At 39.2% G+C, this 144179-nt stretch overlaps 5 protein-coding genes across 8 annotated transcripts in view; 2 read left to right on the top strand and 3 right to left on the bottom strand.

Moving 5' to 3' along the window:
• dlgap4b (discs, large (Drosophila) homolog-associated protein 4b) overlaps positions 1-7021 on the bottom strand; it is a 113667-nt gene extending 106646 nt beyond the window's left edge. For 2 of the 4 annotated variants that reach the window (XM_020646881.2, XM_065954582.1), the window contains exon 1: positions 6620-7019. The gene's annotated coding sequence lies outside the window, so the exon portion shown is untranslated. Of the gene's footprint in view, positions 1-6619 lie in introns of all 4 variants that reach the window. The other 2 variants (XM_020646883.3, XM_020646882.2) reach the window with 2 other exon arrangements.
• A 35758-nt stretch (positions 7022-42779) lies between these two features.
• On the top strand, positions 42780-72291 carry quo (quattro). Its single transcript, XM_065954581.1, has 24 exons — positions 42780-43093; positions 54024-54221; positions 55348-56878; positions 57789-57992; positions 58332-58455; positions 59632-59725; positions 61160-61246; positions 61340-61456; positions 63076-63174; positions 63259-63407; positions 64092-64230; positions 64390-64512; positions 64637-64834; positions 64950-65935; positions 66131-66380; positions 66751-66840; positions 67191-67415; positions 67952-68122; positions 69023-69200; positions 70085-70201; positions 70339-70593; positions 70953-71215; positions 71446-71504; positions 71675-72291. The coding sequence occupies exons 1-23, from the start codon at positions 43061-43063 to the stop codon at positions 71482-71484; spliced, it is 5670 nt and encodes a 1889-aa protein (XP_065810653.1). The 5' UTR covers positions 42780-43060; the 3' UTR covers positions 71485-71504; positions 71675-72291.
• Positions 72292-74541: 2250 nt separating this feature from the next.
• tgm2b (transglutaminase 2b) lies at positions 74542-86187 on the top strand. The gene is made up of 13 exons (XM_020646878.3): positions 74542-74687; positions 77292-77471; positions 78531-78749; positions 79402-79520; positions 79996-80124; positions 80239-80416; positions 80589-80721; positions 81064-81167; positions 81261-81500; positions 84197-84475; positions 84566-84726; positions 84990-85126; positions 85680-86187. The coding sequence occupies exons 1-13, from the start codon at positions 74678-74680 to the stop codon at positions 85828-85830; spliced, it is 2040 nt and encodes a 679-aa protein (XP_020502534.2). The 5' UTR covers positions 74542-74677; the 3' UTR covers positions 85831-86187.
• A 1009-nt stretch (positions 86188-87196) lies between these two features.
• Positions 87197-107204, bottom strand: LOC109993814 (V-set and transmembrane domain-containing protein 2-like protein). The gene is made up of 4 exons (XM_020646907.3): positions 106914-107204; positions 91902-92071; positions 89025-89069; positions 87197-88151 (listed from the first exon to the last, which is right to left on the bottom strand). The coding sequence occupies exons 1-4, from the start codon at positions 107026-107028 to the stop codon at positions 87873-87875; spliced, it is 609 nt and encodes a 202-aa protein (XP_020502563.1). The 5' UTR covers positions 107029-107204; the 3' UTR covers positions 87197-87872.
• A 33608-nt stretch (positions 107205-140812) lies between these two features.
• The window catches only part of LOC109993805 (intermediate filament protein ON3-like), a 3759-nt gene continuing 392 nt past the window's right edge, over positions 140813-144179 (bottom strand). Inside the window, exons 1-9 of the mRNA XM_065954580.1 lie at positions 144117-144179; positions 143465-143673; positions 143304-143364; positions 142541-142636; positions 142281-142445; positions 142054-142179; positions 141741-141961; positions 141596-141648; positions 140813-141496 (exon numbers count right to left, since the gene is read on the bottom strand). The exon at positions 144117-144179 is cut by the window's right edge and continues 392 nt beyond it. Of these exons, the coding sequence (XP_065810652.1) occupies positions 141384-141496; positions 141596-141648; positions 141741-141961; positions 142054-142179; positions 142281-142445; positions 142541-142636; positions 143304-143364; positions 143465-143673; positions 144117-144179 (1107 nt within the window). The 3' untranslated portion in view covers positions 140813-141383. The remainder of the gene's footprint in view (positions 141497-141595; positions 141649-141740; positions 141962-142053; positions 142180-142280; positions 142446-142540; positions 142637-143303; positions 143365-143464; positions 143674-144116) is intronic.

The following is a 144179-nucleotide window of genomic DNA, read 5'->3' as shown; positions in this document are numbered from 1 at the left end:
TAGTTTGCAAATACTGTGAAAATCTTCACATCTGATTTTAATCTGAGAACAGATCTGGATCGAGTCACACCAAGGAAGAATGATTGAACAAAGTGATTTTTGGAAATCTGCTATCACCATGTGGTAACCTCCGTCTTGCACATTGAAGCCAATGCGGGAGTGCAAAATCCTACAGTTTGTCAAGTGTCCGCTTGAGGTCGGCTCTAGTCAGGCGGGAGTTTTAAAACTGCTCGGTTTTGATTTTGAAAATGATATGTGTTATACATAGTTAGACGCGTAGCTGACATGATTGACAGGTGGGCGCGATGTTACGGTTTGTCGAAAGGCTTAAAACCCAACTGAGCTCTATGTCTTTAGGTTGACTGAAAGTTAGGCAGAGACAGCATTTCCAACATGGCGGCTGCTGCCGATGAGCCTCCGGAGCCCCCTGCCGTAACAAATGGCTGGCGTCACTCAGGCTTCATCCATTAATAATTAGAGTCTATAGCTATCACACATGCCACCATTCAGAAACTTTAACATTTCTTATTTTTCTTTTTTACTTTTCAGTCTTGGGCCTGTCAGGGACTCATTTCTCTTCCAGCTCATGAGCAGCTGACAGTCGGACCTCTCCTCACTGAGATGCATCTTTTGACTGCCGCCATTTACTCTCCATTATGTTTACCAATGGGCCTGTGCCCGCCAGAGGCCGGGGGCTAGCTGCTGAGGCTATCATTCATAGCAGTGGAGAGGAAAGGATTAAGGCCACTGAGAGAGAACGGCAGAGAGAGGGGTCTGCATCTTAATGCAGGCCCCAGTGTGGAACAGCCTTGTTAAGAGGAGGCTCTGTGGAGAAGGAGGAAGAGGCAGAAGTGGGTTGAGGGGTCATAGGGGGGTGCGTGTGGAATGATATTAGGAAGAAGGAAAAAACAGAAAATGCAGAAAGATATTTGAGAAATTGTTTGAATAAGACGGGGAAATAAGGAAATAAGAGTGCATTTAAAGTACAACAAAAAGCCCTGCCAACATTATGTGTTATTTTGATTCAACCACTTATTTATAAACAGGAATAACTTCTCTTTCAATATCACTACTAGCAATGCTATTTACTTTCCTCGTCACATCTCTGCAAATGTTTAGCAGCTTTTACTGTCAAGGTTGGAATTTCTTGTGAATTTCTCCATGACTGAATAATTTGGATACTCAAATCTAAATAATTGATATCTTTCCAACTCCATCTACTTGGTATCTGATTTCTCAGTCTGGTCGGTTAATATTTTAAACACGACTTGGTTGGAAACTTTCTCAGTTTCAAATCAATAGCACAGTCTGTTCTGCTTCATCATCAAGCATCAAGTGAAACGTCACATCTCTTTTTAAAAAAGAATTTCAGGACGCATTTATGCCCATATTAGGGGGAATTGATAGTGCAGTGGTGGTTGAAAAGACGGCAGAGAAAGATCAGTTTATGACATGCAAAAATAATGAAACACTGGAATAATCATAAAGGATGAAAGGGTGCTCTGTAACAATTCTGCTATCTTGTCACCTGAGGAATCTTTTTTTGTCTTTTTGACTGATAGCCCCAAAAAACATACAACCAAACCTAAGTATCTTCCACCCTATGAAAGCTTAACACTGATTGTTATTTGAATCTGATTTAGAAAAGTCTTTCTTCATAATAAGTCTGAAATGTATCACTAAAAAGAGAATAACACATTTCCCAAGATTTCAAACTCGATCCACTGCTCAGACAGGCTGACATAAAACTGTACTTAGAGCCTCACACCACATTTATAGACACACAAACGTAAACCTAACATGGATCCATCATAACAGCATTTCACACTCCATTGAGTTCTTTCAGTCACAGCTGTTTGCTCTCACACTCTGTTAGGTTCTACTGCTCTTAGATGATGCAGCTGAAAAGAAAAGGTCTGAGATGAGGATCATTTAACTGATGCAGGACATCTTATTGCATTGCACATGGGAGTTGAATCCAGGTTCTTCTGGGTCTGTTGTCGCTTTAAGGTATCTGATCTGATGAATGACACTTGTTTACACAAATTGTGCAACCAACTGATACATTATATCTTCATCATTTTTTTCCATTTGCTGAGTCTTAATGCAGGCGACAGGGTTTTTATGATTGCTGGACCAATCACTGAAGGACATGAAGATATTTCCTTTGTAAACTAAGTCTTAATTCATTAAACACACTGAATCCTGACTATGGTATTATTTACTCCTACCTTTACCTCTGTTGACCTCAGGTGGGCGTTTTGGCATAACTTTAGCAGATCTGTGGAGAATAGCATAATTATCCCTGAAGTTCAGAGTTTAAGTTGAGAACAGAGAATGTGGAAGGCCACACTGTAAAGAATCTCCTTGGTGGGTGCTTATATGAAGCACAGCACTGCATGAATTTCAAACAGGAAGATGATTATAACTTTGAAGGAATCATTATGCAATCTCGGTACCTGTATATATCTTCCACCATGTGCAACCAATAGCCTCATTTAGTGTTGCATTACCTGGCTTCTACATAGGCTGATTAGCATTAGCGTAATGTGCTTGAATGCTGATTTTTCCAAGATGCTTTCCTATTTCTGGAGCTGAATGAAATGATAAGCTGGTGCATGATAAAGCTAGGGTTGGAATTGACATTACATTTTAAGACACAGTCTTGATGTACACAGTCTCATCCAAAATGTAACTTTCTTCACCTACATTTAATTGCTCACACCGTATCTGCTATGCACAAAGCCACAAGGAGAAATCAATGTTCAGAACACAACACTCACAAATAGCACTATTATATCATCTGTTTGCAGGATCCTTCTGTTTGACAGCTGGGTTGTAATCCTCCTTAAATCCTGGACTTTTAAGAGCACAAACAGTTCCTTTTTTGCAGTGTTAATGAGCGTTTCCTAGTATCACACCAGCCATAGAGGCATGTCATGTTGTGTTCAGAATTGCAACAGCCTCAGTGGTAAAGCTACCCATTTGCCAACCTGAGCCTGTGCCAGCCCTAGTATCCCAGCACAGCACGGCTAGCATGGCTATTAGCTGCAAGGCAGGTGAAAAGAGGGTTTGGCACCCATTCCTGTAATCCTGCCGCCTCCTCTGGGGAACGGAGCCTTGAGGTTTAATTAGAGAGGATAGTCTTGGGTTTTTGGACAACTAGTGGAGCCTTTAATTGATGTCAAAAGTGCATTTTTTGATGTCAGAGCCGCCCAAACTGCACTGCTTTGATTTCAAGTTGGATTTCAAAGTGGGAGGTTTGAAGTATCAGGGTTGCAACCTCTCTCCCAATACTTGTTTTATGTAAAGATGGAATCAGCTAATTTGTGCTCAAGACATCAAACATGTGAATGTCTGACAGGTCGGTGCGAGTAAGAGAAAGTAAGCAAAACAAGAAGATAAAAACTGCAGCATAATTCAACATTTTCAAAGATTTCAGACTGTTTTGGAACTCTTAGAGTTGCATTAAATAATCAGCAGATGGGTGTGAATTTTGCCACGATTTGTGGAATGACATATTGCTTTCATTTAGTTTCATTTTGGCAATCGGGCAGAATCAAAAATCATTTTAATTTGTTTTGCATTATCCAGCTTTCTGACTACATTCTTGTAGATTTGCATCCCAACAAGATTCTGACAACTAAGAAAGGTCTGCTTTTTTTTTCCCCCTAAGACAATACAACTGCAAATAACTTTGAAAAATAAAGGGCAAACAAGGAAGGTTACATTTCACTGAGTAAATGATTCAGTTTTTACATAGAAGCTTGTATCTGAAAATTGCAACACAGGGTACATAAACTGGATCTGTTTTATTTTTGTTCTCATATCAAAACAGTCTCCCTTCCAAAACAACCTGTAACCATGTTGTAACTAGACTCGAAGCTGTGATGTATTTCTAACCAGCTCTATCGAGAACAAGTTGAAAAAGGACACAACGAGATATGAAAGATTTGGTTTCTTCTGTTTTGGGAGAATGACGACATCTGGTCTCTCTCCGGTGTGAGGCAGTTTAAATATAGACTTCTGCTACTTTATCTGTTCCTGCCGCTTCACGTTCTGTTATACTTGATCGTAGACTTCCTGTTATGTTTTCATCCTAGAAATTCAGCATCGGTGAAATCAGCATTGTGTCTTGAACCTTTTCTACAATCTGCCAATATAACTCCACTTCTCTGAAGTTATGTTACAGTATCTACCAAAATATTACCTACAAACCAAAAAGGTTACAACACCTTTATACACAAGAAGGACACTATTCTTTCCCATTCCCTTCCATATTGCGTTCATCCCTTTATTGATGCAATATGCTGTAATGTGCCCCCCCTGACTGAGCAGTGCAATATACACCTCCGACTCTGCAGATATTTAATACAGGGCAACGCTATACATTATAAATGGCCCTCTGCAATATACCATTCCTCTGAAATGAAGCCACTGCGCAAATAGAGGAAATAGAAATGACCTGCCCTTGGAGTACCTCCAGGGATTTGGCAGTTTTATTCCCGTGCTTCTTCTTTCTGTCAAGTAAAATTGCATTCATTATATACTTAAATTAACAGAGAGCAATGTTATAAGGTCAAAGAGATCACAACGTACAGCAGACGACGTAAACAACATGAGGAGGATAGAAAAAAAGGGGGGGAGGGAGTAAACAATCAAATTGTGACACAAGCTAATGCATGAGTGGTACGTGCCAAAATCCCAGATTTTATCAACATGGCTGTGGGCTGTTCTGCTTCTTTTTGTATGTGTGCGTGTGTGTGACGGAGACAAGCAGAGAGGGCAGAGTGCCGCTGAGAGTGACGAGATGCGATGAGACACAGTTTGAGTGAGTGCACACTAGCAGGAGGGAGAGAGAGAGAGAGAGAGAGGCAGAGTGTGTGAAAGTGGACGAGAGAGCAAGAGAACAAGAGAGGGAAGATGGACATAAATGGCTATGAGTTAGCATACCCTACCATTTTTTACTTCTTTTTTTTTTGCAGGAGAAGCAAATTGAGGCCACTAACGCAGCAGTTAGGCTGCTTTTCAGGTCAGCTGGAAAAGCTGCACTTAAAGGGTAGCCAGACCTAAATCCATTGTTAATTTAATGGAATAAAAAGAAACTGCGTCCCACTAAAGGATCCACGAGCATGTCTCATATCATCCATGCTGGAGAGACCCATGGGAGCTTATGTGATTAAACCTTTTGGAAAAATACTATTGATTTCTGTTGATTATATCTCAGGCTGAGCACAGCTGGATCTGCATCAGCTGTTTCCTCCAGTGTGCCAAACAGAGACTCTTCTTATTGTTGTTTTTTTTTTATTTGGCAACATTTCTGTGTTTTTTTTTTTCTCCTGGTAACGTCCTGTCCATTCACAACATTTCTGAGCTGAGCTGAGCTGTGGGAAAGTGACTGCTGAGTGGACAGAGCAGCATGTGTGATTCATGTATTTGTAGTGTATCTGACCTTGTAAATATGGGAATGGGAGTCTGGGCTAAATCATCATGGAAGCACGCTGAATGTAAGGATGCGCCTGAGTTCACACGACAGCTCATTTATATCAGTCAATTGATCCTGCAATTTAGAGAGGATTTATTATGATTTTATAATATCATGTCTTCCATCCTATAAAAACTCCTAAAAACAGTGCAACAAATTCAAAACGAAAAGCTTGATCACCCTTCAGAGTGTTCACAAAGGAGTGTTATAACCAATACAATGATGCTTATTTGTGTTCAATATTGGAGAGAGAATGACATATAAAGTTCCCTATGGAGTTTGTGACATTTCAGTTGAGAGCTAGCCTCATATTTATAAAATCTTGCACACATTATTTCTTTGCTGAGAGATTAGCAGACAGTAAGGTTTGAGAACACCTCTGTTAGAAACACAGCCATCCAATAAAAATAAGTCTAGGAAGACCGTCGAGCAAAAATAAAGAATACTTTCAAATTTCAAGACACCACATGCCCTCAGTCTCCTATTAGACTTCCTTCCTTCCTTCCATTAACAAGTAACAAACTAACCCTGCAGTCTGTGACTAACATGTTCTAAACCTAACCTGACAAGCCACTGGGGCCAACACCACCCAGTCCCCCTAAACCTCCACCATGCATCTCTTTACCTGTCAGAAAATGATGTTGCTGATGAAACTGTGGAGGAGGAGCTGCATCACAACATCACAGGGACACATCGCCCACTGTTGTTTTGTTTTAATACCCACACAGACAGCAGAGAGCCCCTTGTCCTGTGAGAGCGCCAGGGAAATGTTCAAGGAACAGCCTTATAGCTGTTGTGTGTGTGTGTGTGTGTGTGTGTGTGTGTGTGTGTGTGTGTGTGTGTGTGTGTGTGTGTGTGTGTGTGTGTGTGTGTGTGTGTGTGTGTGTATTTAAACACCGCATAGACGCAGTGTAAATACTGAGTCCAAAAACAGCGTTTGAATCAGCATGAGTCACCATCCCACCCACTTTGCACGAAATGTTCACTCCTGTCTGACATATTTGACTTAATATCTAAAACACACACACACACACACACACACACACACACACACTCAGTGGGCGATATGTAGGCTGTTAGACACTAACACGAAGCAAGAATTCAACAGTTTTAGTCACTATGGAGTCGTTTTACCTTTTAAGTGAAAGATGACTTGGAGGTTGTATCCGTGTTTTGTCCGTAACTTCTCAAGCAGCGCATCTGATTTCGAAGACGTGTCGTTAAAAAAAAAAAACAGGAGGAAAACACCAGCGACCGTCACTGTGGTAAACAGCAGCGGCGGCGGCGTTTCCCTTTGAAGACTGCTTATCAGTCGGCGTGTTCGTCCGGTGAGTTTGTGTGTCTCCGGCGGGAAAGACAGCACGAGCTCTGGTCCTCAACGGTCTCCATTACCGACATTTGTATTCACATATACATGCGGAGACGACAGACAGAAACACACAGACATAAGAGGGAGGAATTGAGAGAGGAGGAGGACTGCCTCTGTCCTCTGTCAGGCGAGCCGGCTAGATGCTGAGATCCTGCTGAAACCAACCAACAAACTCCAGAGAGAGAGAGAGAGAGAGAGAGAAAGAGAGAGAGAGAGTGAGAGAGAGAAAGAGAGAGAGAGGGCGAGAGAGATAGAGGGAGTAAGTGAGAGAGAGAGAGCGAGATAGAGGGAGAGAGATTGAGTGAGTGTGAGAGAGAGAGAGAGAGAGAGAGATGGCACATCACAAGTGAAAAGCTTGTATTTCACTGTACCTGTTATTCATGTATAGCTTTGGTATTTGTGTTTTCTTGCTTCTGGCGCCAATATCTTACAAAGTTTGAATTTATGTCATAAGATTATTTAAATGTGTAATGTTTCAGGCAGCCACATGGCGTTTATTAATTTCCATTTAGCATAGGACTTTGTTTACATTCAAGTAGAAACTTGAGATGTGGATAGAGTTAGTGTTGAGGAACAATGTCCGAGGAGGCTGTCAGCTGCACCTGCATGCAGATGTCGTCAATTAAAGCTAAAGCATTGTTGAGAGTCGATGGGTTATGCATTACGGATTTTATTTTGCCCTTTTCTCAGGACGGTTTTTCCTGCAGCCAATGTTTGCTAAAACACTGGCAGCCAATGCTACTCGATTACAAAAGGTAACCATTTGTCAAATTTTTTAACCTACATTTTTGTCGGACAAAAAATTTCTTTGAGACATGGGGTGTCATTCTCAGGAGACCTGGTTCTAGACAACAGACAGACAGTACAGGATCATGTATCTTCAAGTTGGGGTCCTGCTTACCTTGTTGGGGTTCCAATATAACTTGCCAACTATACATTGTCCCGCTAATTACATGCCTACTACTTAGGAAATCAATCATTTGAAACAAACATAGATTTTAATATTGTTTTCTAAATGATTAAAAGTGATGTATTTCTTTCGCTAAACTAGTCTGTTGGATGGTTTGAGCTGTGTCCATAGCAACGGTTAACTCTGTAGCCTTCATAAATGAGCAAAACTAGCTTTCCTCACTCACACCAAAGTGAACATTTTCACTGATGGTGAAGTGAGTCAATGTGAACAGATCCCGATGAATCAGAGCAGCACCTGATTGAGTTTTTCTGTCTCATTTTCAGTGACTTCTTTCCGCATATTCATGTTATTTCAGTTAGTCCTCCAGATTAGAGCCCTTTCCTTGTGAGCCAAGTGTTTTTCTCAGTAATGGTTTGTTCTTCTTAACATCTGTGATTTAGAGATAGCAAGACCATTGAACCGGATTGGCCAATCAGAATCAGGTAGTTATCACAGTAATAAATACAAAATAGAACAGCAATAATCATAAAAAAATAGGTGTCCAAAAGTAGTGTTCCAATTTTTTAAATACCATGAACAAGAACAAACCCTAAGAAGATTCTCCCTCCAGCTTTTGTGAAAGTGCATAAAATCCCTGAGGGGAATCAAGCATGACAGCTGCGGCTGCTGTAGGGTGTACCAGATTTGGGGCACAGTATAGGAAACAGCCTTTTCACCAAATCTTCCCTCATGATGATATAGAAACTGAATCTCATGTGTAAATCTAGTGAAGTGCCTCTTTAGTTCATTGTTATGTGACTAGTAGTTTCAAACTCCTGTTGATAGCATACTTTCCAGAGATAAACAGATCCAAATGCTGCCTGGAAGTGAAGCTAAAGGACATGGAAATACTTTCCATCCATTCCAAAAAATGTTAGCAGAAATGCATATTTCATTTAAAGGCAGCAACGTTAATCAACATAACGTACTAAAAGAGTATTGACCTGGATTTTCTTTAATTAATCAGAGTATCTGTTTATATTGGTTTTCAAATTTCAGCTTGAATTCATTTCACTCGGCCATCCTGAAGCTTGTTTCCTGTAAAACAACGAGACATATATGGAGTAAGGTCAACCGAGCGAGAGACAGACAAATAGAAAATATATTCAGTCCAATTTTATTTCTGCAAGATGTGTTGATTGTTGTCTCACATTAAGGGGAACAGGCAACCATACTGCATACAAATCAACACTGTGGATCTGCCCATCTGTTCTTATCACACTGCTCTTTCTGAGCAGGGAATGTAATTCATTTTGTCACCCTCTGCTTTAGCTCTGTATGCAGTCTGTATGTCATGCCTGTGAAGCAGAGACCAGGCTGCACTGAAAGAGAGTAAAGGAAAGAGAGATATGAAATGGATTCAGGACCATGGACAGCTCACTGTGGTGCCTAACTAGGCCATACACTCTGCTCTTGTTCTTGCTGCCATCTCTTTTCACCATGACAGTCGTTCTAAATTCAGCATAGAGCAGACATGCTTATGATATGCTGAGGTTCATGTCCTTGTACTGTTACTAATTGATTCCAACCCCAAAGAACACTCGGGGAACATGCAGCATTGTCTATAGACAGAAAAAGACAAGAATGCGTACGATGTGTGGTGAGACATCAAACACAGTTTAGTCAAGCTAAAGCAGCCCCAGGAGGACCACTGGGTTATTGCTTTATTACAGGGGCGGCTTCCACCTGTCAAATTTGATCGCTCTCATCCCCAGGAGTTCAATGCTGCAGGAGGGATTGCAAGTGTTTCTTCTAAGGTCGACATTTACCTTCATGTACTTTGAAGCAGAGATCATACTGAAGTGAAAACAATCCCATTCAGAATATTGTAGCAAAATAATTTGTGATGATCTTATAACTTTAAAGGCTTTATATGCGATTTCTTTGATCCAGCAGATGTCACTCTTGAGCACCAGCATGAAACCAAAACAACTTGCGGTGCATTGTTGTGTTAGCATGCTAATGCTAGCGATCTTTATTATGCTCGTATCTTGAGTACAGTATGTTATTTTCTCTAGTCCCTCAATTAAACAACTTTTATAAGTGAGGGGAGGAGTTGGCCTGCTGTCCGGGCGATGTAAACAAACTGAAGATAGGACTCTGAAAACTCTGAAAACATCACAGACAGTGGGACTCGGGTGTTACACCCATTGTAGACAGTCATGACTCACAGAGTTATTTTCAGAGGATTTCTATTACATTTAATAGAAGCTATAATAGAAGCTTCTATTAATAGAAGCTTATAAGCTAAATGCATATAAAGCCTTTAATGCAAAGAGGTTGATTGACAGTTTGCTTGAAGTTTAAGTTTAAAAAAAAGTTCATATTGAGCAGTTTTTAAAATATGTCATACTCTATAACCCAAAGTTTGCAGTAAAATAATCACAAGTTGGTTACAAGGCTTTGTGTGCAATTGAATGATGTGGATCTATTTTAAAGTATTGCTCTCTCTCTCACTCTCTCTCTCTATCTCGTCCTATCGCTTTCTCTCAATCGTTAAATGTCTGCAACTACAGTATCCACTCTCTCCAGAGCAGCACAACTTGCTGCTCATTGATCACTCTCCCTCAGATCTCCCTCCAGGTACTTTGAAGAAATATCTTTTAAACTGAACTGGTAATGAAGTGGCTCCTCAGATGCTGTCCACTTGTACTCTCTCCAAGTGAGAGAAAAAGAACTAAACACAGAGTAAGGCTGTGGGACATTTGCTTCTCTGGTATCTCTGCTGTCGTCGAGACCATAGGAATTTGGATAGACCTAGTAAAAAATGCATATATGTATCTAAGCTGAGAGTCTTTTTAAACAACTGATTTTAAATAAACCTTCACAGAAAAATGTCACAGTGAAACTACAACTTCAGATGGACATGTACTTGGAAAAATGGGACTCATCATAACATACGTATCTAGCACAATGAAAGTCTTGTGCACAAGTCTTGATAAGGTGGGGTCACTGTTTGTTACACAACGAGGGTCACTTCTTCTCCTCTCCCTCTTACCGTATATGTTTCTGTACTGCTCATTGGTTTTCTGCAGGTTTTTTTTTTTTTTTACCTTTACAATTTCTGACAAATCTGTCTATTAGGGTTTTCACACTTGCAGAATTCTCCTGAAAAACTTCCAGGAGGAGCTGTATGTGTGAACGCAAACAGCCACATTTTTCTCTCGGACTTCACCCGTAGTTTCTCCTGCCAGACCCCTAGTATTTTTCCCCAGCAAGTCCGAGTGAGCCGATATCAGAATACCACAGGATATTCTCCTGAGAATTCACCTCGAGCCAATAGGAGGGGGGAGTGACGTTTCTATACTGTTACTGCTGCACGTTATAAAGAGTGTATACATGCGACCACTACGATCTCCGTGCACTTTATTAAAAGGGCTTCGTCATGTTTTCTGTTCCCAAGTATGTTGTTCTCCGCTCTTTTGTTGATGATGTCATTCCGTTCGACTTCTCGTAGCATTGATATGAAGGCAAATATTCTCATTATTGCGTTTTATAGTAGACTCTGTTGCTTCTTCCGCGTTGTCACGTCTTACCTCAGTAGACCTTACATATCACATATTACATAATTAAGCACTTAATCATCAACCTATTAGCGGCCTGGACAGCTAGCTTATGTGCTAACCTGTCAGGTTTTGTACCTCATGGAGAGGTCTGAGGGTTCACTTAGTTTCTTAGTAAGGTTTGCTGCTGGTGGTGTGACAATGTTTTCTTTAGCATTAGCTCTGTAGGCAAGAAGTCCCACAGGATACATCGGCAGCCTGTTCTGTTGAAGTGCAGCCATGGCGGTATTCTTACGAAACATGACGCTCTGTTGTCGTCTGTAGTGGACATGTTCAGGAAGAGGCAAAGCTTCTCTCACGTGGCGGAGGTTCTCACTGTATAAATGCAATAAATAAATGCCGCACGTCTACTTGACCACCGACAGTCTTACCCCCAATTCACACCTACTCCGTGCCTGCCGTGGTCCATACGTTGCACCCATGACACATCACAGGAGAACTACAAGATCCCATGGGAATAAAGTAAAAAATAACGTGCAAACAACGTGTTGCTTTGTCTTTCTGAAGATGGTTTGTTGTACATTCGGTGCCTGTTTTGACGTAATGTTGATGAAGTGATGAAAAATACGATCTTGAGTACGTATATTGTGTTTTATTTTGAAATTGACCGGATGCTCTGTGCGTTTCCTTGTCTTGCTTGATGCGTGGCTGCAGCGTACTCCGGCAAAAATAGACTCGCTGCCTATTTGAAATGTAGCAGAGCGTAGTGCCGTTGGTGGCTCGCGCCGGAGACGGACCGCAGCGCGCCCTGTGTGAGCACAATGATTGACTAGAGTGGAAGCTAAGTAAGGCGTAGTGCGCGGCGCTGACGGACCTCGGCTAGCACGGAGTATGTGTGAATTGGCAGTCACTTGACTACCTTGCTCGTGCTGCCTCTGACTAAAGATACATATAATATTTTCTAATTCTCTCAGTCTGGATCATAATCTCTCAGACAATTACACCGGAGCCACATTTGACCTACAAAAAGCTCAGAATGGCTGAATTAGTAGCGAACCGTTTTGAATAAAAAGTAGTGAAAAATGTCAGTATGCGTTGCAACACTACTTAACAGTATGGCTGTGTCATCTGAGTCAGTATTTTAGGAAGAATCAGAAGTGCTGTTATCTGAATTTTTTTTAAAATATATTAATAAAATATTAGCTACCATTTCCCACTTAAGTTTGGAAATGCTCAGATATCTGTACATCAGTCGTGCAACGTTAACTTTTCTTTACTTAACAATAGCAGCGGTCTAATTGACTAAGAAGGACACTAATGCTGGGTGTAAATGGCAGGTTAACTAATGTGTGACTTTGATTGATTTTGTTCTAACTTCATTGCAATTAATATCCAATTCACACCGACTTTCTAAAAAAATTCAGAAACTTAAAAGACAATATTTTGATTTTGGTTTGAAAGAAATTTCAAAAACGTTTCAATACTAACACTCCAATATTGGTAATTAAAAGCCTAAATTAAATAGTTGAAAATATGTTGAGGATTTCCAAATTCTGTGCAGAGGAGTAACTAATAGGCACAACAGGAGACTGCTGAGATTGTAAAAGTATCATCAGAGTATCCAGTGTTGTACTGCTGGCCCCTCGACATGTATTCTGATCATGTCTGCTGCATGAACCTTGCAGATAAGCTCGGCACGTGTGCTTGAATCAAAGCAGCTCCCTGCTGCTCTCTCCCTCTCTAAGCATGTCTTTCAGCAGCATCTGCACAGCGTGAGAGGGGAATATGACTGAGGATTACCTGCTTAATTAGAAGGGGAGGTGAGGTTATTGTGTGAGGTGCGTGTGTGTGTGTGGGGGGTTATGTGAACAGCAAACACGGGGGACATTGAGTGTAATCACAAGTAATCAAACACCTTAATAGACCTATATTTGATTTTCCCACAGTATTTGCTTCAGTAATTGCTGCATGAATTACTCCATATAACCAGATATAATAAAACATTTAAAACTTGGACTAATTAGCTTATTGCTACATCTAAATCAGTGCTAGAGCTAAATATGTTTGTATTGTCAATAATGGATTTGAATTAAAGATGGATAAAGACTGTGACAGAGCAGTAAGTCATGTGATGGTGCAGCTGATAAACAGATGGTCCCTCTCTGTTCCTCTGAAATACACACAAACACACTATCACAGATGTGTATCATCCCTTGCTCCTCATCTTTCTCTGAGTGAAAGAAGATAAAGTTTCTCACTTTCAGAACAAAAATACATCAGGAGGTATAAACTGCATGTTAGATGATGCAATAGTTGCAGCATTTCACAGCGAGGTAAGGACCTTTCAGTCTTTCCGTGAACACTGGTGTGACTGTGGTCCGGACTCATTAAGGAAAAAGTCCTGTGTATGTATAATGTCTGCACCTGCTTGTCACTGTTCCTGACAACACTGATTAAATACATGCTGTTTCAGAGTGGGCCTGGCAGCTCATTAACAATAGGAACAACAGTTGAAGGGCAGAGCTGTGTGCCACTATATAATGACCACAAAAGAAAAAACAAAAAGGAATCCATATTTACACACCACAAACCTCTTCTCAACAAGAAGTTAACCCATGTTGGATATTTTGTTAGAAGACAGAGGAGGAAGTAATAAGAAAAGATGAATCACTGGAAGGGAGGTGAGTTACATTAAAACTGAATGTCTTCATCACTTAATATAACTGAGCGCTTTGTGTTCCGCTTTCTGTTGATGTTTGTTGTACTGACCAATCACAAGTTAACAGGAAATGTTCAATGACTTACTCAGGGTTCCCACTCGTCCTGGAAAACACCTGGAAAATTACAGTCAAATGTCCTGGAAAATCACATGTTGTCCTGGAAAATTATTCCAACACTCTCCTACAGGGTTGGACATTTTCACCGCCACACGTTAATAAAAGTAGCTATTTGTTACACAACACAGATAAAGTCGAATTCTATAGATAATGTAATGGCTCCGCCTCCCCCTCGTGTCAAAAGCCGATATTTATTTACAATTTAGTTGAGATGATGGAGGTAGAATTGTGTTTTCTCGTTGGTTTGAGGTCAGCACATTAACAGTAGTTAGTTAACGTTATTAATGACATGCTAGCTTGCACTGGATCTCTCTCTCTAGTTGGTCTTTCTTGCTAGCTGCTGTCTCACTTCCAGGGCTGTGTTCTGCTATGACTTTGTGCCTGACAAAAGTGATAGTGAAATACAATTATTTCATACGTTTGATAAATGTCAATTGACAATGTTTATAAACTACACATTGGAAAAGATAAACGCGTCATGTGTGAAAAAACGTGTTTATATGCACAATGAATGATGTATGAGTCAAACACGGGCCGAAGACTGGCTAACGTACTTTGCTAGCATTGTCTCTTCATATGCAATACTATGTTGTTAAGGGTAAACAATGGACCATAACATGATATTAAATGTTTAACCTTTGAAGAGGTAGCTCACAGTGGATGTGAACCTTGTTAAAGACACTTAATATTGGTGTGGCACGATCACGGACTGTCATACCAGCTCGATCATCGATGAAAATGTCCTGGAAAACTCCTGGAAAATGATCTCTGGAAAAGAGTGGGAACCCTGCTTACGACTTCCACTGGAATGCATTGACTTTAAAAATAAGTGTGATTATTGAGACGCTCATGGGATTTCTACAGTCGTAAAGGATTGTGATTACCTCGATTTCTTAATGAGCCCTACCTGCCTGCACTCAGATAATGTTATGACACACTGCGATTGAGCAGCTTTCCCTGCCAAACACTGGCCCTGCTGTCAGATCACACATTCTAATGCAGACGCTACTCAATGCTATTTAAAAGTCAAGTGAAAGAGAGGGATGCCAGTTTACAACTCAAACACACACACACACACTGATGCACCTGTCCACCTCTGCTAAATGTTACCATCTGAACAGGCTGTCAGCTGGTGTCAGTAGCAAAGCCTTTTTACTCCATCTCTAATTGCATTTCCTATTTAGAGCTTCCTGCACAGTGGAGAGGACATGGTCAAGTGATCAACACACTCAGGCCAATGTAACTGGAATGAATCCAAAATTGATTTTTTAAACGAGGAGAACGTCAATAGTGATTGTATTAAAATTATGGATGCAACTCTGTTTATTAAATGCAAGCCCATTATCCACATCATCTCTATTCATCGCAGCTTGTCTGTGTTTCTCTTGTGTAGTAAGACAAGCTGTTAGATTGCACCATCTTTAATGGACAGTGACTTTGAATAGAATGCAGCATTCAATGCAAAACACACAACAGGCGTCAAACCATTACGTTAGAGTATTTCTCAATACATATAATGGGAATTCAGCAGCTTTAAGGAGCACATTATATAATTTCAATATCATTTTGTGTGACTGTATGTGTGATTTTTCCACTGTGGTATTACCCTATCAACACCTCTGAAACGTGATACACATGAGATCTAAAAATGTCTCCCTTCTCATTTGATTCATTATCACCTCACTGGCTGCACTCTAAAATAGATGGTTTATAAGTATATTCTAAGTGTGGGGTCCAAATTTGATAGTAGGTTGTAAAAATTTGTTTTTATCGTGTCTTGAGATAGTTTTTTTTATTGAATATTATACCTAATACTACATGGTCACATCACTTTTTATCACATCTTCCATTGAAAAAATAACAATCTCTTTGCCCTCATTTGCAGAGTGTCTTTGTAGCTATTTAACCTTTTGTGCAAACAAGCATAGCTGCTCAAAGTCAGCCAGCTGTATTTGGGGCAATACCAACACAAAAAAAGCACGACACAGTTGATGAAGTTCTAGGCCGTAGAGATGATTCTATGTCTAAGCTTTTTAGGATTTGACAGGAGGTCACAGCAGGACTCTGTAAACTTGATTCTGGTCTTATTCAGGCTTCGTTCCATGACTGTGGTCCCTGGAGAGCACGCAGACAAATGAGAGCTGAAGCCCGGGGACAGGAACACAGGGGAGTTTAAGGGCCAGTGGGAGAAGGCGATGGCTAATGATGCCCAGTGGACGTTACTGTCTCAAACAAAACCTCAGCTCAGCTTCTAGCAATGACTGCATTCTAATGCAGGAATGTAATCTCTGTGCAATCATGTTTAAATACTCGTTGAAATATTATGCCCTCTGTTTTTGCTACCGGATTTTCTCTTAATGTAATGATATGATACAGTATTAAAAATAAATAAAAAAAGGTTTGCAATTTGTATAGTTTTCCCGTGTGCATTATACAAATTAATCTATATGCCCCTATAGAGCAAGCAGTGTAAGCTGTTTTCCCTCTTTGGGCCCATACTGCAAAACAGTTTATGAATAAATACTTTTCTGTATACCATACACTAAAAACCGTCTTTTAATAAAAAAAAAATATATATATATAAACAACTAAAAAACACACAGAAACATATAGTATGTAACATTGACCCTTGTCCTACTCCCATTTATCCAGGCTTCTCTGCCCAGCTGAGGTCACAACCTGCCCTGTTGGATGTAGTCTATTTCCCCCATGCTTTCCCCCTGCTGTCTTCTCATGGAATATTTTTTCCTCTACTTCACTACACCCAACTGGGTGGTGCTTGGAAGGTTTTTCTTTTCAACCAGTTCCTAAGGATGGTCTTTTTTTTTTCTTTCTTTTTTTACAGGGTTTTAAAAAGGAAAATTCCCTGAATTGAATAATGAATTTTGTCACTGGGAATTAGTGCCAGTCTCATAACTAAATTGAACACCCAAACTCCCTCCATTGCCTCAAGCCAGTGGACATCTTTTGTGTACACTAAACCTTTTTTTGTTTTTGCGTACATGTGAGTGAAAGATCCCCGCCACCCAGAATATAGCCATTAATACTTTTTCCACATATTGCACAATTTGTCTCCCCACAGCACTTGATGTATCTTTGAATGACTTCCCCAGCCAGCATGATGCACACAGTTCCTGTAAAAATGTAACTAAAGACTTGTTTTCATTACCAAGACAACATTTTTGTTTTTTTAGCAAAACTACTTTCTCATTTCTCATTGCACATATTTGAGCCAAAGCTTTTATAAAGGAAAGTTAAAAAAACAAAAACAAATTCTAAACACATTTGAACTTCTGGATCACATCATTACATCCCTAAAACAAACTTTAACACGATTACAGAAGATCTTACCAAGAAGTAACAATTGTTGAAGATGTTTAGTCTTTTTACTTTATTTTTTACTTTCACCCGCTGCTCAGAAATATTACCAACCCTTTGCTGCACCAATGAGTGGGCTCCACCTGCACCTTCAGCTGCCTCTCTGACCTTTGTTTCAGTCAGGCTGTAACAAGACAACTCTGACACCAAAACCCTCGTAATTGATCCATACGAGACTCCCAAGAGGTCACACCAATTATTTCCCTTTTGAAGGCAGCGCAAAGGAAGAACAAGTACCCAAGTGGACCATGAGACGAGGAGCCAGACTGCTGCTTTGTTTTGTCATTGTATTTTTTTTTCTTCTCTCGTTCAAATTGAAAATGTCACAAAAAAAAAACATGTCAGAAAAATGTGTCCAGACCAAACTGCCTTATTTATCTATTTCTGATTTTCAAGCCTTGACAGATACACAAATGTGTTGTAGCCTATAAGCACAGGCAAACACATGTTCAGAATCTCAAAGGCTGAGACACACATGCACCCACTCATAAACACACATAGAGGATTGATGTGTTAATGTGCCTGAGAGGAAGAACTTTTTAGAGGTCATACAGCACCTGTACATGTCAGAATCAAACCGATGAGTTGTGTTTAAAGAATGAAAAGGTGTATAGAGTGAGGTTATTTCATGTTTTCATTTCAGTTGTGACCTCAATTTCTTTCTCCTCTCCGTCCTTGAATTCTTTCTCCCACACATCAACCCTGAACACTCAAAATCTTCAGTTCCTACACACACGCAAGCACGCACGCACACACACGCACGCACACACGCACACACGCACGCACACACGCACACACACACACACACACACACACACACACACACACATTTTTTCTTTTGCAGTTAACATCTGCTGAAAAGAAAGCATGTGATAGAAATATAACAAGCTATAAGCCTCCTTTTCACAAAACATTCTGATGTACAGATTTATTATATCTGGCAAGTTATCATGGCAGCAAGCAACTTTATCACTATGTATCAAAGCATTGACAGGTAAACAGGAGAAGTGCCACACTACAATTAGAAGTTGTGAATGTCGGGGCTCGTCCTCAAAGCTGACAGCCCGGGTTCTAATCCTACCTGTTGCTCCTTTACCGCATGTCGTCTTGCAATCTCTTTCTCTCTCTCCCTGATGTCTAACTCTATCAGAAAAAAAAAAAAAAAAATAGTGAATGTATTTGATTGGTCAAAGCAGGTTTTTAACTGACATTTCATAGTAATTACATTTTTTTTTATAATCATTGAGGTGTAGTTCATGATTTAGATTTTTTTTAGGATTAGTAGCACTAAAGCTAGTAAAAATGTTTCATTTGAAAAACACTTTTTCTCTAAAACATGCAAATACTCATGCTTAAGCACATTCACATAAATATTTCCAGAGCCTGATCATGCTCCATTTGAGGATAACTCTTACATGGCGTCTATTTAAAAAACAGAGTCTGGAGCCAGTGGCCACTGAAACACAGCCACAGATGGTTCCTTAATGCTAGCATGGACATTTAGAGATGGGGGGAAAAAAGAATGAAATCAGCCAAATGGGAGCAGAAGCAGCTTTGCATAGAAGGTAGAGACTAAGGGATTAGCAGGACTGCTAAAGTGCAAAGCTAACAAAGCTGGAATGCCTTTTGACCCCTATTAAGAAGAGCAACAAGAAATGTATCTTCTTCACTATTTTAGGATAAACTGTTGCACTTAAATGATTTTTGAAAAAAAAAAAAAAACCACAGACAACCAAATGTAGCTATGACATAACTAAAACTAAATATCATCACTTAAGAGCATAAGTCTCCAGTCTCAGAGTGATGATTTGTCTGGATTCTCTGATAGAAATACTGCAGTGACTAATCTTTACTGAATATCTGGTAAAAGCACTCGATATGTTTTACAGTTTCGGTTTTCATCTAGATCTAGAGAAACCCTCATGTTTGAGTTAACCACACGAGAAGGTACAGAATAACCAATACTACTGTCCTTGGGCACAAAGTGGAGAAAATCCACATGAACATGGATTGCCAATCATGAATCTGCTGGGAAAACCATCACCAGCTGCCACTTCATCCTCTGAACAGTCTGTTGTGTATTATAAATACATAGGCTACTCTGTGTCTGTCTACAGCAGTTCAGCTATCCATTAATCAGGTCTACAAGGCATTCGATTGGTGTATGTGCAAAGTGATTACATTCCTTTGTTAAAATGATAAATGAAACTCCATTGAGGCAGCAATATGACAAATGCCAAATACAAAGAAAAGCTTGAGTAGATACTGAACAGTTCGATATTATACGATAAAATATGGTATGGTACAGTACAGTGCAGTACGTTATGTTACGTTATGACACTTTATTTTACTTGGAGGAAGAATTTACGCTGGACTTTTTTTGACAGAAAAAAACAACAACTACTGGACACATGCTGTGAATGAGCATATATGCCTAATGACCTAATTTTAAAAGCAATAAACTGCACAAAAACCCACAAATGCTACTGTTCATTCATTATCATGCAAGAATGAAATATCTTAATAGTCCTCTCAGTACTGTGTAGCACCACTCTGCCAGAAGAGCTACACATTCTCACAAACCGTGGTTTTATTCAGATCCCTGCTTGGAGGAAAGTAGCGCACTTTGTTAGTCATTCATTTTTATTGGCGATCAGTAAAATAAAACGGCAATACAGATCATCAGCCAAATGCCAAATATCGGCCCCAATAATCAGCCAGGTCAATTAAGGGTCAACCCCACACACTTTGTAACCTTTTCACTATAAAGCACTGTCAAACTAGCTATAAATCATAAGGCCACTGACTGAGAGAAATCACTTAATATCATAACATATATTAGAACTGTGAAATAGACCTGTGTGTAAAGCCACACATCAGTTTTATACATTAAAAAATCATTGAATTCGACTAAAATATTTTAGCTTTTCATGATTGTACAAATGTGTTTACAGAATCTGAGTCTTTATTGATTGCTCGTTTGCTTCTGTCTATGAATCTATGCGTGGACCTACTTTGATTTATACTTAATAGCTTGCTTCACTTCATCTTTCCATCTCTCCTCGGGCATCCTTTCTGCTTTATAGTGAAACTGCTGTATCCCAGAGGGATTTCCAACTGTGCATCAAATGCAAATGAGCCAAACACTGTAAGGCGATATGATACTACAAATCTAATTTACTCCTGCTGTGTCCTATAACAGCTGTTACATTTCAAATTCAAACTTCTAATGCTAATAATGCTAAAATCTGCATAGTGCCTTGCAGTTGTGAGTTTTCTGTTCTAAAAAGAGCCTTTTTTCTCTGTTTGCTAAAAAATAATATAATACACACTTTACTGTTATTATATTTCTTAATGATATGTGATAATGTTTCTAAATATAATATATGTTTTTAGGAATTATTTTACATACGATACTGTTATTTGAAATGATATTATATAATATATATAACTTGCCACTAACTATAGGCCTTTTCAAGAACAGACAGTGAGCCTGCATGCACACTTATGGACATGTAAAAATTGCTCAAGACTATTATTTTGTAAAAAAAAATGTAAGTTGACTAATGTGAAGCCTGATAAAAAAATGAATAAAACATTGTTTAATATTCTAAAAGAGATGTAAAGTATATGACTTTAGAAATACATCAAATGAAGTGTTGTTTGTGTCATAGCTTGTACTTTGACAGATTAGATTTACCTCCAGAACACAGTGGCTAAACTCAGTGACAGAATAACATGGAAATTGTAACATTTTCCTCAGTTCTTGCCGGTTGGGGGGCTGCCTTCGACATTACTGTTTTATTTTGCCTCCCCAAACAAAACAAGCTTTCTCTTACATACAAACATTTTAGAAAAGGCAATTTGACTGACGAAGATCAGCAAAAACAGCCCGCCAACATGAGTAGTTTGATTAATCACAGACATCAGAAACTCTGCTAACCGTCATTAGCAGCTTGTTTGCTAGCATTGGTATGTAACTAATGTCTTAGTATTATCGCTATTTTAGGCTTAAACGCATTTGACTGCATAACCATATGCTCTCTTTTTCAGTTGGTTGTGATATTTCAAGATGTTATACCAGTTGTTTCACCTGCTCTGCTTTCAAATTGCCTTCAACATGCTAACAGGATTAGCATGTTGAGCTAAATGGTAGGCTAATGGTTCACTAGTTAGGATTATAAAGCTCTTTTTCTTTTGTAGGCTCTCTCATTACAGAATTGTATTGGGGTATTTAAATATAGTAAACAATGGCACAGTCAGTCCCACCAGATAAGGAGTTCAATTTAACTGTCTGTATGAAGTGTAGTTTTTGTACTTCATAGATCAATCTTTTAACAAACAATAACTTTCTTTAAGGACCTCCGCTACAAACAACTTTAGCATGTTTAACAAAACAATGAAAGTGTTCCAGAGATCACTGGAAATGTTTTCTTTTTGTGTTTTAACTCTAAAGGCAGGGTTGGTCATCTTTGAAAACTAGCATGATTTTGAAAGTAGCATTCCTTTAGTGCTCCGTCTGCACCCCCTCCCCCCCTCCCCTCTGTGCTCCCTCAAAAGCCACAGCCCTCACTTACATGCACAAGCGCCATTGGTCCAGGAGCAGACAGCTCATGCTTTGAGTGTGGGCTCAAAGCATGGGGTAGAGAGCGAGCGGGGAGACATGGAGGCGTCTGATTGGTTCATCAGATTGTTACCTCTTGGCAGACATTGGTCAAAGTTTTTACATTCTTACAACTGATACAGATGACAGATTTTCTTCGTTCCTTTTTCAGAGCACATGACCAGGACCTAAAGACAATTTACACCAAAATCTTAAAAAGTGGATCTGGAGAAAATGACCAACCCTGCCTTTAAATATATTACACAATAGTCTGTCTTAGTATTGTTAATGTGTCTTTTGGGTCTATTTAATAAGTCTGTTTATTATAGGGAATTGGCTATTTATTTGCCAAGCTAATGTCTATGTTTACTCTTTTTTAGCTCCTGTTTGTGTTATTCGGAAGATATCCCATTACACATTTCCTGTAATCGATGTGCCCTTCACTTTCTGTTAACCATGAGTGACATTCATAGACAACCTGCTCAGATTGATTCCTCTCCCTTAACAAAGTGACTCCCCTTACCTTGTTGTGCATAATCAGGTGCTTACACAGTTAGTATCTTCTAAACATTTGTATGTTTTTCTGTGTGTGCACCCTGTCAGTCTTTGTTAGTTCTTTAAAAGCATTCCCAAAGATATTTGGGACGATTGAGTATTAAAAGGCAATTTCAAAAACCTATTTGCGTAATAGGCACAAACAGTGCCTTCAGGTAGGTGTGAGGGTGTATGAAGATCATTTTCTGACAATTAAGTCCTGATCATCTCTGCAAGCATCTCATTAACGAGTCTCATGACCTGGTGTCCCAATTTAGCCTTCTGCTCCCCAGAGATTCAATTATTCATATCGTTCTGTTTTTCCTCTTATCATTATGTCATCTTCATTTCTTCATTTTCAAATAACGGTAAATATATCTCCAAAACGAAAACAAGATGGCGATTTGAAGCTGTTTAACCTTTTTATAATTTATTCAGACAAAAGACGCTAAACAAACGGGGCAAATATTTTACCAGGTTTATGTTAGAAATCTACCAAATTGAATCTGTGCTGCAATATTCACAATTCTGTATGTACACCTGACGCTAAGTGTACATACACCTGAAAGTCTTTGTTTACTTTGAGGTTTTTTGACACCATTGAAATGAAGCTCTATATTTATGATCCAAATTACAGTTCCTGAATTTGAGTCAAAATCTGAAATAATAACACATTCTCACAGTAAAGAAATTGTGAACCTGAGGTCGACAACTGTGTCCACATTGGATAGTAATTGAAGTTTCCCCCCTCAGGCTCATAACTAGTTGCTGTATGTTTGTGGGGTCCATGTTTTAGTTACTCTGTGAATTTGAATGGTAAGACAATTGCGTTTTATATGTTTTTAGTGAGACATACACATTGTATTGCCCCCCCCCTCCCCCCCATTTCTCTTCCTTTCAAGTTTTTGTTCGATAAAAGATGAAGACAATAAAAAATAGTGCAGACATCTGATGGATGGAAAATCTCAGTGTCAGTTAAACATCATAGCAGCTGGCAGCCTCTGGAGGTGAGACCATGCTCTGCTGCAGAGGTATAATGATCACGCACACACACATACACGACATGAAGTCTATTAGCATATTCACGCGTTGTACTGAAAGTTGTCTCCTCATAAAACTTCTGACATAAGCGTGTGTAGTTGCCAAGGCCAGCTGTTATCACTGCTCCTGCTCCCACATGTGAAACTCTGCAGTCATGTTCCGGCGTTTAGTGGGTGTTGACTGCTCTACATTTCTGTGATACAGTGCAGCTAAGTTCACACTCCTACTATCAGACAGTGACTTCCTCTGTCTGATGACTCACTGGAAATCAGATTAATCCGATTTCTTTCAGACGGGGGCGGACTACCCTTACCTTCAGCCCACACGTACACACATGCACAAACTCTTTTTTTACCCCGTGTTTAAAAACTTTCTGAGCGCTGCAGCCACACGCCCACGCTTCTTTTTCAGCATTTGAAGAATTCACTATTAAAATTGATGTCTGAACACCCCCATACACTCCTCCCTCCCTCTTTCTCTCTCTCCCTGTCTTTCTCTCACTTACTCACGCAACACTCACGCACACACAGTCTTCAATAATCTTACCATCACAGTGTTTCCACCCACCCATCCACACCCTGTGATCCACTAGAGGCTGCTATTGCTGCATATAATCTACACATTTGCACTGTCCCAGTTTTCACTTTGTAGCCTCCACTCTATCGTTTACTCAGCGCCTGCACAGTTTGCCCTCCTCCCTCGTTTTGCAGTTACATGAGATAAGGGGAAGCAGCATTTTCTAGAGCAGTAGGAAGACTGATAGACAGTGCCTGGAAGTAAAAGCAGTTTAAAAAAAATAAAAAAAATACCTCCTGTAATTTTTTGGTAATGGTTTTGAAGTGCTAGGAATAGAGACTGCCAGGGTCATTCAGAGTAGCATCAGAGTGTGTGTGGGTGAACAGAGTTTCCTCTTTTTATGTGTAAGACTTTCAGTGTTTGTGTTTGAATTTGCTCCCATTTTAGAGGCTTATAATTGACTGTTTTAATTTGCAGTGAGGGAACTTAGGTGCTGCCGAGTATGGAGCTTTGCTTAATTTGTACAGTGAAAGTCCATTCATCTTTTTCATTTGCATTTATAACCTAACATAACCTAACAGAAATATTATACGTATAAGTATTTCCTTTACATAACCATATATTGCAGACTCTTAGATCTCTCAAGTGTGTAGCAACCAATCATGAGTCTTACTTCTCATTCTCATTTTAAATACGTTTAGTATTATGGTCTAAATCAAAAGCACTGACATATAACGTACTTTCTGGAGTTTCTCCTTATTCACATTGAGATTCTAAGAATAATAGGCTTCATCTGTTGGATGGATAATCAAGCTCCTACAGCCAAATCTGCAATTTCTGATTTTGGGTCAAATAAATAGATTTAACTTGACTTGACATGTTAATACATCCTCCTTGTCTGAATGCATCAACTATAAGTCATCTTAGACTAAAGTAGCACAGTGGATGTCTGAGCTTGTCATTTGGGTGTTTAAATTTGTTTTTCTGGAAGGGGGAGCTGCTCCGACGTTTTCTTTGTGACCTTAATAATCTCCACGTGTCTTGACACATGTAGTCGAAGATATTTGGGTAACGGCTTCTGATGTTCAGATTCAGATTCTTTACTGTCCAACAAGGGGAAATGTGTTTTGCAGCAGGACTCAGGAGAACACAGGACGACATACGAGGACAACATCACAGTAAAATCAAAATTAAAACATAATTAAAACAACTCAGCATAATATCTAAAACATCTCAGTAAAAACAGGATCTCATACTAAAAAGGACGTTTTTAGTTAGTTACTTGGTAAAATGCAATGTTGAGGTGTAAAAATGTGCACTTAAAGTACAAAAAGGTATATAAAGTGAAAAGCTGAAATGAACAGTAAAATAGGGATTTCAGTGATTTGCTAAGCTAGAGTATTTGTAATGCTATTTATAGACACACAAATACATCTGGTTTTGCTGTTTTTGGTTTGATCTGTTTAATGTGAACTCTTTCAATTGTGGAAGCTGTTTAATTAATTATAAGTAAGTTGTAGGAAGAATCAAGATACTCATGCTTTTTTACTGATACGCTTGTTTTCATTGAAATAATTTGTGTTTGTACGTGTTTGGCATCAAAACATCAGCAGGTTGACTGCACTGATTGATTATTTCGGCTCTCCATTATGCAGCAGATATTATCCTCAGTGGCACGCTGCACAGCAGGACTGTCTCCATTGATTGGGCCTGTGGTGAGGCTTTTAATAACATGGGAGACGGAGGTGAGCTTGAATCCCATGCATACAGAAATACCTCTCAGGAGATGCTTTTAAAAGGTAAAGGTTAAGGGTATGCAGACAGGTAGGAACATATTTAGGACAATTTACACTGAATAGTGTTGTGTTTATTTGCGGATGCGGAAAAACAGGCCACAATTGTAGACATGATGCAAATGATTATTTTTGGATTATTGTATTTTCTTTTCCAATATACAGCCCATTTCTACAATGGAAATGTATTGAACATGTTTTTCCCTGTATTGCAGTACAATGTAATGTCATGTAAAGACATTTTAATAAGAATGGTTTTGCTGCCTAGGACCATGAAGGAGTTCCAGGATTTTTCATTTATACAGAAGATAAAAGTATTTCTGCCTCACACAATATGAGTCTGAGTGTGTGCCCCCGTGTTGACAGGAGGAAATTAGTCATATTTCCAAAAATACACATCTTTGAAGTCAGCGTTAGCCTCAGGACAAGTAGTATTCTTACTGAGGAGCGAGCGTGTTAACGCACACACATATCTCATCAATAAGGTCTGAAGGACAACACAAACAAATGCTGCATTCATAATATTTGACTTTGGTCTCATACCTGCAGCTCCTATTGGGATCAAAAACTCCACTCATTAGGCTCTCTGTTTGTGTAACACACGGCTTTGAATCAGCCAGCTTACTTTCAGTGCTGCATATCAAGTGCTTTCATTAGTAGTTCTGCCGGAAATATCTGAATGCCTGCAGCAAGTTCCTCCATATCTGAGGAAAAAAAGGTAACAAGAGTAAATTTAGATGTGAAAGCTGAAAAGTCAGATTAACTGTGAAAACAACCACCTGCTGCTGCTGCATGTTACACTGTGATAGCTGAAATCATTACACGGAAAGCAGAGCCGTTGTTGTAAAAACAAAAGACTGTATTATAATTATGAAGACACATTTATAATTTATAACGGCAGTTCTCAGTACAATTACAACAGGGAACGTTTTGTGAGAAAGCAACATAAAATTCAATTCGTTTTTATAATACAGCTAAATTAATTTATTTTACAATTATTTGTGTATATTGAAAGATTATGTTATTTTTTTGTCATTGCATCTTATTTTATTGATATATCTGACACTCCTCTTGGTCTGAAGACGTAGGGTGTGCTGTAAGGTTCAGGATTCCAACCCATCATGTAAAGTTGTTTAAAACCAAAGAATATTTATTAAATTCACATCATAGTTCTTGTTTACACAGCAGAACCACTGAAGAGAGGAGTCACTTCCCCTATTATGTACCTAGAGTTATACTTTTCATTGTCGCAGCTCTGTTTTCCTCTCACTGGCTTCACTAAAGTCAAAGAACAGCCTGAGTGGGAAATCAGGTTTTTGTGGCCCGTCTGTGAACCATCGTCAATATTTGAAGACTTAGAAAGTGAAGGGTAGTGCTCAGACTGACAGTGGCTCACATCTGTGCATGAACAACACAGCAGGGAGCCGTTGATAACGTCTTCTCCACAGGACGACATACAGTCATGCTGACATGGTCTCAGATGTACAGTTTATCGCTCATGCTGACTGAGAATGGAGTCGAGTTAGGAAAGTGTGATTTAAAGTTCAGTGCACTGGACTCCTGTATCAAAATCCAACTCCTTATTGAATTCAATTGCCTACTTATTCACAACTTCATCTTTCACCTCCCAAATTATTCTTTTCGCTTGTTTTAAATAACCTTTATTTTACAGTCTTGTCTACAGTTGTCTACTCTTTGGTTAGAAGGCTTTTTAACTGAATTTTAATTATGGTCATTTATCATTTCTCCCCTGATAAAAATGGAATAGCTTTTTATTTTTGATTTCTTGCCTGTTTTCTGCTTTTCTTTGTATTTATTTCATTCTTGTTATTGACTTATTGCAAATGATCCCAATAGTGATCTATTGTGCATAAATAAAGGTTGATGGATTTAACATGTAAATATTTCCGGGGTTAGGGGGTTTATCTAACGTACGTAGGTGAACATTTTTAAACATTTGCCAATCAGCATGTTAAGCAGATCCTAGGTACGATACAGTTATGTTAATGCTACATAATGTGTGCAGCTCCTCTAGTGGTCAATCCGGCTGGTTTATCATTTTACCCCTCAGTGAGCTGGCTGTTTAATATCTTCATATTGCCAATGTGTTTCATGAAGGTAGAGTTCACTCGGCTGTGAGGCGCCTGTGTAGCCGATGCCCTGAGGCCCCCTGTGCATAGCACTAGTCGTACCATCTGTAGGTAAGCCATTGACTAGGATCACTGAGAGTTAGTTTGAGACCTAGGGCCTTTGCTGCTTGTCACTGTCCCCCCCCACCCCCCCCACCCTCTCCTCCCAACATTCCCCTCTCTTCAGCTGTCCTATAAAAACAAATGATCTAAACAAAATAAAAAGAAACAGCATTTCCCATATGGTGACAGTCATCGATGAGCTTCAAACTACGCTTCATAAACCACTGGGTGAATTCATATAGACAACGTTTCCTTCAGTATCTTAGAGAACAACATACTATATAATTATAGAGTACCTTTGTATCACTTGGAAGGCTTTTTCAGCATCACACTAAAGAGTGTCATTAGGACTATGTATACACTTGTCATGTTTGTTTGGATGTGCTTTAATTGATTCAGAGACAGGAGGTCATGCTTGTATTGACAGTTCTGTGCTAACCTGCTACCCTAGAGGATATAAACGAGCAGAGAGGCAGCCTGTGATTATTCTAAATGTTGCAGAACACATACTATAATCTATGCAATGATAGCTCTGCAGCCTGGTAACTCCTGGGGCTGCTTGACCCACATTCAGAGCTCCATTTTGTGTGATGGGTGGAAGGCAGGCACAGCGGGCACAGTGAGAACAGGGTCAGCCTGTGCATGAGATAGTACACAGCTATATTTATTCTAAAGAGGTTACCTCCAGCAACCCAGCAACCTCTAGCAGCAGCCAATCTCTCTTATGAAGGCCAGTGAAATCAGGGCAGAGTTACTTTGTTTTGCATTTTATATATATCGATATACAGTATATATATATATATATATTTAAATATATTTTGGTGGTTTACACTCCGTTATTGAGAGATTTGTTACTTGCTCACAAAGCCTTGAAATACAGATGGACCTATGGACATTAATGGAGAGATGTCAGAGTGAAGGGGCTGCACACAGGGGCCCCCCCTAAGCTGTGGGGGGGGGGTTCGGTGCCTTGCTCAAGGGCACCTCAGCTGTACTCTCAGCAACCTCACCAATTTCTATACTTCTTAAATCGGGAACAAACCGAGTCCCAACACAAGTCCCAGTGTACTGATCTACTGTATATTTTTCTTAAAGCAACAATATCTAGGATTTCGGTTTGGTGCGCTTTGGCACTAACCCAGAGGGTCTCTGACTACAACTGCAGAGTCTTAAAACACAGGAATGTTGCTCCGCCCCCTCTCATAGACAATGTGCGTGCAAAGCTATGGGAGAAGCCAGAGAAGCTTTATCGTCTGGCCAGATGTTTACAAAATGTAATTTATTCATTTATTAGTCATTCATTTTTCCAGTTTGGATTGGTTTGTAAGGCTTATACCTACAAACCAAGCTCTTGTAAAGTCACACAGCTAACTTCCTATTACCAAGGAAAGTGACAGCTTTTTAGTGTAAGTTTTTTGTATGCAAGCCTGAGACAGAACTTGGGTTAGGCGACTTTCTGTACCCAGTAAAGCTGCTAAACATGATACAGCTCAGCGATACGCAGGGATGTACACTCTGCCTTCGGATTGTTTCTTTCCCATTACCCATGAGACAAATCATGATACCTACGTGCTGGGCAGTAGTGTAACCTGTTTGCAAACATGCTTTTTAACATCCTGTTTATGAACTGCCATATCCTGAAGCTCTTTCAAACTTGTAAAAGCCTAACCAATACATCCTCTAGTCCAGCTTCTTGCTCAGTCACTCTGTATTTTTCTCTCCTTAGCTTCATCCGTCAGCGTCCTCTGCCGTCCCTAAAACTCAGCCATTGTATCAAACAGTAAGGAGATGGCTGAAGCCTTCTGTGTGAACTAGTGTCGTAAAGACGTAACCACTTTTAGCGAGATGACTGCGGCTCACTGCCAAACTGAAATAGCACTAAAAGCAGGCGACTGGCCCTCCTGTGGATATGACAGAGACACTATTCTCCCTGTCTGAAGTCATTGTATCATTAGATCAACTATAAAAAATACAATTTTTATGATGTAAGAGTTACATATTGTTGCTTTAATATCATTATTCCAGAGTGGTCTTCATGATGATGTTGGCAGAGGAGAAAACAGGCTTTAAAAATGTGTTTGTTTTCAGAGATAAAATTCATTTTTGAACAACTTAGAAATGTTATTCTTTGACAATTATAAAGAAATATTTTGTATACAAAAGGGTAAAAGAGATAAAAAGTTGCAAATTAACAAAAAGATAATAAAATACATGAATATGGTTCTTGACAAGAACGGCCTTAAAAATGTAAAAAAGGAAGAAAGAAATAAACAGACAGATTATTAGAGGACACTGCATGCAAACAATAAAAACAAAAACAGAAGCAAAACATTTAACAAAATTACATTTTTTCCCCACAATCTGTGTGTAAAACACAAATAGTGGCTTCTGCTGTACACAGTGTGTTCAGTTTACAGCTAGTCACTCTAATAAAAGTAACGTAGAAGTAAAAAAAGACTTTGAATAAATGAATAAAAAAAACAAGGCTTGCTGCAGCATGACCACGGGTTCTCGCCAAACAGGCCCATGTGTTTGCCTCCGCCCCAAATAAACTCCGGCCCTCCTTCTTTTCTTCTCATCCACCCTTCCTCCAAGGCTAACACCTGTCGTAAGGGCTACTGCATGTTGTTCCTGCTCTGCTGAGTATGGCCTAAAGATGAGCAGACTTCATGCAAAACAGAGAAGATTCTTGTTTGTTAGCCCGACTTAAAGTTGTGAAAATCACATCACAAGGTATGTTAACCCTTTTTATTTCTCAGCCTCTTTTTTTTCTCTGCTCTTTGTTTCCTTTGTATTAGTGTGGCACAGATATATAATATCATCAATGATAAGATGAAGTGGGTGAAGTGTTTTTTAGCCTGCGGGCATGCACAGAAACATCAGGAGAGAGTATAAACACTCTCTGCCGCTAGGCTCGTCTGAACTGATGATTCTTGTGCTTTATTTTTTTAGGGGGGGGGGCTTTAATAATTGATACATGTCTCAGCAGAAAGGTGATGTTCAGGTCACAATCCATCTGATCTCTTACAATCAGAATACAGAAACTTTAACCTTACACAGTGACAGCAATGAACTCCAACATTTTGACAAAAAGTGGATTACTACATGTTCTTAAACAAAAGGTCATTTATTGTTTAAGCTGATATATACTGTATATACTCAACGTTTACAGTCTTGAGAGTGCCATTGAAAACATGTTACTTATTCAGGTCATTCACCTGCAACTGCAACAACACTTCATTGTAGCTCTTTAGGCGACTTATCAAAGTTTCACATATCAGGTTTTGTAGCACTGGGTTTTATTATTTTCATGACAGTGAGGATCGGCTGGTGAAAAGCCGTCACAGACACCAAACAAAAGGGCATCCCATTAACATTTTGGAGGCCAATTACCTCATGTTTTCTGGTACCAGTTGATGCATATTCTGTACAAGAGAGGCTTCCCCCTGTGCTTTACTTTGAAGCTCATCTCTCTGCTCAGTCGCCTTGTAAGTTGGTGTCAGATCTTTCCAGTATCCCATGGAGGAAGTACAGCAAGTTAGAGTTTTTCTTTTCAAAATGTCTTCCTCCAGATCTTTGAAAGTCGACACAAAGTTTCACATCCTCTGATAAAGAACATTTGTGTGAATATGTTTTCAGAGTTAAAGGCATAAAAAGATTATACAAGCTGTCATTTTAAATGGCTAGCATTTAGGTTGAACACGGAGCTGTTGATGTTTCAGGTGCTGGTTTTGTTAACGGTGTTCAGACAAAAGACACTTGAAAAAAGTAGGTCGACATTTTTTGTCAAGGTGGCAAAAGCCATTCATTTGATCCCCGGGGTCATATTTCCTACCTGTAGGCCTGTCAGTCTGCACTAAGACAGGAGGTTCACTCAGTTTCCTGTTTAGGGGTCTGTCAGGGAATCACAAGTGTAATCCACAGACACTGAGGTGTGTGAGCTTGTGTGTTGCTGTTTTTCTTCCTACACTATGATATGGGATATGTTGAGTCGTGGAGGTTGAGGTCATGACCTCTTAATGGCGTCCTGCAGCCTGTCTCAGGGTCAGCTGCCACTGAAGCACATGAAGATGCCTGCATCTTTATTTTAGTACCTCTGAGCTATATGCAATTTCATCAAGCTATTCCGTTCTCACAGCACTAGGAGTTGTGTTGCTTTTGCCATCAAGCTGTCATTTATAAATATCTCTGAATTGTTATTATTTTTAAACAAGGATCTGAAATCATATATTTTTACACATCATTTCCATTTTCATGTTAGCTGTAAGAATATTGATATACAATTTAGATTTCCAAAATACAAGAAAAACATTACGGAGCCCAAAATTTTCCTTTTGTTGTTGAGTCAGTGGTTATAATAATCCTGCTGCTTCTATCCTAGGTTTTTTTCATCTTCTTCTTCTTTTTGTCAGTGATGCACCGTCTCATTACACAGATAAAAGCTTTCAATGTTTCCCAGAACGGAAAGCCTTACCATCCTGAGCAAACATGAGCACAGACAGGTGTGTCATCACAAAGCAAGCACACACACACACACACACACACACACACACACACACACACACACACACACACACACACACACACACACACACACACACACACACACACACACACACACACACACACACACACACACACACACACACACACACACACACTGGTATTAAACAAGTATTGTAAGTTCCTTTTGTAACAACTTGTCTTTGATTCCTACATACTTTTTGGCAGTGACCTAAAAAGTGAGAATTAACCCTTTTATCACATAGGCGTGATTGTTACAGACTTCTTGACATTTCGAGGCCTGAACTTTCAATCATTTGTTTAAAGGTTAGATCCATGTAGCCCAATGTGATGTTGACTGAATAATCTTTGAGCTATTTTATGTGTAGCTCGTACCCTGTGAGCGCTGTTAAACACACAACCTGTGTGTGTGTGTGTGTGTGTGTGTGTGCGTGTGTGCGTGTGTGCGTGTGTGCGTGTGTGCGTGTGTGTGTGTGTGTGTGTGTGTGTGTGTGTGTGTGCGTGTGTGACAGAGTGGTACTAATGCCCCTGTCATGTTGACTGCTTAAACAGCTGCACACTTCACAATCAGCAGACAAACATTCTCTCCCTCACCAGCACAAAGGTGGTTGTTTTTGGTGCACAATGTTCAATCATAGCCTCTGTTGGAAAATGTCTTCATGTACATTTAAAGCACTTTCTTATGCATTTCACTTGTCTACCGTGTCTTCAACCACTGAGACACTGTGCCTTCCATTTTTCGCGCAGCGCTATACCAGAAACATTTTGGAGTTGTTCCAGATTCACAGCTGGTACCGTTTTATAAAGCAGGTACATTTTTTTCAAATATAGGTGTGAAAACTTTGTTTGTGTTTATGTGTGTACGCAGTTGCCTACCTAAGAGAGAACTTTGATGTTGTTACACATTCTACAACTGGAGACCACCGGACCAACAGGGGTCGTTTCATGGTTTGTCTCATCCTATAATTATGTCGAAAAACTTTTGACACTTTTGCCAATATGGGACCTGCAGGTGTGTGAGGGGCTTGTGAGAGTTCACCCTGCACTATACTCAGCTCTTCTAGCCACATGTTTTCTAGTGTTGTGATTAAAAAAAAAAGTACCATTCAAAGAGGAAGGTGGAAAGAGGGTCATAATGCTCATGATGATCAGTCCACATACCATCTGGATCAATTTATCCTGCCAGGGGAAATGACTGGCTTCACCTGACAGCGGGGAGGAAACACTTATCATTAGTCCTTGTTGGGTTCAGGCACATTTCGATGGATCATCATGTCCTTTTTAGGAGAGGCTGCCTCTTGCTGAACTACATATTCGAGCCTGTTTTCATTTCAGATGCTTTGAAGTCAAGAGATGATATGTGGATGCAAACACGGAGCAGAGAGCAGTAGAGTCTCTTTCTGTGGGCTTGTTTAGAGGCAGGCTGCTCTGCTTCTCAAATTACACTCGCAACACAAACGTGACAGTTGATGAAATATGACACCTAGTGGACAAACTTATTCACTGCAAGTTCAATGCTGAAAGCCCAGACAGAGTAAAACGCAAAGGCTTGTATTTACTGTATACAAGTAGGTTATATCTTCACTTAAAATATGGTTATTGAAAAATAATTAAATGTAGTGATAAGTTAAAAACTGTTTTTTTCTAGACTTTCAGAACACTGAAAAAATTATTTAAGTTTGGAGCAGAGCTGAAAGTTTGTTTCACTTTTGTTTTTTCTTGGAACACTTCCAACTTGACTTGGTAAAATGCCAAAAGTTTTCCCACAATATGTTAAAATATGAAAGCAGTTCTATTGCTGCAACATGCTAAATGCACCTTTTTGGGGGGGTTAGGGGGCTTTTTGCCTTTTTTCATTAGATTATTAGCAGCTGAAGAGAGAAGATAGGGGGATGACATGCAGCAAAGTGCCGAGTTTGGATTCGAACCCACGGCCGCTGCAGTGGGGACTATTAGCCTCCGTCATGGGGAAAAAGATATATCTGGTAAGGGAAAAAACAACCTTCTTCTTGTTAAAAAAAACATGCTTTTCTTCATTCAGCCAAATGTCAATGTTCTTATTGTTTCTCCCTAAATATAATTTGTTTCAGTCCCTTATTATTGGCCTCAGCTCCCTGATCTCCATCACAGGATCTGTAATCATGTTGGGTTGGTCCTATAGTCTGTCAACCCGCTTCTTGTTTGGTGTGGTTGTATGATTGGCCAAAAACATCTTGTGCACCCACAACCTCAGCCCAAACAAAGCTAGTCAAGCTGGCACAGAAACAACTATGAAAACTGGGGAAAATACATAGTAAACATAGTTTTCCTCAAGCAGACACGCCTTGACGAAATAGGAATCATATCAAAGAAGACGGGAGGAAATACAAAAGGGAAAGAATGTGATTGTCTAACCCATTAAACATTAAGAAGTTGGGACAAGAAATGAAGTAGAAATAAGAGGGTTGGAGTTCAACAAATTAAAAACCTTAAAAAAATACAGCTGCATGGTGAAACTTTGATTCACAAGTTTCTCCTGCTTTGTGTCTCTGAAAATGATGATCAATGTTTGGCCAGTTCAAGTTCAAGTTATGTGATAAATCACACTCACTCGCAGCCACCTCCCAACAGCTGCTCCTGGCCTGCGCACTGTAAAACAAAAAACAAAAAAGTGGTGAAAAGGGATAAGAGGGTGAGAAGAGCAGCCAAAAACAGTGAGTTCAGCTGGGAAAAGAAAAAAAAAACCAGTGTGAGGGAAAAAAAAAGGGGGGGGATGGGGAGAGTGTAGGGAGGAGTTACAAGAAGAAGACAGAGACGTTTAGGGGAGAAAGAAGAAGAGGAGGAAATAACTGGCAAAGAGGAGCACTGAGAGATCAGCGTCAGAGATGGTAAAGCAGTCAGAGATAAATGATCCCAGGAGGAGACTCTGGGCAGACAGATGATGAGAAAGAAGGGAGGGGACAGCTGACATATCAGATTTATTCAGACTTGTGGTGACTCAGTGGTATTTTAATAAGGCTCACATATTATTGTCTCATTGTCCTGGGCATTCCCAGCAAAATTAACACCCCTGTTTACTTACTTGTCAGGCTACATGAATAATATCATAAATCAGTTGTTGATATTGGCCATAACCCCTTTCATTTCATCAGAAACAAAAACTTCTAAATCAATATTTTGCCAGGTTTCTTCTGGTTATTAGAGGATCTTTTTTAGATAACTAAACATAGCAATCTCAGTACACTGCTAACTCTACACTCTTGACCAGTCATGTGTTAGAAACAGGTTAAGCGGAGCCTGAAGACATCTCGTCTAGGCTGCTCTTTTCCCACACACACACACACACACACACACACACACACACACACACACACACACACACACACACACACACACACCTGTTGCCCTCCATTTCACCTGAAACAACATTGTCTGTGTGTGCAGCAGTCTATCTCTGACTCAGCGGCATGTTTAGGTCTCCCTGTTTCCCATGGCCCAGCAGCAGGCCTTGTTTTCATATACAGCTTTCCCAAAACACCATTGTGTCGACAGCTTTGCTTAAAAAAACAAACAGAGGGGAGAGTTATATCCATTAAATGTATTGTTGCAGTCTTCAATAATGCCCTGACTCCTTCAGTCCAGTGACTTCGATAAAAGGTTTCCCCGTGTCCTGGTGAGAAAGACTTCAAAGATTATGAGATTATTACAGTAGGATGACTTGTTGCCTAGCAGCAGAAGTCCAAGTTTTGTCTTTGACCTAGCTTACTTCAGATCGACTTAATGTTGAGCACTGAAACTTCTTCTCTTCATGCTCACTTTCTCTCAGATTGGTCACTTGGACAGAAATTTGGAGCAGACATTTATGCCTAGAAGATTCATCTGGATAACTTTGGTACTTCCTCAACATCATATAGTACCACCAATATGACAAAATACCCTTTAATCTTTAAAGGCAGTATAATAGTATTTCTTAAAGGAACCACTTGAAATAATAATAATAATAATAATTTATCACATAATAATAATTTATTAATCCCGCAAGGGAAATTTGTGTGGGGGGGGGGGGCTAGACACAAGCCTTCTTGTGTCTAGCCTTGCCTAGCTCAAGGGCACCTCGGCAGTGCTCAGGAAGTGGACTGGCCTGTGCACCTCTCCAGCTACCAGGCCAATTTGGATCGACTTGGATCGTGCCGGGACTTGAACCGGCGATCCTCCGATTCCCAACCGTGACCAATGTACCTTCAGGATCCGGCAAGAGCACAGTAAAAACTTCTGCTGTTATATTTTGGTTCAAACATTATTATTTTTTTTAACAGAAGACCACAAGGATGATTAAGACCCATGACTGATGATGTCACTCTGCCTCTTATGAATAAGTTATGTAATGAACAGTACAGGTTAAAGTGTCAAATATAAGATTTTAATTTTTAGCATGGCTCTGGACTTCATCTTCCATTCCAAATCACTTGTTGCAAAAGTGGGGGGAAAAAACATCTTGAGCCAAAGTCTCAACTTCCCACATTCTTGGGCCTCTGTTAGCAGCAATTTTTTCTCTTTGGCTTGTATGCTGTTGAGAATTTAACACCTGCTTCCTACACTGGACAAGCACCCAGCAGTCAGCCAGCGAGGTTAAAGACTCTCAGCACTGTGGCTTTCATGAAAAGACATACAGGGGACCAACCAAAAACATGTGGAACCGCTCTGTGGGTCTTCTGTAGCACATCACGAGACCTTCACATATGATGATGATCAAACCTCTTTTAATCATCCTTTATTCTGCCAGCTAATAGCATGTATTCCTGAGAGTGGTCGGAGAGGGTCTATGCAGAAAAAAACTCGACTCTTTAGAAGTTCAGTAAAGATAATCTAGTTTGATGTGATATCCTCTAACCACAAACACTTCATAAGATGTACAATTACCGACTTGAATGACCAGCAAAACACTTTGCAAAGAATATGGCAAGCATTCTTTGCTCTTTTCAGCAATCGCAGAAGATGTTTCCAGTTTGGGAAGTCTTTAATGTGTCATTCCTCTTCTGCAGATTAAGCAGGGTCCATTATTCTCAGCATTTGATCTCCTTAGCTCTCACACAGATAGACTCAGACACTTGCCTGATTGAAGATGAATGGGAATCACCAGCAAAGCGCATTGTTTCCAAAAGGGATTAAGCTTCATTTGGTGGATATACTCTAAAAGGGATTCAGTGATGAAACAAAACCAGGGCAGAGAATATCAGATCTCTTGTACGGCAGCCGTCAGTAAAGGATTATTATTAATCCAACTATACTGATCAATCATATTAAAGTCAGTTGGCAAGATGCTTTGCTCATTTTTTTTAAATTAATTTTAAACTTTTCACCGGCCCTTACCTTTTTTTTTTTTTACAAGTGGATATTTTGGGTACTTGGTACCTATTTTTGAAGTCTGTTTTCTTTTTTCAGTAAATTGCTAGAAAAATTTGACCTGGCTTTATTGACAAAGATATGTGCTTTAATCCCATTGAGACTTTTTCTCTTCGTATTGAAATGTGATGTCTCATTTTGAAATCTCAGTGGGAGCAAAGCTCTTAAAGTGGGACAGATGGAAAGCAATTCAAAACGCTGGAGGCGCCCCTGTCCTGTCTTTTATTAGCCATTAAAAATGGAGCGTGATCTGTAGAACCGAATAGACTGATGGATTTACTATTACAAGGGAAGAGAACATTTGGGAACATTTAATGTCAAGATGTAGTGCTTGACGGCACCTGAATGAATAATGAAAGACATACATGCACACACATGTCCCGCTGACCCTGCAGGAATGTAGTGTGTCTCCCTGAATGTTGATGTTTTCTTCACAAGACCCTCATTTTCTCTTTAGTACAACACAGACTGACACACAACTCATAACATACCTTAAATCCTCTCTTAAAAGACTAAGAAATGCCACACACATACACAGAAAAACATCTGTGGTGTAGACAGATGTGAACAGGGAAGATGCCGGGACTTTTTATCCCTTCTGTTTGTTGAAAGTCAAAATGACAAGCCTGGGCGCCCCTAATCTTGACATGCCAGGGTCAAGGAGGAAATGATGTCACCATCACAGCAGCAGATCTTCAGACGTGATAAGGTCACTCTGGGAAAGTAGAACAAGGGAGGGACAGCAAACCTCTTTGTCTTTTTGCCTTCTTCTTTCATCTAGTACTGTCAAGACGAGCGATTACAGCCGAGAGCGACTCAGACATCCGTCAGTGAGACAGTACAATTCATAATAATGTCAGAGAGACATACTTAAGGAGTTTGGGTCTGGTCCAAGAACAGGATACCCTTGATGAATTATCAGTGGCGATATTGCTCTTCTCCCCTTGTGTTAAATGAAACGACACATGAAGTAAATGGATGTAGGCCCGGAGAACAAATGGAGTCTGGTAATTGATCCAAGAAGTGATGCAGGGGGTCGACTGCCAAAGAGGAAAGCTGGCATTCTCCCATGCTTTTTAATGACAATATGAGTGTGTACACTCACTGTGAGTCATGCTTTATGAACTGTCAAGACTGTAGTCTGCTGTGTCTGAGTGAACATGGGAGGTAATATAGGCGAGTGATGGAAGTAAATCTCTGAAGGGGTCGGGCTTGCTTGCTTCAGGGGTCTCACACTCACTGGAAAGGAATTAGACGCTGAGGGAGGGAGAACATCGTCCTGCTGTGTGTTTGTTTGTTATTTTGTGTGTGTGTTCGTGTGTGTAAATGTACGTGTTTATGTCTTTAGTGAAGAAGTAGAGTGTGTGTGCATGTTTACACGGTTGCTTAATGAGCCCTTGTGGGAGTTTTCCTGCGAACTTCCCCGACTCTTAGCCATATCTCCGGAACTCTCGCTCTCTATCTCTATGTACATTTCTCTGTCTGGTTGTGTCTGGTTCTGGCTGTGTATACCTACAGTATGAGTGTTTATGTCTGCTTTTTTCTACCCCTATCAAGTCTCCACATTCACTGACTCACAGCAGCCCCTTCCATCCTCTCCACTTCCCTCGTTGTTGATCTAGATGGACAGCCCATCTGGTTTTCATGAAGCCCAGATCAGATCTGAGTGTTAGCCTGCTGTGGCCCTGCTTTCATCCTCCCTGCCCTCGGTTTCACTGTCATTTTTCTGCTGAGGAGATGGCCCGGACTTGTCTGGACTTTGACAATGAGTGAAAAAGAAATAAAAGGGGAATGCTTGCTTTCTTGTAAATCAGCTGGAGTCACAGATGGAGCCTGACTGATACATGCATATAACTAAATGGAGGTCACCCAGAAACAATGATACCCTTACATAGTTTGCGCTTTACTGTAAAATGTCCAGATGACTGCCAATGGGTTCCAGGATTGCATTGTGGTTCTACCTCCTTTGTACTCCACATTGACGGTCTTCCTGTAAGCAGCCAATGCCCACGTACACTAGGGGACAATTATTCTCGGACTACAAATGGAAACCAGAACACTTCCGATACCAAAAATCTTTTGTGTGTGTTAATATGTTGTCTTTAAATCATTTGTTTTGTTCTCACAGAGTGCAACGTCACTTTTCAAGTTTGTTCAAGTTAGCATTCTTTCTTAAAGATGCTAACAGGCATTTTGGGAAGAAGCTAAGACACAGCAAATGTAGCCTTCACTGTCTGCCCAATATAACTAAAAACAGAAAGTTAGCAACTCCACGGCAGGACGTGGAGCCAGGATAGGTCATTTTGGTTGGACCTGTCAGAAAACTATTACCCTCCTTATACTTCTAAACTTTAAAAAAAAAAATACTTTTAATGTATCTCTGAAACATTAACAATACACTGACCTTTTTTTTCTCATGCAGCTGTATGATCATGTAGCCTTGGCACAAGTGAGTAAAACATACTGCCCAGTGCAAAAATATTGATTGACAATAGTAATAATCCTGTTTTTGCCATGGATGGTAAAGACCAATTACTCATTTTTCAGATAACTGTTGTGTTTTCTACTTTGAAAAATAGTCCTCCTTTTGATGACCTTAATGGAATAATATCTGTTTATATTAATAGCAGGGAGGGAGGGAGAGCTATGGTCGATGGGCGAGATATTACCTTTTAATTCGAGAAAAGCTGCTTGTGTCAACAGAAACAGTCTACAGTACGTGTGCTTTTAAGAGAAAAGAGACAAGGCAGGGACATCCAGAACTTCCTATTGTCTCTCCTAAGTTGTTTTCAAGGATTTGTCTTAGAATTTTTGGAAAATAGATGTGATTCCTTCACATGTAGTGACAGTTACTGTACTTTTGATGAAATGGATGAGTTGGTCCTTGAGAAATGTAAGGACTTTTACCTGGCTGAAAGTTGAGTCCCTGACCTTCACATGTAGCCCCCCTCTCTGTCCCAATAACAGAGCCCTCTGTCCCGCAAAGGAGCCATCTACTGCTGAGCAGCCTGGATAGTGTAAAATGGCTTGCTTTGATTGGTCAAGACTTTACATATGAGAGAAGGAAAAATAATAATATCTACATTTTTTTAAGGGGAAACTGTATTAAAGTTGTTAAATGATATTCAGATATTTAAAAGATAAATCTATAAAAGTATAGTACTCATTAACGCTGCGCCTACTCTCAGGTACTCAGCAAAACAGCAACTGAAGAGTCATACTTTGTTGTAAAAAGGTTTGTGGGACCAAAAACAGAGCTTAAGGTGATCAGAAACGGAACTCTAGACTCCAGTATATAGAGATTATGTTGCTCCAACTATTCTGGGTGTGTGAACTTTAAGCAAATTTCTACGATGAGGGTCTACAAAATCCCACATACTGGGTAGTATGTCGAGGTTTTCTGGGGCAATACAGTTCCTTGACCAACTAAAGTAAGAATTTGTCAAAGACAGGATGATTGAGAAGGTGAGAATTGAACAAGGTGAGAAAACTGGGAGTGCAATAGTTTTACATTACAAGAATGTCACCTGCGTATTTGTGTGGTTTAGAGAGAAAGAGAAATTAAGCATGGCTTTCTTTCTGCGAAAAGGAAAACATGCGAGGAATGCTCAAGAGACGGCAGTTTCTCCACAGTAGGAAACCACAGAGAGTGAGAGAAAGAGACTGAGGCTTATGTTTCATGTTTCCAGCTGAAAGTTCACCTGCCCAATGAAGACAAACATGAATTAAAGCAAATATACTCTGCCCCTTTATTCTCGTGATGAAAGTATGCACGTTCTCTCGTTGTAATTTCTGGAATTTGATCGAATAAACAGACAGAGGTTGAGGCCGGCTGTGAGCGGCATTTTAAACCACCTCACTCTCAAGCTTCTTCTCCCGCCTTCAGCAGCTAGAAATAAACGATCGCCTGTCAGTCATTCTCCTCAAGGAATGTCTCAGTTATGAACCTTACTTCTTGCAGCAGTAGGTTTTGGGTTTCCTACTCTATATGTCTCCAAAATCCAGATGTAAAAATTCAGTCCAGGGGTTGTAACCCTTCATTCCTTTAGGCCTAATGTGGAGGTATAGCTGCACGTCTCACGGGCCTGCTGTTTAGTTTGGACCTCTTGCAGGGAAGCCCCTCCACTGCCTCTCCCTTTGATATGAGTCAAAAAAGACTGGGCAGTCTGCCGGAAGACAATTGCTGAAGAGAGGAAATGAGAAAGCCCGGAGCAGACAGTGGAGGGTCCACGTAGGGACAGAAGAGAAAGACAGACAGACTTAGCCTTCAAAAGCCTCCAGTGATTAAAAATAGAAGAAAGGGGCCACAAACGAGGGGCTGGATTTCTGCATCTCTCTGATGCTGGGCCAAAGGAGTGTGCATGCATCCGTGTGCATGTTTGAGTTTACATACATGACAAAGGGGGATGTGGGAGAGTTGGAAGTCTTACATTACCCTACTACAGTATCAATCCCAGTCATTGTTTCTCTGCAGGCTGACATGCTTTATTCATCCATATTGTGTCTGTAGGTGGGTATGTGATAAAGGTTGTGTGTGTTTGAGAGAGAGCAAAGAAAAGGCTGAAAAGCCTTCGGGGGATTTCCCCCAAAAAAGGGAAAGCTTTTCTCCTCCCCCTTTTTCTCCCTCCTCCCTCTCTTTCTCGCCCTCCCTCTCTCTCTCTAAGCACTCCAAGTAGCCTGAGACGCAAAAAGAGAAGTGAAAGAGGAGCTTGTGGATCAACAGGCATTCTGACAATTTTGTTGCGTCCTGTGCCTCACACTTGGATTTGTGGAAGCTCTATGAAGAATGGAAGTGACTCCGGTTACTTTCCAGTCAGGACAACTTGCTGTCATGTGGATGTACTTCAGCTGCCTTTTGTTGTTGATGCTCTAAACATGGCAAGTCTCTCAGCACGGAGCCCGGGGAAGCTGTCTGCAGAGGATTATCAGCACCAAAAAATGGAAAAACTTTATGTGTGAAAGAGGAGAAACTCCAGCAAAGATGGTAAAGTGTTACTCTTGTGTTTCACTCTCTTCTGTTGGTTCTTTCTTGTCAAGAAGTTAAAGTGCTCCACTGACCCAGTAACTGAGAGTGTGAGCCTCCGGTTTGGACAAGTGACTTTGTTTTGTCTCTGTGGCTTTGCCAGCCATGTGTGACTGAAGTTTTACAAGCTTTACAAGTTTTGTTTTAGTTGCATGATACTTTAATGTACATTCTTTGTCCTCTTTTTATGAAACCTTATCTCTCGGAAATACGAAGCTAATGTTACAGCACTCTCCAAACCTTTTTTTATCCTTAGCACAGTTGGTGGGACTCTTTCACATCCACAGCACACAGCATCTCTGGCTTTTTAAGTGTTTGCACTGACAAAGAGGGGGGTGGGGGGGGGGGACTGGGACAGTGAGAGGCACATTGCCTTTTGTTTTGCATCTTTTTAAGTGCTTTCGTCCGGGTTTAATTGATGCAGATGGCATGAATACTTCAGTGAGTGGGGAGTGTTTTGACGTATAAAGTATTTTACTACTTTGCATCTATTCATAATGAAATGCTCAAGTTCAGACTTTGGCACTTTGAAAGGTTTGAAACAGAAGTTTTTGGGGGTTTTTTCAACTGGAGAGGACCAGACTAATCCTGGTGACAACAGAAACTAATTAATGTCAGTGAGTGAGCCATATAATGGGAACAAGTCAGACTTTGGCAATGGTTTTGTGCAAGGATGTGGCTTCTTTGAACTCTTACACTGGTCATAGGAAAATTCATCAAATCAAATATAATGCAGATAAAGAGTAATATACTGCAAACATGTCTTGTAGTCCAAGCCTTGCCAAAAGCACAGATTTATTATTAACTTATATGCCTCTTCCATGTTCCAGTGTATCCAGCTTTCTGTTTACTCAGTGCATCTCTTTTCTTTATATGGACATCAGTGAGACATTAAACATCTTCCCAGGCATGCCAGAATCATTTAGAGACAGCAGGATAGATGTTTAAAGACGTCCAGACATGGCCACCGCTGTACTTTGTCCTCCCTCACAGCACTTGTTTGACCAGCTTTTACAGCCCCAGATGTTTGTTTAACTTATAAAAAGACTGATGTTGTTTTCCCTGACCACCCTCCGACTTCCAGTCAGGAGCCTGCAGAGTCGAAATTATTAGATTACTGCACCGTGTGTGACCATGTGTGTATCTCTTGGGTAAACACTCAGCATTAAACAAAACCCAGAGTACTTGCTTGCTCATGTGAATTGTGTTTGCATTCAGTTACTGTTTGACAAGTACAACCAGGAGTTACTCATTGACCAGCAAGGTCAAGAGCTGATTCCTTAAGGCCCACTGCTGCTTGTGTTTCTTTCTTTACAGTAAACATGACAATCTGGTGCAGAAATATTTTTTTTCTTCCAGTGTGTCTGTTGCAGTATTCAAAGTGTATTCAAAGTGAATGCAAATAATCCAAGCCTGTATGGGAGTTGCTGCTGGTGCATCTTTGATTCATCCAAATAGTGAATTAGCCAACCATGATCAGTATTAGAAAAAAAACAAGTAAACCACGGTAGACGGTAGATTTGTGTTACCTTTAATTTAGTTCTTCAAAAATTAAACAAATCTTTTAGATAACTTCAATATTGGGTTTAGACCTGCAGGAGGGTGCAACAAGCATTAAAGAAAGTATTGAAAGAAAACACGATGTAATGCTTCTTTTGAAGGGGTTAATAGCCAGCTCACACATCGATCAGATGAAGAGAATTCATATGATTTATTTATGGTTGTTTTGTGTCCACCTAAGTCCCATATTTAGCTCTGTTTTGCTCTCCTACCTACTTACTGCTGGCAGACATATCTGCTCAAGGCTCCTCTACAATTCACCAGCTAGATGCTAACATTGTACGTCCATTGTTTCCTGCAAAGTAGATAGCATGGAGGGACCTTTTCCCTAGCTGCATCAAGCTAAATGCTACCAATGAGAGGGCTGAGACTGAACAGACGCAAACCAAAACAAAAAGCATAAAGATTGTAGACCGCTGAGGAGAGTTTAAGAAAGATGCAGAGGCAGGTTAGATTTCTCTTCAGATACATAAAAACTACCCAACACCTTGTTAATATTAAAATACAGGTTCTATTATCTTTAAGTATAAAGAGCTGACAGAGCTACAGACTCCTACAGAATAAGGACCTGCTCCATATTATCAGTCAGTGTGAAGTCAAAGTAAATTTTTTCAGTGTATGTTCGAGTCTGCATGCATATACCTTAATCAATTAGCTGTAAGAAAGTGTGTGGACACGCTATGTGAGAGCATCCAGATTTCAATTGGCTGACAGTTCATGTCCTGACCTGGCTGTAAAGGGTCACATCTGTGTCTCTCTCTCTCTCTTTGACAGCCATGGCTCAGTCATCAGCAGCTCCTTCCTTTGCCTACAGCAAGTCAACACTTTTTTTACAATACCAGTGTCTGTGCTTCCTTGGCAAGGCAAATAATACTTCCTGCCCACTGCTCCACTTGCTGTGATTTTGCCAAATTTCTAACCACACCTAAAGGGAAAATCTCCATAATAATCCATCGTGATTAATAGAGAAGCATTACTACAGACTTTTTGTCTTGAGGTGTATTAACTAAATTATACCAATCTTTCAACCGTCAGCAAGTCCAAGTTCTTAAAGCTGTCATTGAGCTTTGTGAGACATATTTGCAGCATGTTTATTATCTCTGCTTCACAAAAGTGGGTCAAACTCAACAGAGGCTCTGCAGTGTATTTTCAAAACAGAACCTTTGCCAAGCGTTCGAGGGGAAATGTCTGCGCAGCTACAGTATAGACTGTTTGGGAGTCAGTTTTCAGCGAGCATTGTTTCTAGAAACAAAGCTACTGCAACGCTCTCATTTCCATCCCAGACGGTGTTTAAATCATACTGATCTCCAGACATGAGATCAGATTTAACTTGCTTGTAATCAAAACTTGCTGAAAGACTGCAATCCAACCTGTTTGACAGATCATCATGACATCTATGACACACTCACTTCTTACTGAAAGACATTGCCTCAGTTTAAAAAATGTTAAGCTTAGTTTGCAATGCAATGGGTTTTAATCTGGGAAATAACTTCCCATCTTTATTCTGTCGCACATTTCCAGAAGTGGAGGGTCCTACATGGACTTACAGAAAACTCAAGAAAGAGGAGCAGCACATGTTAGTGTTTAGTACACGCCTTGTGAAAATATTCACTTCCTGATTAGCTTTAATCCCTTGAGCTGTGATTTATTCAATCACACCTTAATTTATATTATGAATCATTTCTTATTGATTCTCACATTCTTAGCTTCTGGGATTTATTATGTTTTTTACTCGTCTCTAAAAGGCAAACAGTTTGAATCTTTTTCTTGAGATTTGCCAAAAAGCCAGCTTTGGGAAAAAAAAGCTTATATTTTGAAACAAATGTGCTGTCTTGTTTATGGGAGCAGTTAATGAATACATCATGAAGCCTCCCCCACCAACATAACGTTTTTCAGGAAAGTCTAATTTACTGGAAGTGTACTTTTCAATGGTGACATATTTTTGATATTTTGTGTTTTGCCACTTTAAAAAAAACAAAACTCTTCTCCTGTCTGATCCTGAGGTACTGTTTACAAAATATGCTGCCCTGACATGACAGGAAGAGAGAGATAACCCTTCCTTTTATCGAATGGATCAACGGTCCAGAGAACCATTGCATCCAGGCATCCTTCCTGAAGAAGGTTTTGAAATGTAGCGTTTCACAACATGTCGTCTGTGCAGCTGTGACTCACAGTTTCAGAGAGATGACAGCCAAGATTTATGTCCATTTCAGACACACTAGGTTTATTGTTCTTCAAGATAGTAAAATATATTGCATTTCAGGCTTTACTTTGATGATCAGTTCTTGATTAGGTCTTGGAGATTATTGAGTCACTTTGGAATTCAAATCTCAGCACACCCTGATTCAGAAGTTTCAAATGTGTGGGTCTAGTAGGAAATGATCACAATAGGCCAAGTCAGAAACCTTAAACGTGTGCACTCTTCACTATTGACACCTTTGAGGTCTTACAAACTACAATGAATGATTGAATAAAAGGATGAATGAATACTAGAAACCATGCCAGATTAGTGCAGGCAAGTTCTATAAACACACACACACACACACACACACACAAGCACACACACACACACACACACACACACACACACACACACACACACACACACACACACACACACACACACACACACACACACACACTGTGTTTACTGTTTGAATGATGTAGGAGTTTGGTCTTGTTGAGGCCTTTTTATTGGTTGAAAGGGTTTTAGATGGCTTAACTGAATGGAGAGCCCCTCTGCAGAGTTTAACAAGAGTGGATCAAACACAAAGGAAGCACTGTCATGCTGCCAAACAGGAGATACTGAATAATAAAGGAAGAAAACGTGGAGAGGGATGAGCATTAACTGTTGTCTTTTAGTAAATATGATTTTATACATCTTTTTATTGTTATCCTCATTTAACATAATGTACCGGTATATGCTGCAAATACATTTATTGTAGGAATTTTCAAACCCTGTATGAAGCAAAAACAAAAAAATAATAATCTTGGAAATAACTCACTTAACAAATAAACTCTTTATTCTTCTGAGGATAACATTTTGTCATTAATTGTCAAATTCCCCTCATGCCTCCTTGACAGTGTGGAGATTTTCTGTTAATGCCGAGTTGTTGGTGTGTCATCTGAGACTGTTGCACATTTTTGCAGGTCCATACATGCAGGATTAAAGCTTTTACTACAGGATTGACTGGCAGCTCTCGACTAAAATGTCACTTCTGCTTATGTGTTGGTTTTGACCTGAAGGTGCAGAGACAGACCGTTTCTTATGAGACATCAACAAATCCATCCAGCATGTCCCGTCAGGAGCTCTGTCCATTTAGTTAAAGTCGATCTCCTTTATGATGACATCCTGGGCAGCTCTTATCTGTTGAGGCTTTTGTGGCAGATGACACAACACGCACATTGTGCTTTACACACCTTGACAGCTTGCTTATACTGTGGCTAAAATCTGAAGCCTGCTTTCTTTGGCCAAAGCCCAAGGCAATACGGAAGAAAACTGTAATTATCTGCTTAAAACCCAACACTCCAAACACACCCAGGGGGCGAGACAAGACAAAGACGGAGCCAACCTTTATAACAAATGCCTGTTGTCCAGCCTGGCATGTCAATTCAGGTCAAACAATGATCTTTGTTTGAGACTGAAGCTATTTCTAGGGTTAAACCACAGGCTGAGTAGGCTGAGAGGGAATCCCCTTGTGTTGAATGTGTAGAGGAGGCGGTGATGGAATGTGGTCCTTAACTGGACATTGACCAAAATGGACCGTCTCTACAAGCCAAGATAAAGATTCAAGATTTCTGTTTTATTAAATGCTCCTTACTGGCTGGTTGTGGATTTGGAATGACTTAAAAGAGGCAGCAGCTCTGTTTCCGTCAACATAAGGAAATGAGAGTAAGACACTCCACACTGATTTACTGTTTAGTATAGTATTATCATAACGATGTAGAGATTGTGTCTGTGGGCTCATACGGGACTGAACACAAATTGCTGTTAACCAGGAGTTTTTGTAACTGGAGGAGCTTTTACAAACACAAAGACAGACTCAACATTAATCATAATGAACACTTTAGATGTGCAGATAAAAGGCATCTCAACTAGAAACATTAAGGATGTACTGGGATGTGGGCATGGTGACAAAACAATGATATCACTATAAACATTTGTGATGATGATTTTGCTTTTATAATTTTATGCTATCTTGAAATAAAAAATTTAATGTGAATTAATAATGATACAGACAGTAAGACGTTTCTGGGTGGGGAGCGAGTGTATTTCCAGCAGCTTGTGACAGTGTGCAGGGGAGTTTAGGATACAATTCGATGATTGGACGTGATGTAAATCGGCGAATATGACGGATGTGGACATGGTGGTAAAGAAGAGAAAATATAATCATAGTGAAACACAAAGGGGATAAAGCATTTGGCCTGCTTTGTGATGGTCAGGCAGGTGCCAAACATCGACATTTAGCTTGTGCTAGCTTGATAAATTATTGGCTTTTCTATTGCAACAAAACTAGGCCCATTCTCAGGTTGCCTGCAGTGTAGCTACAGGCAGCAAACCTACAGGCTAAAGTCTTGCCTTGTTCGCTTCTGGTGGCGATTAGCTGAGGAGGAGGGGCCCACTTTCAATGTTGTGTTTACAAGCTGCAACAAACATTTACTGACTCCACCTCTAAGGGTATGTCCAAAATAAAAATGAATAAACGAAAAAGTACACAGCCCAAATCGCTGGCAATCGTAATTTTAGCGTCAGACAAGGCAAATAGCCAATCATAATATAAAATTTTGGGTCCTGTTAGATTTCAAGATGGGAGCCAAGGACAACCCCCTGTAGCTTCCCTTGGTCCTTCCCTGCTCGGAAGATCGATGGGTTAATCACTCCTGCATGTCTTTGGGCAAAACACTGAAACTTAAACATGTATATGATGTGGATGTGAATTTGATTCAGTCCTGAAGAGAAGCATGGCACTTTGCACAGCAGCCTCTGGAGTTAGAGTAAAAAGTGGTTTAGAGAAGTGGAAAAGCACAAGTGCAGTCTATTTATCACTGTGCAAGAAATTCATTAATTTTCATACTAATTTACCTAAAATTGTTGCTAAAACATATTTCAATAATTACAATTAGAATATAATATGTGTTAAGCAATGGAGAATTTTAAGAAAACAATCTCTTTTTCTGCATGCTGAACCTTCGACAGTTCAGCTCTGTTTGGCTTGTTAGACTACCTGTTTTTTTAATGTAATAAGTTGCAGGTGAACTGACAACACTAGCAGCTACCCTCCTTACCCTCTGTTCATTTGGCTGCATGAGCTGGGTCCAGCCAAGCTGTGCTTAGTAAAGTCTCAAGAGGCTCTATTATCATTGACCAAACACCCGTTAGGTTAGGAGTTTTGTTTGTAATATTAAGTGTTAACATAAAGATGTTTAAATTTCAAATGATTCAGATGTTGAAGTCACTACAATCTTGGTTTAAAGCCTGGGTTAAAGCACAGACGCTCAAACTAAAATGGCACTTTCACAGGGAATTAAATGTCCAAGGCCTGTACAGTAACAACATAGAGAGCTGTGTTGTACATAACATGACCTCAGGTTTATCGCTAGCTTGGAGAGATACAGTAGAAGCCAGAGTTGAATGGCTGCAGTCAGTCTAAAACAGCTGTGATGCATTACCACACAAGGAACCAGCCTCCAAGGTATTCTGCTCTCCGTTTCCTAATCTGTTGTGACAGATGTGCACAATCAGGGAAAGAAAGAATTATTTTCCAATGAAGACATTCAATGTCTACATGTGATACAAAGACTCTGCAAAAGTGTCCAAATATTGAGATTGTTTAACATCCAACATTCCACAGTAACCGCTGGTGATTAACGTTAGCTTATTGCTAAGACATTTCAGATACATTATTTGTACGAAACCATAAATAGACAAACCTGTTTTACTATAATCATGACAGCTATAGAAAGAAGATTCCAATGAACTTTTCAATGATTCATGAAACAACTTTATGACCTTTGCTCCCTATCTTTTATGACTTTCCAAGGTGCTAACACAAGCATCCGTTAGCTAAACAGTCTGAGCAGTCCCTGAGCTAACCAGTGAGAGGTCTTTGAAGCGGCTGGACTTGTGTTTATCCAAAGTCAGTTTCTGGTCTTGGTTAGGCCATCAAGCTAAATGAGGCCGGGGCTAAAAACAGACTCTTTAGTGGGGAGGGCAGATCAACACAGCAGGCCACTGTGAACTGATTTCATGAAGAGCTCACCTGCTGTGGTTAGCAGCTAAGACCTGTTCAGATCCAAATTAAGCTTTAAGTCCTTTTTTTTCCTTCAACTTTTTGTTATTTTTCCTTTTATTTCAAGAACAAAGATGCATTTATTTGACAAAAGGCCTAGTCTGTGTGACTAAAAGAACAAAAATGCACTAGACCGTCGCTAACTGACAAAAGCTAATCAGAAACAAAAAAAAAGAACTGTGTGTCTCTGTAACTTGACACATTTACATTTATTCAAAACATTCAGACAGCTTGATATATTTACTATGAATTATGTTCTGGCTTTTTCTTATAAAGGGTTACATTGGGAAACAGTTTGAGCGAAGTTGGTGGCATGGCTGCCATTGGTATGACAAAGTCATTTTGTGTATTGTTTGGATGCTTTACCATGATGAGTTTTTATGGAAGTGTCTCAACAACAGCTGCACGTTGGTGTAGTCTGCTGTGGTAAGTACAGTAGAGGTTAGTGCTGCCTCCTCTCAGCAGGACAGTAACTTGTTCCAAACGCCGGTTGTTAGGGGTCTTACTTGTGGAGTTTTCATATTCTCGCTGTGCATGGGGAGTTCCGCAGGTTTGTTGCCGGCTTCCTCCCTTAGTCCATGTGCAAGATTATGAGGTTAGTTGGTGACTCTAAATTGCCCGTTGGTGTAAATGGTTGTTTGTCCTTATTTGCCAACTCTGGGATTGACTGGCGACCTGTCCATGATGTTCACTGTCTCTCGGCCAATGACAGCTGGGACCTGCTCCACCCTCCCACAACCCTGAACGGAGTAAGTGGTGTGGATAATGGATGGATGTCTCAACAACTATTGGATGAGTTTCAATCAAATTTGAACTGCCTATCAGAATACTATGCTTTGTTATTAAAGGAGGAGACCCCTTTTAACTGGTACATACTTGTCTTTTGATGTATATACTTCAACAGATATGAATGTTCATTCATGTCTAATGTTTTTTCTTTTTTGGTTTTTCACTTGCTGTATATACATTTCAATTTTGATATATCAGTATATTACTGAAAAGGTTGTGTGTTCAGGTATACTGAAGCTTATCCAGAGCAGATATCTGTACATGCACCAGATAGAACCAAGTGTGTCATTTGACAGAACATGTTGTTATTTTTCTGTTTTTGTTATTTTTTTCTTTTCACTTTGTGTAAGATCAGACACTGAGCCTGGTCAGTGTCTGACACAACTATTAACAAAGCATTCCCTGGCCCGACATGAAACATATTGTAAATCAGGACAGACTTAATCATCTCCAGATAAAGTTCAAAAACTTGAGAGGCACCACAACCATAATCCCCATCTTGATCCCCTAAACAGAAATGTTTTGGATTTACCTCAAAGCCTTAGATTAAGTGCACAGATTTGTTCAACATGTTACTATTTTCTGGAAGATTACTTTCTTTCTGCAGGTTTTGGTAGAGCTGATACTGACTTTGATGACACACAAAATGGATAACATGGCTTGTAGTTCCCGAATTTCAAACCTCTTACATGAATTCCAAATAAGCAAAAGCCAAGAAACATATATGTTTTATCATTCTGAAATTGCAGAGAACAACTGTGCAAGTCAAGGCCTTAATTGTCCACATTTCACACCCAGGGTAGTAACTTTCCAACACTGCCCCCCAACTGTGACCCCACAATTTACAGAACAGCTAAAAGCCATGACTGACTATAACTAAGCAACAATGAAACACATTCCATATTGTCTAAGACTTTTAAATTAATAAAAGAGTTGATCATGGATATTACAACTTTATAATTTGTCTTAAAATTTGAAGGCAGGCGATTTAGTTGAGTTTATTTAGTTAAGTTTATTAGGAATCTCCATTAGCTGCAGCTATACAACTACCTACACAGTGACTGTGTCATGACATCTCACACTTAAAATCAACATAACACTTATAAACAGGACAACATTCAATATAACAACTAACATCATCCGCATAACGTTACACTAACAGACGTGACAAAACAATAATAATATAACACAATAAGTACAGCTATCACTACCATCATTACAGTAATACTTTAACAATTCTGATTATCATTATTAGTTCAGTACTGGAAATGATCATTAGTAAGTACAACATACTAAGACTCCAAACCTAGTGGTTTCCACAGTCAATACTGAGCAACTGGAGGCTCACATGACTTGTTTTTACTGTGCACAAAACATACTGATTACATTAAAGGATACATGTACATAGACATATATACACAAATACACACGCACAAAAATAGACAGAAAGTGGTTTGATTCCAAAAATGCAGTTTCTAGGAAATTGGGGTGTACTTCTAAGAGTTATTGTCTGTACTCTTTTACTCTCCACTCTCCACTCTTTTTCACTCCTCCAACTGTGTCCATCTTTTTTCCAGTCACATAAGATTGAATGCCGCTTGTTTAACCTTGTCAAATCATATTTATGTACCCAATAAAATGAAAATGAATGTTGCTGGAATTTACAGAGGAAGTTAAAAAGCGATCCAATAAAGATTTGGACTGTATTCAACAGCTATTAAACAACAGCAACCAGGGTTTGAGTTTGAGGGCAGCGGTTTTGATAATAAGAGACATGATAGTTGGTAATGGAAGATTTGTTCTGACTAATTTAAGTATTACATTGTTCATGCACCTATGATGAAGGGACATTGCAATGGTCTTTGAAAAGAACATGCAGATCACACCACTTCTACTTCACCATCAGTTAATGCAAAGTAAATCATAATAACAGCAGCTTTATTTTTTATGTTTATAACTTGTGGATTGTTTTTTCATTGGATCTCTGCATTTGAGGTTTTTTGGTTTGATTGATCTCCTGTTGCTCTGTTGGGTGAGCATTTGAAAAACTTTGTTCCAATGGCTATTGGATGCAAAAATCACAAAAACTGTCAACAGTATTGCCTTTACTTTACTTTAGTTTACTTTTTGTGATCTGATGGGTTTTTATGGTTAAGTTGTTGCTGGTTTTTCCTGTTCTCTCTCTTCAGTATCGATGAAAATTATAAAACACAACCTCCTTTCACTTACCACCATTTCCTCTTGCCCTTTAGAATCCAGAATCTCTGGACTCGTCCATCCAGAGCGCCCTCTCGGCCCTCTTTCCGCCTTTTGATGCCACGGCGCCCATTGTCCTTAGCCAGCTGTTTCGCACTATTGAGGAACGTTACCACGGTGATGCGTTACAGTGCCTGCTGGACTTCCTCATCCCCTCCAAACACCTGCTGGAGAGTGTGCAACAGGCAGCATGTGTGAGTACCAGTACATTCAAATGCACTCATTCACCTTTTTACTGCTCCCTCTTAAGTGTTGCATTTGCACAAATCTTTTCTGACTTTCAAACATTTTAGTTTACACCTTATGTTTGTCAAGTTTTGTTGTTTTTATCAAAGGTAGCTGTAATTATGACATGTACACTCATACAAGACAATAAATACAACTTGTCTGAGAAATGTGAATTAGTCTTATGTTGACACTGTGGCACCACTCCCTCACTGCATCAGGTGCATTGCCACAATATGAGTCAGAAATTATACTTTCTTAAGCTTATATCACTAAGTCCATGGTGGATTAATGTTCATAAGTACTGATAAGAAAATATCAAATCACACCCTCTCATAATCTGCAGTGGAGCTCTGGTATCTAGTCTCCAAATTCAATCTAAACCCCACCTAAATCCCCCCAGAGACCCCGTCCTCACTAGACAAACCCACCAGCATAGTCGATGCATATACGACACATGCAAACTTATCCCTGGCTGTTTGTTATACATTACTTGTTTTTTTTTTGTGTGTTTTTTGTCATGCCTTGTCTATGTCTGATATTATTTTAAAGTCTTTTATTAGTCTTCCAACACTATGTGCAGTATGTTTTTTATTTAATTTTGCACACTTGTTTAAGCATCACATTATTAAAAGCAGTAAAACAACTCCACCATAGGAAACAAAAGAGTTATGATAAAACTGAAGATTAGTCTTAAGTTACCTTTAGTGTCAAAGTTTTCCGGTTGTCTATACATCCTTGATTACACTCAAATACTATTGTGAACGTGCTTATTATTCTTATTGTGTTTATTATTTAGCATACCTTTGATAACAACAATTTACCTGAATTTATGTCAAACTTTGGGTAAATGCTTGAGTGGTAGCTCAGTGTTTTTCTCTGACTTGATGGAAACATTAAATTTTTTATTACATTTTTGAAAAACACAGAAAGATAAAAATGGCCTTACATTTTTTGGATTCATTATTTTGTGTGGTTTTACTAAGAATCAGGATGTCCAATTTAGAAAAGTTCTTATTTAATGTGTAGTGGTACTCTACTCTGTACATTCACATACAAAATGAAACTGAAACAGTTCTCGTTTTATTTTCGTAGGCTGGATTCTCTGATGTGGTTTTCCGCTGTGAAGGCTGGCCCCTTTGTCTCCATGACAAAACTGTCATCCAGTTGGCTCCTGTGAACCCTCTGCTGCTGCGTCCTGGAGATTTTTATCTGCAGGTGGAACCTTTCGGGGACCAAGCCGCTCGCATCGTCCTCAAAAGTCTTCTGGAGGAGGGCTGTCGAGAAGTGGAGGAGACTCCAGTCCCTGAGACTTCCTACCCGTGCATTTTCACCGAAGAATGGCTGCAGGACCTCAATGAAGGGCGGCGTGGGACTCCTCTGTCACGCTGCTTACTTTGCACTGATCAAGGAGTGATCAAGTTAGCCTGGGCTGAAATCGCCATCCCTGAGTTCTTAGACAAGCCTAAAATGATACGCGCATATCGGGAAGCTCCTCCTGAACCGAAACAGACTTCAGTTCCTTCCCATTTCAACTCCTCCACCCTCCCAGTGGAAACCATTTTTCTTCCCTCGAAAGACAGGATGTCTGATTCTTTGAGACCTGCAGGCTCTTCTTCCAAACTCATCAAAATGGACCAGGCAAGACGACTTCCAAAGTCCTGCTCCAAACCTTTAATCAAACCAGTGGGTTGGGTTTCTCCCAACACCTGGGACAGACCCAGCTATCGAGAGATCGAAGGGGATTATGTAGACCTGGTGGATGTCGCCAAAGAGAAGGACCAACCAATTCCACCAACCGCAGTTTCATTCAAACCAGTCAGACCTCCTCCACCTGTACCACTTGGGAATCCCTTTGGACTCACGCTGCAGTTTGCAGAGGGGCCATGTATACCGTGCTGCCAGAAACAGCTGGGGCATGAGCACACTGAGGAAGACTTGAAGTGTCGCTATAGGGACTCGTATGTAGCAGCACTGAGAAACCCAGTCCCTTTTGAAAGAGGGAGTGTAGACCTCCTGACTGCCCTGGAGGAGGTTGGACTTGGAGAAGAGGTAGAAAAAATGTCTAAGGGTGCATTTGATGCGAAAAAACATGAACTTGGAAACCTTTGTAATCCCTGTAACAAACCCATGATGAGTGATGAGCTCTGCCAATACAGACACAAGCGTGAAATTAAACCAGAAATCCCTGCACACCATCTCAAAGACCCACTTCCTACAAGTTGTGAACCGCAAAACCTAATGAAGGAACCACCCGTGGTCTTAAAATCCACACCTGGTTTGAGCTACAGTCAGAAACTTCAGATGAAACTTATCTCCCACAAATCAGGATATAACCCTACTGCACATCCAGTGTCAGAAGAGTTTTTGGTGAACTGTCATGGCGACCTTAAGCCAAATGAAAATGTAGAGGTTGTGAAGCCATCAGGGAAACACAAAGTAAAGGTCAGGTCTCTGTCCACAGTGTCAGAAACCTCTAAAGGGAGTCCACCTCTCTACAAGCTTAACAACAGGAGCAACAGTGATATCTGCCCTGAAACAATCAGCAGCATGATGCAATGTAAGAGAGGGGAAATGTTGGATCAGGTGACTCAGAAGCTGGACCGGAGGAAGTCTCCTAAAAAAGGTGAGCAGACAAGTTATGGCAGATCTACTTGTTTGATACAATCTTTTCTTTTTAACTCACCAGCCACACACAAAGTATTGTTTTTACAGCACACACAACCATTTATCATGATCTGATGCTCTCAATGCTTTGAAGGCTGCTTGAAACTGGACCGTGACCTTGCATGCTTCGGGGAAAGCAGATCATAAAGGCTCTTTGGAAAAAGGGTTCAGAGTTCACAGAGCAGTCTTTGGGTATGATCTTCCTCATGGGATACTCCCACTGCTGTCTTTGGGTTCTCCGGCAACTTATCCCCTTTACAGAGGGAGTGAACGGAAATAGCATGCTGCACCCCCAAAGAAAAGAAGGGCCTGAACTCAGTGGGTGAAAAAAAAGAGAGAGCAACATTCCTCTGATGTAGAGAGACAGAATAACATGCGAGAAAGAGGTTCCTGCATCCTCTGTACTCACTGGCATGTACCCTCATGCCCTCAGAGGGGCATGTGGAGGTCTTGACTGGAGACATGCTTGTCATGGCCTATTAGTGAAGGGGAAAAGGGAGAGTACAGGCGAGGCTTTGTTAGCTCTAAGGAGAGGCCAATTAGGATGTCTGAAATCAAAGTCAGGCTTAGTAGCCGGGCCACCGCAGTGTTTTGTGTCCAGTGTTTGGAGGCTGTCTGCCCACAGATGTTCAGCTGCAACCATGTTGATAGAGGACTAGGAAGAGAGATGGATGAAAAAATATGAATAATTAGCAATAATGAACCAAATAAGGTGGTTTAAGAAATCCATGATTTAGAGTGAGCAAAAGGAAAACTCTGATGGATTCACAGAATACATGTTTGCTAACATTGTCTTGCAATGCTTCAGTTATAATTTGATACTTTCGGTTTTCTTTGAAACAACTGTATTTGTGTTTACTGATTTTCAGACTCTCAGTCATGTAGGAGTGATACTCCCCCCACTACAGATGGACCGGACTCACAGCTCCATAATTCGAAGACAGAAAAACCATCTTCTCCAGCAGTTCGAAATCTGTCTGCAAGTTCTGACTCGACACACTCCCTACAAACAGAACAATCGAGTTTCAGCCACATCAGTGGTCTGCTTGAACTGGGCATTGTTTGTCTGCCAGGTACTTGATAAATCATAACCCCGCCACTTAACCCAATCATCTCTGTTAGTAGTCGCACTACTGTCTACTTAACGACTTTCATGGTATTTTTCATCAAAAGATAATTTGATTTTGAGTCCATCATGTAACATCATGAACTCATCTTTGACCTAGACAAAATTCTAGACAAAATTACAACTCAGCCAGACCTTGAAAAGTCCTTCAACTCCATGTTATTCAGTGACTTTGATTTGAAACAGAGCTCAGCAAAAATGTTCATTTTGTCTTTTGTCCAAGTGCTAAAGAGGGGATTTTGTTTACTTGTTCTGTTTGAAAAACAATTGTTCTGTAACCCATCAGGCAGCAGGGACAGGACAGGCAGGGCAGTGGTGGAGGTCCATGCTGGAAGACAGGAGTGGAAATCCCCTCTTGTGTCTGCCCAGAGTCTTTGTGAACTACTGCTCTACTTACACTCCATACTAAGGTAATGAAAAACAATAGCAACAAGGTGTCTCTATATCAAAACCTTTGAGAGATCTAAGTCATAATATTGTGGGAGTCATATTCATATTGAGTATGGGGGGGATATTCTTCCAAGCAGAAGAAGCTTTTGTTGTTGTCCCAAGTGTGTTGGTATGTAATAAAAGATCTGACCACAAGAGGGCAGCAGAGCACCAACTGAAACATTTTCATTATCTAGACTAAAGTGTAGGTGTCCAACATAGGGTGTGAGGTACCCTGGGGGGGGGGGGACCAGGGATCTCGGGGGGAGAAAGACGCTTTGTTCTGAGGTTGTCATGACAACACACTTACTTGATCAGGTAGGTCTTTTGTTAAGAACACTTGTGTGCAGACATATTTCAATGGGATGTTAAGAGAAAAAGTGTTACACTTATACATGTAAAGAGACATTTATCAATGGTAAACACAATAATGACAAAAATTAATGTTAAAATAGATTTTTTTTCATTGAGTCTGGGGGCAGCTTTAACTTAGATACAGGGAGGAGGGGCTCAAAGGAAAAGAGTTTGGGAACCACTGATCTAGAGGAGAACAATATGATGCAAACTTGTAGATCCAGACTTAATGATCCAATTGGGTAATCTCTTCAACATTGTATTGAATAAAGAATCACGATATTACAAACTGAAAGGTTGCAAAATATCCCATTTTAAGATCAGCTGGCAGCAGCGCTGACCTGTGCTGACCCTCTGCCAGACTGGTGTCAAAGCACAGCACTTAGAGGTCTTCTTACAAACACTCAGAAAGTGTTGTTTGTTTATACTGGGTTTAATGGAGTCTTTGAAGTTCAGAAAAAGCCATTTCACCAGAGTTTGGCCTTCCCCTGTCCCCACTCAAGGGCCATACCACAACAGAGCGTAGCCAGGCAGGCTGCCAGCTGTCTGCTATGCAGCGTATCGCTAGACTTAGCAGCCGTGTCTGATGAGGGCTCATCCAAGAGGGACCCAAGAAAAGGTCATTAGGAGGAGTGTGTGAGGGCATGAACGTGTGGAAAAGGATGTGTGAAAGAAGAGCGTGTGGGTTTCAGAAAGAGAGAGAAAAAAAGTAAACAAAGACTAGGGTGTGGAATAAGTTGGTAATACTAGAAGTAATAAAGTGAACATGTCTAAATGCACACTAACCGTCATTGTTTTCGTAGGAAAGAAGTTCAAGAATTGGGAATGACGTTGGTCATCAATGCCAGGAAAAAGCCTCCCTCACTTCATTTCTACAAAGCTCTGCTGATGGCCCAGGTTAGAAAAACAAACGTGCATGCACACGTCAGAATCAGCATACTGGATGTGCAAAAACACAATCACACACAGACCATGTCATCAGATTCACAGAGGAGGGAAATTATAACAGGATTAGTCATGTGTGTCTTTTTTAATTTATTAAACCAGGAGAACCTCATTGAGATTAAGAACCTAATCTGCAAGAGTGTCCTGGCCAAGAGGGGGCAGCAGCACAACAAAGAGTTACAGACATAAAACACAGAGTAATTACAAACACAGTTTAACATGTCCTGAGTCACAGAGCAGGAAGTCATCAGTCAAAGCATCTACAACCTGAAGCATCTTCCTCACACACCTTCAATCTACTTTTAAAATGATTTAAAGAGACAAGCTCCCCCAGACACAGATCATCCTGCAGGAGATTCCAGGAGCAGGAGCAGCGTACCTGAAACTCCTTTTCCCCATTTCAAGACGCACTTTGGGAACAGAAAAAAACAACACGTTTTGTGTCTTCCAGCACTTTTCACATGAATACAGTTACACAAGTACGCGGGAAGAAGGTTAAGTAAAGCCTTATAAATAAGGACATGTCAGTGAGTTTGTCTACGCTGAGACGATACAGCCCAGCTGACTCGATCATACAGAGTACAACGATGAGTCAGGGCCCTGAGATTTGTTATGAATCTCAATGCACCATGATATACAGTACCCAGAGATGTTAGGCACTGAGAAGATGCATGCACATATAAAACATCACCATGATCAATCAGGGTCATGAAAGTAGCAGCAACAATTTGTTATTTTAAAGGCTTAAAGGCTTTATATGCGATTTTTCACACTTAGCCTACATTTTTTGAGTCCTGTCTTCAGTTTGTTTATATCACCGGGACGGCCGGCTGACTCCTCCCCTCATGTATAAAAGTTGTTTAATTGAGGGACTAGAGAAAAGAAGAATAACATACTGTACTCACTGCTTAACTGTGTTTCTAGATCACACTCATTTCAGGTGAATTTACAAGAAGATACGAGCATAATAAAGATCGCTAGCATTAGCATGCTAACAAGTTGTTTTGGTTTCATGCTGGTGCTCAAGGGCGACATCTGCTGGATCAAAAAAATCACATATAAAGCCTTTAAACTTCGTTACAAGTTGCTGAATATGAAGCTTGAAAGACAGAGTATCAGCAATTACGAATCCAAGGTATTTATAAGATGATACAGACTCCATCACATCACCTTGAGATGTAAGTAAATGTGCGATATTTTGGTGGCAAAGACATACTAAGGGGTTTCTATTACTGTAGGTGGGTCACATCTTTTCCTACAGTGAAGATAAATGGAGATTTTGATTAAAGGAGACACTAATCTAGCAACAGTGCAATTTATGTCAAATAATAAACATTTAAGTCCGTTCTGATTTTTTGTCTTTAACCTACTTAACCCTCTCTACAGGAGCAAGCTCTCCATGCTGTCCACAGTATCGTGATGCTGGTAGATAAAGACACTTGTCCTCGACCTGAAAAACAGCCAGGGTTACAGGTCAGAACATACATTCCTTTACTCTGATTTGACGCTATTGAAGAACATTTTTTTCTATATTCATAATTGGCCCGTTGTCTCTCTCTCTGTAAGATGGACACGGTGTCATCCATGAAAGCCCTCAACAAGACAGTGGAGGCCTCACAGCTGACCTCTGACCTGGGAGGGACCTTCACTTACAGTCACACAGATTGGCTGCAGTTCCATCAGGTAATGAACTTTAAATCTGTATTTACAGGAATGCTTGCAGCTGTGATAGCACAGCCCACCCTTGCTTTGTTTAACTGGAGTTTCCACAGAACTGCAGTTCTGTGGAGTTTCCACAGAACTGCAGTTCAACACATCATCCGTGAGTGAGTCAGGGGAGGATGTGGTCATAGGGAGAGATTCATTAGTTTATTCACTTCATGCAAATATTACTGATCGTTAAAAGGGGGTTCATATTTTATCATTTCTCATACCACCTTGATCTCTAATCTTTCAGGCTCAGATGCACCAAGAAGCAGGTCGACGTCATGTGAATACATACATTGTTAAAGAGTAATTTAACAGGAGTGATCTTCATATCAGTCAGCTTACAGTTTTAACCAAATTAAGCACAATAATAATAATAACCAACAACAGTTATAGCTCCATAAAAAAACCTTTCTATGTACAATAATAGCACAGTGTTCTTGTCTTGTGCACATTAGAGCATTAACCTTCAGGTCAGAGTGAGGCAGCAGAAGTTTGTTATGTAAACCAGGGCTTCTAATGCTGAGGTCAGCAGCCTATCTGGATGTAGAATACATCTGGGGGGGAGTACAAGAATGCAGATAAATGATACAGTACATACCATTTTCTGCCAAAGACATCATGTTTTTGTTTTTCCTGGTGTAGATCCATTTGGTTTGAGGGTTTCAGGATATTTGTTAATCTTCAGGCTCCTAAAAATGAAACAATCAAAGAAGAAAAAACATTATCTATCAGATATCAGAGATATCAATCAATCAATCAATCAATCAATCAATCAAACTTTATTTATATAGCACCTTTCAGACAAATTAAATTGCAGTTCAAAGTGCTTTACAAGAGTGCAGAAAAGTTATTGATGAAAAAGGGGTTCATAAAATCATAGAAAGACTAATGCACACCAATAAGAATAAAAAAAATATGTATAAAAATGATAAAAAATAAAATGCGACACATAAAAGCAATAAGATATTAAAATTAATACCTAGGAGAAGAATATTTAAAATTGTAGTAGGATAAAAAAAGACAATACAATAATGTTAAAAGATTTGAATTTATATAAAGCACTTTATAAAAGCCAGACTGAATAAATGAGTTTTAAGACTGCAAATTCTCGGCTCCTCTTAGACCCTCAGGAAGGTTGTTCCACAGTCTCACATATATGTGACCTGTGACAATTTTACTTTTTTTGCCTTTCATGAAAGAACAGCGAAAGAGACACTGAAAACATTCATAGAAAAAGTAGGACAGGACATGCAGCAAAAGGCCGATGGTCAAACTCAGGGGGTCACACTCCCCAAATGTTGGTAAGGGGACACACTGATGTATACAAATGGACAGTCCTGAGGCATGACTTCATGCAGTAGTTACAATCATCATGGTATCATGATACAGTTGTTAAGATCAGACTCCCCCTGCTATAGCCAGTAGCATACTGAGGTCAGTCCGCTGTGCATGTTGTCATCCCTGGGATAATAATCAGAGTGACCCTTATATAATATCTCAGTAGGTTTGCTCTTTGGTATGTCCATTCAGCTACATAGGACAGATAACTTTGTTATTCACTTCAACTTAATCATACATTTAATACATTTCAGAGGCTGCTGTCTTTCATGACTGACCTGCGGGGGGCAGACTACTTGTTGCAGAAGGCCATCAAGAAGGTGGATGGCAGCAAAACAATGGACTCTCCACAGGTGAAATGAAACAGCAGAGTGTCATGTTAATTCATTAGTGTCAGCCATGTTGACTTTACGTTAATTATTCTCTTTCTTTTACAGGAGGTGCAGCAGTGCATCCATGAACAGAGGGCCTCGATGAAAGAGGTGCTGGAAGACACTCGACTGGTCACTCTGCAGAGGGAGGGAGGGGCTTTGCTCGCCAGAATGAGAAAAGAGGAGTTCAGGTTCCCACAGTCTGAAGACTACAGGTATGACATCATACGGTCTATCTTCTGATTCTCTCCTTTATGAGTGTGTGATGCAATAGGAGGTGTAATAAGCCATCAGGAATATAATCATCAGTGTTGGTAGGTGGACTAAGATTGTTCATTCATAGTATATGATCACTTTATAATGTGTGGATTCATTATTACTGACTGAACTACAGAAAAAAGTTAGATAAAGAGTAGTTTTCCTCCAACCTGACCTGCAATATTCACACTGCCTCGGATCATTTATGCACATTTATCGACAATAATCTGAAAGTGTACGTACAGTTCTCTAACAATACAAGATCACCTGAACACATTTTTTACACAGTGACATTACTTCTATTGCTTCAGTAAAAAAATGTGCACACTTCTTTTAATAATAATTAAAATGGATCATTCTGTTTCAAATCTCTGTATGTTTTAGGGCTGTTCTTCAAACAGATGCACTTGATCTTAGATTATCATTCACACTGAAAACCAACAGAAACAGGTGGATAACGATATGGTTTATTCCAGAAATGTTTTTGTTTTTTTTAATATTTGAGGGATTTATGTGTGCATGGCCCTCAATTAGTTTTGAACAAAAATTCCTCCCTCCATAGTGCAATTGAAGTGAAATTAAAACGGCTTATATTGATGTCTGGTGTTGTATGTGACTTCACTGTTTTATATTTGATGCAGAGATGCTCTGGAGGCAGTGACCAGTCTGTATAACCAGGTGGAGGAGAAGCTTCACACACTGGTGATGAGATCAAACGAGTCTCTGCAGCAGCTGGAGTTCCTCTTCAGACTCAGAGATACGGAGGCTAAAATGAGCACGGTAGGACTACATACAGTTAAAGTATATATGAAAATATGTGTTGGAACAGCTGAGATCCATTAGCTTGGTTGATCTGAAAAAAAAAAAAAAAAGATGCTAGGAGCTTGCCAAGATATGCCGGTAATCCAACATTGCATAATACTTTCTTACATCTTTCAGACGGGGATGTGGTTTAATACGGAGGGCGAGCAGAGACTAAAGGACTCTTACGCAACAGGCGATACCCTGGTGTGCACTGAAAAGGCCTTGCAGCAGTTTGATCTGTTTCTTAAAGAGTCTAAGGTATCAGAGCAATATTACAAGAACTATATATAAAAAAAGAAAAGTTGCACCCATTTGGAAATATGTGATTCTAAACTTAAGTTAAAACAATAAAATCTCTTGGGTTTCTGTTCCTTTGTCTCAGGAGAAGCAGCAGCAAGCCTTGACCCTAGTGACGCAGGCAGAGGGAATAGTCGCCCTAAGTGATTCCAGTCCTGCAGTAGATATTTTTCGGACCCTGATCAGCACTTTCAAATCCAACATGGATGATTTTACTTTGCGGGCAGAACAGAGATTCAAAGATCTGAAGACACTGATGCATGTGCACCACTTCTGTGCACAGGTTTGTGCTTCACATGTTTTCAATAATCGAAGATATCTTGTTTAAGTCTGTTACTTTCTTGTCTACATATTTCTGACTGATTTGGTTAAAATCACTTTCTTTCTCTCTTCTCAAGGCTTCTGCTCTGGCCAAAGAATGCAGTAGTTTTCTGGAGAAGGTAGAGCCGGGGTGTTACTCCGCTCAGACCCTGAGCACACTCCAGATGTATGAGGAGAGATTAGGTGATGAATTCTCCACCCCACACTTCCAGGCAGTGAAAGCGCAGGCCGCTGCCGTGGGATCAGGGGCGTCATGGGGGATAAGAGTGTGGAATGCAGCCTGGGTGTTACGCCAAGAAGTCAGACGGCGTCTTGAGGAGATGCAGAAGAATGAGAAAGGCGTAGATAAAAACCAGATCCAACAGAGCACAGCTGTAAATCCTCAAGGGAAAGATGGGGGCGCTGAGAAGATGGAGAAAAGGAGAGAGGTGGGGGAGGATGAAAGCTCTGTGACCGAGCAGCTAACTTCTCAGACAGGGGCAGATGTCTCAGATAGAGAAGGAATGACCACTACTGCTGAACCAATCCACCACTGTTTAAAACCTGACTCAACATGGAGTGGAGAAGAAGAATCCCAAACACAAAAATCACCCAAATCACTGGTTAAAAAGGATCAAATGTCTCCTATTACTCCACAAACAAACCACTGGAGTCCAGATACCAAACAGAGGCCAAGAGAGCACCTCAGCGAGGCAGATCTGAGGAGTGCAGACCCGGCTGAAGGGGGCAATGATTTTCCAAAACACCAACCTTTGGGTCGTTCCCGGAGCGAGGGCTCGTGTGTGAGCTCTCACTTGTCGATTCTTTCTGGCTTTTTACCTTTGAATGTGAGACACAAACACTGTCAGATCAAGGCACCACCGCTGGAACCAAATCTGCAGCTCGTCCAAAATCTGCCCGTTTCCCAGAACGAGAGTTTACCGTCAGGAAACCTGAGCTGGGAGTCAAAAAGAGACAGCAGTGAGGCGGGTGACGGATGTAAAGACTCCAACCGGGGCCCTAAAGACTTCAAGTCCCGAGAGACATTACTCACACCAACAGAGAACAATGGCGACAATGTTTTGTAAGTAATGCCGTTCTCTTTTTGCCGTAATCCAAAGTTCAGTTAGATGCTGTCCAGAACATTACACATTACAAAGGTTTCACTGTTAAACAACACCGTTCCCTCCTTACAAATATATAATGTCAAACTGTATGAAATAATCAAATCAAATCACTTATTTCACATTTCTACCTTTCCTACTTTCCTTTCCTTCAGGAAACTGCGGAGGATCATGGAGGAGCTGCTGTCCACAGAGAGGGAGTACGTGAAGGCTCTGGGTTACATTCGAGAGCACTACTTCCCCGAGTTGGAGAGGGCCGACGTTCCTCAGGACCTCAGGGGCCAGAGGGGGAGCATCTTCGGTAACTTAGAAAAACTCCATGACTTTCACCGGCATCATTTCCTGAACGAGTTGGAGAGCAGTGTGAACGAACCCTTCAGGGTGGGACGCTGCTTTCTGAGACATGTGGGTACAACCGGTGATATGAGTTTTGGTTTGCAGGTGTGTTGCAGATTTCTAAACCTGTGCAGCTGTTGTTTTGTAACCAGGTTTTTGTCTGATGTCAGCATCTGTAATGATGGGTAGCAGGGTATGGTTTCCTGTTTTAGACTTAACACAGAGATAACTTGGCTAAATCGCTTGTTAGCAAAAGCCCTTCCAGATGTGTCCTGACTGTGGAATGATGTCATCAGCATCCCAGGAATTATTCAACAGATTCTGTAGTGGGAAGTTAATTTCATACTGCTGTGTTGTCTGCACTTTTTTTTGTGATACATGCATTTTGTTGTTGTTGTTGTTGTGATAAACATGTTGTTTTTATCCCTTTTTATTTCAGAAGGAGAACTTCGCTTTGTATGCCCTTTACAGCAAGAACAAACCGCAGTCTGACTGTCTTCTCATCAATCATGGACAGGCTTTCTTCAAGGTGAGAACCATTTCCAGCCTCCCTTTGCTCTCCTTTTATTTCTCCTCTTTAAACCACATCACAAACTTTTTAAACAGCCAACAATCTTTGCAACCAATGAGCCTTGCTTCAAGAAATGGTTAACTCAGAGAAATGACATACTAATGAAGTCAAATCACTTTCTCTTAACTTGTTTATTTCCAATAATGCATTTCTGTTCACCACTTATACTCTTAATAGATTACTGCACACCCTCGTAACAGCAGTTTGTTTTCCAACTCAGCACTTAGCATCATCCTGATGGCTTTAGCAGTACACATAGTTAGCCCTGGTGCAGACTAAAACTGTGACCCGTCTCCTTAATCCATCAGCAAAAGCAGCAGATGCTGGGGGACAAGATGGATCTGTGCTCGTATCTGCTGAAGCCTGTGCAGCGGATCAGTAAGTACAGCCTGCTGCTGCATGACATGATGAGAGAGTGTGGACCGGGACAAACCAGAGAGCTGGCTGAGGTCAAGGCCGCTCTGGAGGTCATCCATTTCCAGCTTCGCCATGGCAACAACCTACTAGCAATGGACGCCATCCGCCAGTGTGATGTAAGTTTGTTTTGTTTAACGTATGTGTGATTTTATAACCAAACCTTCAAATAGAGGAGGATTTCATGTCTTATATACAGTTCATACATATACAGGTAAACTGTGTACATAGCATGTACTATAGAGTGATGAGAATGAGTGGAGCAACACATCTGGAACCTCTCCAGTGATAATAAAAGCTGAGTTGAGAAACAGGTACTAACAAGAAATTTCTTTGTAAAATGATGATGAGTCAAGTGAGGAGTGAAACATCTTTCTTTGGCATTGGATTTGTTTAGTCATCATTATCAATTTGACGGGATTGAAGAAAAGAGTAGAGCCAAAGAATGTTTTATTTCATTTTGAATCTTTGTCATGAGATGGAGTGGGAGTAGGGTGATGGTGGGCTGGCGCTCTTTAATCTTGAGAGCCAAGATGAAGGGAATAAATTTGGAGTTTTGATGGCTGTTCAAAATGTTAAAGATGTTTTTCGTAAATTTCCCTTGCTTTTGATTAACCATGCAGAGTTCAGTGAGTTCTTCTTTTGTGACCTGCAGGTGAACTTGAAGGAGCAGGGTCAAGTCATACGTCAGGACGAGTTCTTGGTAACGTTCAGGAAGAAAAAATGTTTCCGCCACATTTTCCTCTTTCAAGAACTCATCCTCTTTAGCAAGACCAGGAGGACAGATGTAGGAAATGACACCTATATCTACAAACAGTCATTCAAGGTACACATATGACCACATACTCAGTCTTTGTGTGCAGTTCAAATGAATTACTGTGTATCAGAATGCTGCAGAGAAAAAGACCCAGTATTACAACTACCACAGCCTATTATAACAAGTCAGTACATGATGACTTCCTACATACGTATGCATGATGCAACTTTAAATGACTTTTGTCTGCTGGTACATTTACTCATCGTGTACAAAGAAAATGTACGTTTCCGTTGTTTGTCACAATTTGAATTTGAAATCACAAAACGAGGCGACTGGAAAAAAACGACAACTGACTCTGAACTTTTGTCCTCATTCCAAACATTAGAGTGACTTTAAGATTAAGATTAAGGTTAACTTTATTGTCCCAGTGGGAAATTTGTCTTGGACTTCACAGTGCTCTCTGATGCAGTAGCAAATTAACAAAAATACATTAATTCATCATCAAAACATGTCAGTTAAATAGTCATTCAATTCCACAAAAGTGAATTACTAAAACCATAAATATGTAATAGTTAAGAAGAAGAGACACAACTGAAAACAAAGCAAACCATTCATAGTACATTTCCTTCATTTGACTTTTCCACAATAGCATGAGGGTATGGGTGAGACAAAAACATCAAAAAAAAAACATTAACACCATAAGCTTCAAAAAAGCACCACCAGTCGCTAATAGAACGCTAATAACAATGTGGCCATGGCTCCATTTGTAATATTTATAATATACAATAATATATAGTATAATAATTATAAATAATATACTCCAGATAGCTGTTCTACCAATTTTTTATTTATTTATTAATTCTTTTGCTCAACAGTTCCGCAATATTTATTATAACGGGCCTCCTGATGCACTGCATAACACCCAATAACAAAAGTGACAATAGTGTGTTTGTCTTTATTTATATTTAGACATCAGATGTAGGCATGACCCAAAACAGCGGTGACAGCGGCCTGTGCTTTGAGATCTGGTTCAGGAAGAGGAAAACACAGGACACATACACGCTTCAGGCCGTTAGCCGAGAGGTGAAGGAGGCCTGGACCAAAGACCTGGAGCGGATCCTGTGGGAGCAGGCAGTACACAACAGAGGTACTGAAACATACACATTAACGCTTCAAAACATACACACTCTATGACTCCAGACTGGAAAAGGTTCATCCTTAAGCAACAGATAATTCCTTTTATGTGTATAAAATATCATATGCATTGAAACCCTAAGCAGACATGCGTCCATACATTTATATACGTAATAAAAAGTCATTTCTGGTTGTTGTTTTTTTTCTCGGGATCTTGACTTATTCATCTCATATCCCCACAAAACAAACAGAAGAGGGCTTAAATGATGTCATCAGTGTGGGCAGTGACAGCATGGGAGGTCCTGGTCTGGTCAATCACAGTGACCATCCTATTGTTTTGTTTTCAAGATCCACAGATCCAGTAGTAGAGAGCGAGAGAGAGAACAAGTGAAGCTATCCTGAAATAACGAGAAAAATAATTTGAGATCACGAGAAAATAACTGAAAAGAAGTCATTATCACGTACAAACATAATAAATAAAATGTACAGACGCTTGGGGCTTCCATATATAAAGACTCATTGAGTCTGTTTGGAAGGCTACTTAATGTCAAAGTTGATAGTGTTTATAACAGCACTATGGATAATGTGTCAGATGAATGTAACAGAAGCTCACTGATAAAGCCTGGATTGTTCAGCATATAAATATTTACAATGCCTCTATCTGCAGACATGACTATGTTTGGCAACTCCTGGTAACAGATAATGGTAGATGAAAGGAGTTTACATTTCATGACTTTTTAAAAGCCGTGTTTGATAAAGCTGAACTGTTAAAAAATATATCATGTTTGCCTTTACAAAGTCTGCTACAGTTCCTCCTAAATGTTTTCATTAACTTCAGTGTCACATCTGAAATGTGATGTGTTTTCAAGCTAATCATTTTGGGATGTGTTTATTTAGAGGTCCGTATGCAGGAGAGAGTCTTCATGGGTATTGGGAACAAGCCTTTCATGGATATCCAGCCCAGTGATGCAGCGATCCATGACAGAGCCGTCAACTATGTTCAAATGGGAAGAGGTGAAACCTATCCACCTAATTATACTTTATTTTCATTGTACTGGTCTGCAGATACTGTGAAATTTAACGTCCCACTTTGGCTATTTCGGTGTGTCCCATTTCCTCTCCTAAAACCTATTCTCACCTGGTTCATGCAGAAAACAAGATGCAGCCCACTGCAGGATCATGTAGTTCACAGGATAAGCTTCTTGGCGGACGACCGATATCTGTTGGTTCAGTGAGCACTTCCTCTTCCTCTTCTTCCTCTGGGAGGGGTTCCCTGTCCCATGTGGGATACCTGTGTGAGTCAAAGAGGAGGGTTGTGTCAGGGGGCCTGGGAGGATACAGAGCACCTCCTGGAGTTTTGGAGGAGGACGACCTGGACCATGAGAGTGGGACTCACAACTTACTGTGTAAGTTTAGCTATAATCAAATATTTTTTTACCAGAAAGTTATTACAATGTTTGTCCATATAAACCAGAATGTGCAATGCAACAGCCAATATCCCATGTGTGTTATTAACAGCTCCATTACGACTTCATTGAAGTTGCTGGGTGTCATGTTCTAAGCCTGAAAACACCTGTGCAGTTTTGGTTCTCTTAGTTCTCTGTGACAGGGTCCAAGATCATCGGTCAGAGGTCTGGGTCAAGGATCATTTAAAGGCATCCAAGAACATTTCAAAAGAGTCGTGGTTGGTCTCACTGAGGCCTGTTGATCATCCATCGTTCTTCTCATTGGTTCTTTGTTGAATCAAGCCTTCTCTGTGTTTCAGTGGACAGCTCTGAGTCGTCAGGAGAGAGTGTAAGCAACTTCAGCAGCTCCAGTCACAGCTACCACTCTGCTGCAGGAGGAGAGGTGGAGGACGCCTCCTCCCTCTGTGTCTCCACGATCACTGTGAAGGAGGCAGCAGCTGCTCGAGCAGCTGAAGTCATCCACAAACCAAGAGTGAGGGCAGGATCCCCAGAAAAAACCCCACCACCAGTTGCACCCAAACCCAAACCACAGCACCAGACCAAGGCTGTGCCCTGTGGCAAGGTACAGGAAACAGTAAATTACCATGAAGTGAATAATTGTTTTTATGGTAAAACAGTTGAAAGGCAAAGAAACTAATGCATCCTTAAAGTCAATGACTCACAGATTCACTCATTACTCCCACAGTAAACAGTGTCTGACATTCTTTAGCTGAAACATTTGTTTATTCTTGGACAATGATTATCTTCTTCTGGCTTCATTATTAAATAAAACAAAATTCATGAATATTTCAGGTTCAGAACACGAGTGTTGGAAAATCCACTGAAGTTTGACCTGTGAGATACGGTACAATGTAAGTATAGTTCATTGATTGATATATGCACTGCGTGCAAATATACATCACTCAGTATTCTTATACTAGATTATCTCTAATAATGAATGCATTGTTGTTAGTTTGTATGTGTATATGCATAACAAACCAAAATGAAAGTTAGTTTCTCAGTTGTTGTTTTTTTCTTACAGATTTTGAGGCTCCTGAGCGGTCTTTTGGTGCCACCATTGAAGATCCAACCAGCTGTTACTGTAATCCATTTCCACTCTGTAAATAGATGTTCTGTTTAAACTCACCACCTAAACAATAGGTCGGAAACATTTCTATAACTGTACTGTACTTTGAACTTATACTTGTGTTGAGTTTGTGTGTGCATACCTGATGTGGCTTATTGTCGAGAATACTCACAGCTCATGCACAGGATTCTAGAGACACTCCAGACTGTAATTCATAACCTAATGCTAAATGTTAAAGTGTTTATAGAATGGTGCTAAAGAAAACAAGCAGACTTTAATAACTTCACCTGATCCCAAAGGAGTTTCATCATGTCTTGTCACGGTCTGTGAAGAGTTTGCTTTTAAACGATAAACACCATAATGCCATCTTTTATGTCGTAAACATGTTGCCTTTTCTTCAGATTTGTAAAACATAATAACAATGTATGTCTTACTTATTACCTCTAAAATGAAACACATTCTGTCTTTTAATTAACCGTTGTGTACAGATTAATATGCTTACTGGTATGCAGATACTGATCTACATAACAGTTGTTTGGATTTATATTTCAAATACAGAATATTTGAAGTGATGATGAAAATGTTGGCTTTTATTTGCACCTTCACGTTTTTGTATCAGCAGTAAACTAAACCCCTGTTATAAAAAACAGAACGATACAAACTTTGATATTGGTGGCAGATTTGCCTTTGCAACAAATATAGTAACACTTAAAGTATTCCAAGCTTCACTGTCTAATGCCTAATATTACAATAGTATCTAGTATCTAACAGTTTGGATACTGTTGTACACAGACATTAGTATCTAAAGGGAATGTTTTACTGACCTGCTCTGAACAGGTTCCTCCCTTCATGTCAGAGACTGTGATTTATGCAATAGAGAGAGAAAAAAATCACACTTCCCTTTAACCGTTTAAAGGAACTTTCTCTGGAAATACTTGAGTCATGGACTTATTCAGTCAAAGAATGAATTCCTATTTTCTGTTACATTATGGCTCTGTTATGCTTGAATAATGTGTCCTAATTGTTTCCTGTATTGGTATTTATTAACCTTTATTAAAGGCTTTATATGTGATTTTTCACACTTAAATATAATATAAATCAAGTATATCCTCTGAAAATAACTCTGAGTCATGACTGTCTACAATGGGTGTAACACCCGAGTCCCACTGTCTGTGATGTTTTCAGAGTTTTCAGAGTCCTATCTTCACTTTGTTTACATCGCCAGGACGGCCGGCTGACTCCTCCCCTCACGTATAAAAGTTGTTTAATTGAGGGACTAGAGAAAAGAAGAATAACATACTGTACTCACTGCTTAACTGTGTTTCTAGATCACGCTCATTTCAGGTAAATTTACATGCAGTGTGAAGATACGAGCATAATAAAGATCGCTAGCATTAGCATGCTAACACAACAATGCAGCGCAAGTTGTTTTGGTTTCATGCTGGTGCTCAAGGGCGACACCTGCTGGATCAAAAAATTGCATATAAAGCCTTTAAGGTTCATTTAGAGTTACTACTGTTTATGGCTCTTTTTTCTGTCATTGTGATTCTGAAGCTGACATTTTTTTCTACAGGATGCACACATTTCTTATTTACTCTGGAAGGAAGTCGGTGATAGATGTACCACAGTTCAAGCCTGGCAAAGGCACTTGGTCATTTCTGCTGTGTGGGTTTGGACAGAGTTCTGTTAATCACTGAATTCACTTTCCTGATGTAATGCCCTGTGCTGCAGCCAAGACTTGTGTTTGTGGTTAATACTTAGCCTGCCCAGAGTGCTTTAAATCATATGACTGGCTCTATCCTCTACTTTGAATGACAATGTTGTAATTACAAATTCATTATTGACTTCAGTGTATTCGGGTGCTTAATTGGAACTTGATGTCATAGTTGAAACCTGATATTGAGCTCAGGACAAATCTGCCGCAAACTTTTTAACAAGAAAAGGGAAAAAACTAAAGTTAAGCTTTGACTTGAATAGTTTGTACCATTTGTCCTTCTGTGAGTACGGTTCTGTATTTCTACTTTTCTGTTGTCAAAAAATGCTGAAAGAAACCAAACAAAAACAAAAAACACATTGTGCACTTACACATCTCCATACAGTAGTTTTTTTCTTCCCTGACCTTCCTTCCTAAGCTCATTCCTATTGCAGATGTTAATTAGTGTAAAATGGGTTTAGCAACTTATTTCCTACAACATCTGGGCACTGCAGTTCATTGAAAAAGCAACTTGATTCTGAATAAGCAGAACATTTTAGTATTAATTCCCATAGTGTGTGAGACTGATGCAATGAAAAGTACAGCTCTGATATTAACCTTATTGAAGGAACGTGTCAGCCAGTGACACAAAAATAACGATAAATACGACCGTAAGTATCATCATCCAATTGAATTGATTTATTTGTCCTTGTCCTTTGAAGGAGCTGAAATGAGGGGAGGGGGAGGGGGGAAATATTAAACCTTAGTTTGAACTATTTCTGATGCCCAGTTTTTTAAATTATATTAAAGATAAACAACTTGTTGCCCTACTATGTCCAATAAACGCATCCTCATGTGTAACTACATCTGTTTTGTTTTCAACGTGTTCATTTATTATTAGAAACAGCAATGTATGGATACAGACACTTCATGACACTAAACATTTTAAACGAGGTGTACAGTATTTGTCTGGCTCACTGTTGAACACAGTCAACAAGTTCAGAGGGGGGTACCTTATTCTGTGGAAACAACGCAATAGCAAACACATCACTTCTCTGACGTACAGTGTGTAATGAATTCATCACTCGAGGAAGGTAGGCGCGCTCACGTGCGGTTAGGGGAGGGTCGCGTCACGCCCACCATCAGACCGACTGGCACGAGGAGGACTACAAATAAGACCGAGATAACTCCGACCAGTGATACATCAGTAAACTCTGACCGCGAGATCTGAAAACACAGTTTAGACAAAGAACAAAGCAGAAGTCATGGCTCAAGGTAAGCTTTACTCTCTCTTTATTCTTTAACTCAACCCCTCTCAAGCTTCTTCAAATATTTCATCAACAAGGGGAAACTCTTTAACTGCATAACTGGTTAAAGGCTGACAATTATCTTGAAGGTTAAAAATACATAAATGTTGATTTTGAATTTGTCAAATTGCTTTGGTGTTTTCTTCAAACCATGTCCTTATATGGGCTTTTGTATTAATATCACTTTACATTTAGTTGACTTCATGTGCTTTTTTTGATGTTATTTTCTACATTAAATGATGCAGGATAGGATGGCCAAAGACAAACTTTCACATAGTCTCGTAGTAGAGTTAACCCGCTGTGTGTTGGTTTCAGTGCTGCAGGAGTCTGTAAAGAACGCTTTCACCAGAAACCTGAAGACTGAAGTACCTTAAAAAATGTTTCACCCTGGTGTCTGAGAAGATGATTGTTGCTCTGGCCCCCTTTGACAACTATAATAGCAGCCGAGAGCAGCTGGAGCCTCCACTTGTAAACTGCTGCTCCATTTATAGGCACAGAGGGCACCTTTCAAACAGGCCTTGTAAAGTCATTCCAGTCTGACTAAAGCAATCAAAAGTCCAAGATTGCATTGTATCAACACTGAAGGATTTCAAATCCTTGTTAACCTGTGTACACAAAGAAATGTGCAGCATAAAAAAACTAAGAAAGGTTGTTGAAAATCAGATTCTTTGGTATGAAAGGCCCACATTTCCAACGTGTAGAGTGTGTATTTAATGAATGATGGATTATTCTGAAGTTATTAATGAAATGCATTTGCCATTTGGTAAGCCTTTATTTACTTGATGTAGTCACTGAATAAGACTCTTGTTGCAGCTGCTACACACTAAAAACTCTGAATGTGTTTAAAATATATGAACTGTGTGTTGTACACAGAGCATTCAGTTGAACTTTAAAGTGTGCATCATGTGTCTGTGAAGTCAGCATGGGCGTTACCTGCAAGACTGAGAACTGAACTCTTTTCATTTCTGAATTTCTGAGTTTGTGTATTTATTTTTCCAAAAGGATTAAAATTGTTTTTACTGTACTGGCTACTCACCGCATGAAAAACAGCTCAATGTTATTTACGTATATTTCCTTAAAAGGCTATTTCTTGCCTCGTGCTGTTTACTGAGACAATCCTCTGCAATGTGGGTCAAAAAGGCGTGCACAGTATGCAAGGGTTAGTGAAGAAGTCAGGGTTAAGGTGAAGGAATCTCTGCACATTCATTTTCTCTTTGCGAGTTGTGCTGCTACAAGTTAAACAACTTTACCCAATAAACTGCCCGCTGCAGGTACAATGCATTATGTCTGGCTGTGGTCACACATGTTCACAGCAAACCCCTTATAATCCTCTGACTACCATCTGCAGCTGTCCTTGAATAGGTAGCGTGATCATTTTTAAGGCATTTGACCCAATTGTTAACACTAACGTGTTAAATTGGAAACAGGACTAGGGTCAAGATCAGTAAAAAGATCAGAGGAGTCCAGACAAATGGCCCCTCATGGACTTCATGTAGAACAGCAGGATGTATTTGTATTTTATTTGTAAAGTCAAGCTGTCAGATCAGCACCTCAAGCTTGTTTCTAGAGCTTTTCTTTACACCAATGACTAATCATTTGAGAGGTCAACCTTCTGACATGTCACAGCGCAGCAGAATGAGGAAAATGTATTCATCGTTAAAGGGGGACCCTCGTTTTCCCTACGAACAGGAAATCCAAGGGTGGGATTGTCTTAGTCACAGTTTGCCCCAGAGAGAAGGTGCGGTTGTGTGTTTGCACACTAAACAGGGAGTGACTTTCTGTCTGTGTTTACATCCTGTTAAATCCATACAGAAAGCCCCATGAAACAGAATTATCTTACACTACAGGACTGTGCAAACTGGCAGTTTTCTACCACAGAATTTGTAATAGCTTCCGAGACCAAATAGCATAAAACGTGTGTAAACAAGCCTTCACAAACATCTGACGTGTCTCCCTTTTAAAATAACCCTGGAACATGAAGTTAATATAAAAGTGTGCTTGTTCTCACTAGGTAGGACAAAATATAATAAACACATTCAAAGGCACAGCATGAAGAAAACTAGACTCTTGTTTGCTGGTTAAATGACCTCAAGTCTGCTATAAAAAAAGCTAATTGTAAATTATTTTATATATCCTGTGTGTTATACACAGCTATACGTTTACAATGCACACAACAACAAGACTGTGGCATTTGAAGTGCCTCACAATCATGTACATTATCATACTGTTAAATTGAATCAAGAACCAAGTAGTATTGTCTGTGGAGTTAGATGTATGTTTCCAAGGTTTTAATGATTTGGTCCTCAGGTTTTCTTTATTGCTTTGTAGCATTTAATGCATCTGTTGTTGACAATCACAGGAGTAATACAAAAATCCTCTGTTAAAGACGATCTGTTATCCTCTGTGATAGATTGTCTTGTAATCCAGATGTCCAATTCCCAAAGTTTTGGTCTTATTTAAAAAACAGTAAATTCTTTTCTCTGTCCATGTCCGTACATTTTTGTTAAGGTTAGAGAAATAGAGAAATGCCATTGCCTCCTCTTTTATCTTGTTTTGTTTCTCCTCTGTGAAGCTCTGGACGTTGATCGCTGGAACCTGGAGTGTGAGTTCAACAACATGGACCACCGTACTGATCTCAACGGGGGGGATCGTCTCGTTGTGAGGAGAGGCCAACAGTTCACGATCAGCCTGTACCTTCGCTCTGGAGGCTACCAGCCAGGAGTCAGCTCTCTTGACTTTGTTGCAGAAACGGGTACTTTTTGTTCTTTACATTTTTCACCTCTAAACAACATTTATGTCGAATTTTAAGAACTGCGGTGCTTAATTTAAAAACTACATTTTTCAAAGACAAGTTCTAACATTTGACTGATATAATAATAGACATTTTCATTACTGCAAACAGTCAGGGAAAGTGAATGAACCCAACTTTCTTGATATTATAAAGGTGTGTCTTTATGATCCCATAGAGAACGAGAGGTTAAGAACAATATTGTGATTGTTTCTTCTCAATCAGGAAGTTGGGGTCATCCTGCTGGAACAACTTTGTTTTTGTCATGACTTTATTTTTCTTTGCTACTTATTGTTGTTTCAAAGATGAAAGGAGAAAGGAGCAGTAATGGTGCTGGAAAGGAAACAAAAGTATTTTTTCTTTGTGGTCTGTGATGCTGCTACTGGATTTTGCACACTTAGCTGTATACAATGTTTCAGTGGGCTCAGTTTCTCAGTTTTTCATGTGTGTGTTAATGGAAGTTTGGATAACATGGATACTTTTGCCTTCAGAAAACCTTTAAAAACATCTGTATCTTTTTCTCAGTTAATATTTGTTTAAACTTCAACAGTTGAATATGATAATACAGCTGTCACTCGCACTAATATCCAACTGATTAAACAGGAAATGTTGCTTGCCAACAGGAAAGCATGTGTATAATCATAGATAACATTAAACCTTTAGAGTCAAGTGTTTTTTAATGGATTAAAGGAGTCACCCAGTGATATGGAAGTGATGCAACCCGCTGCCCTTGGTTTAGTTGGCTGTGCACAGTGAAAGATTCACAGGAATTTAGTCAGTGCACTGAAGAGAAAAGTTAATGTGGAATCTGAACTTTGTTGCTCAGGGGGGACTTCCAAATCAGTTTGAACATAATTAGGCGACATTGCAAAGTCGATGCATGAGAGAAAATTCCAGCGATGCCTGTACTAAATTTAGACACAATATGGAAAAGAATTAAGAATGTACCCTGTGACTTTCCATTCCATTCCCCAGATCACAATGAAGTGCTGAGACTCTAACCATATTCACTTTTTCATGCAGGTCCTCAACCGTCCGAGAAGTACGGCACCAGGGCCTCCTTCGGTCTCTCTTCCCACGTTGACACTTCCTGCTGGAGCGCTGCGATCACAAGCCCCCCCGGGGACATGGTGGCCCTGTCTGTCTGCTCAGCCCCAGATGCACCTATAGGCCGCTACACCCTGACCCTGGGGCAATCAGGACGCATTGAGTTTATCCTGCTCTTTAACCCCTGGTGCCCAGGTGTGTAAACAGAGCATACATCAAGCTCTCATGTCATGGACTCGTGGGATCCTGAGTAGTGATCTTAAGCTGTGCAATGCTTTGATGATCATGTTTCCTTCAGGAGTGGGTTCATCACAGGAGCTAGTCAGGATCAGTGCTGACAGGTTTATAGAAAACAATGGCAGTATTGAAGTTGTAAAATCCTCTTCTAGCCCCTCAACAGCTTAGTAATGATTACAGTATATGCTTTTTGACTAATCACTCAAAAAGGATGAACATGACATATTGAGCTGATTTAAAAAAAAAAGAGTAACTACTTCCTTAAGTCTTGTTGCCTTTAACATTATAAATCATGAACTTGAAAGTGTCAGATCATTTTATGACAAAAGCCAAACGAACTGTTTGCCCTTTACAGCCTTTGTGCTAAGTTTAGCTAACCAGCTTCTGACTCTAGCTTAGGAATGAACATGCAGTCATGACAGTGATTTCAATTAGAACATTTGATGTTTATAAGAATGCAAAGAATGAACTCCATCACCTGCAGGGTGAGAATATATGTTTGTTTTTTTAAGTTTCTGAGGAATAACAACACATATTTTAACCGTCATGTTCCACTGAGGATATGTAGGAGGACATTTATCTTATTGTTTGTGATGTCTTGTGGCAACAGGAGATGCAGTGTACATGGACAATGAGCAGAGTTTGGCAGAATATGTGTTATCTCAGGATGGAATCATCTTTCGAGGCGACTACAAACATCCCATTCCAACTCCATGGAACTTTGGCCAGGTACCAACACCAACACTGTTGTTGTCAGCATGGCCATGTATCACACATAGTGTAATCTACCAGGGGAGCCAACACTGTCCCAGGTGGAAGGAGTTTGATTCAGAAGAAAATGTCAACTTAATCAATGATTTATGATGTTTTACATAAGCCAAACACACACAATTCTGAACATTTGACACTTAAATTAACTGGGATATTTATATCTGACAGTGGACAGATAAGGTGAGAGGAGTGTTAGAGCCCTTTCTGTGATATGTGATACGGTTTGATTAGCCTGGCATTAGCGGTGCATAACTCATGCAGCTGTTGAGCTTTACATTTTGGCAGCGCTACACAAAGTCTTTTGCACCTGTTTTCAGCAGAAATATTTTCACAAGACAATTAACATTGGAGTTAACATTACATTTATTTTCTACCTCTGTCACTATAACTGACAATCAATCAGCAACAATACCTGTTTTTTTTTTCCATCCAGTTTGAAAGTGGAATCCTGGATGTGTGTCTGAGGATTCTGGATATGAATCCTAAATGTCTGAAGAATCCTGGAAAAGACTGCTCGGGGAGGAGAAATCCCATCTATGTCTCCAGAGTGCTCAGTGCCATGGTGAGTGAGGCTAGTTTCATTTCATCCCCTTTACTTGGAAGAAAGAGAGGTTTAAAAAGAAAGTTTGTTGTGTGTGTGATAAACTCCTACACTCCTCCCCCTTTGCCCGTGTAGGTGAACTGTAATGATGACAAAGGTGTAGTGCTGGGGAAATGGACGGATGGCTACGAAGGTGGTGTCAGTCCCATGTTTTGGAAGGGCAGTGTGGAGATTCTCCGCAACTGGGACACACAAGCCTGTCAGCCTGTTCGCTACGGACAATGCTGGGTGTTTGCTGCAGTCGCCTGTACAAGTGAGATAGCAGGCAGTGGCGCTTTGTGGCCTATCACTGGAAAACACACTTGATATGCCCCAAACAGACAAAACACAAGATCCTATATGGAAACAACAAATATGATACAGTTTTTGCACTGCCTCTTGAGTGTCACAGTGTAACTCATGTAAGTTATTTTACACTCTCTTAGTTTCCAGGGCCCTCGGCATCCCCTGCAGAGTCATCACCAACTACCTGTCAGCCCACGACACCAACAACAACCTGGTGATTGAACGCTACATCAACGAAAATGGAGACCTTGTTCAATCCAGAGAGATGATCTGGTATGCTCTTTGAATGAACTACTACAATAGCAGGCAGGGTTGTGTAGGATTTTATTCATCACAAAGAAAAAACAAGCTTCAGTGTTTGATGGTGCTGATACAAACATGAACTATTCACCTAAAATGTTTTTTTTTTACCAGGCTGTAAACATGCTTGTTTCTGCTGTCAAAACAGACATTTTAACATGGGGTGGGTGTGTATGTGTGTGACTTCAGAGGCTTTTGGTCCCAGCCTCAAGTGGACACTCTGCAGCTTTTTCCACTTCTGCATTGGCTTCATGTTTCAACACCAGAGTTTGCCACTTGGTAGAAATGGAGCTGATGATGTGTTTGTGTCTGTAGGAATTATCACTGCTGGGTGGAGAGCTGGATGACCAGGCCGGACCTTAAATCAGATTTTAACGGCTGGCAGGCCAGTGACCCTACACCTCAGGAGAAAAGTCAAGGTAACGAATATGCTGAGCCAAGTAACCCATGAGGTAAATTCACACCCACGGTCGATTGAAAATATCTGATTGTTCCTTTCTCCTTTCCTTTAGGAGTGTACTGCTGTGGCCCCGTCCCCGTCAGAGCCATCAAGGAGGGCGAGCTCATATCCAAGTATGACGCCCCGTTTGTTTTCGCTGAGGTCAACGCCGATGTCATCACCACAATGCAGAAAAAAGACGGCAGCACATCCAAAGTCACGACTACCACAGTGGTGGGCCAGAAGATCAGCACAAAGAGTGTGGGCAACGATGCCAGAGAGGACATCACTCATCTGTACAAGTACCCTGAAGGTAGAAAACAAACCAGACCAGAGCAGATCCTTAACTGTTAACAGAGCATGTTATTACAACACACCATAAATAAAGGCTTTTACTACAGTATATACCAACACCAACCAATCAGTATTACTTTTACTCTTGATGTACTATATTTCCTCTAATAGTGATCAGGGCATTTCTTTACCTAAAATTTAGAAGTTACCAGGCCTTTATTTGTAACAGTTGTGTTTTAAAGTCTTTCTATGTGATTTTTCACACTTAAATGTAGAAATCAAGTATATCCTCTGAAAATAACTCTGTGAGTCATGACTGTCTACAATGGGTGTAACACCCGAGTCCCACTGTCTGTGATGTTTTCAGAGTTTTCAGAGTCCTATCTTCACTTTGTTTACATCGCCAGGACAGCCGGCTGACTCCTCCCCTTGTGAATAAAAGTTGTTTAATTGAGGGACTAGAGAAAAGAAGAATAACATACTGTACTCACTGCTTAACTGTGTTTCTAGATCACGCTCATTTCAGGTAAATTTACATGCAGTGTGAAGATACCAGCATAATAAAGATCGCTAGCATTAGCATGCTAACACAACAATGCAGCGCAAGTTGATTTGGTTTCATGCTGGTGCTCAAGGGCGACATCTGCTGGATCAAAAAATCACATATAAAGCCTTTAAAAGGCAGGCCTTTTTTTTCCCAAAGTGGCTGTATTTGATCTTTGAGTCATATTTACCGACATCATTTACAAATAATTTATTTTTAAGTCATAAGGAATTGTTTTCCTGATCAGAGGAAAGTTTGTGTATTACATCTCTTATAAATACTGCAGTGCACTCACCACTAACAGCAGATAAACATTTTATTCTAGACAACTTTGTGTGGCTATTAGCAGCAATGTTAGTGAATTAGATGCTTTTTTGAAATAAAGCTATTTTTGCATATAAAGCAGGACATTTTTCCTGAAAGGACTGCATAACGGCTTTAGCCTCTCTGTGCGCTGGTATGTGCACACAGACACACAAGGGATGTGCAAACCCTCTGTGTGCGTTTTGTGAATCAAACACTGTCTTATAGACACAAAAGCCACGCTGTCCTTGTGCGAAACAGACTCTCAGATTTTTACAAAGCATCACACTGTATAGCTGTAGCAGAGCCGACAGACACTTGTCAGCACTTGTACTTGTCTAATATGTGCAGAGAGAAGAGCTTTATTGAAGGTGAGATATTTTGATCAGAGACAAAGCAGCATGTGTTTCGTCTCATCGCATACATGCCAGCTTTTTAATTCGACTTTAATCATCCTTTTTTCCACCTCATTTGTGGATTCCATCATTGTAAGCACTAGTTATCTGGGAACACCCTTGACTTTGTTGACCCCCCCCACCGCTGCTACCAACGCAGCCCTCTACCACGCACCAATTTATTTGATTTCTAGAGAACATGAATAGCCCAAATAATGAATGAATGAATGAATGAATGAATGAATGTCTTTTATTTTGGTCATTCATTACAGAATAACAAGAGTCAAAAATATTTGTGTAAATTGTCCACTTACAGAAACCGAAACAAAAAAACTTCACGTTTACACTTCTCCATTTCACACAATAACATTCAAACAATGAATGACCAAAAAAGGAATAGGCTGAAGCCCCAAGTCGTATTTCTTTCCATCCTGTAAAATCCTTCTTACTGTATAAGTCAGAACATAAGCAGTCCGACAAAATTAAAACTAAAACAAAAGCAGATCAACTCTAAAGCATTTTTTTAAGTATCCATCATTTCAGTGCTGATGATTAGAAAATAATGATTACATTCAGACTTAAATTACAACGGGTAACGAGGTGTCCAGTAATAATGTAGTGGAGTTAAAGAATCATTTTGCAAGATTAAAAATAGCGGAGTAAAGTAGAAGTTGCAATGACAGCAAAAAATCCAAGTAGTATTAGTAATCATTTATTTCGGTCACAAGAAAATACAAAAACATTTTGACCGAAAAGGTGTAGGCTGAAGCTTTAGCTTATTACACCTACCCTTGTTACAAATCTTATTATTTAAGACACTACTAGTTTGGTTACAAAAAACAAAACATATCAGAACAAAATTTGATCCAAGAGTTTCTTTCAAAACAAAACAAATGAAACAAACAAAAAACAAAACAGGAGTCACACTCACAAAAAATAATCAAATTGACCTTTTATATTTGTTAAGCACCATTTTTTTAAACACAATTTTAAATCTGGAAAGTGAACTACACATTCTTAATACCATGTCATAAGTATTCCACAAGTTAACCCCTTTAACCAAATTACACCTGTTCTTTATGTTTGTCCTTACCTTTGGTTTTTTATACACACCTCAGTTCATACCGGCTCTCTCTAGTTTCAAAAAACCTCTGTATACTGTTGGGAAGCAAATGATTGTATGCCTTGTAAGTAAAGTACAGATTTCCTAGAAAGGTTCTGTTACTTTATAACACTGCATGTCAGCCACACCACTTGCCAAATGAGAGATTGGCTTTTACTTGACTTCTGATTATTCAAAGAACATTAGTACACTAAGTCTGTTCTTACTGCCTTTGTTTAAGAAGGTGAGGTGTCTGCTTCTTCACATACACAGGCATGTGTTGTGTTGTATATCTAGAAGTTGTAGATAAGCCCTCCAGATGTATCCACATGTGGACAGCATGCATGACTTCATCTGTTTAACTTTGACAGGCTCAGATGAAGAGCGCGAGGCGTTTAAGAAGGCCAACCACCAAAACAAGCTGCTCCATCAGCAGCAGCAAAACGAAGGACTACACGTCACCATCAAGGTCACATCAGACATGAGGAAGGGCTGCGACTTTGACGTGTTTGCCGTCGTTACCAACAACACACAAAGTGCAAAGAAGTGCCGCATGGTGTTCGGCTCCTGTGCCGTGTCTTACAATGGCTCCATTGGAGAGAACTGTGGTTTTAAAGATTTGCTCAATGTTGAACTCTCACCTGGAGCAGGTAAGCCTTCCTTTGTAGTTTTTAGATGGTAATCCTTTTTTTTTTTGTATTTGACTGAAAGTATCACATTTGTTCTGTGTGTTCTTCTAGAGAGGCGGGTTCCACTAAGGCTGAACTACTCTAAGTACGGCAGTCTGCTCACTGAAGACAACCTAATCCGGCTGGCAGCTCTTCTGTTGGATTACAGCACCAGCGAGCATGTACTGGCAGTGAGAAACATAGTGCTGGAGAACCCTGAAATCAAAGTCAGAGTGGGTACAATCAACTACAACAAAGCATGTTAACTTAACAAAGAGATAGCAGTTTATCAATTCTGTCCTGACAACGTTTGGCTTCCAAATGCAGACTTGGGTATGTGTAAGAAAAAGTTGTGAAAAATGAATCTGTTGAGTCTCTACAGCTTCAATAAGGGGTCTACAATATGTATAAACAAAGCTCAGATCAAGCTGAAGTGTGTTGTGCTTGTTTCGACACTTTCATCAAGTAACACCCAGATGTCTCTGTTGCTCTGCAGATTCTGGGTGAACCAAAGGAGAATCGGAAGCTGGCTGCAGAAATCACCCTTCAAAACCCTCTACCAGAGCCGCTGGAAGACTGCTGCTTCAGCATCGAGGGGTCCAACCTCACTGGGGGGCGCGTCATCTCTGAGAGGTTGTATAAATCCCTCCCTAATCACTTAGAAATATTATTACTCTTTACATACACAGAGCAGCAATAAAGCAGGTGTAAACTGGAGACCACAACACAACATAAACTGCCTTCTTTTTAGACCAAGACTCACTCAAAATATGTAATAGGCACTTTTTTTTAACCAGCTTTTCTTTGGCCATTTAGAAAACCATTGAGTTTGTGTTATAGAAATGTGTCTTCCAAGTTTCACTTCCAAACTCTTGCATATGTGTTATACTGTTTTATGATTTGTTGCTCTTGTTGTTATTCAGCCTGCAGATGTCGGGTTGGATGTGCTGTTGTTTAGTTAGGACAGAAGTCGGCTGCTCAGAGTTATTGGCAACAAAACTGTTATCGAAGCATATTTCATCTGACAAACACTACGGCTTCATGTACACCATGTCCTTACAAAGACCAAACTGTCATGGTTTCAGTCTGTGGTGAACAGTTGTCTAACATTTATACAATCAGAGGAGTGAGAAAGTCCTCTTAGTGTGTGTCAAAATTTTTTAATCTTTAAATATTTACCTTGCAGGATGGGCTCGTCAGTGGGACCAGGGCAGGACGCCAAGGTGAAAATCTACTTCACTCCCACCCATTCTGGGCTGAGAAAGCTGGTGGTCGACTTCGACAGCAACAAGCTGTGTCACGTCAAGGGCTACAGAAATGTCATCATTGGAAAATAATGGGTTCAATACCTTTGCAGTGTGTAATGCAACGTTTGTACTCTTCTATTGAAACTGTCGAGCCATTTGAAAAAGGGAACCTGCTTGTGCAGTCGTGATTCATGTATTTGATTTTGAAGTAGCTCAGTGTATATTCCTTATGGCTACATGTATATCAGTTCTTTTATTCAGGATCACAGATATTGATACGTGACCTTAAGAGCACTTTGTATTCATTATGTCAAATCCAATCAGAGCATGCAAAACATCACGAGAGAATGTACCGTTTCTTTTCACAAATATAACTCATTTGTATTTTTAGTACTATGTACTATTTTTATACTCTTTCAGTGGTGCAATTAAAGAGTTGTGTCTTCACATTATCTTCGACCTTCACTGAGGATGCAATAGATTGCCATGTAAAGATGCAGAAATCTTCCAAATCTCATAGATGTCCTTTTAGTTGATAGTTTAGGTATATAAGGAATGTGTCATTGGCTGATCAGGATATATAATCCTGCTATATTATGCACTAAAGAAATCAACCACATTCCACCATGAATATAGATATAGTAATGGCATTAAATGTTCATTTCAAGTCCCCATCTTCTTACTACTGGGACACATAATATTTGAAAGGCCTGCTCGTGGTCAGATTACAGTTTAAAATGGTTATTTTGCATTCCATTTAAAGCTTTTACTGGCAAACCTTATTATGAATGACCAACTTTTGGAAAAACAATACAGGCTTATCTGGGATCAAATCATTGTGATTCTCTTCCTTCAAATAGAGTAAAGGCTGCTCTCTTCAGGCCACAAACAGTAATTGCGGTTATTAAAAAGGAGTCACAGTATCTGGCAGCAACACACTGGTTTCTAATGTGTTTGTGACATGAGGAGAAAACATGTAAAAATATCTATTAAAGGGATTTTACAGAGAAACTCAAAACTGAATCATCTTTCCTTCTTACCATCCTTTAGTAATTGAACAGTAATCTATGCTTATAAATCATCTCTTGTCCTCCCCTGCATCACATCTGTACACTTTAGCAGCTTTAAATTGAATTTCTCTGCACAGGGATAAAACAATAAAAACTTTTAAGTTTGTGCCACCAATCCACAACATGTATTTACAAGGAACATGACTTACCCACAGTCTCTCTGTCGTTCTTTGGTTCCAGTACATGACAGAGGTTCTTTCATAGGAAATAGACATTAGTCCAAAATGAGTCAGCTTTCTTAACTCTTTTTATGGATGTATGAAAAAGGTTACTTTAACTACTTGAAACCTTTATTTTGTACTTTGGTGGAATCAATCCCTTCTCCGAGTGTTTAGCATAGTGAGTCTTCAGGATAGTAAGTAAAAACAAAACAGAAAGCACTTCAATGTGTTTTCAAATGAATGTATTTAACAAAGCAGATATCAAACAGCAGAACTTAAACACAGTTAAGGGATTCAAATGACAAAGACATGAAAGTAAAGAATAAAAAGAGATTAATGTACTTATGTCTCTGGAGTCATTTGGTTTAGTAGCACAGAGTTTAATTTACTTGAATGATAATAAAAGTCTACGTTGCTGATTAAGAATGTACACAAGAATATATATTTTAACTGTGACGAAAGCATATATTTTTTATATCGCAAACATTCCAGTAGTCTTATAGAAAGTTAAGTACATTGTTTAAACATAGATTACATGGATGAAATCAATGTGCTTTGAAAAGATTAGATGTAGGAAAAAAAAAGCTGAATTCATTCTTTATTCCTTTAAAAAGCATTTACATTGAAAGACTGCAGCTTTTGGCTTTTGCTTGTGTAAGAACTGGCACATTGCAAAGGAAACCGTCCTTTCTCTCTGTTAAAAAAAAAACTTAAAGTTAGCTTTGATATTAAATACAAAGTGTCCAGTTTTGTCCGACTCTTCGTCTCTGTGTTGATGTGTGTGTGTGTGTGTGTGTGTGTGTGTGTGTGTGTGTGTGTGTGTGTGTGTGTGTGTGTTGATGACAGTCCCTTATTGGAGAGAAATGTCTTGAACATGCAGACAGATGGCAGACCCTCCTCTTTAAATCAGGCAGCTCTCGGTACAGTCAGTGGTGCTGCTGGCTGATCTCCTCTTCAGGCCCATGCCCTCAGTTTGGTGCTGTGGCTGCTGCTGCTGCTGGTGGTGTATGCCCTGTCTCCTCTCAGGCTCCACCTGGAGGTAAGCCCGAACACGGTGGTGTTGTTGTCCTTTGGTGCCACTGAAGTCGATGACTCGACACTCGTATGTGCCCTCGTCTGATGGCTTGACACTGGAGAGGCGGAGCTTGTGGGAGATGTTGCTGCCGGCAACTTTTACAACCTTTTAGTCATAAAAGACAAAAAATATTTTATTCAAAGCCATATGTCAGAAGATTGGTATGTCTGAAATCTTTCACTTATTCCATAATCTCTCACTGTATATGGACTATATTCAATTAAAGGCTTTATATGTGATTTTTTTGATCCAGCAGATGTCGCCCTTGAGCACCAGCATGAAACCAAAACAACTCGCGCTGCATTGTTGTGTTAGCATGCTAATGCTAGCGATCTTTATTATGCTCATATCTTCACACTGCATGTAAATTTACCTGAAATGAGCGTGATCTAGAAACACAGTTAAGCAGTGAGTACAGTATGTTATTCTTCTTTTCTCTAGTCCCTCAATTAAACAACTTTTATACGTGAGGGGAGGAGTCAGCCGGCCGTCCTGGCGATGTAAACAAAGTGAAGATAGGACTCTGAAAACTCTGAAAACATCACAGACAGTGGGACTCGGGTGTTACACCCATTGTAGACAGTCATGACTCACAGAGTTATTTTCAGAGGATATACTTGATTTCTATTATATTTAAGTATGAAAAATCACATAGAAAGCCTTTAAGTACTATATAGTGAGCTCATCAGTAAAATGAAAGCAAAACTTTAGGGCACTACATTTTCTCTGCACTGTTAACTTCATTACTTTGTTTTAGCACAATGCAGCTTGAAATAGTGCTATATAGGGAATAATTGTCAAACAGTTTTAACAAGCACAACAAAATGGCAAGCCAACAATATAAAGGACTATACAGTTATGACTTCCAGGACACAGTCTGTCTCATTTCAAATTGCATAAAAAAACATGCTCATAGTTCAGTTTGATATTGTCTTTTGCGTTGTGCTCGTTGACATGTTGTTGTATGATCAGACTCACGCTAATTTTGGTGGCATCTTTTGATGTTTTCTCCAGGGGTAAAATCTGTACAGAAATATGGATGATGAATAAGCAACAGAAGGCTTATCAAGGCTGAAAAACATTACAGAAAGAAACATGTTTGATATCTTTAACAAAACTCAGCTTCTAAGGACTAAAGATGCCATCATTGTAGTTCCTTCAGTGTCTGGTGGTTAACCTTTAATGTATGTGTGTGTGTGTGTGTGTGTGCTTTAATATGCATGTATGATTGTGTGTGTAGAGCTCCAAATCTAAAGAACCAAGCACATAAAGCCTCTGAAAAGCCTGCTGTGTGTGGATGTGTATGCAGAGGCACTGAGGTATTCAGTTTGGCATAGATATGAATTATGCATGCAGCAGACCAAGATTTTGAAAATCTATTTCTTTCTCAGTGCCAATTATAGAGTCGAGAGGCACAACAGGGGAGCAGAGTTCCCCATGATGGGAGAGAATCCACCTGTTCCTCCAGTGCTAGCAAATGCGAATCAGCAATTATCCCTTCGATGCTGTGCCAGGGGGTTTCTGCCATGGCTAATATTGCATTTTCCTCTGCCTGATATACAGGGAGCTATAGGTTCAGCTCAAGCATTGCAGTCCTGCATAAATTAAAGTGAAGCTGGAATTGGACTTTGCAATTTCACTTGAGGGATGATAAAATGTTTAACCTTGAGGACATCGACTTTGTTTGCAGAGTAAACTAAAAGCAGATATCATGTATGAGAAAATAGCTGTAGTTTAAAGTTCAGAAATGAATATCTATCTATCTAGTAATATTCTGTACGGCTTTTCTTTGACTTCAATAGAGATTTCTAAAAATGCTGTTTAGTTAAATATAGACAGAAATGTTTAATGGACGATAAATAATATTAAAATATAACATTTTATCAGCTATTTAGAGAAAGGCTTAGTGTCCTCTAATATTTACCTGTTCTACAGAATAAAAATAATATAGAATAGAATAGAATAGATCTCTCTCTCCAGATAAAACAGTAAAAAAAACATTCATGCAGTCAGTAACACAGACAAGCAGAGCAGCTTACACATTAAAAACAGTTCATATCATGTTTCACTTCTCATCAGTCATTTTGTTAGTCAGTCATAGTTACACCTAACTATTTCAACAATTAGCTTTTAGTGTCTACTCAGTGTTTACTGTCAGAAACAGTTGTTGAGTTATGTTTAGCTCACTAAATTGATTTATCAGAGATAATTAACTGTTTCAACACTTCACTCATTGCTAACTTCTTCAAAAGCTCATTTTTTTCCCACCTCAACTGTTGCCTTTTACTAAAAGATATTACTATCTGCTTTACCTAGCTCTTCCCACTGTTTCTTTATCATGTTTACTGTATATTTATTATTCAGTTGTTGTTATCACAGTTGGCAAACTATTTCAACTAATACCACTTTAAGTTTAAAACAGTAATACATTACTTATTGAGCATCCACTTGCTTGCTAGTTTTTGTTGCACTGTTAATTCAACACATGGTTTTAATTAAGATCCAGACCAGGTCCTGTGAGGCCCCCCTGGGAACCTGTTGTTCTAGTCTTGGTCCGAATCTATCGGCATCAGTGAAATATGAGCTGAGTCATATTTTGCTCATACTGTTTTCCAGCTCATTTTGTGGTCGAAGAGAACACGTCTGCTAACCCTGGCAATCTGTCAAGAGCAAAGTTCGAAATCTGAAGCACCGCAAAAACATGTGGAAACATTATCTGTGGATTGAGTAACTGAAATGTCTGAGACAACTTATCCCTTCTCACCCTCAGAGTCAGTAACACATGTCTCTTTATTATAAATGACCACTAGAAATATTTCATTTGTGACTTTTTCTCTAAATTGTCAAACCTAGCTCCACGCTATATCCTCTATGTCTCCTCTACTGAAGCTAGTGCTTGTATGACATTTAAGGCCACCCTTCTAAAAGCTTGGAACTGGTCTTGCTGTCTTATCACAATAAAGAGGAAAAAAGAAGATAACATATACACTTTAAGACAAACGAGAATTATTTGACGATATCTGGGGCCTATATATTAATTTTCTTCAGGATAAAGATCTGTCACATATTTTGAGCTCGCCTGGTAAAGATTTGGCAATGTCTGTAATTGTGGTCATTTTTGCAGAAACTCCTAGGGCAGAATATTTGTGATTAACAAATTATCTATGGCAATGTACTCCGTCTTGTTATTTTTATTTAACACGGACAGTAATCATTTTGCAACATTTTGTAATTACATTTTATTTTTATTTTTTATTTTGTATTTTGTATAATTATATTTTACTTTTTATAAATGCGTATATATGTGTATGTGTATATCTTCCTTAGAATTTATTCAATCGTAATTATGTGTCTTGTAAAAATGTTTAAAACTCAATAAACATATTGTTAAAAAAAATAAAGAGGAAAAAAGCTGGGCTGCTGCCTTCTCGTTACTCTAGCTGCATGCTGTTTGTGGGGATCCAGTCAAGTATGTTACCACCTCTAAGGAGTCCAACTTGGCACAAAGTCTGATGTGAATTTGATTTCCTTAACGTGCCCTGGTTGACTGTCCTGAGCACTCCACAATTGCTGAAGAGAGCTTTTAATGCAAACATGACATTTTCTATCTGTTTGACTTCCTCAAATCTGTGTCGGGGAAAACGACGCAAAGTGTGTGGAATGATTGTGTGAACATTGTGTGAACATGCTGGAAAACTCACTTCTAAGCTGGCATTAGGAGGTGATGACACAATATTTTCAAGTGTTAGAGGCATTGTTGATTCACTAAAGATCAGCATCCCATCAATTGTCAGCCCTGTTTGGTTAAACTAAACTTTGCCTTAACCCCGCTGGTGACTTTACATCACAGCTTACATCATTAGTGATCTGGGACGTCTTCGCTTGCCGGCTGCTGTGGTCCTTGATGTACCACCACTGGATCTCCAGAGAGTAGGAGGGTGAGCCCGCCCCACGGAAGGAACAAGCCATTTCTACATCCTCACCGCTCTGTGTCGTGATGTCATGTGGAACTTCTGTAAAGAGTGCTGAAAGAAAGAAAAAAGAAAGAGAATTTTAAAACGAACTCTACAAACCTGCTGTTACCGCTGTAAAACAGTTGCTATGGTTACTTGGTGTCCATTTGTTGGAATTATCCATCATGTATAATTCATAACCTATATTATTATTAATATACAGATTTGCCACTTGCCCAGAGAACTTCACATTATCTGCTTTGAACTCCAGTGACTGTTGAGAGTGTCATCACAGATCATTTTCTGTAACACTTTCCTGACACGTGCAGATTGTTCATGAGGGAGGCTTCAATCAAAGCATGCTAAAGCAAAAAATGGAGACATAAACTGACCCTAAAGTATCTTTATCTAAAAACAGCACACATTTAAAAAAAAAAAACTCTATGAAAGATTAAAGCCCATCTTTTCTTTTCATGATCACAGGAAAGATATTTTTCCCTCTTTGAAATATGCACCCTTTAGTGAATATCATACAAAAAACAAAGAAAGATTAAAATAAAAGGCACGAATCAGACTCTTTATAGAAGAGCTATTATAATATTAAGAAACAATTGGGAATCCTTTTTTGGGAAACCTCATTGTTTCCACTGTTTGTTCTTCTAATTTCTGCACATCTGCATGCTAAGGTAACATAAGAAGACGTTATCTCATTATCTCAGTTTATTCAATATTCATTCAGTACAAGTAAATCTAAAGATAATATATTGTGTAGGAAATACATAATGCATAATAAACATTTGCATTCCTCCTCCTATCACTCATTCCACTCCTACATCTTCCCTCTCAGGCTCACTGATACCATTGATTATGTTTGATCGCATTTAGGAAATATGACAGGAATAGGAGTATTTGTGTCATCTGATTAACTTGGCCCTTAAGGGTTATGCAGAGGTGCACTGCTTGAAATTTGTCAGTGACTCATTTGTTTGGAGAAAAGGTACTGCAGGAACAGAGCTGTGCAAGGGGCCAGGAAGGAAGAGACAGGAAGAGGAAAGGAGAGAAAGGGTAGAACTGAGGTGAGCAGAGTGATTCAGAGTTGAGCTGTAAAGCAGAGTGACTGAATCCACACATACACACACACACACACACACACACACACACATAAGGAAGGAAAGAAACATGTGAATAGCTGCAGCTATACTCACAGAACAACGTCACTTTATAACTTACACAGACTACCAATAACAGCTTTTTACTGTACATCCCAGACAAGCTAACAGCAATAACACATTCCTCATCTGAGTCAGTTATGAATTGGCTTAATTTAGGCTTAATAACTTACACATGAATCCTGAACAAATACTCAGGAAAGTCTTCATATTTAGGATTTAAGACCTTGAAAATGTCTCCTCACTTCATAAAAATGTGTTATATTGTTGAACATGTGTTCATTCATGGAAACCTGGAGGTACTTTTAGAAGCCGTCGGCACGTCATGGTAAAAAAAAGAACACCTGAAAAGCTGTCTTTCGCACTCTTCAGTTCAGCTCTCCTCTATTGTGCTAAAAGTAAAAAGTGAAATATGTATGCAACAATACTGTGGTTAGTGCACACGACCCATGTACAGAGGCTGTAGTCATCCAGGTGGGCGGCCCGGGTTAGAATCTGACCTGTGGCTCCTTTCCCCCATGTCATTCCCCACTCTCTCTCTCTCTCTCTCTCCCCAGTTTCTGACTCTATCCACTGTCCTATCTCTAAATGAAGGCACCAAAAAAAGGACTAAAGATAAACAATACTATGCTATTATGAAAGTGAAAGCTATTTAAAAACATGTTTTTTTAGCATGAATGTGTTAGCAAATTAAAAGAAATGAAAACAAAACAAAAAGTTAACCCTGGATCTGTTTACGAGCCATAATCTCATCAGTGAGGTCTTCATTAGACGAGATGGTCGGCTTGAGAAAGAGCTATAGGAAGAGGACCTGAAGTTGTATATTTTCTTGTCTTTTTGTGATATGTTAAACTTTATCAATCAAAATTCATTTAAGTTGATTAATACATTTATAATGTTTATCACTAAATTATATATTTTTTTCATACTTGCTGATTTCTAATGATGGTTTTCTCCAAGATCCACTTCCTGGTTGAGGATGGTGCTCTCATGAACACACACACTTGAAAGCCTCTTGCTCCACCAGGTGTTGGCAATGTGGATTAAGAGAGGGAAGGAGAGTGATATCTCTTTGTGAAATATGTTTCAAATCAGCTGTAGTCTAATAAAAGTTAGCTTGAATACTATATCTTATATATACTATAATCTACACGAGTTATACATTTTAATGCTTGAAGAAAAGGTTGATGTTAACAATATACTTTATATCTTTAAGAGTTGGTTGAACTTTGTACTTCTTAATAGCAAAATGGTTCAGCCAGGAAGTACTTAATGCTATTTTTTGCCACCTGTGGGATCTTTTCTGTTGAGTGTTCTACATTTTTACCTCTTTTGGACATCAGTATAACAAAGCTCTAATCATATCCTGTACTTTAGTATTTACTGCTGGCTTACATCCTGATCAACAGGAAAATGTTTTTGGCTATTGCCTTTATTCAGTTTTAAAAGTTTGTTAAAAAGATAGAAAATACTGAAAAGTGCAAACCCTTTTACTAAGGATTATTCTTCTTCTTATTATTATTTTTTCATTTTGGATATTGTTACTCTAGAGCGTTTACAGATATTGCACTGTTTCACAATCTAACTCAATACTAAGATGTGATTTTATTGATGTGAATATAAATATGGATAAAAACAGATGAAAAACAAAACCATTAAAGTTTCTTGTGAATTAAATCACAGCAGTATATATTTTCTGGGACATGTTCTTGTGGTGCTACCTGTTTCACTGATGCATTATTGACTGTAATCACAGCTGGTGAAATGACAGACCTTCATCTGATGATGCATATCTGTTCTAATGACAGGAAATGCAGGATAAAAAAAATGAGATGACGAGCAAATACTGTCTTAAATGATTTTTGAAAACTTGCTCTGCTAAATTACAATGTGTTTATAAGCGGGAAAGAAAAATGCCTCTGACGACTGATTTTATTTTTTTTACAACATACATTTTAAGAATTAAAGCAACTTGTGAGTGTTTAGAAGCTGTTATCAGGCTTTTTCATATTAGGCACAATTTTTAACGTGCCTGAAAACAATTGCTCCCCCTTCCCTCTATTCTGCTGGTTTGCGTTTACATCAGTAACATTGTTGAGTACCCAAGAACATTTGGGCATGTCCAATGCAGCAGGTGGCAGTATGCACACAGTTGGTTTGTTAATCCAGCAAAAAGCAGAAAGAAGTAGCAGCCATGGCAACCACTTGCGGGCTGAGTCTACCAGGCTGTGGATGTTATTGTTATTTCTGTTACGCAGAAATGACCCTCTCCCTACTTCCACATCTACCGTACAGCTCAGAGAATGAAATGGGCCGTGCTGCACAGATACAACACGTTTAGAATGACGTCACATAGTGTTGATCTTCCTTGTTTGAGCATGGTTGCCTTCACATCTGCTAACTTGAGTACACGAGTCATGCCCGAGACCACCTCTTCAAGCGGACTCGGGCACAGTACCATGAGTCCAGTACGTTTGTGTTCACACTTATTAAATGAACTACACTTTGGGGTCAAGCCTATACTCGGATTCAGGCCTGGGTCCCGAATGTAAAATCAACAATCTACAAAAATATGTTCCTCATTTTCAGTCCTATTCTTATTTGCAACATTATTTCCTTCTCTATATCTTCCTTTTCATGACTGCCAACCCTTATCCCAAATGCCTGATGACGGGAACAAGAAGGTAAGTCTAAATTTATCACAATGTCTTGTAATAATGTGTTTTGAACATATGGTGCCACAGCTGAAGCCTAGAAAAGAAGAGAACTTCACTGTGTATAAAAAGCCAAACAACAGGGGAAGGCCTTTCAATCATCTGGGTATTCTTAGTATTTGATGCAGGAACTGGCAGGTTTTTTTTTTTGTCCTTGAGATACAGTATGAACAGGCAGCGGCAGAGCACAGCTTGCAGCATCTGTCACTTTAAAGAGACTGAAAGAACACCGTAAAAGACAAAGAAAGAGTGACAAGTGAGAACAAAAAAGGCTGCTATGAAAATAAAATTAGAAAAAAAAAAAAACCTGTGCTGCATCTCAAAATAAAGGAAAGCCGGAGCAGCTGTGGCTTTATGGTGGAGTCTCTCAACCAAGCTCCTGTAGACACATGGCACGGGCACTGAACCCCAAATTGTTCCACCTGAGAAACTGGTGGGTGTGTAGATGTAGTATGGATGGTTGGACACTTTTTCAGCCTCTGCTATGGTGAAATGGTGTAAACTTGCTTTGGGTAGATGGAAGTACTTTACAAGACAAAGTCCATTAACATTCATTTTGTTTATTTAAAACTGGACATTTTCAATTGACCCCATTGCTCATTTCCAACTATAACAAGGCACAGTCAATCGTTAAAAGTTTTTATTCTCATGCAGATTGAAATGGTTTTTCATGAAAACCAAGAGCAAAAGTGTAAGGAATATATTTATCTTCTATCACGTGAGGTGCAACTTTAACACAAACATAAAATGATCGTAATTTCTTGATGCCAATAACACTACCACATATTGAGCGCATACAGTATGAATACTTAATGTCTTGTATTTGTTTCTTTGAGTATATACAGTATTATATAGATATATTTTTGACCAAAGTACTAAATTGAAGATTTTTCAGTTAGAGAACAGACTCACTAGTGCCCTCTTGTGGACAAATTATGGTATGACATCAGCTACCACAACATATTGGGACTAACACAACGCTAAAAGCTCATGTGGGGGTCCACCTTTGCCTACAGTTAGTAACTGAATCCAACAATACTTTCAGGGGGATATCATCCAATCTGCCTGAAGCTGTCATACTCTTTTCAATCTGAAGACATTTAGACCTAGTCCTTTAACATGATCTCATAGCCCTCATATTTTTACATTGTTCTCAATTTGAGAATGAATCAGCTGCAGACTGTGTTAACCTATGGTTTAAAATGAGATGACTGCTCTTGTTTTTGTATGTCTGCAATAAGGGAGCTGTTGTGTATCCATTTACAATGTATTTCAGATTTTTTTCCGTATCTGCCATACATTTTTGCCTTATGTTTATCTGACTCTGTTTGTCTTTAAAACAGACCACATAAGTATAAACCAAAATCTATTTTGATTATGATCTCGCAAAATATTATACCTTGATACCTTTTTTCAGATTAAATGTTAAGTCCTTTATGAGAACTTTAAACAAAAAAAAACAGTACAAAGGAGATGATGGTGAAATAATGAGGCTAGCATAGTCTTTCCAGTCGTTTGAAGTCGTAGCATATCAAGTCAAGGTGAGAACTGTATGGGGAGTCCTCAAATACACCCATGAGTCCAGAGCTTCAGTAGGAGAGGCTTATAGCTGCAAGGTAACACTGCCTCTTTTTTTCTGTAGTTTAAACCCTTTCATATCTCGTCTCTCTCTGCACCTCAGAAACATCTCGAGTTGTGTTGTTAAAAACGCACTACTATTCTCACTTCCTTTTCTGTTTCCTTTTTCCTATTAGAGACTCCATCTATCTCATTTTTCCTGTACTCTCACCTACCTTCCGGCTTTAATTCACTTCCTCTCTCGCTGAGCTTGCTGTCTGTGTCTGTTGCCTCTGCTGTGTGGCATAAAAAGATGCTTCCAGCTCTCCGACTAGCTGCCTATACATTTCCTGGAGCTATGCCAACTGTCTCTGGCACGACGTGCTGAGCATCCTGGGAGAGCCTTAGTGTCTGTGTGTGTGTCTCTCACATTGTGTGGTGCCCTGTGGATAGTCAACGCACACTGTATGTGTGGAGTTGTGAGGATTGAAGCTGTGTATTATCAGTCCATTATAAATTGACTGCATTCACTAAGCAGCTGTTTCCCGCTGAAGTCATGCATGGGAAGCTCAAAGAGTGCTGTCCTAATGGTTTGTCTTCACGTTGTCCACTGTGTAAAATGCAGAGAGAGACAAATATTTATCAATAAACAGTGCAGGGACAACTTCCAAGTTTTATATGATTCATTATCAGACAACAGCTAACATTATTGTGTTGTGCAGTATGATAAGAAGTTGAACTTGCTAAGAGTAGTGTTAGCATAGTGAGTGTTTGAACGCAAAGATGTCAGAGTTAGCAAATTTCCAGTGGACGGTCATATCGATGGGAAGTGGTTAAGTGCTAAAAACTAGCTGTTGTCTGATGGTAGATAATGGTTTATCAATGTTGTTTTTACAAAGTTAAAGGCTTTATATGCGTAATTTTTCGTAATAGAAATCAAGTATATCCTCTGAAAATAACTCTGTGAGTCATGACTGTCTACAATGGGTGTAACACCCGAGTCCCACTGTCTGTGATGTTTTCAGAGTCCTATCTTCAGTTTGTTTACATCGTCGGGACAGCCGGCTGACTCCTCCCCTCACGTATAAAAGTTGTTTAATTGAGGGACTAGAGAAAAGAAGAATAAGCATAAGCGATATATATATATATAATCGCATATAAAGCCTTTAAGCATGTTTATGCCTTCCTATTGTATCTCAACACTTTCAAAATGTCATGTTAACATTCATCCACTTCTTAGCTAATGGTACTATTAGAAAGGAAGCGGCTTAATGCTAACATACGCCATTGTCTGACAGTAATGGTCAAATATGTTGTTTAACTTTCAATATGGCATTATGTCCCTTCTGGAGGTTCACTGCTGGCTGTGTTTTTGTTTGCAGATCAAGGTATCTTACTCCTAAACATCTTCCAACCTGGAAAACACCAGTAGGCCTATAGCATATAGCTTCCCCCAATTATGCCTGAGGAGAATGGATCCTCCTATAAATATAATCAATGAACACTGCTGTGTTTCTGTTGCATGTTTCATCCATACCATGCATCAAAATGTGTCGCACAAGAAGCTAATGGACAAATGGAGAATGCGGAGCCTCTGCAATGATCATTTTGTAACATCTAACTCTCTTTCACACACAACAACAGACAGATTTATCTCTTTCACCCAGACATACACACACACACACACGACATAAGCATGGGAAATCCAAGCCATTCAAAAGAGATTGCTGGATAAAATAAGAACTATCAGTCCACGTCTTTTAATTTGAGAATCCCTTATTATGTAATTTAAAGGAAAATAGAATATGTTTAAAATTTGTAATTAAAATGCTTTGATAGTTTTGACAGACACAAAGATGTCTGAGTACATCTCAAACCATTAAAACCAAATCATGCTTGCCTATACAAACTTTGCACCTTTCTCTTCCTCTCTCTCCTCCTCCTCTTCCTCTCTCTCCTCTTCCTCTCTCTCCTCCTCCTCTCTCTCCTCGTCCTCCTTCTCTTACTCTTCCTCTCTCTCTTCCTCCTCCTCCTCTTCCTCTCTCTCCTCGTCCTCGTCCTCCTCCTCCTCTTACTCTTCCTCTCTCTCCTCGTCCTCCTCCTCCTCCTCCTACTCTTCCTCTCTCTCGTCCTCCTCCTCCTTCTCTCGTCCTCCATCTCTTCCTCTTCCTCTTCCTCCTCCTCCTCCTCCTCCTCCTCCTCCTCCTCCTGCTCCTGCTCTTCCTCCTCCTCTGGGCTTTATTGATCTCACAGTTGTCAGATTGCCTCTCAGTTTGTGATTCAGGCTCCTTCCTCTACCTGCCTGTTAAACACAACTTGTTGACAAACAGACAGCCTTCCTGTGAGCGCTGTGTCAATGTCTGGGCCTGACAAGCCTGCTTAGCAGACATCCAACTGTTTCCCTAATCACAGCAGCTTCACCAGAAATCAATCCAATAACCTTGGTGGAATGCTAAACCAACACGAAAGCTGACTCCACTGGAACATTTTCAGCCCTGGACTGGGGGAGAGAGTGAAGATGTGTTTTTTTGGTGAGGAAATGAACTTACAGAGAAATCTTAAACACACTACCTCTTATTTATCTTACTATATCGCTGACACATGACAGGTTTTTCTTCCTCTGACAGATTTTTAGGCAGTCTTCAAACAGAGGCAGGGTATACCTCATTTGAAGATGCAACTTCTGAACTGTACATGTACTTTCAAAATGCCTCCTCTGCTTTTTTAACTACTTTGCTCAGAAAGCAATGATAGGTATGGGAACAAAGAGGCTACTGCTAAAGACTCATTAAAAATAAAAGGGGGGATAAAACAATGAGAGAAGGCAGACGCAGTGAAAAAAAAGAAAGCTAAGGCTCCTGGACTTCTCAAACCCAAACCTCACCTTAATGTTTTGTTCAGGTACAGCCCCCTCCCCCCCTTCATCCTCCTCCCTGCTGAAGAGAAAGCTTGAGCTGTTTGAGGATAACAAAATTACAAAGGGCTTATTAGCATGGACAAGAAGCAAGGGTGACATCTGTTTCTTTGTTTGTCTCTGTGATTGACAGTTTGTGTGTGAACGAGATGGAGAAAAGCTCGTCACCAACCTACAGTAACAAGCATCTGTTTTTTAGTCGAGCCATAAGAGGAGAAGACATTTCTTTCTATGTTTTCATATCACTCGAAAAGGTAAGAACAAGTGTTACAGTTCATTAATTAATTACAGCAGTTAATGGTGATATTTAATTTTGGGGGACTACTTAAAGTAGATTTATGAACTTTTTGTGAACTTAGTTTAATACATAGCTTAGGTGAATTAATATAAACTATAATTCTCGGTTCTTGTTAATTAAATTGGCCATGGTATGGCTATGGGTTTCTGGAAAACGATGGAGTTCAATGGCACAGATGAAGAAGTCATATCAGGCTTTTAATACTAGAGCTGTTGTTACTACTTATTTGAAATTCTAATCACATGCAAAGTCCAAACCAAATTCAATGATGGAAAAGCGCTGCAAGTACAAATAATTCTACAATTCACTTAGCAGACGCTTTTATCCAAAGCGACGTACATCAGAGAGTAACTTCAACACAAGCAAGGATCTAGAAAAAAGAGAACAATGTCAGTAAGAGCAAACGATCAGCTTTGAGTCCTATTGGACACAGGTGCTGACAGGAAGTGACCAGAGGCAAAGCACAACATTGAGGACAGTTCTTGAGAGCTCTAATCAGTATAGAAACCATCTTATAAGTCATCGTTATCAAACAAAAACCATCGTCATTACCATCATCATCATCAATAATATGGAGACCATCATCATTAAGTTAGTAGGTATTCATGAAAGAGCTGGGTCTTTAGCTTTTTCTTAAAGGTGCAGAGGGACTCTGCAGATCACATGGAGTTTGGAAGTTCATTCCAAATAAAGTGTTGTAAAAAAAGAAACGGATGCATTAAAAGGCTAACATGCTGTCAAAACAAAAACATTTCAAAGTCAAAAACAAACAAACCTACGGAGCCCCTGAAGTCCAGAAAAGTAAATAAAATATATCTTGTGAGCATATTATTATTATATAGATATTTTATTTGTACTTTTTCGGGACCACAGGGGCTCCATACAAACCACTAACATACATGCAAAAGAAAAACTTAGCATATGGATGTGGTCCAGGCCTGTAGGGGGCATTACTTTGAACTGGATTTTAGTGATAATCAAAAGTAATTTACAAAGCTGGACTTGGTTGGTGGGAGAAAGACGTTTTTAGCCCCCATGAGGGTGGAGGGCGGCATTGACATTTTTTTTTGCAGATGACATTGCATTTGCAGTGGACTTTTGCACAGATCTTTTTGAATTTGTAAATTTCTGTAATGTTGTGACTTGATTTATTCATAGAAACTGTTTCAGCATTTGCAGCTGTTATTGGTCACCAATGAAAAAATAACTGCAAATCATCATGTAATGAAGGACAAGAAGCAAAGAGAATATACAAACAGAGGGCAAAGAATGAAAAGAAATACAAGGGTATATAATGTCTGAAATGTAATCATGTTTAGCCTTACAGTAAATTTGAAAGCATGAGAACACAGAAGAGAGAGGTGTTTCTCCTACTAGAGGCATTTCAAATGAAGCACTTGTAGTCTAAATCATTTTAGAAAATATTTTCCAGGTTTAGAACAAAAAATTTTTACATGAAAAGTTTCCTCATAGAGACTGCTTGTAAAGTGAGAGTCATTAGCTCAGTACCTTCATTTGAGCCCCATCCTGAGGGCACTGAAGAGCAGAAGTGATTCATTGAATCTGACACAGTGAATACATAACCATTGTAACTTCCTCCTCTAGTGAATGTAAACAGAATCCCGGAGAGAAAAGGTATTTCTCTAACTTGATGAATGGTTTTGATATTGAGGGAAGCCCCACAGGTTAGTTACACAAGGAACTCCTGTTATAAACAAACCTGCTGCAGATATCTATCCTGATCTGAAATAGCTTTCATCTACATCTGCAATCAATTTTTGATGTTTTAGGGTTTTTCTTTTCATCCAATACCAACAAAAAGACATGAAGTGCCAAAAAAAAGCCTGTTTTGGTAGATGTAAAATGTTACAAACATAAAAACTGCTGTCAACCTTCCAAAACATGAATCAACATTACATGCAAGTGACAAAAAATCACATTCACACTGATAAACAAAATAACTTGTCTCAGAACTCGGCACGTTAAGTTGTATTTATTTCAGAATCAGCGTTGGGGCGAACAGACAGTAGCCTCCTCAGGGAAATATTTGCATGCTGGGAGACCTTCAGCCTCAATTCAAGGTGGAAGGCAAAATAATGAAAAAAGAACAGAGCCAGTAATCAAGCTGGCAGCTATCTGCCTGTGAGCAGTGATACTCCTGGCCCACAGAGTGAATTTTTCATAGCCCATGGGACCAAAGATTCGGAGGCTATTTCTGTGTTTACTCCCTGTATGAGGCAACATATAGTAGCACGTGTTGTTGACAACACACACCAAGTCTCAGAGCAATTTTGGAGAAAGTGAGGTGCACTCCATCTGGAGTCCTCTGGGATGAAAGACAACATTATGTTCTGTTACAGTATGTTGCCCTTGAGAACCTTTAAGTGATGCTGTGTATGGTTTTATGAGAAAGCACAGTTGAGTACATCAGACACCGAGCTGCAACACATGGTGTGTCCAGTCTGCAGCAAAGCAAAGATATAAACTGGTAGCTCAGTTTCACCTTAGATTAAAGATTCTAATGTGAAGATAAAATAACATGTAGTCTAAATAACCTCTAACCACAACATACACCTGTGAACTGTACTCAGGAGTGGAACAATTCTTCAAATCCAGGATTGATTTGATAGATTTAGATTTAAATAAGCTGTAGATTAAAAAAAAAACCTCACATCAATGAGTTGTGTACGGATGAACAAGAAAACAGTTTGCATGGCTGTGGTTAATCTATGTTTGCAAAACTGCATGTAAACTGGACAATTTGTGGAATATTCCTTTTCAGTTGTCATGTAAGCAGATGAGTAGGATTCTCTGAAGTTGTTAAAAAGCATTCATTCATTAAAAGCATTAGTAGAAGGTAATGGAGAGCAAAAATATTTACATTTGAAACCTTGCTCTTAATCGCTATGATCAAAATTAAAATGTTTCGATGAACTCCTGCTTTGGAATCAAATTATAACACCACTATTCTGTATTAACCGTCAATGAAACTACAAGCAGAGGTGTTTATGTCCAACACAAAATGTCTATGGCTTGGTGAATTTGTTGAGCTCTTTCCTATGTGACTTTATTTTATTGAACTACTTGACTGTACGATTGGTTTTCTCTGACTGCAAAGACTCCAAATCTTGCCTTATCTCAAAAGCCTGAGCTTGTTACTTCCAGAGCCTAAATCAAATGAAAAGGCAAAAAAACTTGATTATCTATTTCCCCTTTTCGTTTACTACACAGAAGTCCAAAATACTGACTGGTTGTAACTTCCTAAATGCACACGTTCCTCTTTGTCTTTACAATGGTAAATGTATCAATCCCCTGACTGCTGGTCAGACAAAAAAAGTTCTGGATAAATCTAAACTTGAGCTCTATAAAAAGATAGCGACTAATCTAAATGGTAATCTATAACTGGAACAGGTATACCATACGCTAATGCCTTCATTTGACTGAGTGAGAACATGTTGGTTGCAGCCATTGCTGTTATGCTACTTAACTGGATAAACCTTACACAGAAGATGATGCTTACTGATAGGAATAATTAACAGTTTTTACATTCACAATGATTTCATAGCATATAACAGGGAAGTATTTCATTCAGGACAGGCCATGACAAGTGTCATTAGATGACAACATCACTGGAACAGTCAGCTGTCCCTTCAGGTTGAAATGTACTTCTTCATTTACTCTTTTCCGGTATCCTCTACACCTTGTTTAACTGTCCTCCTCTCTCCTGCTGAGCCTCTGCCAGCAGCCTGCACTGTGACAGCAAACAATCTGTTTCCTGCCTCACACACACACACACACGCACAGCCGCACACACACGCACACACAGTCAGAGCCTCCATTAAATTAAAAGCCAATGCTAAGTGTTGGGGCTGGACGTCCTCATTAAGAGGACACCAAGCAGAGTTCTGGCAGAGGATCCCAGACACTTTGGAGGCCTAATGAATCGGTACACGCCCCCTCACTGTGAGAGCGCTAAGCTGGCCGGGGATAACAGGAAAAGTGCTGCTAAAGCGAGCACTAACATCACAATGTCCTCCACCTAAAACATGGGGCCTGCAAATGATTCTGAAACCAAGTGTGGGTCATCAAAACCTCATACAAGGACACACATGCACAAACAGTATGAAGCCCTCAATGCACAGAAAGTACTGATCAATATAACCTGGTTGTTTTTCTTCACATATGAGAGCTATAATTTAGCGTCAGACATGACTCAATCTTCACTTCAGCTGAAGTGGAGTCAGGGGTTGCAAGGTGCCGGTAGAGGCCCTGGATAGAAACACTCATGTGAAACAAATGACTCGGGATGGATCTAACAAGCAGCCTCTCTGCTCAGTATGAAGGCTGAGCTACCCTCTGCTTGGGCAATTTAGAGGAGGGCCTGATTGAAAAGGAAAAAAAAGATCCAGAGTATTTCTTAACCACAAAAGACACAGAGTAAATTGATGGCTTTAGTTTTGTTTTCTCGGTCACGTTTTAAAAACCTAAGCCGTTCTTTTTCCAGAGGAGTTTTCACTCTTGTTAGGACTGCACACCCGGAGGCATTTCTTCTCCTTCTTTATGGCCAGTCTGAGACACAACGATTATAGCCTATTCTAATTAACTCCCTTTGGGAGGAATGCTACTAATTGATTTTCCAACCTGCCCAAGACAGTCAATCTATTTGGAACTGCTGCACGCATGCCGCATTCATTTATAGTGATTGAGCTAAAACTAACTCGCTAAGCAGAAAAGCATCAAGGGACAACTGGTGAGACAGTGATAAATTGGTTACCACACGTTTTAATTAGATAACAGGAAATATATGTGTGGAGCTGCAGCAGGAAGTGCTTTAAAAAAGGCAGATCTAGGTAATCATACAAAAGCATCAGAAATGTAAAGAAGGATGAAAAGGCAAGAGAGAGAAAAGAAGCAAAGTAACCCCAAAATTCTTTTTTTTTTTCAGGAGCATTTAACAGATTGGTAACGCACCTTTCCAAAAGTAAGAATAACATTGAAGAACAGGGTACTCGATGTTTAAATCAAAGTACTTAGGACACAGTAACAAGGTTGCCTTAGTAGCTGTTTTAATCCTGAACCTTACTGACAAACGTGCACTTGAGAAAGCCATCACATCAGGTAAAGAAAACACACACATAAGAGATAAGTTCTGACCGGTCTATGTAATACCAGTGAGTCTTGCAAACACAATAAGACATTCTTTAGTAATGTGAGACTTTACTTTATTGTAGGTTCTCAAAATCCACTTTTTGTTACCCATCAGTTCTTATCAAAATAACTTTACTACTGTATTGGGTGTTTCAGTAGCTGTGATTTTTCACATGATGTGTTTTTCATTTACTTTCACTATTATAGAATTCAATCTCATGTCAGAACATCCATTGAGTTTCTCACCATAAATTAATCTGGTGATCATAAGTGTTCAAAGCTGGGTCAAAGGAAAACGTTTTTTTTGTTTGTTTTTTTACATTATTTTGCCTTAAACATAAAATGTAGGCCTATTCAACATTATATTTTTCAGGATAGAAGTGTAGCTAATTAAAAGCTTACTGAGACATGAGTTAAAGCTTCCTTTACTCATACAGGTAAACCCAACAGGTGATCCAATTTCATCCTGAAACCACCATAACAATCATGATCCCTTCAAGAAGATAAGCATTATATGTATTTTCTAATAAGTGGTCATTTGATGCTACCACGTCCATATAAACCTATAAAATAGGTGGTAATAGAATCAACCCGAGAGTTAAAGCAGTGTTTTTACACAAAACTTAGGCTAAATAATTAAATAATGTCAAGACATTCTAATCAGCAGTGACAGTTTGAAAACAACTTTTAGAAAGCCATGCTGTTGTTGTGTTTTGTTAAACATAGGTTGTGTTCAAACTAACTTTAAATCGTTTTATTAGTGGACAAAGAAATTTGCTTGATTAGCTTTTTTACAAGTTGTAAACAGTGGTTTCTGTAACTAATACGATCCCAATGCTTCACCCTCTTCACCATGATCAACCACTTTTAATGGGAATAGTTGTGAAGTTTAAGTGATGCATATTTGGTTTAACACGGACAACATCGAGACCTAAAACATATTAATAACAGCAAGAATGAACTTAAAATAGACAAAATAACCACCAGGTGAACAACAACCTCTTCTTAACCCCACCCAGTCACTCCCTCTCATGAGTGATAATACAGATAAGAGAAGCATCATCCTCCAGCCATAGTCTATACTTCCACCGACAACAGGAGTCAAACTACTCACCGTTTCCAGAGATGTGATTATCCACATCGCCGTGTCCGACGATGAGCGCTGCGTTAAGTTGAACGTAAAGTCCCGCGTACTGTAAAATCCTTAATATCACTCCAAAGGCTCCCATTTTTTTCCCCGCCGGTTTCACAAGAAGTCGTATATGAAATAGTCACATTAGGAGGAGAGCATCAATAAGATATATCCCTACCTCTGGCTCTGAGTAGCCGTCACATTCAGAAAGCTGACGCTGGAGGAGAGACTCTGCTGCTCCGCGCGGCTTTGCGGGAGGAGATGATGATGATGATGATGATGCGGCCGGCGGAGGCGGAGGGACACGCAGCGACAGACAGGTGCAGCGGCTAACACTTGACTGTCGATTAGGCGGAGGGATCTCATGATAATTTAAGTTTAGTTATTGCGCAATTGTCGTTTCGAATCCTGTTACCTCACTTCCTCATCAGTGATGTTTGTTTTAGCTTTGAAAACAGTTTATGACAATCTATTTGCTGATTGTGAATTAGTTTACCGTGGCTTATTATATTGAGTACATTTTGGTAAAATGTCAATAATGATGAGTTTCCTAAGTTGAAATAGTCAACAGTTTGACAACAAGGACAGTGAGTTAATTTTCTTGCAAATCAAAACTCAGGCTTAACTAAACAGTGTAACACTGTAGTGGCCAATTTTAACAAACACAATATTGTTTGGAAAAGTCACTTGAGGGATGAATGTGGAAGCTTTCGGACGCGTTCTTAGCTCGAAGAAATTAACACAGTCCATTGATGATTTGATTTGGATATTTCAATCCATTTATTTAAAAAACTTCTTATCAAATAAAGGAAAATGTGACGAACCACTACGTCTATAAATAAAACAAACAAGTCCGTGTTGGATGCGTTTAACTCCGACAAGCTGACACAGTATTCAATCACCTGTCCCACCTCACCTGGAGCCTTGCTTTAACCACAGCATCAGCCCAGGCTACACAGTGTGCAGAGGACCAACACACACAACCACAAGGAAAATACCATGACACAAAACAAACACCTAATTTGGCTCCAACACTATTTGTATGGCCACACTTGGCCCATGTTGAAACACAAGAACATCTACTGGGCCCTCTTACTCCTCCCACGTGTCCACTGGGATTTTGTCAAACCTGGAGTCTGAAACAGTAGAACCCACTCCCCTCAAATTCAAGAGGGAACAACAAGACTCCCCTTAGCAAACTGTACTCCTCGCTACACTGCTGACTTATAGGAAGCATCTCTAAAGCCCCATTTCAGGGAGTGGAGGTTCAGTTCAGTTCAGTATTGAATGGAACACATTAATTTGCATTTTCCACAATTCAAAAGAAGGGAATGGCACCACAATAACCGAGCTGTACTGTCCTACAGTTTTGCTATCCTGCTGTGGGGTGTGAAGCGTACACTGATCATCTGACCCTAAAGGTGGAGTGAGACACACTTTAGTACAAAAAAGAATCGCCACCTCCTGTGACAGTGGTAAAAATGGACAAACACAAAACATCACGTGGATTTCAAGAGAGTAATTTCAAGGCTATTTTTGTTTTCCTTCTCTGTCTATTGTCCTCTCAAATGAAGGTATAAAAGACCAAAAATAAATCTGAAAAAAGGGTACTAATCCAGAAACAGCTGTCGTATAAAGGGAAATAATCTACACATCAGAGCCAATAAACTGCTGCCTACCGCCATAATAAAGCCATGTGTGACCTTGGTGTGGCTGTTATGGGGCCAAAATACTCACACTGTTATTGGCATGCAGAGGGTTTGCAACCTTTTCATGGTCATATGGAAATGAATCCTTTGCTTTAAAGGGAAAATGTTGTGATGACTTTTTAACAGAATTTTTAGGAAGCCTAAAACAAGTAAACCTGTGAGTGGTGCGTCAGAACAACATTTGTATGATACAGAAATTAGATAATTAGGGTCTGAGATGTCCACATCTGACAGGGAAAACACACGGTGGGCTTAGCTGAAAGACAAGTGGCTTCTAGCAAGTGTTAATTTTTCCCAGTTTGACAGCAAAAACATCCACATTAGATTAGCTGAAGAAAAAACTATATTCTATTAAAGGAGTGCTATTCTCAGCTGTTTTTTTGTCTCTCTGGTGTAAAGAAACACATTCAAACAATTAAATTTTTAAATCCATAGCTGCAATATCTAAAAATGTCAGTCCAATGTCATGTAAGGGATTTTATTTGTCTTTCACAACAGAAATTGTGAAATTAAGAAATGTCAGATACAAGCTGTACAGGCTCAGTTTTTTTTCGATTTAAGTAACTTGCAATATCAAAGATCCCACAGGACTGTCCTACTGTCATAAAACCTAATTCTGCCGTATCATTTTTGGTGACAAATAATATAATACACATTGAAAGGTAAGAAAATGAAGTGTGTTTTTAATATCTGGGTTTTTCAAACGCTAATGCTACAGCATGCACCTTGGTAATTAGCTTGTGTTATTACTTAATATCAAAGGGAAGAGGGAGATTTATCCTGATGTCATGCGAGGGGCTTTCTTGTGGCAATTTACATTTTCTGGGGAAAACAATCTTTAGAATTACAGTTTGAATTCATTAAATATATCATTTTTTAATTTAGATCATCCTTATTTATATGATCTGTAGTCACATGAGGCCATAAAAACAAATGTGTATGCTTCAATTTTAACGAGGTGTTTTAATTTAAAGGCAGCTGCTGTCATTTGTTGGTGCTGGACAATGATTTGTTTTGACTTTTGAGACATCCCTGCTAAAAGCCTGCTCCATAGCATCATTGGAGTTCACTGAAATCAATTCACTGCCACAAAAGAAACTAGTTCACCTCAGAGGTCTTTGAGAACTTCTACATGTTTTAGTTTTTACCATGTGCCTGGTCCAAAAGAGGCCGTTTGTTTTCCCGTTTGGCTGGTGCTGCTGTCTGCTCCCTTCCTGTGGGTGTCAACCAGGCAGTACAGCGTTGAGAACTGTGGATGAAAGTGAAGCTGATGTATGCAGACGTGAGACCCTAAAACGGACACAACACCTGCCTGCTAGCTCTGAGCTCAGCACCTTCACAGAGCCAACCAGCTCAGACAGCCCCGGCCTGCAGTAATATGTGTGTATATTAGTGTGTGTGTTGGAGATTATGGTAATAGAGCACAGGGTCTGTTACAAAGTAAAGTGAAGGAAGCGAACTGGGAGTATGACTCAACCAGGGAGTGGATTTCAAAGCCGGCAGCTTCCACAGCTGCTTCATGACATCCATTATTTATTGAGTTCTCTTTGACACATTGAGCTGCTTCTTTAGAACAGAGCGAGTAAATCAAGGCAATCAGAAGAAATGTGTTGCACAATAGTTCCCTTCAACCTGTAACACTGAATATATATTCCACAAGTCATTATAAAACTTTTTCTGTGCGTATTAAAATATATATCTTTTAACAGGTAAGAGTAGTAGGCTACTTTGATCATTGCCCATTCACTTCCTGAACTTTGACACGTTTGAGGTAAATTGATCTAGCTTATGTTTGTATATATCAGATTGTACAAGCAACTTTCTTATCAGTACTTTATTATGGGGGCGTATATCATATGCTCACTACGGTTTATTACAGGCCACAGTTTTAGGACGCATCACTGTATTCTTTATGACAAGGTGGGATGGACATCACTTTCCACTAGGAAGGAACATCATTGTCTCTCCTTTAAAGCCGTTCTAAATAAACTATACCTTATTCATTTTAGGGATATTGAATACTTATCTCGATCTCATGACTGCATTGTTCTAAATACTCCTACATGTAAAACTGCATTCTCATATGAAGCTCCCTATAACTGGAATAAGCTTCAGGACTCCCTTAAACTGGACAATCTTGTAACTCTACAGCACTTTAAACTTTTATTGAGTGACATGTTGTCTGAGGAAAGCTCTTGTTTTTCCTGATGGGTTTTGTCTGTCTGTCTGTTTGACATTGTCTTGTATTTTTGCTTTGTATTTATGTTTAAATGTTATTACAGTGCACCATTGTTTCCCTGTATAAATAAAGGTCATATACTGTATAAATGAGAGTAAATGAAATGTTGTATTATTTAATGGCGTCTCTAAGGAAGAGGATTAGGGCCATTGATTTGCCCCCCACAATTCTAAATTTTATTTCAGAATCTGAAAAAAAAAGTTAGAACTTTAAAAAAACCCAGTGACCCGTATATGTCTCAGTGACAGCAGGTGTGACGATGTTGACTGTCCCTGCTTTTTTGAGAGCTGCGATTTGATTGGTGGGTTCCTATTGGCAACAAGTCTGATTGAAAGTGTGGGACAAACTAAACTATATCTGTTTGTTAGGATGTTAGGATTTACTACAAGTGACAAATCATTTTGTTGATATAGGCCTACAATATATATTTTTTATAATCAGCTAATTATGCTCCACATTACTTTTGTTATCTAAAAGGAACAAGGGAGAGCGAATGATGCCTGTTGCTCCAGTCACAGACTTCTATTTCCAGCAAAGGAGAATGCTAACTTTCTGGAAATATCCTATTAGCACAGGAGTTGGACAATGAAGAGGAAGAGGAAAAAGAAGGTTACGAGACCGAGCTGCATCTTTACTGTAAGCGTCTGAGCGTCGACAACTGAAAGCAAGCTGTTTGTGCTCTGTGCTGTGAGCCTGGGTCTAAAGCTTGAGTTAGCATGCAGCTGCTGCTAGCTGATGTGTGAAGTGTTGTTTCCATTATCTTTTCATGAATCTTCTTTTGTATATTTAGCTGTCTTCTGGTTGTCTTTCTCACAGCTACAGTGGGCTGTTAAATCCACACATACGTTTTGTGGTGACTTTTATTGAACATGTTTTGGTTTGGTTTTTAGACCTTTTGTTGTACAGTATTAAAATGAGTTGTAACGTACATTATATTTCTGTTCTATATATTGCATAATTGAATCCCTTTTCTCTGTAGTAATATGATTTATTACAATTGGCTTGTCCAACATCTTTACTTAAAATCAATGTAATCCCCCCCATCTCTGCCAATCCATGTTCCCTGGTAGCCCGCCATAAAAAAAACCCTTTGCCATGGTTCTAAATATTTTCCTGCCATATTTATGCACATTTATATATACATACTTGCTCTGTGGTTTAAAAAATGGACATTCTTGCTGTTGAACCCACCAAACCTGCAACTATCAAACCCACTTTTTTTTTTTAACACATAAGTATGTATATGTATATTCAACGTCATAAGCCTACACCAGACCCTCAAGAACATAACACCATGACACTTGTTCTCAACAGAAGAAAAGTATTTTCACACCCCAAAGATTTCATCACTTTCCAGTCAGGCAGAACATTGACCAGCCCTGCTCCTCCTCTGTCTTCACCTGTCAACACACTGACCGTTCAGCAAAAATTATATGATGTCAAAATCCTTGTCACTATTTCCTGGTTCACTGGTTATGGCTCTGCGCTCGGAGTAAATCTTTCCTGATCCTTTGCGGTACAATTTTAGCAGGCTGCTGTGGAGACGCCGAGATGTCTGTAGCATCCTGGAAGCAGCAGGTGTGGCACATTAACCGTCTTTGTGTTCACTGCTTTCCTCCTGAGACTAATGTGGCTTGACAGGAACATGCAATGAATAAAAATAGCTTGTGGTGCATGGGTGATAATAACTGTGTCATGCATCACATGTAGACAAAACTGTGCTAAATATTCAGAGAAAATTACATTTTGTGAACGAGTCTTTCTGTCTGTTCTGTTTGTGAAAAGGAAGGAGAGAAGGACTGATTTGTGATCAGTTAAGGGCTATTATGTGAGATTGCATATGAGAATTGAACATAGGACACATCATTGTTTCCTTTAATGATCAATTGCCTCGATATACTTGAAAGCGTTGTGCATCAGAACTGTAAATAACATTTTTGTGGCTCAACATACCTAATACTGGAGAACTTGACAATTAAGGTCCATTCTCTGTCAATCAGTGCAGCGTTAATATGGCCTCATTAGAGCACAGGAGGTGATGCAATCTTCTTTGCTCTCACTCTCAGCAGCCCTCGGCATTTCAACACAGTGGGCACTGCACTCAACTGCTTTTTAATCTTCCTCCAATCCTTTCTTTTTTTTTAATCAGTAAAGCACTTTCTTGACTATGCTACCAGCGGATAGTCTGATATTTAAGAAAAGTGAATCAATTTAGCATGTAGTTTTAATGTAGCACATTCAAAACTCTTAATAAATATCAACATGAGAAATCTAAATTTCACTGCCTGAAATGATTATAATCTTGAGCCCACATGTTTCAAAAAAAGATTGATGGACGCACTATTCAATGATTACATTCTGATGGTTTTAGTGTAAGATTGATAACATTGTTGTGCCCTTAAAGGTAAATTATATAATTAGTCTAGCAGGTGTTATTTATTCACTTCAGTGACAACATGTTTGAGTGTAAAAAATAAAACCAAAGTGTAAAATCAACTTGTGGTGAGGGATCTTAGATTGAATATTTCTGAGCATATTTCTTTTCAGTCCTTGTACAAACATCTGCATAGCAAAAAAAGAGTGTTTGAAGCCTCAGCAAGAAAAAATAAATAAAGTTTCAATTTAAATATTATTTATATTAATTTATTATAATTTTTCTTTTGTCCAAGGTTATATTGAGAAGATAATTACAAATGCAAAGATGAAGCTTCGTGCCCTGAGAGCCTCTTACTGTCAAAAGCAAGTAAAGGAAATGATTAATAAAACTGTTGGCTACAAGAAAACCTGCAACCAGTCCTTTAGGGCTGTCTTTGGAAAAAAAACATTATCAGAAAGAGAAGGCATCTATTTCCCTCTTCGCTGCTGGGTAGTCCTTGCACATATTTGATATTTGTGGGTCCCTATTTGAAACAACTCATGGATCTCTATATTCTCACTCGTACTAGTCACCTCATATTTCAGAAAAAAAGTACAACACATCCCCAAAACAAAGCTCGTACCTGAAAATTTCCTGTGGGTCTAATATTTCTTTCACTCAGCGAGCTACTCTAAAGCAAGCTTGCAGCAGCACACCGAGCTGCCCGTATATCTTTATGAATGCACGACATAAATCACGTTTAACAAACACCTTTTGTTGCTTCTTAATATATCTAAATGAAAAATGTTTAAATGTCAGGATTGATTAGAATGTGAACTGCCCAGATCACCACAGCTTTGTCTTTTTGAGGATAAAACCATTAAACCTGATTTTAAATAGATATGAATATAGCTTATTAACAACTTGCTTAATAACATGTGCTTGGTTGATTCTAAGATGTTGGAAAGAGACAAAAAGATACAGAAAATGAGGAAAGAAGAAAGAAAAGATGCTTGAAAACTGAACTGGAAAAAAACACTAGCAATGAGGCACTTTTAGGCTTAGCCTGTATACATCAGATGAAAACTGTCTGTTCTTGTCAGGATGTTGATTGTCTGTTTAAGTAATATGTACAGTCTATGGTTTAAGCACATATTATATGTAGGGCTGTCAGTGTTTGGTCATTTTTTATAAATTGCATTAATCACTCATTTTGTCCCTTTGGGTGCACCGTAGCCACAGCACGGACTGCAGCGTCTACCTGTAGCCACAGTGATGGAAAGATCGACCTCACTGCGCTTTTGACTGACTCATTTTACTTCAAAAAACTCCCTGACAGCTCAGTAGACAAGTCCAAAGTAATATCCACCTTGAGCCATCAGACATTTCACTTTTTTTGGATCTAACAAATGTTCCTTCTTTTCTTTTAAAAATAACAGCAGGTTTGTATCCAAACAGGAAGTAAAGTACCCTTAGTTTGAGACAGCACACAAAAATACCAAAAAAAAGCATAACAAAAATGATTTTATTTTTTTCTCCCTTTTAGTTTAGTTCAAAAACAATAAAAAAATCCCTGATTTCCAGACACCTATCTGTGAAAAAAAAGAAACATAAAAGTATGCAGGGTCTGAATTGGTTACTGATCTAAAAATCTAGGTGAATCGGTCCATGGCGCACACGATCAGTAAAAACATTATTCCATGGCGAAGCTTTCTTAATGAAAGATGAGTTATTTTCATTATTGTTATTTCAACAGCATTACTCTCCAATCTAACCTGACGCACAGAGCCCTGTCATAGTGGGGTTTTTTATGTTTCCTATTATAGTTCAATTGAATTTTTGCATCTAGTAGTGTTAGCAGGTCTTAACAAAGCCCACAAAGTGAGATTTAAAGAAGAGCTCAGATTTCTGTTTGTGACAAAATATATCCCAACTACCTGTGAAAGTAAGACACCTGAGCGTGAACGGGTGATGAAGACTTCAAGTATTAACATGATGCCAGAATATTTGTTTGTACAGTAAGTCATTTAAAAGTAACTAACACGAGGATCTGTTATTTTGAATTGACCCACTGTCTAGTATATATATTTTATTTAAGTTTGGTAGAGTAAAAACATTACTTTTGATTCAATTATCTATTTCTATCAAATTTAACAAATCCCACTCAATCAATCTATATTTCAACAAACTCGCCCTGAAACTGATCGTATAGCGCTACAGTAAAAATCTTCTCAAAAAAGAGAGATTCCCACCCCTAAAAGGTAAAGTATGTAATATGGATGAATGTTTAAAGAGAGAGCTTCATCCTCCCTGTGAAAGCTAAAGAAGGATTTCTGTGTTTGTATGATGATGGGATTCCCACAGTGTGTAGGATCCTGCAACATGTTTGTTCTCTGATGAGTCTCAGCCAGTGTTCATCAGCATACCCAAAGAGAGTGTGCCATTCAGGGCGCATTATGCAGAGCCAATCACTTTTGCATTTTGTTATGTGTGTGCAGCAACTTAATTCCATGACTTTACCCTGTTGTCATGACAACACCATTATACATAACTGTTGCCTTCAAGAAGGGTATGCGAGGTTGAAAACATCAAGCATTCACTGTAGTTGAAATGCACTGGTGCACAGATTTGTAGTGTGTGAGAGCAGTGTGGATCATCTTAGTCTTTTCTTTAGCAAGTTCTTTCTGTTTCTTTATCTTCAGTACCAGCACTACTTCAATGTATACAGGACTTTTTTTATTGACCTGTATTACAGAAAAAAACTATTGATTACATTTTTTTTATCACACAGCTAAAGAGAGAGGTCTACAAATTGTCAGCGTTATTATCCTTAAGCTTACACATCCATACACATACATCTTTAATCACAAACACACTGCAGAGGACAGCTTCAGTTATTGAACTGGCTCAATCTTATTATCTAACAGATGGGTTTTTATTACAGTTTCATGTGCAGCGGTGCCAAGCTTGCACCATAAACTGGCATGTGCTCCAGCCGCCCCTCTCAAGTGTCTCATGAACAACAAGGGTTCGGCTGCAGTGTGCCACGTTCAGCTTAACAGCAGGCAAGAGAAACAATGGCTCCAACTTTCTGGTGATGATAAAATGCAGAACAGGCACATGGGGTGTTGTCAGCCAAGCGGTTATGTTCCAGGTTTGAAGGTTGATACTTTTTACATCATTCTTCCGGTAAATAAAGACGATTTATTTTAGATATTTTGCCTTGATACAGTTCTGTTCAGTAATGTTATATTTGCATTTGCCTTGCTAGCAGTGTATGGTGTGTGTATGCAACGATTTAAGTAATCACTTGAGGTTAAAATGTTATATCAGTGGTTATATAGGTAGCAGGCTAAGCACCATTATGCACACTTAACTGAAGCTGTGCTGATGTATAATAACAAATCATACTCGAGATTGTGATGGTGCATTGAATAACAGTTTTAAAAGCAGATGAAATAGTAATAATCAACAAAATTGTATTAGTTTTTTCTCCACCAACTCAATGTTGTTGTCTCCAAGATACCCCAAATATTCTCTTCACTATTTCTACTTTGTTTTATATCTGCAGTTTCCCACAGACCACCTTTGTGTTATGCATGTTTATTTCCATTTCAAATTTATTGGTGTATACAAGTCAGTAGTGTATCCGCTGAGCTGCAGCAGACTTGATAAAGAAGACTAGATTTGGACAGGACAACATTGAGGCTGCTTTGTCATGTGTCTGAGGCATTTGTAGGTGTTTGAATACATATATTTTTTTCTACATATGTTTAAAAAAAAGTCCCTACCCAAAGTCATCAACTTTTCAAGCTGGCAGAAAATAAGCACACTTTGTCCAAATCTGGCCATCATTTCTGAGAGGAGGACAACAGTCTGCATTGCTGAGGCCTTGTGACTGCTGCTTGAGAGATTCATTTGGATTTGGCTCCACTCTCTAGGATGAAAGCAGGAGGCTGCAGAGTACATTTATGCAAAAGCTTCTGCGTCATTCATACTGAGCGAGGAATCACACACATGCAGGATTACATACACGCCTTGGGCAGATATGAATTATTCAGTGAGAGATGCAATATTTGTTGGACACTCAGCTTATTTCATGCATACATTGATAATAAAAGACCAAATATAAAAACTTTGAACTTTCTACTATTCAGCAAAGGAACCATTCTTAAAGGCCTAAACACTCATATATGTTTTTCTGTTGAAAAGGAGGGCATTCTGTGCCAAAATGTTTTACTATAACTTTATTATGAAATAAAGGCCACTTTCAAAGTCTCATAATAAAATCTCCCAAAGAAAATGCAATCCTGCAATAGGTTGAAATTGAAATCAAAAGAAACATTTCATGTATTTCATGATGATGAGATACTGGTTTTGGGATGTAGTCACAGTGTCAGAGTATAACGAGAAAAATGGTGCAATATGTGCTAAGTGGAACGTCTGGGACCCTGCTGAAGGAAACCGTGAGCAAGCAGTAAAACTTGATCAAAATAAAAACAGAAAACTGTTCTGTTGAGATTGAAGGGATCTCAAACTCTGAATCAGACAGTCAAAACAAAGGACATCTTTCTTTTTCATTTCCAGGTATAGAATTTGTAAACCTGGAGTGAACCTAATGATAATAAATGTACCAAGACGAGTGTAAACCAATAAAGACTTTCTATCTAGATGTCTGGGAGGAAAAAATCCCAGTGGAGCTTATTAGGCAAATGCTGAAAGCTTAGCTTTCACCAAGACCCTGTTTTCTCATCACCACTTTTCTAATTAACAATCTTATCATGACAACAATATTGAAGTCGGGAGAGAGGTATAAAGTTACTTTATGGATCAGGAAAAATATATCTGTACAGTATATACGGAGCAGGGCACTATACATTGGACTCAATATTAGTGTCTAAAGCTGATTAGCCCTTACTTTAGCAACTATAAGAGTTACCTACATTTATTTTCCATACAATTTTTTTCAAAAACATCATACAATACTAAAATAGAGCAAGATATAAACATGCTTTCGTCTAGATACGTAAGAGTTTGAACAACTGCTATTTGAATAAATGATACTGTTGCTGCATTTTAATTCAGATATCTAATAAATTGCTCCTTCAAGAGTGACTGGATCCAACGGCAGTGTGAATGGAAATACATATTAATAGAAGGGAAAATGCTGTTTTGTTTGGTGCCTGTTGTATGACCCCAAAAAATAAATTGTTGGCCAACATAATCCATCAGGGAGTTTTAATTTCATGTATTTGATATTATTAAAACTATAAATCTGAGTATAATTGTGTGTCTGGCCCTATTAAAAGGTTTTACACATGACCATTTGTTTAGAAATATGAAAATTTGTGTAAAGAAAACTGAACTCACTTTAACAATAACATTGCTGTATGGACAAATATATGAAGAGACATTATCTTTTTCAACGGTAATGTCAGGAAGTGCTAAATTAAGTTCATTTTAATCCCATCATATTACTGCCTTGCTCAGCACTACACCTCTGCTGCAGGAGCTAAATCCTTCTTCGCTTGAAATATTTGCTGTGGCTCTTTCTGTCCCTTGGTGCTTAATTTATGCCCTTTTTATGCAAGAATCACACAACTCCTGAATTATGGACACCCTCTTGCAGTGTTTGCATTGGAAATGTGTTATAAGTGGCCATAAAAATGCCAATGCTGTGACAACACCATTAGTATGGATGAGGGTTGAAGAGAAAACGGAGACGATCCCTTCAGAGGGCCTGCTGCTCGGCTGACATGCTGATTAGGCTCTGCTTCCAGGTGTGTAATGACCTGGCACTGCCTCTCAGACATGGCTAAGCAGGGGCATGGCTCCTGCATGACCTCAACAAGATCTCTGTTTACATTTACTATTGGATATTGACCCCTGGTTGATTTAACATTCGTTTTGTCTTTTTTTTATTGCTACTTTTTCAACAGGTTTGTTATTTCACAAAAAAAGACGTAGTCACAAAATGTTATTATCCCTGAACATTTAGCTCCATTGCATCTACATGTGATGCACATTGGCTTTGGCTTAATAGTTACATTAGTGAGGGAATGACATGTGGGAAAGTTAGCCACAGGTGGGATTTGAACCTGGGCTGCCCGCTCTTGAGGACTATAGCCTCTTTACATGGGGCACAAAAAAAATATATGTGTATTTATATAGCACCTTCAAAGAACAGAAAGTTACAAAGTGCTTTACAAAGAAGATAAACAAAAACACAAGCAAAATAAAAAACATCAAGAGAATACACAACAGATTAAGCAAATGCAAGTCTTAACAAATAGTTCTTAAATTGCTTTTTAAAAGAGTCAACAGTGCCCACGTATCTTAAACCAAAAGGGGGAAAGTAAGAATTTTGCAGAATTCTGAATGTAATGGGAAGCCAGTGAAGGGATCCAAGGAGTGATGTAAGACTGTTTGTTTGACCTTGTTAGTCCGCTGGCTGCAGCTTTCTGTACTAATGGCAGGGGACTGGTACAATTGATCAGGAGAGGCCTCGGTCACCTGTTTACTACCCTATGTAACTTTGGCAGCTATGTACATCCCGCAAGCAGTGCGTACGGCTTTACGGCACAAGCTCATACAACAGCCTTCAGCTAAAAAGAAGCCAGTTAGCCAGTCTCTGGATGGTTAGATACAATGGCTGAGGCTAAGAGACTGAAGAGGACGGTGACGGATGATGAAGTTAAGAAAAGAAAAAGCGAGCGTGAGAGAGCAAGAAGCAGAGTGTATATCCCTGCAGATATTATTCATTACAAATAGTGGCATAAAGTTAGGCTGTATCTTTATCGCTGTCATTGGTTCTCATGCTTAGCAGCTTTACTAGCTTAGAAAGTCATCAAATCCAAGTTACAGTATGTCTCAGGTCGGTATCAAGAGGCAACCTCCGAGAGGCAACCTCTCGAAAAATGAAGCCTATGCGGAAGTACAAAAAACTGCAGTTCCTCGAGGGTCCGCTTGAGGCTGGCTGCAGAAGCGCCGGAAGTGCCATAAGCCCACAGCCAAAAAAGCCCGTTTTTACCACAGGAATCAACATGTTTACAGCCTGGTTCAAAAAACGAGATATATCTGATACGTTGATGGCCCCTTCTCCTCACACTGTGGGGGGGGGTGAATTTTTTTATAACTCATCGGATTTTATTCTATTAAGGAAAACGGCTATGCCCATATTTGGTTGTGGCAGATTTGATTGACAGCTCTGCGCGGTCAGCAGGTCAGGAGGCTAACAGCTTGATCCGTCTGATTTCTCCTCTTTCTTACTTCGTTTGGAGAGTTTGTTTAACACATATCTGACAACATACATGGCTTGCTGTGCGGTTAACAGACCATACAACAATTTGATGCTTCAGTTTTCTTCGGTAAGTGATATAGTAGTGTTATATTTACTGTTTACTCATGTGTCGGTATTTATATTTACGGACCTAGCTTGTTTAGCGTTAGCTTGTAAACCAGTCAGCTAGCTGTACTCAGTGTAGCTCATTATTTACATTATTTACATTATTTACATTATTTACAATGGTTTAGAAATGTTTGTTGTTAACATGTTGAAAATAATGAGTTTGTGTGATGTTAGAAGCTAAAGGTTCACCTCGGTGGTTATCTGATGTTATGATGAATGTTATACTCCACGTAAATGTGGACATTAAAAAATAAACTTTGTGTAGTAATTATCCGTCAGTAACATAAACTCAACTGAACCTAATGTGCTGTGTAGGTTATAGAGGATGACATTAAAGTTACATGGTTGATGTAGTGTCTTAAGATTTGAGCAAACTGTTAACAAATTAAAAAAACTTCACTTTGTAAGAGCATCTGTAACCATTAAGAACTATATTAATAACCATATTAATTTTCACTGAACTCATACACAGAACATAGCAGTAGAAATATAAAATATAAATAACATATGAAATATGTATGAAAATAAGATTTAAAGCACATAGATATAAAGTATAAGAAATAGTTTGAAGAATACAGCCATGTACTGAGCTCATGTTAATAATAAATGAGTTATTGTATGTTCTGTACTAAAGCACAGAGAGTTGGGACCTGTTAATGATTTAAATAATTCAGGTTGTATTTGTTTCATGTTAAGATGAAGTACTATCCACAATAAATTGCTTAATTTTTCCTCACCCAAAATCTGAGACAATTTGATGTGGAATATCATTGTGTGAGTGAGAGAGCTGAAAACAGCATGATTACAATAATGTTTATCTTCTTAACTTTGAATAGATGTTGATTACCTGAATACTGGACCTTTGTTGTCTGGGTAGTACACTGTTGAATTTATAAATGTAATCTTACACACAGATGAATACAGAAAAATAGATGAGAACAAAAAAATGATTTAATAAATAACTGATATTTTCTCTCTTTCTTTGTCATCCTGAAGACCCCTCACTAAAAGTCCATGTTCTCCTGGATCCATGTCACATGCTCGAGCTTCTTCTGAATTACTTTTCAACAGTTGAAGTTCTGCTGAGAGAAGATGGCCAGCAGATAAGACAGCAGTACATCAACAAGCTCCACAGGCTTCAGGAGGAGGAGGAGGGTTTGCACCTTGGAAGACTATATTCATGCTGTTCAAATAAAAATAGATCTCCTCCAAACAACTTGCAATCAAACCATTTTCTTCCCATTTTAAAACCCTTTGTCCAGTTTAGATGGGAGAAGTTGATATTATGTAATATTGATCAGGGAAGACTACATTTCTAAATCATTTTTAATTGTGTTTTTATTCACAAGTTATTGATCTTATTTACTCTCCATGTATCTTGATTTAAGAATGGGGCTGTGTTTAAGGGCAAATTTTGCAATGACTCTGTTCCATCCCACTTTCAGAAATGAACTGCATTAGTATTTATCAAAAGAATAAGAAGTTGTGTAAAAGTAGACTTCCTTCCCTAAGCTATTGAGTTGAGCATTAATGCACATTTTAGTCTTGTCATTTCAAATCTGAAATGTATACTCATAAGTAGACATAAAGGAGTGCATTTATATAGAAATATTTATTTAATCTGAAAAACAACATTAAAAAAAGTCTGTTTTTACAGCAGAGATGAACATGTTTACAGCTTGGTACAAAACAAACAAATAGGTGTGATTAGCTCATGTCTCGATGGACACACACTGTACGGGGGGGGTGAATGTTTTGATGACTCATCAGTTTTGATTTGATGAAGGATAAGAGTTATTCACAATAAGGCGTGTAGCTGACCAGCTTCACAGGCGGGCGCGGTTTAATGGTTTGTCAAGAGGCTTAAAACCCGTCTCAGCTCCAGCTCTCAGCCTGTGGGTGTCATCACTCAGGCCATCCGGGGGAGACCTTCCTCACAGCAAGCTGTTGAAGAGAAGAAACTGAAGTCCACCTCAGAAGAACCAACAAATGCAGATGTTGTTGAGGCTCAGGTTTCTTCCTCTGTCTCTGCAGCTCTCTGGGCACCTCGATGGACCAGTCACCAATAATCCACACTGTGTCTACAGGAGAAATACAAAGGTGTTCAATTAATACCTCAGACAAGACAAAATGTACAGTTAACTACATGTGACAGCTCAGGCTGTTTTTTTGTTATGAGCCACATCTGCAGGAATAATATTGAACAAGGTAGCTGCAACTCATAATAATAGATGCCAGACTTAAACACTATTTTTTCTAATACTTAAAGTTTTTGGTGTGAAGTTGACACTGTCCACAGACTCCATGACTTCACGGGGTTCAATAGAAAACAAATATTTTATAATAAATACTAAATCATTATTTTTCAATTGTCATGTTCACCGTCATCGCTGTTGACATCAGTAAATATAAGACACAGACATTCCTCTTTTTGTCAGAACAGTAACATGAACTGTATGCTTTGTAATATTGATTTCTTCTGGATGTCTTATATTTATTTACAGTTTATGGATAAAACTTTGTTCATGTATTGCTCTGCTAACAACGACAGAGTCTAACTGCTCTGACAAATAACTAATAACCATGATTGTATATTTAACAAAGTGTAGTTTTAAGACTTTAATTAAATATTTGGGTTGAATATAATTAGTTTTAACTGTGTTGTAGAAAAGTTAAATGTTAACTTAGTGTTTATAGAGTTTTCTCAGGACGAGCAGGAATAGTTGATGATAGCAGCCTAGCTGTTAGCTATGCTGTCAAGTGGACTGCTAACGTCGAGCTGAATGGGCGGAGTTAAGTCCCGCCGGTCCCGCCTTACTGCTGTAAGGTTGAGACTGCAAATCCAATATGGATGCGGCCGTCGATTGGACTCATTTTCTGCCTATGTCACAGACGGGTCAGGGTTCGTCCAGTAATATTTACAGTCTATGGTCGGTATACAAATAAATAAATAAATCCATCTTACACAAAAAAGTTCTCTCTTTCTTTGTTGATCTTCAAGTGTTATATACATTTGGAACCATACAAACCTACCTCACCATAATAAATTACCCTCACTCTCTCTCCTCCGTTTCTGACTCTATCCACTCTCCTACCTCTGAAATAAAGGCCTAAAAAGCCTAAAAATAAATCTTAAAAAAAAATAAACAAACAGACTAGTAATTCTGATGACGACCAGCGAGGGTGACCAATCGTGCATATCCATAAATGAAATGCAACCGACCATTGTGCCATAGTACATGATGCATTTTCATGGAAATTGGCAAGTGTCCATTTGGAATGAGGGTGAAAAGTGTCTGTGGGAAGAGTCTGTCAGGTGGAAGTTGAATAAAACATCACTTGAAGTGATTTCCTTGAGGGAACACCAGAGTGCTGAGGTGAAGGCAGAGAGGGAAAGCACTGTAGCTGATTTGGAGATAGTGCTGCAGAATAGAGATTGATGAGGCACTGGAGAGGAGAGAGGAAGGTTGAGAGAGAAAAGCAGTTCCAAAGACAAAGGTAAAGAAATAACAAAAGGGAATAGAGAGGAAATGTATAAACTGTAATGCTCATTGAATGATGCATCCTGGCCGAGGAAATGGTTTTGTTTTGAAGTGTGTGAAAGCTGCAGAGTCAATGTCAATGCAGCCTGACCATACTGTACCAGGGTGCAGTCGTCGGGAGGTGTCAGATGAATGCATAGCCGCTTTTTAAAAAGAAAAAATACGTAATATAATATGCAGTATATAAATCGTAAATAATATTAATAAAGTGGGCTGGCATGATGGGAGTGATGTTAACACAGACTGTATGTTCCACTGCTGTTGTACAGTCTGATAGTGGTGGGCACAAAGGAGCGCCTGAAGCGTTCTGTTTTGCACCTGGGGGGGAAGAGGCGATGGCTAAAGGAGCTGCCCATCTGCCACAGCTCACCATGGAGAGGGTGAGAGGAGTTATCCAAGATGGCAATGATTCTGTCCTTCATCCTCCTCTCAGCCAATGTCTCCGAGCTGTCTCGTTCTAGCTCCACCACAGAGCAGGCCTTCTTCACTAGCTTGTTTAGCCTGCTTGCTTGACCAGTCTTGATGCCACCCCACCAGCACACCACAGCAAAGAAGAGTGCGCTGGCCACCACAGATTGATAGAAAGTATTCAGGAGTTTGTTGCAGACACTGAACGATCTGAGTCTCCTCAGGAAGAACAGCCTGCTCTGTCCTTTCCTGTCAGTGTTGAGACCAGTCCAGTTTATTGTTGATGTGGACCCCAAGGTACTTTTATGAGTCCACCCTCTCCACCTCCTCCCCCTGCATGATGACTGGGACAGGGGGCCTCCTCTTCCTCCGGTAGTCCACTACCATCCCCTTTGTTTTGCTGATGTTGAGTTTCAGGTGGTTGCTATGGTACCATGTGGTGAAGCTCTCTATCAGTCCTCTGTACTCCTTCTCGTCGTCCTCAGTGATGCACCCCACGATGGAGGAGTTGTCGGGAAAACTTTTGGAGGTGGCAGGAACCAGAGTTTTACCTGAAGTCTGCAGAAGAGAAAAGCGCCAGAACAGTTCCTTGAGGTACTCCAGTGTTGCCTGTCACCGCCTCAGAGACAAAGCCGTCCACTCTGACATACTGCGGCCGGCCGTGAGGTATACAGTAGTTGAAGATCCAGGCTGTGGTGTCAGGTTGAAGCTGCATATCCAGCAGCTTGCCCCTCTGGATAAATCAAAGAACATGACTTTCACAGTGCTTCGCTGTGTGACAGGGCTTTGTGTGTCAGGAAGATGATGGCATTGTCCAAACGGATGTGTTGCTGATAAGTGGAACTGAAGCGGATCTGGGAAAGCAGCGAGCAGGGTCCTCAGGTGCTGCAGAACCAGCCTCTCAAATGTCTTCTTGACATGACGTGCTGGGACGTCCTTTTCTTTGGTACTGGGAAGCAGGCATGCGAATGGATTCAGATATAACTACTACTACCCCACCTAATCTAATCTAATCTAATAAACTCCACATGGTAAAACTAGGATTAATATTGGAGATGCTTTTGGGAATGGAGAGAGGTTAGAGCACAGAGGTTTCAAGATCACTGAGCTGGCTAAACACTGAAGCTTCAGTGTCCACAAATGGCAACCTGCGTGAGCATCATCTCTTGGAGGTTTTGAATTTGGATTGCAGTACCTATTTTAAATGCTACGTGTCAGAGTTACATATTGCTCCTTTAATGTCACAATCAAGTCTCAAAAAGCGTATAAATTGGACGAGTGGTGAGCTAACGGGTTCATTTAAGCGACAACAAAGAAGATAAGTAAACAGCTTTTAAGCTCAGAGCAGAGACGCTCTGCTGATGGGCTTCTCACGTCCACACATTGCAGACATGTTAGCTTTAGTGTTTGTTCCTGTTTGCATGGAATGAAACGTGTTGCTTGCTTGTTAATCCTTAATACTGATAAAGACCTGAATTAATAAAATCATATCTCTTTGGTATCCCGTAACAGAAAAAAAAAACAGGTGTAACTAGACATGACTGTGGGAAATTCACCATGACACAATTCACACAGATCCCTTCACTGACACAAAACCTGTAATCAATCTATTGTTGTATGAGCAAAATGAACCACAACCCACTGTTTGTCTGTGAGACAAATCCCAGATCCGCCCAAGGCCTCTGAACACAGTATAAAGTTTAATAAACCCCAGGGGGGCAGCACTGCAGTGAGGTCAGGTAGGGTTGAGCTTCACCAGCCTTCAGCCTTTCCTCGATTTTCAGGTTTGCTCATAAAAGGGTAAAAGTGTGGCTCCATATTTCCCCTGTTGTATCACCAGTCCACTGTGCCTTTCCTGCCTTATCATTATAATGACATCTTGTAGATTTCAAAATAAAGCTTTTGTATGTATAGAGTAAAAGTGCAGTGATTGTGATCACTTTCAGCACAGAGCTCACTGTAGAAAGTGTTTGCTTCTACAATGTTTATTTATATAGCACTTAAAAAAAATGAAAATAAAATAAAATAGAAATGTGAATTAGTCTTTGCATGACCGTTTCATTAGTTGACTTTGGGCAGTAAACCTTCAAGCTCGGAGGATAAGGAAGTATCACAGTAAGACCAAAACACCTCCTGGCTTGCTGAAGCTGGTGAAAATTCAGTTGAAATACATAGACAATTAAAAGACGGAAACAACATAGACCTTACATCATGAGAATTGTTAATAGAGTAATAGATATTGATACATTTCAGTCCTTGAAGGCGTTATCATTTCCCGTTGGCTGCTTTTGTTACAGGTCAAACTCTATCAAACTGCTACAATGACTGCAGGCAACCTGTGATCAAAGTCTTTATGTGAGAAAATTCACAGAAGGCCAGTGCACAGAATTAGCTCTTCAGTATGCAGACAGACACTCTCTATTTCAATGGAGGCATTACACTGTGATGCGCAGCCTCTAATCCGTGTTGTTCGTGATCACGTCAGTGCAGGAATGTGCTCCTCAGTAACCAAGTGATTAGGCTTTCTTCAAACATCTCACAATTGTATTGGGTGTCACGGACAGACAAACTCTCCATTTTAATTACGCTCTGACTCATTTCTTTTGTCCCAGTGGTCAGAGCCTGGCGTGTTATTGCTGCATTGTCACTGATACAGTATGTCAGTGACAATGTTTTCATTGTTCTCAAAGTTTTTTTTGCAGGCGGTTGTTCCTTTGACAACAGTGAGGCAACACTGCAAAACCGTTTTGTAAAGGGATCACCAAAAGATGTTTTTTTTCCTCATTGGGGACTAGTGTATCTCTCTGTTAACCTTGTCATTATTCTATGAAAACTGATGTTCAAACAGAAGTGAGCAATGAATAGAGTTTGCTGGGAGCAAGATACAGTAAATGGTTGGTATAATTTGTTACAATTGTAAAACCTTTTTTAAACAATACATAAATAGTTAATTACCATTTCAGCATTCATAGACTTGTTGGTCGTTATTATGTGTCAACATCAACATTTCGATCAGTCCCTGAAAAATGTAACAATCCACAAATCACAATCTGAATTCTTCATTAAAAAGCTCTTTATGTTTTTTTTGCTCAGTTTATCTTTGTCTCATTCAGTCCCATAACATGTGCAATCCAATCCAGGCCATTTGAAATGCCCAGATGAGTCTGTGACCATTTTTTTTGGATAATGATAACTTTGCTTATTTAATCATTTACATGTTATACAAGAGCTTGAAACAGAAACTGAAGAGGAAATATAATCAAGTGTTCCCTTTCTAGAAACAAACATAATGCATAGCTTTGTGTATCATAATGGAGTATAAACACGTTTCTACTTCTGTAAATATAATGAACCATATAGGATCAACTTTTTTTGGCATTGAAATATTCAATGGGACTAAAGAAACACTGCAGGGATTTGTGAGACTTAGACGTAACATTTCAAGCTGTAAGATCTACCAATAGTTAATAACAATAGAATTAGCATCATATTATCAACTATCTGATTTACTGAAATGCTGATATGTAAATAATCACACTGAAATACTGTGATTAAGGTTCTATGATTATCATGGGTCTTATGCCATTAGTCAGATTATTAAAAATTCAAGGACATAATGAATGCAACCTTCTCCTAGATGTGAATGTTTTTTTTTTTTGAAAAACCAATCATTAACTTAGAGTATACTGTGATTTGTGGGTTATAAGAATGCCCAGGCTTTCTACAGTCTCATAGAGCCAGTGTAGCCTTGGACTCCTTGTCTTGTTTTATCCATTGTTGTTACAGTCTAACACAACGTAAGGAAACAATGTGTTGATTGCAATGAGAGATGCAAACACCAATAGATTAGTTGGTATAGTAATTATAGATCTGGTTTAATTCCAGGTCAAATGATGTTGTAATGAAGTAGCCTAATATAAGCGTTTATTTTCCCCTAAAGCACAGTGAATTCACTCTTTGTTTTCAGAAAGTCGTGCCTGCTCTAAGCTGAAGAGGGAACACTAACTATGTGTATCAATTGGCAGGCCGGTCAAATCCTCCATGAAAATCCAATACCAAATCTCATTTAGTTGCATTCTTGTACATCTCCATTTCAATCAGCAAATGAAGATGCCTCAATTAGATGTGATAAAACTCATACATTTTAACAAGTGCACTCTGGATATCTTTCTCCTGAACTGAGCTGTTCTCAGCCTGACGCCTGTCCAGCTCCATCAGAGGGGAGCAGCCAGACACCGCAGGGTTAATCAGTGTCACTAATGGAGGCTGAGCTGCTTGGAGACATGGCCATTACCAGTGGGAGAGGGGATCTGGGGGTAGAGGATTGTCAAGTCAGGAGGATTTTAAATCTATAAAGCCTATCTCTCATGCTTGAAGAAGAGGGGACACTCGAGGAATGTAATGAAAAATCTGAAGTGGCTGATCTAAGAGAGAGTACTTTTGAATAAACCTATTATGAGAATTTATACTGGCTATGAAGCAGTCTCAACTTAATGTTAATGTCTCAATATGACCAATAAAAGCAGCGAGAAAGAGTGCGATTTCTTAATAGCTTTTCTTAACCTCTGTAGCTGCTGTCACTGGGTCTGATCACCACATATCTACAGCACGCAGACCAAAAATCTAGGTTAACATTCTCCCCATCAGAGTTTGCAGCGAGGCAATCATTGAACAGTTGAATGGTAGAGGAATTTGATTTACACGCAGGATCAGCAAGAGTTAAAACAATTGGATAACCAATCAAAAAGAAGCTTAAGCAGGCCATGATAGAGCAATGATATAGGGCCACAAGTCAAATATATTTTTATTGATGAAATATATTAAAAGAGGTTCGCTACAATCAATGTCACTGTGGACATTGCTGTAAAAAATCTTGTCTTATGTATGTAGTAAAATCCTACGTTTGACTTGCCACCCAGATGTAGCCACACACATTACGGAGCGTCATCTTGCTGCTCTGTGCTTAAAGTAAACACACAGTGCCATGATGTGTCCTAACAGATCTGCGGTCTGTTAATTTTCCATACCATGGTTATGTCTTGACTACAGATGCAACATTTTGGTTTGGTCCTGACTGCCTGGGCGGCTGGAGTGTTTTTGTTTTTTTTGTCTTCCATTCTTTTTTTTCCATGCTTAGGGGAAACGTCCATTAAAATAAAGTAGTATGTTATATGGTCAGTTACAAAGAAAAACAGTTAAGAGAAAAGAACGAGTGAAGATAGTCAACTATGATTCATTGGTTATGGTTAATCATATCCTGGAAACAGAAGGTATCAGGCTGTTATACACTCAGCAGTCAATATCTACACAGTTCATATAAAGTAATGATCAAGTTTATACATACAAAAGTTGTAACTTATAGTGTAACAAAGCCAGAGTATTGGATCATTCAGAGACACACCACTGGTGAGAACATGTCCTCAGAGAGAGGGAGAGGAAAGATAGTTGGTTAAGTGTTTGTTATCTGTTAATTAGGACAAGTAATATTTTTGTATATTTGTGAATTTATCTGATTCCAGTTTTCATAAGATGGAGAGTAAATGGACTTTGACATTTGTTCTAGACTTAGTAATATTTCAAATGTTTGATTTTCTCATTTCCATGATTTCTCATTGATATTGTTAGTAATCTTCCAGTTAGAGGCAATGATTCTTTTAGCGCTCATAAGGCCAACATTTACAATCTTTTTTTAAAAATATGGCCAGCAGATATCATCCATATCCAGCGTTTATCGTCCACTTTTGTTTTGTTTTCCATTCCATTCCATTTTAGGCAAATTTTACAGGAACAGCAAGAAAAAAGAAAAAAAAAGATGTATTTCAAAACTATTTGTTGAGTTTACTTTTGAGCAAAAAAAACCCTAGTTTTTAATTTATACACATTCCTGTTATACGGTGTATAGTCTCTGAAGAGAAGGCTGCTTTTAAGTAGTGCCATGTAGACTCACTGTACATGTAGGAAGACAGTCCCCCAGCTATAGTGCATGATGGATATTAACCATGTGTGTGGGCTCACAGGTACACTCAAACAGAGCCAATTCTGTGACAAATACAATGCATGGAAGCTTGTTGTATGCTAAACCTAAAATATTGTCACTAAAATTAGCAAATTGATATAAGCATTAGATTGACACTCTGGAAAAAGCCTTTTTGTTGTTGCTTATGCTAATAAGCTGCTATAACAAGATATTACAACTGACATTGGTCTTTATGCGAGGCTAAGCTCACTCTATGATTAAAAATGTCCACCCCTGTGACACACTATTATAAAAAAAGTTGTCTAAATTAAGTTTAAATGCAAACTATATCACATATATACACATATACACATAAGCCACATAAGATGAGTCCCCTTGAGGAACAGAAATCATAGTGCCATCTGTTTAATATTGAGTGTTCTTTAATTGAGCTGCAACATGGCAGAGAGAGAGAGAGAGAGGGGGAGAAAAGAAATGGTCCAGTGTGAGCAGCTGCTGTGTAAAGAATCAGTTTTATCAATGAGTCTAGATCAGACAGGTTACACTTACTCGAGGGGATGATTAAGCAAGAAAGGTCACAATAATCTTGAATTATCAGGTTTACATTTTATCCATTTGGTACCATCTTAGTATTAATAATTCTAGTTGTATATTTCATATAAAAATCAGATTTGAGCCTTGTTATTTTTAAACTTGACTTCAGTTTGTAAGCCGTGACTGTTCCTGCCTGTAATGTTAACATGAGGGTCTTTCATCAGTCTCTGAGGACTAAGTGCATGGTGTTACTTTTCCTGTTGTGGATTACTTTTAGACTAATAAAGGCCCTTCATCTTTGTAGATTGTGTGGATCATATGTCACATGATATGACATGCATATGTGATGGCTTCAAACAAAATCAATTAGGTAAGCCATTGCTGAGTGGTTTAACACACTATCAAATAAAAACAAAAGGAAGTCGACATAAAAAGTTCCTTTAATTAATAGAAAACTTTTCAGCAAAAACTAAACTTCACAAAATAAACAAATCAGATCGCTATATCATATATATCCTAAGCGGCCTTTGCAGTCAAAAAACTGTTCCGCTTCCACACTCTCACTCTCCCCCCAGGTGTCCTTAATCAACTTAAATTACACTGCTGATATGCCACGGCTCCGTCCCAAAGAGGGAGACACAAATACCCCCAAATCAATAAACAAAAGCTAAAACCAAAATAAGCCAGAATAAACAATAATATAAACAAATAATTCTAAATTCATATGAATAATAATTCATAGGCCCTAACCCATTTGGCCACAACAGGATATGAAATATAGAATCTAGGCTGCATATTTAATATGCGCACTAATATTTGATTGCAGCTGTGTTTATCTAGGCCCTAGATAAACGACAACCTTAACAATAAGGAGATAGTTGAATTAATTTCTTGATGAAGCTTTCAACCAAAACAGAAAATTAAACAAGTTGGAAAGACAAAATTCTGTACAACTTTTTTAATCTCTGGAGGAGGTTTGATGTTTTTAAATAAATCTTTTTGGACAACAAAAGTCTACAGAACAATTTGACTCCATGCACTTGCTATTAAATATAATAGAATAATTGTGATTTAAGCTAAAGAGGAAAGTGTTGTGTAATCATAAAGCATATTAGGCTAGCCATGCATTGGATACATGGGCTGCAGACACTCAGCTACTACCTTTGAGTTGAAGTTAATATTGCTGCTGCACATCAATTTCTGTTTTCAATTTTCTAACACAACTCGTTGCTAAAACAAGTGTGTACACACACACACAGACACACACACACAGCCACAAAACAAGTTGGAAGAAATGCAATTATTTTTTGACTTTTCATGTAGTAGAGACCTCAGTGAAAGTATACTGCAGGGGAGCGAACTCCTGGTGGACTGGGAGTGTCTGTATGGCCGATGCTCTGGAGTTAGAGGGGAACAAATTGATTTTCTATATTTGTAGCTGATTAGAAAACACCTTTCAGTCCAATTAGACCCTGGTGTTCTCTGTTTTTCTACACAATCTGCTCAGATCCACTGAGCTACAATGTGCTGACGGAAAGGCTGTTCATCAAAATTACCATATCTTCTTTCATTGTATTCCTTTTCAGCTTGCAATGAGCTCCAAACTGTTTACACCATGGGTGTATTTTGAAAAACACAATTGCTGTAACAAAACTTAACTTACTGCACAGTAAGTTTTATTTTCAAAAAAAATTTCAAAACTCTACCTCACCTGACTGGCCTTGTGATCCTCCATTTGCTGCTCATTTAGTAGTTTGTTTTTTTTTGCACATGATTTCTTAAAAAAAAGGAAAGGAGAATAGTTTGATGTCTTGTTATGCCATGTTGTTTTTGTTGAAGTTATAGCTGCCTTAGCATCCAGCTTATTCTATACATTACCTGAAGATGTATTAATCCTGTCTGTGATGTTCGTCCTTCCTACTGATTTAGTTTCTGCTTATTACATGGTCATGGTCATTCCAACCAATTAGCAGCAAACATCCTTTTAGCCTTTGTGATGAGTTGTTATTGCTCAAAGCGCTCCTCACCTTTGTAACACATCCAGTGTGAGTATCAAAAATACATTTGTATGAAAGTTGCTGGAGTCAATTTTAGACTAGGAAAGTGTGATTATACTTTATCTAAAAAATTGGATAAGCATGATTAGTCAACTTTCAAGCTGTGTATTTTAATCTCTCCTCCTCTCTGCTCTCTTCTGTTCTCCCCCCGTCGAGGTAATCATTTCTCCCTGATGGGTGCCAACACGTCGGCATGTTGTTGCCTCTTTACGGTCCAGGCACATCCACCCCTGTGACACACTATCATTTTCCCCTCCAGCAGTTTTCAATTTAGATTGCAAAAAGCAGCATGTTCTTTATAGACAGCGGGGGAGTAAATCTTAAAAACTGCTGAAAGCACAGTGACAGTGTCTCCTGTAAAGCTTTTGGGTTCGACCCCAGGTCATGAGCCAGGCTGATCTGAACGGAGTCGGCATCCCATTAGCCTTGGATAACCTCACTAACAGTACACAGTGTGAGCGGGTTGTCTTTTGTTACATTTATCCTCTGTGATAGAATACACTTTTTTTAAAGAAAAGAGTGCACTTTCTGCTTCAAACAATGTCAAGTCAGGTGCTTTGTCTGATTGTCAAAATTACATTTGCAAATATTAGCTAAAATCATGATAGCACACTTAACTGGAAATTGTCCAGTAACTTCATCTCTTCTTTCAGATTCCCTTCCTCCTGGGCTCGCCGCCTCCAGAAGCGTACACTCACTGCAGAATGTAAGTGTGTATGTTTACTGCTTGTACCTACACTGCAATCTACCGCACGCTAGCACAAGCTATCGCAGGTGTTTGGCATGTCCAATAGAAAGCCGACAGTTTTTATCGCGTCCAATCACTAATTTGTATCCACTCCTAAACTCACACTTGCGCTGACATTGGCTGGGGGAAACTCAAAAATGAAATGAAAATCCAGGCAGAGGACAGGGTCTCTGTCACCACCACACAAGTATGGAGGCCCATAAGTGATGATTGATCTGCATTACTTTTGTATAAGGCTGTATTTTATTTTTTTTAGGAAAAAGCTTCTGACTCTGTTCTTTGTGACATTTCAGCTATATTCTTAAAGACAGTCACATATTTCAAACAATCTTCTAAAATGCCACACATACAATCTGTAGAAAATAAATCTGTCTCCTTCAAATAAAATAGAAGCCTGGTGAATTCCTTCCTGTCAGTGGTGTGGCTGTGTTTGAAGTGATGACCAGGGGGAGATTTCCCTCCCTGTTGCCATAAAAAAAGCTGTACAGCAAAGAGGGCAAAATGAAAACCCAGAACAATTACCTGTTGTTCCACTATGGGACATCTTTTACCTGATAAGGTCAGTGCTCATTCGTCTCTTTAAAAAACCTGTCAGCTGTTGGTGAGCAGGGAGGTCGTGCTGTGAGGATCAGACACACAGAGGAGCTGGACGGAGTGCGATCACCTGGGTGCTGGAATGAACAGTGAGACTGTTTTCATCAGCACATGCCAGGAGAAATCCTCCATCACCACGACACACTGGACTCACCTGGGGAGTTATTGTGAAACACTTTCATCCAGTTCATCTAGCAAAGCACATTTAGACAATTCTTGATGTTTTGTTGTTCAGTATCATTTGAGACAGGAATTTAATGTAGGCCAAGGCTCTGGTGTTCATCTTTACTGACAGATATGTGTATCACATTAGAAATACTGTTGGCACAATGCAACTGCAGATTATGTCTGGATTAACTAGACAGTGACTGTTGGATTTGAGAGAAGCCCTGGATTAAGACTTCATGGATAGCTTGAAATAATAAATAGTTCAGTATTTGACTTTACAAATATAAAAACAAATGGAATCAGACTCTATAAGCTCACTCCTATCCTCATTTGTAAATTGCTTTTTTATTATATTAGTGCTTTAATACTCAAGATTGTTCTTTGTCTCATGACCGGCCTCGAGACGAGTTTTTTACTTGGTCTTGTCTCAGTCTCGGACTGGTTGGACTCCGGATTTTTAATCAAGATCAGTCAAGACCACCACTGGAAGGCTATTTTTCCACGTCAGTACTGAGATTCGACGGAAAACGCCCCTTTCTAAAACAATAATAACTTCAATTCATTTGTAGTTTGATTTTTATTCCCCACACATGGCCTCGGCTTTCCTGGTGTTACGGTCTATGTGAGTCAAACGCTCAATGCAGACAAGTGGTAGATTTTTCAGTGATATTTATAGTCTTGGTCTTGTCCTCTGTCTCGGTCTCGCCCTGCCTTGGTCTTGGTTTTGTCTCGGTCTCGATCCCTCAATGTCTTGGTCTCCAAGCACTCTGGTCTTGGGTATGTCTTGGTCTCTGTTAGTGTGGTCTTGACTGCAACACTACATTATATACATTATATTTATTCTTCAGTGACAATAACCCCCCCTAGGATCCGGGAATCCTTGGATACTTGAATAAGGATTTTTTTTTTTAAATACACTTATAATTTTGAGATATTAGTTCTCAACGTTCCCAAATTTTGTTTCAGGAAAAAGCAGAAAATTTGGGGATCCGATACAATGTCCAATGTCTTTGAAAGTAACTCTTACTGAACTCAGAATGTATTCTTTCTGTTTCCATCGCTTTTTTTTACACACTCAGTTTCTAATGCATGGTCTGTTACCACTGTTGCTTCAGGTGTCGATAGAGATTTTCATGGAATAGATTGCATAGTCAAAGACACCAATCAACACCAGCAACCTCCATTGATCTGTCTGATAATGAGTCCAGATAGCCACTTTCCACATGGTCCCCAGGCATAACACATCAATACACACTGCTATTCAAAGATTTTTGTTACACAAACTTTTCATGGAAATCCTTGATGGTGTTTCAGACTATTCATCTTTAAAATATAAATGTAAGATCAAACTATGATTTGATAGGCTCTGTTTGCACTTACATACAGAACTAATCTAACTGATTTAATAAAGTTAATATACTAAATATTAAGCATTTAGTTTTCCTAATTTTTGTTTGCCATTACAAGACTCAACATAACAACTCTGCTGACCCGAATGCACAATCTAAGTCTCCAGAGGCTTCACTGCTGTCACTCCTGTGAGAGCACCAAAACAAACAAAAGCAACAACAAAAACAAACAACCATCATCAAACATCAAGAAAATACACAAACTACAACAAATAATGACAACAACAAATACAGCCAACAAAAAACAACAAGAAAGAACAAGAGTCAACAAACAACAACCAGCCAGTGGCTTATTTCACTTAATGGCAGATTCATGCTGTTTAAAAATGCGATGAAAGTTGATGGGAAAAAGGTCCTTGCAGACTAAAAGAGCAGATTGTGTGCTTTACAGGTTTATTATCTCAAAGCATGTATACTTTAAAGCACACAACACATTTTTTGTTTGAGGCTTTGTAGTATGTAACATATCTTTACAGTCAAGAGTCACATTCAATGAATCATGTTGTGCTGTACAAGACTTTCTCAAAGGTTTATTTCAACGATTAAGGTCGACATTTTTAGACGGTTCCAAACTGATGGTGAAACTGAATAATGTTAAATTAATAATTTATTAAATATTTATAGATATTTTATTCATAAATATTTACGCATACCTGCTTTTTTCAACTGCTTGTATAAATACAATCTTTATAGGATTTATGTCAACAACCACATAAACCACACAGCTGGTATTTTTAACTTAACACAAATGTCACAATGATATCATGCTCCTACAAAAACCGGGAGGATTTTGTGATTGACATTAGATCTTTGCAGATATTTGCACATAAACCCAAGTGTTGGTCAAATAGAAATTATAAGCCTTAGATAGAAAATTAAGAGGGCTCTCAAAAGGGGTTCAATTCATCCTGAGGGGTTACATGAATGTTTGCAGCAAATATAATGACAAAGCTCAAATAATTTTTTTCATAAGAAAGAGCAATGTCAACTCAAGGGTTCTAGACATTAAAAATAAATTGTAAAGTGAGCACAAACTCTGCTACAAGCTTGACAGACAGTTTGCTAAAATCCAGAGTGATATTGCCCAAACAAATATTGGTATTGAAGCTCAGTTATTCAACTGTGTCTAAAGTTGCTTAGTTCAGCTTTCATCTGGTTCCTCGTACTATCTAAGCTGTCGACCTCCAACCTCACTGACATCTGTATGACCACCTAACGGCACCATCACAGGCCACTACTGTATGCCTAAAGCGTTTTACCCAGCCAATCATTAACACTCTGTTATTATTAATCAGCTGTGTGTAGAAGTTGAAAGGGCATGAATTGTGTGAGGGCAGACCCTCCAGCTGTGTTACCACTCACTGCCTCTGGTAACAGGAATGTAGTTCATAGAGTTTCAATTTAGCCTGGGCATCTATCATTTCCCACCAGCTGAATAGGTTGGTGTCGCAGCCCTGGCATAGGTGATCTGTCTCCACAGGTCTGCCTGTATCACCATCGCTCAAACACACCACCCTGTCACTAAGGACAGAGCCAGCACCCGAGGAGCAGAACAATGTTTTTATACCACACATTAGCAAACAACGTTTTAACACATGATCTTAGTTGATAGCTAACAATGGTAAAAAAAAAACAAGTGATAATGCAAGAGATTGCTTTGTAGCCACTATTGAAGAAATACATTCTGAAAAATAAACCTTCTCTTAATATTTTTTTATCATAGAAATAATATAAATCTGTTTTCAGCTTTCAAAGACCAGAGGTTTCTAGAAGAAAGAGGTCCTTAAAACTTATTTCCACTGAGGCGAAAGCTCCGAGAGCACTGCTGACATCACTATAAAACTGTCCCTGTTTAAGAGCTGTCGCGTCTGAACACGGGACAAGAGCTTCAACACATCAGCTAGAGGGCATGTATACACCTTATTTTGCTGTTACAATAGAATTGGGTCACACACCTGAGGTCAAAGATTTGTAAACTCAACCCTAGAGCTTTGTTGTAAATTACATCCTTTTCAAATATGCTTTTGTTATATAAGAGCTTTTTTAGTTTGTTTAAGAATAAAGTATAACCTCTCTGCTTTGTGACCTTGAAACAGTTTGATTTCCCTTTAGTTAGATCTTATTCCTTTGATTTAGAAACACATTTAATTTATTTATAGCTTTATTTATAAAGTTACTGAATGTCTAATTTGAATGGCTTTGCATTTCAAAAGGCATTTCGGGCCTCTGAAAGTGTTCAAAACGCTGTATTAATGTTATATTTTACAATAATAATTTAAAAAAACTTAGTCAGACAAAGGCTGCATAATGATTTAAACCCTTCAGACGAAGCTTACTGCCCCACTCAGAGAGAAATAGAATCCATCCTACCTTTCTATGTTTCATATTTGCAGAGCTGTTCCACACATGCTAACACAATTAGCTTCACACAGTTTGTAGAAAAGATCCCAAATGATGGTTATTAATTAATTTGCCACAATGTAGCGTACAATTTAGAGCATGTATTGCACAAAAAGTAAGTTACTCTTACTCTGAAGCATTTTTGTCTGGTAAGTACTTGAATGTATTATTTTGAGGAGAAATAAATTAACAGAGGTGTCACATAATTTTCTCTCATCATAAAAGAATAAAGGGTTATACAAGTTATACTGTAATTGCACCATGATGCCTTTTAACTATGTCTTCATCCATACACACGGAAACCTCATTACCACCCGACAAAGGCACTAAGTGATTTGACCCGTGCCCGCTCAGCATGCAGCGCTGTGCTCATCAGTGTTTTCTCTCGTGGCTGCTGATATTCACCAACATCGATCGGAGTGTCAGGGTTTGTGGAAGGTCTAATGTTTATTGATCGCAGTGCTGGGCTTGGGTTAAGGGTAAGGTCAAACTTTTCAATCGCTCCTGAGGATTTCTTCCTGTCCTGTGAAGGAGCCCCCTCAATCAATAGCTCATTAGTGTGCTTCTTCACTCAGCAGTGGAGGCAAAGAAAACAAAGGCTATTTTCTGTAGAAAGATCATTTTTACTCCAACGTTCGGTGATTGAGATACACGTGCATAGAGTTGTGTTTCTTGAAAAAAATGAATCATAATCAGGTTTTAACATTTAAAGCTAACAAATGCTTTTTTAATGGTACAATAAATGGACCATAACCTAATTTAAAGACATATGATCATTTACATTTTTCCTAGAGTTATTCAAAAAGCGTGTTACTTGTGCAGCATTTTAACAGACTCATTTAAATGTATATTCATAAAAAAGTGTGTGTGTTCATGTGTGTGTAGGTGTGGATGGATTAAATATAGATTTTTCTAAATAGCATAGTGTTATTTTTCTGATTGAAGAAAACTATCATCACTAGGGACAGCTGTGCACAGAGGTACTGTAGAGGGTGCTGTCCTCCAATTGCAAATCGGAGGTTTCGTCTCTAATTCCTGCAGTGTAGTGTATTTGGGCAACACACTGAACTGAAGTCATAGCCGATGGCTTTGCATGTGTTTGAATGCAATTAGATAAGTTCCTGATGAGCAGCCTGACACTTTGCATAGCAGCCTCCGTATAGAGACAGACCAACTGTCATATTTACACTCACAGTTATGGGAAATTTAGAGTCACACCATAACTTAACGAGCATGTGTTTGGACTGTGGGAGGAAGCCAGAGAACCCAGGCATGCAAAGGGAGAACATGCAAACTCTGCACAGAAAGGCCCTGTCAGGGGGCGAGAGTGCAAACTACTGTGCAGCCCCAGCAACAATCTTTGGCCCCTTAATTTTGTAATATGTCAAAATACAAAGAGAAAAAAAATTGTAATGTTAAAACTGTAAGAATAAATAAAATGCACAGTACTAAATGACCTGCAATGACAATGAACAGAAACAGTGTTAGTGTTTGAACAATATTTAGTCATTATGTATTTTAAAGAACCCGACTGATGTTGATGATTTAAATATAACCAGAATAGTGCTAAACAAATGATCATTTTTATCTAAATGTAGAAGTATATAGATAATATATATCATGTATCATGCATGTTTTGTTGTTATGCAAAGTAAAAGACTGCTCCCATAATTCCTCACAAATAAGGAAGTGTTATTCATTGTGTGCTTGACACTTTCCAAACATCAAAACATTGTGAAGGGTCATATAATTTGATTTGGTCTTTTTGCTTTGCCGTGGCATTGCAGGTACTTTGCACAGATCATTTCCTTTCTTTCCCACTTTATCTTTCAGATTATCTTCTAAATCACAGTATACAGGTTTATGTCCAACACTTTGCACATGCCTTGTATCATTAATATGAGTCCACTTGAAATCTTGTTTCAACTGTATAATTACACAACACCAGCACTTTTTGGCTTCAGAATGTAACTTATTAACACGTCAACACAGACTGTAAATGACTTAAACAATTGATAAACACTATTGTATGAGCAGGAAACAGTGCAGAACACAATACATTTTTTTACCTAGTCAATACACATATCAAAAGATTGCTCATTCAATCTTTAACGGCTGAAGCTTGTAGCCAGCTCCAGATCCTATATTATCCATTTTTAAAAAGCAAGCAAGGAGTGAGCAGTTTAAAAGGGGCACAGCAGTGCCCCCATGTGATATCTCTCTTTGAAAAGAAATCTAGTTGGTAAAGCAAAACACTATGCATTTGAAGTATCCAGTAGGGGTTTTACTTTTTCTTTAATCCATCACAACAATAATGTGACTGAGGCAACAATTTCAGTTCTCAGGTATATTTTATTTAGGTTATTTTTACATTTGCTGTCAAAAAGATCTATAGTAACAACAGTTAATGAACAATGTAAACCTGGTTTCATATGGTTTACTTGGAAGGCAAAGAAAGGTCAAACAAATCAGGGAAACAGGACTGGAATAAAAACGAGCAACTAGCCAATCAGATTAAGTTAATAAGATAAGTTAAACTGCTAAACATGCAAAGTCACATAATTGTTACCCATTCCTCTTCCTACTATCACACTCAGATGTAGGACTGAACACATCAACTAAAAACAACTTCCTGTCTCAGGGAAATTCTGATTAGTTTATCACTACCAGACAGGAAATAAAGTATCCATGTTAACATGAGTGTGGGTTTTGAAATGTTGTCCTTATTTAGTTTGAACACTATCAAAACCTTTCTTTTTCTTTTCTTTTTCTTATTCTTGTGTGTTTCAGGTCTTGTTTAACTTAAAATAACCTCTTACTCTTACTATGTGGTTAAGGTTGATTTGGAGTCACGGTTTTGGCATAGGACCATAAGAGGGCACAGAGATGAGTCACTCTCCTTTTTAATAGACTCTCCTGGAACTGGTTGAGGAGGCTGAGGACTTGGTGACAGAACCAATATTTCCACCATAACCACCAAAGCCAAATCCACCACTGGAGCTGGAGCTTGAGAATCCTGGGGAAGAACAAAAACATACAAATGTTATCATTTATCTCTTTATTCAACACCTATAATGATGATGATGACCATAATCTATGAACTCGGAATCACTACCTCCAGATGTCTGCTGGACATGGATGGTTGCGTTGGCTCCTCCACTGGCCAACCTAACAATGGATTAATAAAGAGTTAGTCCTTCATTCAGAGATGATGATCATAAGTGTAACCATCAAACATTGAATTGTCAGCTTTATCCCACCTGCTCTCCTCTCCTTCCAGCAGTTTCCTGTAGGTGGCGATTTCGATGTCCAGGGCCAGCTTGACGTTCATCAGTTCCTGGTATTCTCGCACCTGGCGGGCCATGTCCTGCTTGGCTCTCTGCAGAGCATCCTCCAGGTCCTTGATGCGGAGCTTGGCATCCCTTACTGCAAGCTCACCACGCTCCTCAGCCTCTGAGATCTGGAGCTCAAGGTTGGCTCTCTGTGGAAGTTAATATCACAGTTTGGTTATTAACTGTACAATCACGTTTCTTCATTATGAGGCATCATTCTTTAGGAGATGACTTGACATACCTGTCCCTTGACGGACTCGATCTCATTCTGAAGGCGGGCGATCATGCGGTTCATCTCAGCAATCTCGGTCTTGGTTGTACGCAGGTCATCACCATACTGTCCAGCAGAGCTCTGCATCTCCTCGTACTGTTTCAATAAAACAATGCATGTATGAACCAGAGGGTTGGTAGAGGGGATTCAAATGTATTCAGTGAACTCATGGGATTGATTTCGTCTCTGCTTATTACCTTCTGTTTGTACCAGGACTCTGCCTCAGCCTTGCTTTTGTTGGCGATGTCCTCATACTGTGCACGCACTTCAGCTACAATAGAATCCATGTCCAGGTTACGGCTGTTGTCCATCTCCACAATGACAGAGGTGTCCTTGATCTGGCCCTGCAGCTCACGGAGTTCCTAGAACCAGATTTTTGCACCAGTTTACTGTTGAATGTCATTAGCTTAACTATAGTGTTAGGAAGAATGGAAAATATGAAATTTTAGAAACATACAGTCTCATAGACGGCCCTGAGGAAGTTGATCTCATCCTGAAGAGCATCAAGCCTGGCTTCCAGCGTCACCTTGTCCATGTAGGCGGCATCAACATCCTAAAATTTATGTTATAGCAAAACACAGTGTTACCAATGACCATATTGTATTAAACTGGGATAAAAAAAAAACACATCAAGTGTATTTCCTTTAATTCTAAAACTGGTCCCTAATTTTTGTTTTGTTGTGGTCTAAGTGGTCCCCAGGTCACCCTTGAACAAAATCTGATCTCAATGGCACTAACTTAGTTAAATTAGAGTTAAAAAAAAGTGACTAAAGGTTTGGAATTCAGCAGAAGATTGCTTCAGCCATTGTTCGCAAGTGAGCTGTAATGGCTGCAACATATTTTAAGGAAATTTGCCCAGTGGAAGTACATCCACTAAAATTGCTCATCTAAGCATCTAACAACATTTATTGAAGCTACAGACACCAAGAAGCAAGATTCCTTTCTGAAACAGCAATAAAACATTTCTGTTTCAAGTCAACGGACTGTACTGACGAGGTACATCTCAGACCATGGGAGTTGTTTATCTACCTCTGCCTCGTTTTTCAGTGTATGTGTTACTTATCTTACACCAAAATTATGCTAAATTTGAAGTCAACAGCAGGGATAACTTTGCAGCCACTGCAGCTTGTTTATCAGCTTATGGTTTTAACACTGAGATAACAAATTTGGATAATCCTCTTTTTGAAAAATAACATAATTCCCCTTAAATGTCTTCAAACCTTCTTCATGAGAACAAACTCATTCTCGGCAGATGCACGTTTGTTGATTTCATTTTCATACCTGCAAGAACACAAGGAAATGCGTCAGTGCATCTGCTTCAATTTGTACCATTACATCTATCACTTGGTGTTATAGTTATAGACATCATGCACACACTCACTTCCTCTTGAAGTCCTCAACCAGGGATTGCATGTTATTCTGCTCTCTCTCCAGCTTGACCTTCTCATTGCCGAGACCGTCGAGCTGTCTGCGCATGTTGGCAATGTAGGCCTCGAACATACCATCAATGTTGGATCGGCTGGTGGTCTGGTCCTGCAGGAGGCTCCATTTGGTCTCCAGCATCTTGTTCTGCTGCTCCAGGAAACGGACCTGTGGAGGCACCAAACCAGGCATGATTGTCATATGTCTTAATAGGCATGTATATATATATATATATATATATATGTATATATATTTGTGTGTGTGTGTGTGTGTGTGTGTCTATATATATATATATATATATATATATATATATACACTCCAATTACAACCTGCAGTCAACAGTCTTAAAGATATATTAATTTCCTGTTTGATGGATCAAACAATGAAAAGTCACATTCTCATCTTTCTTTTTTTCACTGTAAAAATAACATTTCTGTATCTTCTTAGCAGTGTTCATCAGTGTCATTTAATCTAAAGATTGCTGTTACTACACTATAATCTAAAGTTTAAACTATATACCAGGGAAAGCTTGAAAGTTGTTTACACTACCAAAATGAAACCTAAAGTAAAGTGTACCTTATAAATTGAAAACAATCTTAAAAGAAACAAACCTTGTCGATGAAGGACGCAAAGCGGTTGTTGAGGGACTTGATCTGGTCCTTCTCCTGGGTGCG

Source organism: Labrus bergylta, chromosome 5 (genome assembly GCF_963930695.1).
Source record: "Labrus bergylta chromosome 5, fLabBer1.1, whole genome shotgun sequence".
In the NCBI taxonomy this organism is placed as follows: domain Eukaryota; kingdom Metazoa; phylum Chordata; class Actinopteri; order Labriformes; family Labridae; genus Labrus; species Labrus bergylta.
Note: the sequence above shows the minus strand (reverse complement) of the source record. Positions and strands in the feature narration are given on the sequence as shown.

Bases quoted from the DNA above. Each gene is read 5' to 3' on its own strand.
- quo (XM_065954581.1), top strand. From the start codon at position 43,061: ATGTGTGAAAGAGGAGAAACTCCAGCAAAGATG. The intron at 54,222-55,347 runs GTGAGTACCAGT...TTATTTTCGTAG, and splicing joins GTGTGCAACAGGCAGCATGT to GCTGGATTCTCTGATGTGGT. The intron at 69,201-70,084 runs GTACTGAAACAT...GTGTTTATTTAG, and splicing joins GCAGGCAGTACACAACAGAG to AGGTCCGTATGCAGGAGAGA.
- LOC109993814 (XM_020646907.3), bottom strand. From the start codon at position 107,028: ATGGGAGCCTTTGGAGTGATATTAAGGATTTTACAGTACGCGGGACTT. The intron at 89,070-91,901 runs GTAAGCTGTGAT...ATTTCTGTACAG, and splicing joins CGTCCCAGATCACTAATGAT to ATTTTACCCCTGGAGAAAAC. The intron at 88,152-89,024 runs GTGAGTCTGATC...TATGACTAAAAG, and splicing joins AAGATGCCACCAAAATTAGC to GTTGTAAAAGTTGCCGGCAG.
- tgm2b (XM_020646878.3), top strand. The intron at 80,417-80,588 runs GTGAGATAGCAG...ACACTCTCTTAG, and splicing joins TGCTGCAGTCGCCTGTACAA to TTTCCAGGGCCCTCGGCATC. The intron at 85,127-85,679 runs GTTGTATAAATC...TTTACCTTGCAG, and splicing joins GGGCGCGTCATCTCTGAGAG to GATGGGCTCGTCAGTGGGAC.